The following is a 144,179-nucleotide window of genomic DNA, read 5'->3' as shown; positions in this document are numbered from 1 at the left end:
ACATAAGCAGACACGGTGCTGGAGAAGGAGCCAAGAGTTCTTTATCTGAAATGGCACGCAACAGGAAGAGAGAATGACACTGGGCCTGGCTTGAGTTTCTGAAACCTCAAAGTCCCCTATTCCAACAAACCCACGCCTCCTAATAATGCCTCTCTCTATGGGCCTATTGGGACCGTTTTCATTCAAACTACCATGACATCTCTACCAGGGGCAGAGACCCAATCCCTGCCATCCCCCACCCTAGAGACCCAGGGACCCCAACTGTAGCTACTCGGATATGCTTGGACTTATCTTGGGTCCTCATTCCTGTGATTTAACGTTTCCCCCACCTCACTCAATTCTGAATGTTGCATTTTCCTGACTCCTCTCTTGGTCCTAAAAAAAACTTTCTAAGCATTTCATACAGGGTAGTTTGATCATCTCCACCTTCTACTCCTCTTTCAATCCCACCTGGATCCACCCCCACTTTCTTACCCACAACTTTATGTCCTTCATTTTGTGTGTGTGTGTGTTCATGTAACCCATATAAGTCTAATTTGTGCTGTCGGGTGTGAGGTTATGGACTGGAATATGGTCAACTTCCCAGGGGCCACATTCTTAAAGAAAATTAACTCTTCCTCCCCCGGAAGTCATATACAGTCCAGTGCACCTCAGTTAGGGATGAGGCTTCATGAGTCCCCTTCCCCACCTCCTTGCTAGAATGGGGACTGCCTTGATTTTGTGCAGGCAACCACAGTTGCTACAAATCTATGAGTGCAGTGGTCCTGTCAGGTTGAGGACACTGCTCCACTCTTGTCCTTGACCTCTGGACCTCAGAGTCTTCCTACCTGCTGGAGGAAGACTCCCCCACCCCTGAGGGAGGGGTGGTCAACTGTGGCTGAGCTCTCTCTTTGCCTTTTTCTCTTCGCTCTTTGACCAACTGTGAATTTCTACCACTGCCTAGTGTATCACAAACATATTTGTCCTCGGCTCCAATGAGGTTAGCCCAGTTGGGTTAACCTCGTTTTGGGTTAGTGTTTCTCCGATACCAAATGCTCTGTTTTCCCACTTAGCTGTGATCTCCTCATTCTTCACTTTCTTAAGTCTAGAGTGAAGAGGACAGAAAACCAGGGCAATCCTCATGTTCTCACTGCGTTCCCTTTGATTCAGAATCTACTGGATGATGAAGAAGGGAGAGGCAAAGTCATGGGAGGATAGATGAGAATTGGGGAAGGTGAGAACTGTTAGATTCTCAGACTTTTTCTTCGGGTTTTATATAAACCCTAAACTTCTATTTTCTTCTTTATTTTTGACATGTCCTTTTTAACTTACATGTAGTGAGCTCAGCTAGAATCTGTCTTTAATGGCTTATTATTTAAGCTTCTGCTTTAATGTAGGAGGTGTGTGTGTGTGTGTGTGTGTGTGAGAGAGAGAGAGAGAGAGAGAGACAGACAGACAGACAGAGACAGAGAGAGAGAATATCCACACATGTGTAAAGAGTAATCAGTTCTTAAAATTTAATTACTATGACTACACATGAGTGCTGACTTTCAGAAATATCTTGATTTATGATGTTTATATTTCCATATTAAATACATCTATGAACTAAAGATCCTGGGAAGAAGCTGCCCCTGCATTGAACATTCATTGGCTGATTATAACTTCAGGTATTGAAGAGAGGATGGAATGGGGCAGCTCCAGAGTCAGGAGTTTTTGTTTGTTTGTTTTATGGTTTTGGGGTCCCTTAACGGTCAGTCATTACTCATGTCTGTGTTGGACCTAACATCTTTGTGACTACTGAGAGAAACCTTTTGGAACATATTAACAGATCCTTAATTATTGGCTTCTACTAACCCAAAAGCTAAAAATGTCATCAGATAGCATGAAATTTGGTATAACCCAATTCCGTGTTCCCAGCCCTAATCACTTATTCTTGGTTCCAAAGTTAACTAACTATATCAGGTCCCCTTTGGGGTGGGAGTTTCATTTTTCACATGGTCAGGTGTGCACTTTTAATGTGATGTCTTGGAGACAAACTACTTTATATTGGAGGAGTCAGCAGGATCAGAAGCAGATAGCAGCTTGTGCCCAGCCACCTGGCATTGACTCCTGGAGTAGATGTTGGCCTGGGACCTCCTTCTGTGGATAGTTAGTTAGTTTATTGGTTTATTTTTGAGCTGGTTGCTGGTTCTTTATGATCCTGTTTATGTGCTTTCTTTTTTAAATTTCCTTTCAGAGAATTTGGCTTACTTATTTGGTTTGAAAGTATTTTGGTCCCTAGAAATTCATGGCTTTTTTGTTTTGTTTACCCCCCAAGAGCCGACAGCATTTTGGTTTCTGACCATTCAGCTTGTTGATTTGCTACCATTTCGTCTCTTTCTCTGGCCACTTCTACACTATCTAGTTCCAAAAGCGAGGAAACAAATGTTTGTTACTCCAGTGGGTTTTATATTTGATAAATCTCTTAATTTGTCTTCCAAGTATTTGAAAAAAAATGGGGGTAAAAATTCAATTGAAAATAACTTGGCTTTACCATTTCCTCATTGGGGGGATATTTACTATCTCTAGATTGTTAGTTTTATTTTCTTGATGGTTAATTAGAAATCCTAGGCAATAGAATTAAATATTTATATGTGGAATCTTTCCATTAAATTTAAAACATCTAAAAGTGCAAATGGTTTAATTAGTACTTTAAATCAGATTTAATTAGTACTTTAAGCCAGATTTACTGTAGCTCTTGGAAGTGGAATCAGAAGGATTGTAGATTTGAGGTCAGCCTAGGCTACGTGGTGAGTTTCAAGCCAGCATGGGCCATGTAGGGATATTTTGTCTCAATGGAAACATTGGATGCTGGTAGAAGGGCCTGCTGGTAGACTAGCCACACAGCCCTGAGGACTGGAGCTTGATCCCTAACACATGCACATGAAAAAGCCAGGTGTAGCAGTGTGCACAGGAAAGGCAGAGAAAGGTCCATCCTTGGAGCTTGGTAACTGCAAGGTTCAATGGGAGACCTTGTCTCAAAAATAAAAAGGTGGAGCTTTGGGAATGGAGATGCATGCCATTCATATCTGCACTTAGGAGTGGGAGGCAGGAGGATCAAAGTGAGTCTGAGGCCAACATGGACTACATAGTGCATTCCAAGACAATCAGGACTGACTACGTAGTTTGACCCTGTCTCAAAACAACAGCAACAGGGTTGAGAGTGACAGAGAAGGACACCAGATCATAGCCTCTGGCCTCCACACATGTCCATGCTCATATAGACATGAGCACATATGCACCCATGAGTCAGTATTTTAAAACGTATGCTTCTGTTGAGAGATAGTGACCATGATAAAGGCTTTGGAGAATGCACATGCTTCTATATTTAGTCCGCTGTGGCACTTTCTCGAGCAGACAGAAAATCTTCTTTTTCGGTAATTTTGACATTTTAAATTTGGCTTCAAGCAGGAGAGAGGTTGCTTCTAAGACCACTGGTCGCTCTCAGGCTGTGACTTCATGGCCATCTTAAGGTAAAGAATCATCAGCTGCTAGGTTTCCCAGAGACCCGGGGGTTAACGAGTTCTAGAGAAAGAAGGGCGAGTGTCTTGGCCTCACACGGATTTGAGTCCTCCCTCTGCATCCTCCATTCACATCAGTGTTGTGGGCAGGCACCTTCACCACGCTAAGCTTAATGGCTCCCTTGTTCCAGAGATTTGTTCCTATTAGTTTTACTTATGGGTATGTGTCTGTGTCTGCGGATGTGCCCAATGAGTACAGACACCCACAGAGGCTGGAGGCATCAGATGCCCTGGAGCTGGAGTTACAGACAGTTCTGAGTCACCCGAAGAGGGTGCTGGGAAATTAACTGGGGTCCTTTGGGAGAGCAATAGGAGCTCCTAACCATTGAGTCATCTCTCCAGCCCAATATCTCAAGCTTTGGAATGCAAATCATGTACACATTGTACATAGAGCAGTTTACAGGTTCTAAAGAGACTGACTGTACAAAATTTTAGCCACCCAATCCATGTTAATTTTCCCTTTTCTTCCGCAGTTTAATCCTTCCTCCTAACACCAAATAGAACATCACCCAAACTAGTTAGAGTTTATTTTATTCTATAAAACTGTGAAAGGGAAAAATGAGTAATCAGTCTCTTAACCCACGATAGGACTTGTTTTCGGAGACAGGGTTTCGCTATACAGTTTAGGCGGCCCTCTACACTGAGATTCTCCTGCCTCTGGTTCCCAAGGGTCAGGATTGGAGCCACAGTCACTATATCCAGTTTATCCCCTGACTTAACTTTTTTGGAAGAAAATGATTTAGAACTGACTTAAAAATTATTTTCCCCCATTCATCTTTTTTTCTTCTTTTCTTGAGTTATTCCACTTTTTTGCAGAAAAGTAGAGCAGCCACACTGAATTTATCCAATTCAGATATTCTATGTGAGAAAAGCAAAGCTATCCCGTGGTAATGATATAAAATGACATAAAGATATAAATTATGGAGAAAGAAAGAATGAAGGACAGAGAAAAAATAAAGAAGGTTACCTATAATTATTCAGGGCTTATGTTGAGTGACCCTATGTGATTGGGGAAGTTGGGTTTCCCTCTTTTAATTATTAATCTTTTTTTTTCGAGAGAGGTTTTTTTTCCATGTAGCTCTGGCTCTCCTGGACCTCACTCTGTAGACCAGGCTGGCCTTGAACTCGGAGATCCACCTGCCTCTGCCTTCCAAGTGCTGGGATTAAAGGCGTGTACCACCTTGGCCAAACAAATTCTCAGTGTTGTTAATAAAACATTTAAAAATGGAGTCATCACTTCCTAAATATAACCCCAGTAGCACAGACACTGAAAGAAACAGTTAATAAATGGGACCTCCTGAAGCTAAGAAGCTTCTGTAAAGCAAAGGACACAGGCAACAAAACAAAATGACAGCCTACAGAATGGGAAAAGATCTTCACCAACCCTACATGGGACAGAGTTCTGACCTCCAAAATATACAAAGAACTCAAGAAACTGATCTTCAGAAGAACAAATAATCCAATAAAAAATGGGGTACGGACCTAAACAGAGAACTCTCAACAGAGCAATCTAAAATGCCTGAAAGACACTTAAGGAAATGCTCTCCTTAGTCATCAGAGAAATGCAAATCAAAATAACTCTGAGATTTCATCTTACACCTGTCAAAATGGCCAAGATCAAAAACACTGATGACAACTTATGTTGGAAAGGATGTGGGGTGAGGGTACTCACATTGCTGGTAGGAGTACAAGCTGGTCCAGAGCCTTTGGATATCAGTATGGCGATTTCTCAGAAAATTAGGAAACAACCTTCCTCAAGACCCAGCAATACCGCTTTTGGGTATCTACCCAAAGGATGCTCAATAATACCATAAGGACATGTGCTCAGTTATGTTCGCAGCAGCATTGTTTGTCATAGCCAGAACTTGGAAATGACCTAAATGCCCCTCAACTGAAGAATGGATAAGGAAAATGTGGTATATTTACACAATGGAGCATTACACAGCAGAAAAAAATGACATCTTAAAATTTGCAGACAAATGTATGAATCTAGAAACATCATATTGAGTGAGGTAACCCAGACCCAGAAAGACAAATATATGTACTCACTTATGAATGGCTTTTAGACATAAAGCAAAGAAAACCAACCTACAGTTCACAATCCCAAGAACCTAGACAACAATGATGATCCTAAGAGAGACATACATGGACCTAATCTACATAAGAAATAGAAAAGGACAAGATCTCCTGACTAAATTGGGAGCATGGGGACCACGGGAGAGGGTAGAAGGGGAGAGGGAAGGAAGGGAGAGGAGCGGAGAAAAATGGATAGCTCAATAAAAACAATTAAAAAAAATGAAGTCAGTAGGACAGTTTTATTAGAATTGATGAGAAAACACAGGGCGAGCATGCTGTAAATCTCAGCCAGCAGGAGGTGGGATATGGAGAAAAGGAAGGGAGAAAGCAGCGTCTCTGGAGTTAGGCAGGAACAGTCAATGGAAGTGTGCCAGCAGCAAGCAGCTGTAGGCTGCACGGTAGAAGTGGGGCTGCTCCAGAGGAAGAGAAGGCCCAAGGTGACAGAGAAAACATGCTTAGGCTGCAGCTGAGAGATAGAAAAGATTAGAATAAATAGAAAAAGAGGAAAAGGAGAGGTCACACTTTCTAGGTCAGGACTCAGACTTGCCAGACGTACATGGCTACAACTCCTCAAGCAACTGGACTGTGGGTCTGGGAAGCAAAGGTTCGATATCTCATTAAGAGGATAACTACTCCTTTAGCCTCTTGCATGGCTTCAGGTGAGCCAGCTTTCCTAAGGGGTGGTCTCTTAGCTAGGCCCGGTGGGTTAATTATTTTTTGCTTATTAGTTTTAAAGATCTTTTATTTTAATATACTTTTAAAAATTCATTCTTCACATCACGCACCCCAGTCCCACTCATTTTCTAGTCCTTCTAACATTCACCCTTGTAACATTCCCCCTCAAAGAAAAGAAGTAAGTAAGTAAATAAATAAATAAATGAAAATTGTGCCAGGCAGTGGTCCCAGTACTGGGGAGGCAGAGACAGGCGGATCTCTGTGAGTTCGAAGCCAGCCTGGTCTACAGAGTGAATTCCAGGACCAGCTCCAAAGTTATAGACAAACCCTGTCTCAAAAACACAAAACAAAACAAAAACAAAATTAAAACAGAAACAAAAACTTCACATCTCGCGACCCCCCCCTCCCCCCCTCACCCCCGGGGCGACGACCTGCGCCTCTATCGACCGCAGTCTTCTCTCCAACCGGTCACAGCTCTCACTCTCCTTGTACCATGCTGCCTCTCCGTCTTTCCTGCCTCTCCATCACACACTCGTTTGTTGCAGTGGCACTGGGTACTGTGGTGTGTCACACAACGTACGCTTGGTCTGGTTCAGGGCCCCTGACTCATGCTCCGCTATTAATACTGGATCCTCATTGAGAATTCTCTTGGATATTCTGTTGTTGCCCAGAGTTATGGAGATTCTTTGGCTATTATTCCATTCTACCAACTTCTTTATGTGTGCCAGCAGCTCATACATGAAGTAGATGTTGGGGAGGACCAAGTCAGGGCCTGAATGATAGTTGAGTTTGTAAGCCTGGGTCTCTGCCAAGCCTCCCCTTTTCCTGTGCTGCGGCTATTGACACCAACATGGCTTCAGGCGGCAGTCCAGACCATGGATATCCACATAGCTTTTGGTGGAAACACGGGCCTTGGACATCAACACAGACCCCAGCTGTGATAGGACTGATGGAGGATTCTTATTGGCTAATAAACAAACTGCCTTGGCCAGCCCTTAGGTGGGTGGAGTAGACAGAACAGGAAGAAGGAAGTGAGGTAGATGGCTCAGTCAGATGCCATGCCTCTCCTAAGTTAGTCAGAGACATGCTGAATCTTTCCCGGTAAGACACCGCTCGTGGTGCTACATAGATTATTAGATATGGGTTAGTCAAGGTGTGAGTAAGAGGCTGAAAATAATGGGTCAAGCAGTGTTTAAAAGAATACAATTTGTGTGTTGTTATTTCGAGGCATAAGCTAGCCAGCCAGTGGCTGGGAGCTGGGCGGCGGGAAGCCGGCCCGCAGCTCACCACTACATAGGACCGGACCCAGACATGGCCCTTGACAGCAGCCCAGCCATGACATCACCATGGACTCAGGCACCTGTCATATGATCCCCTCCCCCATGGCAGCAGGACCTTCAGACATCCATCCACATGGTCTCAAGTGGCAGTTCAGACCATGGACATTCTCATGGCCTTTGGTGTTAACTCGGGCTGTTGACATCAGCTCAGACTCTGGCTGCAGCAGGACCCTGGACCCAGACATGGCCCTGGGCAGCATTGCCTGGGATATCTCCACGACCTCAGATGGCTAAGCAGGCTCCTCATACATGCCTGTTCGGGGTTCTACCTCTCTCCATACTGCAGGAGCTACTCTATTCCGCTTTTTTTTCCATCTCTGCACTGAGTATGCCTGTCTCTCCATTACATAGTCTCTCATCAAGGCTGGCACTTGGGTGTATTCCAGCTGCATCTCTGGGCTGCTGGGCCCTTTAAGTGAGAAGAAAATGGTATATAATGTTCGAATCTTTGCAGCAGATCAGAAGGTCACATCTCCACCCAGGAGCAGAGTTATTCCTTAGAGATGTGGGGTAAATCCACTCAAAGACCTCTAAAACTCCTATAACAGAAGGGAAGAAAAACTTCACAGAGGAGCAGGCATGGGATAAAGTCAAGATGGCAACGTGTCACTTGAGAAATCCATGGGATGTTTGTGCAAGTCTTTCAGTTTTTCTGCACAGTTTAACATTTATTACATTAAATATGTTGAGTGAGAAGTTTTTTTTTAATAAGCTTCCATTTTTATTTTTTTAATTTAATGCAATTTAATTTTTTTATAACATAATTCTTTATAGATTGTTTTGGAATTTCACGTCGTTCATTTCACCCGAATCCTGTGCACCTCTCTGTTCCTCCATATCTACCCCTCACCCTGCAGCATCCCCCGCCCCAGAAGAACCTGTTGTAATTATAATTCTGCAGGCCTGTCCTGTCACCTGGGTACCCTGTCCCTTTAAGAGACAAGCCCCGCCCACTCCCCCTACTTCCTGCCTAGGCAAGCTGATCTTTCTCCTCCTCTCTTCCTCTTACTCTCTCTGTCTGTCCTTCTTTTGAATATTTTGAACAGGTAGCTTCTACCTCTCCCCTCCACTTTCTCTTTCCTCTCTTTCTCTGACCCTCTTCCCTCCCCGCCTCTCTCTCCCACTCCATAACCCCTTACCCTTATGCCTTTCCCAGTACCCACTAAATAAACTCTATACCCAAGTTCTTTCTCTGCATGGCCTATCTCTCTGTCTGTCTCCCACCCACTGCGGCCTTGGGTCACCACTGTGGCCCCCTCGTGGGACCGGCCTTAGGTCACCTGTGTCATAAATCATAACAGAATCCCCCTCCCCAAATTAATTAAGAACAAAAACAAAAAAAAATCATATCACTTTGTCCATTCAGCTCCATCCACAAATGCCACAAATGTTCATTGCAATGAGTCATTGGTTGGCTCACGGCCTCTGGCATGCCGTCGTCAATGGCCCCGCACGGAAACTCCTCTCGGATCCAAGGCCTAGGATGTGGGTCTGGTGGAGCTGATCAGTCCGTGGGATCCACCCCCTCAGCCTCTCCTAGGCTGGTGCCATCCTGGCCAGCTTGCCCACACTCCATAGTAAGAGAAGTTCATTCTTCATTTATGCTATAGGTCCAAGAAAGTTTGGCTGGGGAGCCACTTCTTCCATTCCAGGATCCAGGATAGGTATTCGTGGTTGTCACGAAGAGGCCATCTGGATCTCCCCTGGGCTCTGGTCCTAACTCACTGGCCTGAAATTCTGGCCCATATTCCATCATAAATCCTGGCTGGTGCTTAGCAGGGGAGAGCTGGAAGCATTTGTTCAGCGATTTTATCCTGACAAGAATAAATACACAAATCTCTTCAAAGAACTAATTATCATAGAAAAGCAGACTCTCCGGAAATGATTTCAGTAAAAGAATTCAGATCCCTCCTCCATCCCCAGCCACTTCCTTTCTTTCAAAAGTCTCTTTGAAATGGACCAGTTCTAGCCGGCTGAGGACGAATCTTTTCCAAACACTGGCGGGTGCTTTAGCCAGTGAAGCCGCCAGCTGGCCAGCCAGCTCTTCCTAGAATCTCAACACCTTTTTATTGAGTCAGCTAGTTTTCAGCGAGTAGGGAAGGAGATGTGGGAGCTGTCTTGAGAACAGGAAAAGCAAAAGTTAGGTGGAGGGAGGCTGACGAAACATTTAAGAAATGAAACGATAAAACCAAACATCTGAATCAACTAAAATTTGAACATTTCTTGACTCGACTGTTTACAATAGTTAGGAAGGACTTCGTAGCAGAAGTGACATTTAAACTGTCAGATAAAGGTATTTGCGAGGTGGGGCATTCCAAGCAGCTGGCAGGCAGTATGGCGACCAGAAAACCGCTGGGCTTACAGTATCTAAAGGAGGTGGGGTACTGTGCCCATCCCAAATACACTGAAATTCTAGCATAGGACCAAAAATCCTAGTGTAGGACCAAACATTTTCATTCATTAGGAGACGGGATAAAGAACCTTATTTGCTAAATAAAATGTTTAATTCATCATAGCCATCACCAATAAAGACTATTGTACAATTTACTGTAGGAAGTGTAATGGTGTTTGTTTATTCTAACTTTTGCTATCCACAGTGTCAGTTGCCCATGGCCAATGGTGGTCCAAAAAGATCAAACAGACGATTCCAGAAATAAACAACTCATGCATTTTAAACTGCATGCAGTTCTGAGCATGATGTGATTGGGACATTTGGTCATGCTTTTACTATTATGCTATTTTATTATTGATGTTGTTAATCTCTTATTGCGCCTAATTAAACTTTGCCATGTGAATAGGTGTAGCAAGGAAATAGAATATATAGGTTTTGCTGATATCCAAGTTTTTTGGGTATCTTAGAAAACATCCCATGTAGATAAGAGGGGACAGTTGTATTATATTAAATGACCTCCCAGGAAACGAATGCTTCTGTTCGGGGAAAAATTTGTCAGGTTATAGGTGTTGTAACACACACACACACACACACACACAAGTTTCTCTGGGAGTGGCAGGTGACCTACTAGGGTATACCAAACTAAAGCAAACCCAAAAATTTTTTCAAAAACAGTGCAGGGGTGTGGGTATAGAAGAACATATTTTAAACAGAATGTCTTTGTCAGAGGGGAGTGACGGGGAGAAGAAAGGCTTTCTCAGAACCAGTTTGAGAGGTAGGTTTTATTTTACTAAGTCAAATAAAGGGGTTTCTTGTAACAAAACAAAATTGAGTCTTATTTTTTGACCTCTGAGACTGTATTTGTGTGAGAAATAGAAACAGAATGTACTCTGCCTCCCTCCCAAGAACAAGATGATTGAAAGAAATAATAGCAAATAGAAATTTTGAATAACTCTTGACCTCTAGCATGATACGCTAATAGAAACAGTGGACCAGGTTCCTTACATGAATCCAAGTCATGATTATGTACATCAGTTTTCATTTGGTATCTGCAACCACACCTTGATTTAGGATAGAGTTATACCTCTGTTGTAGATGGAGGTTACTAGTATACAATTCGACTTATTATGATATTTGCCTTTTTTGCTGTGAAAAGCCATTCTCCATATACCGAAGCTCTATAAATTGTCCTCTTTCCTCTGCTTGTTCTGTTTTTAATTTCCTAAGAGCCAGAGACTGCACACGGTAGAACTGTGTCTAACCTGGGTCCAGAGATTACATCACTGCACACGGCAGAACTGTGTCTAACCTGGGTCCAGAGATTACATCACTGCACATGGCAGAACTGTGTCTAACCTGGGAGTCACAGTCTGTTTCGGAAAATGCAGTCTGCAGTGAACAGATTTTGTGACATCCGTGGCAGGCTCTTTATTTTCGTCATGTTGTATGTTCTCATCTGAGGTCTGTGTACTTCACATGGCTAGAGGGATGGCTTCTCAAGGAATGAAGAGCCGCACAGCACAAACCCAAGGCGTTTCTGCCCTTCTGCTTGCTGCAAAGTATTTTCATCATCGCCCCAATTAAAAGGATGGCCTCATTCCTCAGGCTTCCAGGGAGCCATCTGATGCTGGAAGCAAAGAGAGAGGCTACAACCTGTATAAAAATAGCTCTCCAAGGTGGTTGAGTGACAGAGTTACAACTCAGCGGCTTGATATAGCTGAGCACTCAGATTTTGGGGCAGGAGCAGAACCAGAGAAAAGGAGCCAGAGAGACTGGGCTGGAGTCCACTCCCAAATAGAACTGAAGGTGCCAGGAGCCATCATTTGACAAGCAGATTAGCTGTTAGATTTCCTGCTGCTTCATTCCCACCACCGGTCCACCTCTTTGAGTGTGCCTTGCCTGTGCACCTGCAGGAATCTCTCTCTCTCTCTCTCTCTCTCTCTCTCTCTCTCTCTCTCTCTCTCACACACACACACACACACACACACACTTTTTAAAAAAGTACTGAATAGATGTGCAAGCCAGAGATTTGAAAGGATTTTGGAAAAGCTAGAACAGAATGAGCTGAGGTGACCATGGGCTCAGAAAGAGCCTTAGTGGGACTCACAACCCGGCTCTTCATCCAGGCTTGGCTTTCAACACCTCTGTGCGAGGCTTCTGCAGTTAGACCAGCCACATTTCCTCCACTCTCGTGTTCACTGGATTCCAACTTGCACCGAAGCCTCTTGCTTCAAACACCACAGGTTATTTGCAAACATCATAACCCATTTACAACCTCCAAACAAATGCTGGAGCTCTGAGGTCGCTTACTGATTTGAAACTTGCACTTCACAGACACAAAACTTACGAATCAAGTATTTATAAAGATAGAATTGTGCAGTTGTGTCCGTCCCCCCCCCCCGCCCCTCAACTTTTGTTGCGCTCAAATTGCCCCACATTCTGGAGGAAAACCAAAGCCCCTACAATAAACCCACTTTTAAAATTAGCTCAATGTGTAGCCAATAATTCAAGTTAGACTTTTAAAATATGGTAATTCGAAACAGGCTCGTGCTTTTTCCTTGGCAAATGTAATAGATGCTATTGTTTTTGAGCAAGCTCGCTGAGAAACACATCGAGTTCTTTAAAAATTTATTAGCTGAAAGCCAAGGAATTGCTGTTCCCTGGCGGCGGCAAGGACTCATCGCAGCCCAGCTACTTACTGTTGGAAGAAAGGCTTCCAAACTTAGCTCTATAATAAACCAACTCTTTAAAATGCTTCCGTTAACATGACATGCTACTGATGGATTGAGATGGGTCTGGTTATACAGTACAGGCTTGCATGAACTTACAGTCCTCTTCCCTTATCCTCCTACAGGCAGGTGTGGACCATTACATTCTCATGTGAAAGGTTTATAGGTAGAAAAAAACAAAAACAGAAAACCGGAATCCTCAGCTGACTTCCCCCAGCATGGTAGGAATTTTGCTGGGCAAGTGAGCAATAACATGGAAGGCAGGCTATTGTATTTTAAGAGGAGATCCCTTCCCATGGAACCGTATGGAGCATAGACTTTGTGCTATGCACCTTGAAGCGACCCGTGAGCAGGCAATGACGTCTCAATGCTGCTGTAATGCTCTTCTACAGCACGAGGCCCTCTTGCTATTGAGTTAAGCAGCTAACTACTGGAGTAGTTGCTACCGAGGAAGGAATAGAAACAATAATGGTCCTATTCTGGTGGTTTAGCAGCCGCTTAGACTCCTGTTGCCATGTTAGACCTTGTTAGAGGCCACCTGTTAGGTATAGAAGTTTGACTCTCAGTCCACTCTCTTTACCCTTACTCAAATCAGAGAGATTTGAGGGCATGTCCTAGAAAAGAGATTGGCCTGCTAGGCAACTGTTGCACAATTCAGAGTTCAAGCTGGGCTGTGATTTTCAATGTCTTTATTAAGAAATAGCAAAAGTTGATTACCATTTCATACACGGTTGTACAGAGCTCAAGTGAAATGGTATGGAGTGTGCCATTTCTGTGTGTGTTTGGTCTGTGGTAGCTTGCCCAAAGGGTGACCCAAACTTCCAATTCCACAATAATGTCTTTTCCTGATTTCAACTAGGCCACAGCATAATGCCTTGCTACTGGAAAGACTACTAATGCATTATAAATGTTTCTTTATAGATTCATCAATTTATTCTGTCATTTTCTGTTTCCGAGGAAGTGGAGGGGTTGACAGGAAGCATGGCATTCCAGTTCCATTTACTGCTGTGTTACATTTTCACAAAGTCTGCTTTGGAGGCTCACAAACACTGCATGCTACATGTTACAATATCACACACATGGGGGACTCGAGCACATTGTTACTTTATTTGACAATGAACACAAAAGGGAGGAATTGGTTGTCTTGGAAACAAAACACCATGGTCCTTTCGTGGAAACTTCATGGATAGGACAAAGCTGCTAGTCCCTCTGAGCTCCAGTCACACCGGCAGGCAGTATGATGGAGCGTGGCTAGATGCAGGAACACCAGCATCAAAGTGTGGAAGAACTTTCAGGGATGTGACATTATCGTTTATGTCACCGCTACTGTATCAGAGAGGAATCACACTTTCAAAGTAACTGGGGTAGGACGTCATTGGGAAACAACCATGGTGTGGTGTGCCTTGGTTAAGGCTTGTGCTGGTTTGTCTAAACGTAGATTTCTGGAGATTGTCTAGCCACATCGGAAGGAGCTGTATTCAGAGGAAGGACTCCTTGTTCACCCACATGAGGCTGCGTGTCTCATTGGGCTTGCATTCATACTCAATGACAGAGAACGGGCTTCCCCACTGGCAGTGGTCTCGCTTGTGGTAATTGTAGAACTTGACTTGCCACACTGTCTCAAAGGTCCCAATGTCTGTGAACTGAAGGGAGAGAGACACCCATCAAAATCCCATCTTGCCACAAGCAATGATACCCGCTACAGTCAACGACACACACAAGCAGTGGATGCTCGCTAAAGTCAGTGACACACACAAGCAGTGGATGCCCACTAAAGTCAGTGACACTCACAAGCAGTGGATACCTGCTAAAGTCAATGACACACACAGCAGTGGATGCCCACTAAAGTCAGTGACACACACAAGCAGTGAATGCCCGGTAAAGTCAACAACGCACACACAGCAGTGGATGGATGCTCACTTAAGTTAGTGACACACACAAGCAGTGGATGCCCACTAAAGTCAGTGACATAGCTCCCAATAATCAGGTCTCAGTAGCCACATCTCTATTAGTCTGCAAAATTCACACATTTTCTTTTAGGAACTACATTCCTAAGATATTGGAGATCTTTTCCCCAAATCTCCTGGGCATTGGACTATTTCATGAATTTATCTTGTTTTCCAAAAAGCCAACCTTAGACTCTCACAATGTCTGTGCTTTTTTAAAAAGTCCCCCTTTTCACAGAAAGGAACTGGAAAGAGAAGAAAGGAAATAGTGTTGACTGGCTATCTTTTGCGTTCTGTTTTGAGACAGTAGTTCAAGAAAATGTCTATATTGTTCATCTAAATGTAAGGTATAAATAATTGTTCTTTTATTATTAGTTTCAATTCAGGGAGGATATTTGACTGAAGGTGACAACCACAAATGCTTTGCGTTGAAGTATTGGTTTCATAAAGATTTACTTTAATTGTCAAATATCGAAGGTGCCCAGCTCTCAAGTTTAGGTACTGTACCGTTCTAACTATGAGTGCCTATTATGTATCATGTACATATGAAAGTTGTGTAAGATGTGATTATTACTCTTATTATGTTTGAATTACATCAAGGTATGTTGGTTTAAACTGAAATGCAAGCATATGGAAGGCTAAGAGAAGACTGCCACGAGTTCAAGGCCAGCTCGAACTACTATGAAAATAAAAGTTGTTCTACTAGAAAGTCGGATGGAAGGCTCAATAAAAAAAAATCACTGCACAGAATTTTGAGTCATTAGAATGAGTGTTTTTGTAGCCACAAAGAGGGCACAGAATGCTCTAGAGGCCACCGGGCAGATGCTCAAGTGGCCCGGGGTTTGCCTGACTACTGCCTTCTGCAGCTATTTAGAGGACCTGGCATTAAACAGCATTATGTCTGTAGTTATTTTCTCCACTGATCCTCTCTTGATGAGAAGGGTCAGGACTGACTTGGCAGGAATCTTAGACTCTCTTGGAGCCAGGAGACATAGAGAGAAGGGCAGTGAGCAAGGCGAGCTTTTACGCTGTGCAGTTGATGATACAAGAGGAGGGTGATCAGATGCTTCCCAAAGAGCTTGCCAAGGTGCTCAGAACTTAGTCTGTGCACCATTGCCTCACCCACTGACTTGGTCCCGCATCAAGATCTGGGCTTTCCTTTGCGAAGTGTGCCTGACGTGAAACCCGGGGACGAAACCATTAGAGTCTACACACTTCCTAGGTATGAAGAGGAAGTATCTCTTTTTGGAGAGTCATGGCTTAAAGATCTATGAGCTTACAGCAGCTTGTTTATAATAACCCCAGGCTGGAATAAATTCAAAACATCTCACTATCACTTGATGGGAGTAAAATTTTGGTATATGTGTAAATGACATGTGACTGTTCTATCAATAGGACATGTAGATTAAGGTAAGAACAGGGATGGATCTTAAGACACTGTAAGCAAAAGAATCTAGATTCCAGAGGATATATACCATATGCTTCCAATTACTTTAAAATTATATGATAAATATAAACCATACTAGCAGAACATGTCTATGGTTATCTAGGGCCTGAGAGGGGGAGATTGCTGAAAATGTATAAGACAGAATTTTTGGAGGACAATGATAAAAGTGTTCTATATCTTGGTTGATGTGGGCCAAACCACACTGAACTATATACTGGGTAATTTATTATTTGAAAATCATGTCACATAGTTGGTTGCTTTTAAAATCAGTATCCATTTTCAGTAAGCTACAGGAAGGTAGGCTACTGAGTCCTTCACGAAGGAGTCCATTGACAGTGAGGTTAAAGGTGTGAATAGATGCGGATCCAGAAATCATACTTCTTATAAGAATATTGTAAATTTCAGAGCAGTGGGGGCTGGAGAGATGGCTCAGAGGTTAAGAGCATTGCCTGCTCTTCCAAAGGTCCTGAGTTCAATTCCCAGCAACCACATGGTGGTTCACAACCATCTGTAATGGGGTCTGGTGCCCTCTTCTGGCCTGCAGGCATACACGCAGACAGAATATTGTATACATAATAAATAAATATAAAAAAGAAAGAGCTGGATACAAAATAAAAACATTAAAAATAAATACTATAACCACCCATAAGAGGAAACTTCAGTATTATTAACTTACCTGAAAAAACTAAATTAGAAAAGTTATTTTTAAAAGTTTTTCTTTAGTTTATGTGTCAGGGTGTTTTGCCTGCATGTATGTTTGTATAGCACGTGTGGTCAGTGCCCACAGTGGCCACAAGGCTGCTTTGAATCCCCTGGAACTGGAGTCAGAGGTGGTTGTGAACTTCCACGTAGGTGTTCGGGCTAGAACCTGGGGTCCTCTGGAGGAGCAGCAAGTGTTCTTAACCACTGAGACATCTTTCTGGCCCCTGGAAGTCTTAATCTAATATTTAGTAGTGTTCACAAACACAAGAGACCCTAACAGAAATATGCTGACAGCAATGGTCACAGCAAATATGTTAGATGTCAGTTTCCAGTCCTCATTTGGTTTGGCTTCTCCTGACTCCAGAGTCATGCTGAAGCACACCGCTGTTAAGTCTGCACATCTTCCTCTCGTCCAGGCCTTAGATTTTTATACTTCCCATCAGTTTTCTGGAGTTCCATATCCTGATCCTTTTACTATCTAGTTCAGACTTTTTTTTCCTCATCTATACAGAAGCAACCATACAGGCTTGCTCCTCCCTCCTGGCCCATCCCAGCAACCCACCATGGGCTGGGCTCTCCCCCACTGATCACTAAATGAGAAAATGCCTTCCATCTGGATCTTATTGAGGCGTTTGCTCAACTATGGCTCTTTCCTCCGATGACTCTAGCTTAGGTCAAGTTGTCACACAAAACCATCTAGTGCATTACTCTAACAACCTAAACTGATAAATAAATTTAAAGAAAGGATATTTATACAGAAAATCTCATGGCCTTAATAAGCAAATTTGTGTATTGTTTCTATTTTTTAAAATATTAAAGTCAGAAATATATGAGAAGGATGTTAAGACCAAGAAAGTTTTTTTTAATAAAATTGAATAAAGAGTGAAAAGTTTACATAGATGTTTGTTAGATAATCATTTTAGGCCATAATGGACCTAATATATATTGCATTGTGATATCACAGTCTTCTCAACAAGTGTGAGCACATACTGTCTTGGTTACTTTTCTATGACATACTTCCTTCAACAAGGCCACACCTCCTAATTCTTCCCAAAAATGTTCTATCAACTGGGGACAGATGTTTTTTGACATAGGCATTTAGTACTATAATGTTTATTTTAGGATTGCCTTCCTTGTATCCCATAGATTTTGGCTTCCTGTGTTTTCATTTTTGTTTATTCCTAGGGATTTTATATGCTCTTCCTTGTCTCAATTATCATCAAATAGTGTGTAGTTGCATTTCTATGAGTTTATGCACTTTCTGTAATTTTTTACTACTTTTGATATATAGCTTTATTCCGTTGTGGTCAAATAGGACAGAGAATGTCATTTCAATTCTCCTAACTTGTGGACAGTCAACTTAGAAGAAAACTCCATAGGAGGCTTTTGAAAAGTATGTGCATTCTTTTTTGTTTAGGTGGAATGTTCTGTAAATGTCTGCTAGGCACATTTGATTTATGATGTCATTTAACTCCAACGTAACCCCCACCCCCACATCCAGATGATATGTTTACTGGTGAGAGTGACGTATTGAAGTCACTCACTGTCACTGTGTTGAGGTCAGTCTGTGATTTTACATCCAGTTGTATTTATTAAATTGGGTGCACCTGTGTTTAGCATGTATATGTTCAGAACTGTAATACTTTTTTTAGCATATTGTTCTTTTAATGAGCATAAAGTGCGCTTTGTTATCTTTTTTGACTTGCTGTGGTGTGCAGTCTATTTTGACAGATATTAAAATAGGTATGACTATTCGTGTCTCTGGTTCTATTTGTCTGGAATACCTTCTGTATTTTACCTTAAGGTGCTATTTATCGTTGTCAGTGAGGTGTATTGTTTTTGGAGGCAGCAAAATGATGACTCATGTTCTCTGATTCAATTTGCTGATGTGCATCTTTTTATTGGGAAGTTGAAACTGATAATATTTAGTCATTGCTAAAAGATATGTAGTAATTCCTGTCCTTGTATTGTAGTGTTTTTCCAAGATTTCTTTAGTTAACTGTCCTGGTATTGTTTATTTATTCTCTGTGTCCTCTTTAGTGTGTTTTCCCTTCTTCTCAGTGTTTCTCTCAGCGTCCTTTGTAGAGCTATTTTAGCGATCACAAATTCCTCTAATCAGTTTTTATTATAAAATGTATTTTTGAGGTAATTTTCCATTGTGCGGCTGGTACTGAGAGCTGTAGGCTCTATCTCTCTTTTTCTTTCTAGCGCCGTGGTTCTCAACCTGTGGGTTGTAGCCCTGCTGTTGGTCTAATGACCCTTTCACAGGGATTACCTAAGACCATTGGAAAACACAGATTTTACATTACGGTTCATAATAGTGGTAAAATTATCGTTATGAAGTGGCAACCAAAATACTTTTACAGTCAGGGTGGTCATCACAACATGAGGAAGGCTGAGAACCATTGCTTAAAGACTTGGCGAGTAGGTGGTCCTAAGGATGGAAGGCTGTGGTCCCTCGATCGGCACAGGAAGCTGTGTGGGTTGGGCTCCTGGAGAAAATTCCTGGGTAGTATAGATGGGGCTGGTGCGGGAGTCTCAGCACATAGAGTGAGGTTTCCATTTGGCTTAGGAAGACCTAAACAGGAGAAGCTGGAGGTCTCTCATTTGGTGTAGGAGGATTTCAGGTATTGTAGCTGGACATACGCAGGGGATTGTGGGCTCCTTTACTTAAAGCAGGAGATTATTTCACAAAATAAATATCAATGGACTTAAAAGATCTGCTTGGCCCTTGTACAATGGTGGATGACTTTAATATACCAGCCTCATCTCTAGATGGGTCCTCTAAACTAGAAATCAACAAAGAAACTTCAGAGTTAAAGTATACTACTGAGCAAAGTGACTTAGCATTTATAGTCCATTTATCAGAAACATAGTTTTCTCACAGCCCATGAAACCTTCCTTAGAACAGATAACATTCTAAGTCAGAAATCAAGATTTACCAAACAAAAAAGAATCAAATAATCCCTTGCATCTTACTAGGTTGTAGTACAATTTATGTACTTACTAGAAAGTACATAAATTAATTGAGATTGAGCAATACTTGAAGTACTAGTGAGTTGTTGAATAAATCAGGGATGAAATTTAAAAATTCCTTAAATCAGGTGACTGTAAATGCTCAGGGGCTAAAGGCGCTTGACCTCAACCTTGACACCCTGAGTTCAGTTCATGGGACTCACATGGTGGAATGAGAGAAGCAACTCCCACAGATCTGTCCTCTGATCTCCACATGTATGCTATGGCATGCTCCGGCATACAAATACATGAATAAATAAAATTTCAGAAACATTACTTATGGGTGGAGAGATGGCCCCATGAGGGAAATGCCCACTGAACAAACACGAGGGCATGAGCTTGCAAGCACTCTCTGCAAAAGCTAGACATGATCACAGACATCTGGAACCCCAGTGCTTGGGGGTTGGGGTAGAGAGGCAGGTAGATCCTTGGAGCTTGCAGGCCAGCCAGCCCAGTCAGGAAAATTGTACTGAATTCAGTGGGAGACTCTGCTTAAAATTAAGATGGAGAATGATAGCAGAAGACATTTGACCTTAACTTCTGACCTCCACACGCATACACATAGGTGCCTTCACACACATACGCAAACATGTGTGCACATACATTACACGTACATACAGATAGGCAGACAGACAGACAGACAGACAGACAGACACATCTAGAAATAAACCTAACCAAGGATATTAAAGACTTCTAAAATAAAAACTTTAAGACACTAAAATAAGAACTTGTAGATACTAGAAGATAGAAAATCCTTTTATACCAATGGATAGGTTGAATTCGTATTATGAAAATGGCAACATTGCCAAAAGTAATGTACAGATGTAACATAACCCCTATAAAAATTCTCATGACATTCTTTCTGCTGAAGAAAACAAATCCAAAATCCACAAGGAAAGTCATAAGCTCAGGAATAGCCAAAGCAATCCTGAGCAGAAAGAACAATGTTGGATACATAACACTACCTGACCATGTATAACACTATAGAGCAGTGTTTTTCAACCTCTGTGTTGTGACCCTTTTGGGGTTGCATATCAAATATCTTATATATAGGATATGTACATCACAATTCATAACAGTAGCAAAATTACAGTTATAAAGTAGCAATGAAATGATTTTATGGTTGGGGGTCACTACAACATGAGGAACTGTACTAAAGGACCGTAGCATTAGGAAGGCTGAGAATCACTGCCATAGAGTCATGTAGATAGTGTATGGTACTGGCAGAAACATAGACACACAGAAGAATGGAACAAATTAGAAGATCCAAAAATATACCCTCATGTTACAGTCTCCTAAATTGTGATAAAGGTGCTTGGGATGATTAACTTTTTTAACTTAAGGGATTAAAATAACCATGGAAACAAATGTCTGGGCTGTGAGATTGGAAGTCTCACCCTAAATGTGGGTGGCACCATTACATGAACTGAATTGGGGGGGGCGGGGTCCTAGACCAAGTAGAAATGAGAAAACTAGCTGAGCACCAGCGTTTATCTTTTTCTGTTTCTTAACTTGGATGCTTTACGACCAGCTGGTTCATGCTCCTGTCGTGCCTTCCCTGCCAGGAGGAGCTGTGTCCTCTATCTCTAAGCCAAAACAAACCCTTGCTTCCTTGATTTGCTTTAATCAGGTATTTTGTCATAGTAACAAAAAAAGTTAACTAATCCAGGTCCAAAACCATTCTTTGGGGGAAAGCACAGCCTCTTCAAAATGATGTTGGGAAGACTGAATTTATACAGATAGACAGCCTCTTTAGCAAATTGCGCTGGTTGGTTTTTGTCAACCTGACACAAACTCAGATGTGTATGGGAAGAGAGAACCTGTGGGAGGGTGTCCTTGGGCTTACAGACAAGCACCAGGGGAACCGGGAGTGTTAAACACACGGGGTTGTCTCTTCAAAGGGAGCGATGTCTAACCTGCTTCCTGCCCACAGGCTGGGGATGGATGTGATTCATTGCCTGGTGACCTCTGTGCTATCTGTAGGGCCAGACCACATCTGGCTTCCCCAGACCCTTATCAGGAGCTTATTTACCTTGAGCCTGTTTTCTCAGTTCATCTATAGAACCCATCTTTATGGACGATGTCACTTGTACTTTGTAGGAGTTTTGATGTAGTCATGTCTTAAGATTTGCTGTGCGCACGGGGGTTAGTTATCACCAGGAAGCTTTTTCCCCCCTCAAATTGTGCTGTGCTTAAATATGTGTGAAATAAACTACATGGTGTCAGACTCTTGGTGTTTGAACCAACAGCAGCTACTGAATCATGCTCCGTTCTTGCTTTTCATGGATTAACATTCTGCTGGCTGAGGTTTTTGCAGGTGGTCACCTTACCTCAAGAGGCAGAACAATTATTTCTGGTCTGAAAGCATTTGGATTAAGTTCATCAAGTTAAGTCCATGAACATAACTTTCAATTCTCAAAGCTTACTAAAGTAGGCACTAGGAAAAGTGCCTACTTTTGGATAAGGGACACAATTTATACATAGGAGCATAAAGGAGAAGCCACAGCAGTCAATGTTACCCACAGTGTCTGATTTCTGGCCAAAATTACCAAGCATGTAATGACACAGAGACGCGCACACCTAGGGGAAAAATCAGCCTACAGAAGCTTATAAATGGAGGTGGATGTTGGACTTATAAAAGATTTCAGGCCACTGATTACAGTCAGGTGGTGCTTTGCTGTAAGCCTATCTACTTGGGAAGTTGAGGTAGGAAGATCACAGGTTCAAGGACTCTTTGTGGGTCCAGAGTATGTTTCAGGGCAGTCTAGGCAACTTAATAAGACCCTGTTGCAAAATAAAAATTAGAGGAGGGCTGGGCATACAGTGGTACAGAATTTGTCTAGTATTTGAAGGGCTCCGAGTTTAATCTCCAGTATCACAAAGGACAACAAATCAATAAAACAAGCAAACACTTCCTCAGAAATTATAAATGTTCAAAAATAACAAAAATATAATTTGAGCAAGTAGGCAATTAAAACTCTAGACTTGAAAACATGATAGCAAAGGTTTAGAACAGAATATACATCTGAAAATTTCAGGAAAATCGGTGCACGTAAAGACACTGCATTCAAAATTCTCTGAGAAGCCACAGAAACACAGGAGACTAAGTACATAGAGCTGGGAGAAGGAGAATTGACCTCCTCCAGGGGAGGCTCTACAAACTGGTTGTTTAATGCAGAGTTTTCAGCTCTGATATCATATACACATTACCAGCAAACATAAACTCAAGAAGTTGTATATATATATATATATATATATATATATATTTATATATATATATATATATTTGTAAATATATATACTTACATACACAATACATAAAAAGAATAACAGAAGAAAAGGAGGCTACCAAGTTGAGAGTGGGGGCAAATGAGGAATTTGAGAGAAGGTAATTTGGGGGGACACAGGATGAAAAATAGGGGAGAAAGGGATGCAATTCTATTTCAATTAAAACATTTTTTTAATTAAAGGAAGTTAAAGTCTCAAAGACTTAGGAGATGACACCAAGCGTCCTTACATATGTGTATTTGGAATCCTATAAGAAAAGGAAGAACAAAGGATTGCTATGAAAAATTTTTGCCAATAAAGTTGTCAGTGAAGCTGACAGCTTATTTGAAATGAATTACCTCAAATGCAAAGTACAAAAGGCAAAGTAGCCCGAAGAAGTAAAAGTAGATAGCCCAACACCAAGGAATTTTAATTTGTAATTAAAAGCCTTCAATAAAAATAAAATATATGGCTGTAGGAGAAAGAGTATTTAGCAAAATAAAGGTTCATAATACTCCTAATTTTGCTAGAAAGCTTATAGATTCAATAAATTCAATGATTCACAATAAAAACCAATACAAAGAAAAATACACTTAGGTGTACTACAGCCAAACTACCTAAAACCATACGTACAATACATACCTTAGCTAATATTTCAAAGCAAACAGAGGAATAAAATCCAGGTCTAGAATTACATAAAAGCAAACGTGGGATTGTGGAAAGGCTGTTAAAGGCAATAAATGCCTAGCTACACTGACCAGAAAAAAAAAACCAGACATTTTGAATATCAAGAATGAAAGAGTGGATCTTGTTGGAAATTCTGTGGATGATTAAGAATTAGCATGAGGGGCTGGGAAGATGGCTGAGCAGTTATGAGAAATACTGCTTTCCCAGAGGACCTGAGGTTGGTTCTCAGCACCCACGTCAGCTAGCGTCCTTTGGCTCCCTCAGGCACATGAGCACATACACACATAAAGATGCACACAGACATGCACGCGTGTGCGCACACACACATACACAGACACACAGACACACATACACACAAATACAGACACACACAGTTAAATTGAAATAAAATATTAAAAGAAGAATTACCATGAACAGTTTTACTGAAGCAAATAAAACAACAATAAAATTAATTACTTTAAAGGCAAAGTCTGTAAATGTGACTAGCCTGATAAAAGTGAATTTTAATGGAAGGCTTTTGGTGAATTCTATTCAATATATTAGGAGATCTCTAAGGTGTGAACACCCTCCAAGCCATGTCATGCAGCTAGTTCTAGCCTGACAGTGAGATCAGACAAATACATAACAAGAGAAGTCCAGACCAATCACTTGCAGAAGCATAGATAGAAAAATCATCAATACAGCCGGGCGGTGGTGGCGCACACCTTTAATCCCAGCACTCGGGAGGCAGAGGCAGGCGGATCTCTGAGTTCGAGGCCAGCCTGGTCTACAAGAGCTAGTTCCAGGACAGGCTCTAGAAACTACAGGGAAACCCTGTCTCGAAAAACCAAAAAAAAAAAAAAAAAAAAAGAAAAGAAAAATCATCAATACAGTATTAATAAGAAAAGTCCAGCTACTCCAGAAAACATACCATAATTACGATTTGTCTTGGAATTCAGGATTACTTCTGCATTAAAAAAACTTAATATATTATAAACAAATCAAAGAAGAAGATACCTAATTATAAACTCTGGAAATACATAAAAATCTTGAAAACATTTTTAGCATCAGAATGAAAATGCTCAGGAAAGCAGAAGGAACCTCTTTAATACCAAGGTTTATATTAAAAACTACATATCTGGGCTGGAGAGATGGCTCAGCGGTTAAGAGCATTGCCTGCTCTTCCAGAGGTCCTGAGTTCAATTCCCAGCAACCACATGGTGGCTCACAACCATCTGTAATGAGATCTGATGCCCTCTTCTGGCCCGCAAGCAGACACACAGACAGAATATTGTATACATAATAAATAAATAAATATAAAGAACTATATAGCTAAAATCATACTGTTAAAAACTGAACTCTTCTGAAGATGGAGAGAAAAGGATAACTCTTACCATTTCCATTTAGCATCAAAGGAAGTTCCTAGCTATTATAACCAAGCCATAAATAAAAGGACTAGAGATGGGAAGGAAAGAAGAAAAATATTTTTTAATGAAAGCATATGTAGAAATTAATACGGATTCTACAAGAAAAGCTACAGGACAAATCAACAAAATTTTCCAGACTTTAGGACTGAAGATTAATGTAGAAACTAAGTTTACATCCATACCAGCAATGAAAAGAATTCCATTATGGTAGCATAGAAAATTTGAAACAATAGTAAATTTTTAAAAAATTCATGAAACCGCACAGGGAATATTGTAACCTATTATATAGAAGATGAGAGAAAATTGAGAATTTTAAATAGACATATTAATGGATTAAAAGACTCAATACAAAGATATTAAATTTTTTAAAATTGATTTGTAAATCTTCATTGCTTTTTCCTCCTCACACAGCCTTTGAATGTTGTCTAGTAGTGTTCCTTCTCCTTGGGCTTTTCAATTGCTGCGATTATATGTATAGACTACCGTTTTCTTCCTCTTCTCCTCCTCCTCCCCCTCCACATGATGTCTCATGTCTCACAGCCCCACTATGAACTCTTGGGCACAAGCCATCCTCTTGCCCAGTCTCCTGAGTGAGTAGCTGTGACTAGCAGGAGTATGCTATCACACTTGGCTGCGCTGTAGATTGGATGCAAATGCAACAGCCCAATTATTGAATAAATATACAAGCTAAATTTAAAATCTCTATAAAAACATAATGGCCTGAAAGGAAAACCCAAAGTTTTAAATATAAACTTGTAGTCCTAAAGTAAGAAATCAATATAGATTGCAAATCAAAATTTTGTTGGATATTCTACATCTCGTTCATTTCTAAATTTAAAGATGGGCATCCATTAAGGATTTAAAGCAACTAGGATTCATACAACATTTCTGGTAGAAAGAAAAAGTTGCAACAGTCTGGATATTTAAAATAAGAATTATTTTATTTTTAGATGTGTGTGTGTGTGGTTGTGATATGAGTGTTGGTACCTTCAGGGGCACGGAAACATCAGACCTAGAGCTGGAGTTACAGGCAGGTGTGTGTCGCCTGATATTGCTGTTGGGAACTGAACTCAGGTCCTCTGGAAGAGCAGCAGGTGCCAGGCCATCTCTCCAACATGGACATCTCTTATATAGTTAAATGTACACTGATCCTGGGACTTAGAAATTCTCTTCTTGGTTATCAATTCAAAGGAAATGAAAATGTTTTCTAGTTGAGAACTATACTTTTATGCTCATTGTAGACTTATATATAATGCCAAAAGCTGAAAATAATCAAGCTATGCTGGTGTGGGACAATGGTCTGTATTCTGTCAATTATATTTTAAATAAACACTGATTGGTCAGTAGCCAGGCAGGAAGTATAGGTGGGACAACCAGACAGGAAGTAGAGGAGGGTCAGTGAGAACAGGAGAATTCTGGGAAGAAGGAAGTCTTAGTTTGCAGTCTGATCCAGACCAGAGCAAGCATGATGTGACTGCCTCTCTGAGCCAAGCCACGTGGCTAACATAGACAAGAATAATAGGCTAATATAAGTTATAATAGTTAATAAGAAGCCTGAGCTAATGGGTCAATCAGTTTATAACTAATATAGAACTCTGTGTGATTTCTTTGGGACTTAAGGATTGTGGGAACCGGGCAGGAGAGAAACCTCGACAACACTATGCACCTGCATATAAGGAGAAAAAGGAAGTTTTAAATAAAGTGTACTATCCACTGATAACATGAGCCAGCACACAACAGCAGAGCTGACACATGTAGCATGACTGAGTTTCAAGAATATTGTACTCAATGGAGGACTCCTTCCTTCCTCTCAGGACTTATTGATTTTTATTTATGTGTATGTCTATATGCCTGCCTGAGTTTATGTGCAGGTGCCTCTAGAGGCTGTCAGAGGGCATCAGATCCCTGGAATTTGAGCTACAAGTGGTTGAGCTAGTTGAAGTGGGTGCTAGGAACCAAACCTCTTCAGGAGTAGCAATTGCCTTTGCTGTCAATCTACCCCTTCAGCCTCTCGTCCTTTATTTCTTTCCTAATCTTGAACTAACATAACACTCCTGGCATAGCCTCTCATGGTCCTATGCGGAGTCATTTTCGCTTTATAATAGCAGCTATTTTTGCCTTTGAGCTAGGGTTTGACTATGTAGCACAGGTTGGCTTTGAACTCACAATGCTGCCTTGACTTTATCAGTGTATGTAGGCATGCACCATGATGCTTGGCTTATACTAGCTACTGTTTACATCATTATTGACAATCATATATAAAGTACGTTCCTGCCTCTTAAGGTTAGAAGCTCAGCGAAGTCAGGATTATTTATTTATTTTTCTCAGGGTTCTGTCCGTAGGGCCCCCAATATAGGAAATTCTCAGGTACATGCTGATAAACAAAATTAATAAAAATTAATGATATGAAAATTCTAAATGTAGTCTTATCCCACTGAATCTATCAATATGTTAAATAAAATATTTACATTCATCTTATTTTAGGAATTAATTTCTACCTTATCTTCCAAAAGAATGATATGAACTGAAATAATATTTAAGTCCAGCTTATCCAAAATTTAACAAATGAAACCATGAGGATTTAAATAAAAATATACAAATGTAGTTGTGTTTATATGTATGCATAATCAATCTCAGAATTAGAAAAGATTTTCTATTCTGGGTTGGTGCTAACTGCAAAAGTCATAAAAGAAAATACTAATATTTTAGGCTACATTAAAAAATTAAATTTACATTATGACTAAAGTTAACAGATGAAAAGTGATAAGCACATTTAAAATACACTAAGATATCATTTTAAGATTTTTTGAAGTCAGTAATATGCACAGGTTGAGATAGGAATAAAAGTTATGAAATATAATTTATGCAGAGAGTACAAATGGCAAGAATCTCAAGCCAACAGTAATTAGAAACAAAAGCGTTAAAATATTCTATCAGGGTTAAAACATTTAAAAGTGTTTGTTAATCACATTTATTTATTATTATTAACTATTCTGTCATTTCTTGTGTGGGTGTATGTGCCAAGTGCAGCTTAAATTGAAGTTCTTTCTTTCCACCAGGAGGACTCGGGATTGAACTTGGTCTGTGAGGCTAGTGGCAGGCTACTCAGCCATCGATCCAGACTCTGCTTGCATTCCTAGAGGTCAATGTTTATAAAAACCCCCTAGCATGCACATTTCTTCTGCAAATCTACCCCAAGCAAACAATAACGTTGGAGAAGTGAGTAAAACTTAAAGGGGTTTTCGTTATAGTAGAGAGAAACGGAAACCACCGGCAGGTATTGAAGATTTTGACACACTCACACGACGGACTTCAAATTCATGCTTCATACGTACATCTTCTGATGCGTATGTACTTAAGAAAAAACCCTATGCATGTAGGTAAAGACATAGCAGAAGCAGCTTTCTAAGAACAGGGACTAAAATATTGCCTCTAAGAGAAATGAGTATTTTCCACAGTTTTATATTTTCCTCTGTTGAATCTCTGGTGGAAAATAGAATTCCTTACAAGAGGGGTTCAAATACAACTCTCAAAAGAATGGGCTCCTAGATTCTTTCCTTAGGCAAGCATTGCAGTTGTTTTAAGGATATTGGACACTGTGAGACCTTGAGGTTTTATCAGATGGGGTGGATAAGATCTTAGATCAATGTCTCTTGACGGGGATTCCACAGACCATCCTCATCAGGGTTGGTTCTCTGTAGGTGTGTCCGTTTGTTTGATCCTAACTTACCCACCGTTAAATTAAAAACAAAAACAGAAACACTGGTTCTGGAACTAGGACTGAAGTTTTGAGTAAACTTCAGAGGAAGCCTTTTCTCGTATGGGTATTTGAGAAATGCCGTAATCTGCTCTATAGGAGCGGAGGGCACACAATTTGCAAAGCTGCTCTTTCCGAGGGAAAAGAGTGACCGGTTTTTACAGTAGTCTGCTACTGTGTTTTGGCAAGCTCACTGCGTCATCTACTGTGTGTGCACACACAATTAACTAGCTTTACTTGTCAACTCTATCCTTTCATCTATTTGATGTCAATATTCCTTGGTGATAAATATTTTCTTGTAATATACATATGCTTTTTATGTTAATAGACTCCATGTCCATGGATTAATCAACCTGGACCAGAAAGCACTCAGAAGAAAACTGTTTGTGTATTGAACATGCATCATCATTCCCTAAAGAATGTCACACAAGAAATATTTACATAACAGTCACACTCTAAAGATGATTTAGAGCGTATGCAATGGCATGTATAGGTTATTTGCAAATACTGAGCCACTCTGTGTAAGGGATGATCATCTGTGGATCTGGCATCTTCGAATGGTCTTGGAATGAATCTCCCATGGGTACAGAGGGATGACATAAAAGAACTAGGATCTTATTGGTTAGGATAGCAGTCACTTTTTTAGGATTCTTCAGCTAGAGTGGTTTTAAGGAGAAATGTGTCATTTATTTAGAGATTTCTTTTTTTCCACACCCAAGGGACTGTGAGGTATGTAGAACCACAATCTTTCCAGAGTGAATTATTTAAACAAATCCTTGTGTAGAGCACAACACAGAAAACGGCAACATAGTCATTATCCCTCCCAGAACCAATTACCTGGCATCTTTAATGTCTGAAACTTCAGTCTGTCATGCAAAACAGCATCGGTTACATTACTCTCTCATAGATCCATGAGGGAAACTGAAGCCAATTTCCATAGTAACTGGCTCCAAAGCATCTTTTCTTATTCTTAAAGAGGTAGTGTTTTTTCCCCCTGCAGTTTCTATTTGTTCTGAAACTACACCCCCATACCACCACCTTGGACTTACCGGCATGGTGATCTGGATCGGTTGCCGCTCTCCACTTTTGGTAGGAGCTACGCCTTCTGTATCGTATATGCCCGTGTAGACAACTCTGTCGCCCTCAGGTTCTTTACACTTCAGCTCCAGTGGGACAAGTACGCCACCAATGGAAATGTTCCTGCAACGGACTTGAGTTGAGCATAGACGGTGGGAATTAGCTCAGGTATCCTGTTCTAGTCTGAACCAAAATCGTAGAGAGGAAACCTGTAGAGTTTGGCTAAGGAAGACATGGTAGCAACCTCTATGGTAGCAGGAGGTTAGAGCTGCCCAATTAAGCATTATTATGATTCGGGATCAACCTACCCCAGGACCCAGCAATTCCACTATTGGGAATCTACCCAAGAGATGCCCAATCATACAACAAAAGCATATGCTCATCTATGTTCATAGCAGCATTATTTGTAATAGCCAGATCCTGGAAACAACCTAGATGCCCTTCAGTGGAAGAATGGATGAAGAAACTGTGGAATATATACATGCTAGAATACTACTCAGTGGTAAAAAACAATGACATCTTGAATTTTGCAGGCAAATGGATGGAAATAGAAAACACTATTCTGAGTGAGGTAACCCAGACCCAAAAAGATGAACATGGGATGTACTCACTCATAATCGGTTTCTAGCCATAATTAAAGGACATCGAGCCTATAAATTTGGGATCCTTGAGAAGATAATAAGAAGGTGAACTCCCCCCCAAAAAAAGATATAGTAATCCTCCTGGATATTGGAAGTAGACACGATCGCCAGGCAAAATTGGGAACTTGAGGGTTGGGCGAGACTGGGCCAAGGGAAGATGGGGAGAGAAAAATGTGAAGGGGAGAACGGGGGGAGCTCGGAGGAATGGGGTGCTTGGGATATAGGAAGGGTGGATATGGGAGCAGGGAAGCATATATCTTAATTTAAGGAGCTACCTGAGGGTTGTCAAGAGACTTGACCCTAGAGGGGTTCCCAGGTTTCCAGGGAGATGCCCCCAGTTAGTTCCTTGGGCAGCTGAGGAGAGGGAGCCTGAAAAGGCCAGTTCCTATAGCCATACTGATGAATTTCTTGCATATCACCATAGAACCTCCACCTGACGATAGATGAAGAAAATGACAGAGCCCCACATTGGAGCACCGGACTGAGCTCCCAAGGTCCTGATGAGGAGCAGAAGGAGGGAGAACATGAGAAAGAAAGTCAGGACCGTGAGGGAACCTCCAGCTGGCGACAGATGGGGAAGGTGACTGAGCTCCACATTGGAGCACTGGACTGAGCTACCAAGGTCCTGATGAGGAGCAGAAGGAGCGAGAACATGAGGGAGAAAGTCAGGAACGTGAGGGGTGCGTTCACTCATGGAGACGGTGGGACAGAACTAAAGGGAGATCACCAACTCCAGTTGGAATGGGACTGATGGATCATGCGACCAAACCCGTCTCTCTGAATGTGGCCAACAGCGGGGGCTGACTGAGAAGCAAAGGACATTGGCGCTGGGCTCTGATTCTTCTGCATGGACAGGCTCTGTGGGAGCCTTCTCAGCTTGGTCGATCACCTTCCTGGACCTGGGGGGAGTTGGGAGGACCTTGGACTTAGCATAGAGTGGGGAACCCTGATGGCTCCTTGGCCTTGAGAGGGAGGAAGGGGAGGTATGGGTGGAGGGAAGGGGAGGGAAGGGGGAGAAGGAGGGGAGGGAAGGGGGAGGAGGAGCGGAGGGAGGGGGGAGGAGGAGGGAAGGAGATGGAAATTTTTAAATATAAAAAAAAATAAACCATGAGAAAAAAAAGAAAAAAAAAGCATTATTATGATCACAGATCAACTACTTCCACTCTCTGGACTGATGTAAGGGAAAATAACACTTATACATGAGGGCAAATGTCAGGGCACGTGAGAAAGGAGAAGCCTGGCTACAAGTGCAGAGACAACCGGGCAATGTGGGGACAACGGGTGTGGGTACCTGTGAGGTGAAGATTTGGGGGATGCTGATGGACTAAATGCATCAGGAATACCAGAAACCATCCAAGTGTGGCTACAGATCTTCGAGTCATGAAGCCTAAATAAAATAAGTTTATTGAGTTCAAACTAACTAAAAGTATGTGATAGATTCACTGGTCCCTCCTCTCTCAGCATATGTGAGTTTTGTTTCGTTCTTGCTCACAAACTAGACCTCACGCAGTATTTAGGTGAAAGGTACAGGACCCTGTGATGGCTAGGCTCAGCTGTCGCCGTGACAACACAATCTAGAACCACCTGGGAAGAGTCTCAATGAGGGAGTGTCTTGATGGCTTGGCCTCGGGTTATGTCTGTGCGGGTAATTTTCTTAGTTTAATCCTGGTAGGAAGCGCCACCCTAAAAGTGGAGGGGACCATCTCATGGGCTGGGCTCTGGACTAAGGAAAAAGAGGAAGCCGCTGGGCACGGGCATGCATGCGTCAGTTCACAGCTCCCTGTTCTTGACTCTGGATGTCATTATGACTAGCTTCTTCAAGTTCCAGCTGCCTCACTTTGCCACATGATGGACTGCAACCTCGAATGTTTAGCCACACAAAACCTTTCTTCCTGAAGTTCATTTTGCCAGGGAATTTTAGCCCAGCAACAGGGAAGGAATATAAGACCCACGTGTGAATTATTCCCCATACGTCACTCCCCTGTTTTACACCCCTCTTGTGAAGGCGTTTTTAGCGACCACAGGTAACATCACTGGGCTGACCCCAAAATTCAGCCAGGAAGCAAAGAAAAGGTAGAGCGCGTGGAAAACCACAAAGGTAGGCCCCAGCATAGGCGATGCGCTCGAATTTGTGCCACTAACTCTAGAGGCGAGTAATGGGGAGCGTCCCTCAGGGAACCCAATGACCATCTGTCCACTGTCGTTTTCATTCCTCAGCCCTCCCCCACCGCTTCAGCCTCCTCAGCAAAAGCAGAGGAAGAGCCTAGGATCCAGGAGAGGAAGGATGGGACTGCAGTTGCTGAACCCCTCCATATCTACCATCTGCCCCACCCTGTCTACCTGTGGTTCCCCGTTGTAGCTGGACGGAAGAGAAATTTACAAGAAAACGAAACAAAGCAAACCCCCAAACATAACAAAAGCCCCAAATCCTGGCTTCTTGTCTCAGATTTAAAGGCACTCGCAGAGAAGGGTGGAAGGAAGCTGGGGTGCAGGACTACAAGCTAAGGGCGGGAGAGTAGCTTGGGGATAGGGCGTTCACTCTTGCCTTCACCCCAGATCCCGCTGAGCAAGGAAGACACTAAGGGGGACCAAGGGGAGGCTAGGGATGTTCTGGGGCCTCTGTGCTCCTCCCATACCCGGGGTATTAACGCCCTGTCGCCCGGCGCGCCCCACACTCACTCGACCTGCAGTGTTGTGGGCTTAATCTTCACCTCCACCTTGTAGGAGGAGCCGGTGAGCAGCTTGATTGTGCGGTTCTGGCCGAAGCGCTGGCCGTCTACCTTGAAGAAAACAGGGCCGTCATTGGGCTGGATGCGCAGCGCGATGGAAAGGCGCACGAGCCCGGGTAGGTCCCCCATAGCTGGCAGAGGGGCTAGCAGTCGTGGCCGTGGTGATGGATAGTGCGGGCTGGAGGGAGCTGTTGCCCTGCGATGGGCGGAGGGGACACGCAGGGAGGAAGAAGGAGCTGAAGGATGCAGGCCACAACTAGGAGCGGTCGCCTCCGTCCACCCCAAATTTTGAGCAGCTGTTGGTGAGGCTGTGGCCCTCCACCGCACTCAGCCCCAGAGCCAGCCCCAGAGACAGCAGGGAGGCAGCTGGCTGCCCCATCCCCCGCTCCACGCGCTGGGCCCTGCACGCACGCGAGGGCTCGCGGGGACTGGACTGGCAGGCTGCCCCGCAAATCAGCACAGCTGGGGGCTAGAGAGTTAATCCTGTTTACGCACCACAATCCCCTTCAGCAGGGCGGACGTTTAGGCTCCTCCTAGAACAGCACCGGATGCTAGGAGGATGGGGCGGGCAGGCACTGGGAGAAGATTAACTGTTACACCAAGGAGTGGAGACCCCAGAGTCTAGGCACCAAGGGGGTGGATTCCCTTTCTAGAGAGTCTGAGCTGCGGTTTGGTGAGAAGACGCTGAGAGGGGAAATGGAGGCAAGTGTCGGGAAACGGAGTCGAAAACTGCTAGCTAGTGATTTAAATTTCAGGAAATGAGTGTATCCTGTCGAGAGCTTAGGGCAAATGACCCGGGAAGGCAGAGTTCCTTAGCATGTGGCATGGAAGCTACACTAGATTCGGTGCGGGCCGAAAGACAGATGCGGGTTAAGGAGAAAAGGGTGGGGGAGAGGCTGAACGAGTCCTATATGTTTATTTTCATTATACGTATCATGTCTCAAAAAAGACACCGTAATCAGTTAACATATAATATTTATATCTGTAGGGGCGAGCTACTCAGTTCTATAAAAGGTAAGCTAGTAGGGCATTTAAGGTATAGGTCGTGACCCTGTCCAAGAGGAAGGACGAGCCACAAGACTACCGCAGAGCACTCCATACAACACTGAAGAGTTTGCACTTGCAAGTTAGATGTTATTCTGAACTGCTTTCTCATAGACGTTGGTTGGACCGCTGAAGATTCCGAGCAGCCAAAGGAGACCAGGTGTATGGAATCTGAAAAGGAGTTCCTTCTTCAGCACCACACAGGTGGATAGTACCATAGCCGCCTACCTGGGAAATGCAGGATCCAATCAGTGCATCCAATTGGGAAAGATGGGCATGTTTGTAACTTTGTACTCACCTAGGTTTGACTTTTTACTTATAAATAACAAGCTATCTATGTGTATATAAGTGATAGATTCACGATTTTGACGTATTGGTGTTTATTGTAGCTGTGATTGCAAAAATAAAAACAAAACCTAAACGGACGGTCAGTCTATAAAGGATGGTTGAAAAAAGACCCAACGGCATTAACGAATGGTTGAATAAGTTTTCCCATATCTATGTATATAGACTACATATTTCTATAAACTATTTAAAAGATGTGTCATAGGTTATGTTGGTTAACACTTACTTGCTAAAACTTAATTACAAGAATGGATGTGTGATAGGCCGTGGGAGCATGAGGGTGGGATTTGAAACACAAGGATGAATTTTTTCTCTGTTTTACTTATTACTGAATACTCAACATGCACAAAACAATACCTGGCACATTTTACATGTCCCACAAATGTTGTGTGACTTGAATTATTGTTGTGCTGTAACCACGATCATATGTAACTTCTTCCACATTTAAAAGTAAATAGATTCATAATGACTCACCTAGGATGAGGGCAAAGACATACAAATCCAACTGTAAACATTATACATATAATTTTATTATTTATCCTGAAGCTCGGGAACCACTTTATTCGTTCAAAAGAAACACCGCAGTGCAGGCTTGCTATCATGCTGACAGTTGTCTAGATGAGGAAGGTGGGAAAGAGAAGGGAAAGCTATGCTCTTCCAGTTAAGCTGCTGTGGAGGTCGGCTACATGGTGGACAAGCAGCTACATGGATGGGAAATCTCACCAATGAAAGACTCAAAAGGTTTCTTTACCAGCTTCCCCAACCTTTCTTTGCATGGGTGGGTGCTCTATTCTGGCAGTCTCCGCCCACTGGAATTCTGGGAGGTGTAGTCTAGATAGAGTCCATTCTTTACTGCCCCATTTTCCCTCTGAAGCAGTAACTCTAAACTCAGGCAATATACTGGAACTGGGGACTCAACACAACCCTTCTTCAGCCAGAAAAGTAGAGATTCTATCCCAAAACTGTTCGCCAGAGGGGATCTAAGTTTGGATGGCAATCCTTGTCCTCACTGCTGAATTTAGCCTATAGCTGAGGGCTGCTCATTTAGGAAGAGATAAGAAACCCAAGATCTGATGTTCCTGGCCAGAGAAACAAGGACACTTCTGGAACTACTGATTTTGGAATGTCTTTTTCCATGTAAGGTTAAATATTTTGTACCTTCCATTCTCATACCCAACCCCCCCCACCAAGAGGTAACCCTAACTGCTATCTAGGAAATTGAGGCATCAATGTTTCTTTGGCTTCTTTAGAGCTGAGTGGGGTCATTGGGTGTGGCAGTTGAGACAGTCCTTCCATGGGACTTTCTAGGGGACAAGGAAAGTATTTAGATAGTTCCATTTGTGTAACAGTCAAGTGTTGTGAGGAAGACAAGTCCTTGACTAGTGTCTGGAAAGAGCCATGAGAGGGAGAATAAAGCCAAGCGTTATTATCATTGCAAGCCAGAGGCTGAGAACCAGGAGAAGCCAGAGTGAAGGACAATTGAAGATATTTCCTGCCCTCTGAGGTTTGGATGAGTTGTCTCAAGAGCTCTTTCATGTCAGACTACTCCACCATGAACACTGTGACACTTTTGACTCATCTTGGCGTGGTCACAATACTGAGTATTCTTCTTTTTAAGTGTTAAAATTAGTATGGGGTAAAAGATGTTCTTCTTTACATTTTGAATTCTTCCATGAGCATGAATTTATAAAGAATCATCTAATGCTTACCATGCATTGTAGCCGAAGGGGCAGAATGATCTGGGCTGGGCAAGAAAGAGGAAGGAAATGATTTGAGGAGGCTAAAATCTTGTGTATGGTGTTAACAGTTTATATGCGATGTCTGCATTATTTCTGGGAAAGTGTTGAATACTAGCCAATAAAAATGTGCACATGAACTTCTAATAATCTTGACTCTTAGTTCTATGTCAACCGTTAGTTAAAAGTCGCATTTAATGATGCTAATTTTATGAATGTTAAGTTTCTCTAAAATATGAAAGTACTATTTTATGTATTTAAGTAGGATACAAGTTCCATAAAAATGATTGGCTATTGGGTGAAAAATTCTCTTGATCAACTAAGGACAAATTGTAATTAAAAAATATTGGGATACATTTTTGTGCTTATACATACACAGTACTCAAAAAACCATTGAGTGCTTCAGCGCTGTTAGTCTGATACCATGACTTTCTCATTGCCAAAACCTGATGCAGCATGGGGTGTTTTCCATGTTTTTCAGCTGTCCAAACCACTTTATTTCTTTTTGTGTCCAAATACAGTATTTAATAAATGTATTACAGTCAGGCAGTAGTGGCACATGCTGTTAATCCCCATACTCAGGAGGCAGAGGCAGGTAGATCTCAGTGAGTCTGAGGCCAGCCCGGTCTACAAAGTGAGTTCCAGGACAGCCAGGGCTGTTATGCACAGAAACCCTGCCTTGAAACAACAACAACAACAACAACAACAACAAGAAATATATTACAGTATGACATAAAATTTAGAATAGAGATTAGAAGATTTTTCCAAGTCTTAAACTGATATTTGAAAAGTAGTTCAGACACGAATAGAACCAATACCACAGTAAGAATAATGTGAAGGCAAAGAATGAGCCAATTGTCCAAGCACCTGAGTCTAAGAAGGCAAAATAAAAGCTGAGTGTACAGGTGCTGCAATTCACTATGTTAAGTACTTTCATATTCATTTTTCTCCTCACAAGGATGCTTACTTAAGAATTCAGTGTTAAGTAAAAATACATTCTTTGTATGAACCCATTCTATTGTCTACCACTCACTATTTAAAATACTTTTTGCCTTTCTCTTTATTTATCCTATGCATCTTTCCACCATGTATCTTCAGCCCATTCATTTTTCCACTCCTTTGCATCTCCCCTCCACCCTTTGCATGCCTCCCCCAAATAAAGCAAAATTTAAGAGAAAAAAGGGGGGATTTAAAAATCTCATTATGGAAGCTGCAGTGTGGCACAGTGAGTCACACAGTGAACCCTTTTGTCCAATATCTTTACTTAAAAGTGTGAGTTGCAAAAAGCCATTGGTTGGGTTCAAGGCCTCTGGTTTCTACTACACTGTTGATGCTGGGCCCTCATTGGGACTCTTTGATATCCTGTTGTTGCCGTGTGTTGTAGAGATCCTGCAGCTTTGGATATGTGGGTCAGGTCCCTTTACAGATTCCAGCAGGTCATAGCTGGGGTGGATGTCGGGGCAGTCCAAGTCTTAACCCTAGTTCTGGGCCTGGCAGCTGTAGGATTGGTCTGCCAGCCAGTTCTCCCTGTCCTCACCACCAGGGTGCGCTCTCTAGCATTCCCCGGGCTAATTTATCTCTTGCAGCAATGAGCGAGAGGTGAAATCGGTTTCACTGCTTTCATGTTCTCAGGGTCAGCTCTCTCACGCTTATATCATCAGGGCCAGCTCTAACGTGTTGCCCAGGTACCGGGGCCACTCTCCTGAGTGCTGCAGCTGGTGAGGGGTAAGGACAGCACTCCTGCTCTTATGACCACAGGGCCAGCTCCTCTGCCTGTCTCAGGCATTGGCTGGCAGGAGGTGGGAGGGCATCTCTCCTCTGCCCACGCTACCGCATGTCTGATGAGCAATGGGGACACTTGTCCTCCGCTCACCTCTGACCACTGGGCAGCTCTGCTGTGCTTTCTAGGTGAGGGCCAGGATCCGTTTCCCGAGTGCTGCAGCTGGTGAGGAGGAGAGTCAGCTCTCTCATCTGTTGTAGGTGGAAAGAGGCAAAGGGTAAGGAAGGGCATCTCTCATCCTCCCACACCACCACATTACAGACCAGTAGTAGGGACGGTTCTCCCACGCTTTCAACTTCGGGGCTGGTTCAAGCACACCCCTGCCAACAAGGTTGGCACTGTTGTGTTCCCCAGGCGAGGTGCAAGGCCTGCTCTCCCAAGTGTTGCAGCTGGTGGGGGGCAGGGACAGCTCTCTTGCTCTTGTGACCTCAGTGCCAGTTCTCACACCTGCCTCAGGCACTGATAGGTATGGCTGGCGGGTGGTGGGTACAACTCTTCCCTGCCCATGCCATCAAAAGACAGATGGGTGATGGAGACAACTCTCCCTTGCTTACTACTTGGGGATTGGCTCACCCACACCTGAACCCATGGAGCTGGCTCCCTTGTGCTGTCCAGGCAAGCTGCAGGGCTTTCTCTGTCGACTGTTGTAGCAGATGAGGGTCAGAGATACATCTCCTGTTCTTATGACCACAGGGTCAGCTCTCCCAGCTGCTTCCGGTGTTGATGGGTGGCTGGGGAGAGGAGGGCATCTCTCCCCTGCCCATGCCACCACAAGACAGATGAGCGATGGGGACAGGTCTCTCATGCTCACAACGTCGGGGCTGGGTCATCCACACTTGTGCTAACAGTCCTGGAACTATTGTGCTGCTCTGGCGAGAGATGCTGTTTCCCACAATGGTCTGGGTCCTTCCACACCGATCATAAATCAACTGAGAGTTCCTCTTCCCAGAAGACCTAGTCTATGTGAAGTTGAAAAAAATAATTAACTAGCACAAGGAGGTACTTGAATAAAGTACCCTGAATGATTCAATAGATATCTTTTTTTTTTTTTTTTTTTTTTTTTTTTTTTTTTTTTTTTTTTTTTTTTTTGGTTTTTCGAGACAGGGTTTCCCTGTAGTTTCTAGAGCCTGTCCTAGCTCTTGTAGACCAGGCTGGCCTCGAACTCAGAGATCCGCCTTCAATAGATATCTTGAAATATGATTTTGTAGATGAATATTCTTCAAAAGCATTTAAATGTTATTTATTTCTTTATGTGTATGGGTGTTTTGCCCATATGCATACATGTGTGTACAGTGTCTGCAGATTCAGAAGAGGGTGTCAGATCCTCTGGAAGTGGAGTTACAGATGATTGTGGGCTGCCATATGGGTGATGGGAACGGAACATGGGTCCTCTGGAGGAGCATCCAGTGTTATTAACCACTAAACCATCTCTACAGCCTTTCAACATTCATTGTTAATATTACAGTATATAAAACTAATAGACTAACATTAAGTCTTAATATAGTAAAGATTTTATGAGAGCTCAGAATGAGATCAAGGTAAGTTTCATTCTTTAAGCACCAAGCAAATGTAAATCAATTCCCCCCATCCTTCCACTCACCTCAAAGTATTATTGCTTAAAAGGGGAATTCATTCAACAAAATCCAAGACCCCTTTATGATAAAGGTCTTGGAGAGATCAGGGATACAGGGCACATACCTAAACATAACAAAAGTAATTTACAACAAGTTGACATCCAACATAAAATTAAACAGAGAGAAACTCAATGTGATTTCACTAAAATCAGGAACAAGACAAGGCTGTCCACTCTTTCCATATCTATTCAATATTATACTCAAAGTTCTATGTAGATCAATAAGATAACAAAAAGAGATCAAGGGGATACAAATTGGGAAGGAAGAAGTCAAACTTTCACTATTTGCAGATGATATGATAGTATACACAAGTGACCCCCAAAATTTTACCAGGGGACTTCTACAGCTGATAAACACCTCTTCAGTAATGTGGCAGGATACAAGATTAACTAAAAACTATAGTAGCCCTCCTACATACAAATGATAAAAGGGCTGAGAAAGAAATCGGAGAAATATTTACAATGACCACAAATATAATGTATCCTAGGGTAACTCTAAGCAAACAAGTGAAAGACTTGTATGACAAGAACTTTAAGTTTCTAAAGAAAGAAATTGAATAAGATATTCGAAAACAAAAAGCTCTCCCATGCTCTTGGATAGGTAGAATCAACATAATAAAAATGATAATCCTATTAAAAGCAATCTACAGATTCAGTGCAATCCCCATCAAAATACCAACACAATATTCACAGACCTTGAAAGAATAATACTCAACTTCATATGGAAGAGCAGAAAAACCAGAATTGCTAAAACAATCCTCTAAAATCCTGTACAGGCATCAACTCCCTGACTTTAAATTCTATTACAAAGCTATAGTAATAAAAAAAAACCCATCTTGGTATTGGTATAAAAACAGACATCTGGACCAATGAATATATGACCTACAAACACCTGGTTTTTGAAAAAGAATCCAAGGTGGTACAATGGAAAAGGAAAGTATCTTTAAACAAATGGTGCTGGCACAACTGGATGGCAACATGTAGAAGATTGCAAATAGATCCATATCTATCTTCATGCACAAAACCCAAGTCCAAATGGATAAAAAACCTCAACATGAATGCAGTTACACTGAGCATGATAGAAGAGAAAGTGGGAAGTAGCCTTGAATGCATTGGCACAGGAGACCACTTCCTAAATATAACACCAGTAACATAGACACTGAGAGCAACAATCAATAAATGGGGCCTCCGGAAACTGGGAAGCTTCTTTAAGGCAAAGGACACAGCAAATAAGACAGAACAACAGCCTACAGAATGGGAAAAGATCTTCATCAGTCTCATCTGACAAAGGGCTGATCTCAAAAATACAGAAAAAAAAAACCTCCAGAAACTAGACATCAAAAGAATCCAATCAAAAAATGGAGTACAGAGCTAAACAGAGACTTTTCAACAGAAGAATCTCAAATGGCCAAAAGACATTTAATAAATTGCCCACATCCTTAATCATCATGGAAATGCAGATCAAAATGACCCTGGGATACCATCTCACACCTGCTAGAATTGCTGTGACTGAAAGCGCTGAGGACAGCTTATGCTGGAGAGGATGTGGAGTCAGGGGATCACTTCTCCACTGCTGGTGGGAGGGCAAACTTATACTGCCGGTTGGAAATCAGTATGGTGATTTCTCAGAAAATTGGGAATCAATCTACCTCAAGACCCAGAGATACCACTTCTGGGCATATACCGAAACAATACTCAATCATGCCACAAGGACACTTGCTCAACAGTGTTCATAGCAGCATTTATACAATGGAGTAGTACTCAGCTGTAAAAATAATAAATTAGGCCGGGCGGTGGTGGCGCACGCCTTTAATCCCAGCACTCGGGAGGCAGAGGCAGGCGGATCTCTGTGAGTTCGAGACCAGCCTGGTCTACAAGAGCTAGTTCCAGGACAGGCTCCAAAGCCACAGAGAAACCCTGTCTCGAAAAACCAAAATAATAATAATAATAATAATAATAATAATAATAATAATAATAATAATAATAAATTGATGAAATTTGCAAGTAGAACTAGGAAAAAAAACCACTCTGAGTGAAGTAACCCAGACTCAGAAAGACAAGCCACTAGGCTTTATTGGTGTTGTGTTGCTCTTTGTAGTTTTGAGTTTGTTCTTAACCTTGTCTACCCATCTTTTCCTCCGATTGGGGTAATTGGGACTGTCTGTGTCTCTGGTAATCAGTCTTCCATGTGCCAGTGGATCCAAGGCTTAGATGGTTGCTCCTCATGGTGCAGTCAGGGTCATGGTTTCAGTCACCCTTTTGGTCACTCTGTGTTCCCGGAGGTAGCTCAGCACTTTTGGGAGTCGGGGGTGGCTCTGCAATACCAGGGGTTGTTTGGGCCTGCTCCCTTAGCAGTTGCTTCCTTGTACTTGCTCCTTTGGAGTTCACTGCCTCAGGCTTGATCCTGGGGAGGTTGCTAACTCAAACATGTTTCCGTAGATGTCTCTGGTCTGGGCCCACTTCTTCAGAGGTTCCTGGCTTGGGCCTGCTCCGGAAGAACTCTGGCTTTGGCATACTCCCTCAGAGGTCCCATGCTTGCTAAAAAACAACTTTTAAAGACCTTCATGCTTTTCTCTTTGTCTTTGGTTGTTTTTCTGAGGCTATGATAAACATCAGGAGCAAACTCAGCTTGGAGAAGAAAAGGTTGAAGCGCCAAAGCAAGAATTGAAGACAGAATCCCAGAGGAAGGAACTGAAACAGAGACTGCAGAGGAATGGTGATTATTGGCTTGCTCAGCTTGCCTTCTATGCAGTTCAGGACCATGTGTCCAGGAGTGGTACCACCCACAACAGCCTGGGACCTCCCACATCAATCACTGATCAAGAAAATGTCACACACACACACACACACACACACACACACACACACACACACGTGATAGAGGCAACTCCTCAATTGAGGTCCCCTCTTGACTCTAGCTTGTGTCAAGAAGACAAAAACTACCAAGCACATCAACCTAAGACACTACGCCTTGAGGACTCCTGCTATGGAAATCATCAACCTAAAACACTACGCCTTGAGGACTCCTGCTATGGAAACCATCAACCTAAGACACTACACCTTGAGGACTCCTGCTATGGAAACCATCAACCTAAGACACTACGCCTTGAGGACCCCTGCTATGGAAATCATCAACCTAAGACACTACGCCTTGAGGACCCCTGCTATGGAAACCATGCTCGATTCTATAGTTTTAAAAGACCTTTAATGTTGTCCAAAACACTCAAGCCCACAAAAAGCACATTTTTTATCTTATTGTGTCTGCCACAGGACACTGGGGATTTTCCAAAGTAATAAAATAAAGAAACAAGTCCAATGAGTCCTGGGTACCTTTGAAATGCAAGAGTTGAGAAGGGATCTCTAGAAACTATAGTATCAGTTTGGAAATTCTTAAGCTTGGAAATAAAATGCTAAAGTATGGACAGGTGGTTTTCAGAAGTAGTTGCTTTGGATTTTGGACATTTTGACCATAATGTGTGTCAGTGAAGTTCTGCTCTGGCCGTGGCCATATGGAATTGTAAAGTATCTAAACATCCATGTCTTTCCTTTGATTGTCTCTTATTCATGGAATGGAGTCCTAAGGTCTTTCTGAGGTGTACAGGGATAGATGTGTCTAACACAGAAATCTCAACTCTCTTAGAGTTTTTTCAGTGATAAAGTTTTCCACCTAAGGAGATGACTGTGGGTTTTTAAATGATTTCCGGCCATCAGAAGGATTCATCTAAGATTAAAGCTTACAGTTTCAGTCCTTTATCCATATACATTGTATCAGCAACCATTAACCATTGGTTATGTCTTCATGATGAAGCCCTAATAAAAACCTTCAAAATGTAAAGTTTGTAATTCTTTTTTTTTTTTGGTTTTTCGAGACAGGGTTTCTCTGTAGCTTTAGAGGCTGTCCTGGAACTAGCTCTTGTAGACCAGGCTGGTCTCTAACTCACAGAGACCCACCTACCTCTGCCTCCTGAGTGCTGGGATTAAAGGCGTGCGTCACCACTGCCCGGCAAGTTTGTAATTCTTTTTTGGATTGTTCAACAAGGGAATGACTTGGAGGTTGTGGTGCCTGGAGAGGGTCTGGAAGCTTTGTTTCTTGTTCTCCTGTTCGTCTCTTCCATTTGACACCTTACTATATGCCTTGTTATGTATTAGGCAATAGGTCAATAAATATAAAAAATTTTAGGTACTGTTTTTGTTTGAGTTTTTGAGACAGGGTCTTGCTACACAGCCCTGACTGTCCTGGAACTCAGCATGCAGACCAGGCTTGCCTCAAACTCACAGAGATCCCCTGCCTCTGTCTGCCAAGTGCTGGGATTAAAGGTGTGTGCCACCACATCTGGCCCTTTCTCTGTACTCTCTAAGCGGCCTTAGAAAATTAATAGATTTCAAAGTGAGGTGTGGGAGCCTTCAAATTGTAGCCAAGTTGGACTGAAGTTATGGGAAACCAGACCTTCAAATGGGAGTCATTTTTGTGGGCCTGAGGTGGTAACTTGTGGGGTCTGACTCAAATGCCAGCTAGAGACTGTCAGAACTGAACTGATTAGTTGGCATTCACTGAGTCATCACTTGCTCTAGGAGACAACTCCCCCATCCTTTTCATGGGCAGAGCTGGAGTATAGCCATACTACTGTATAATGGAACATTTTTTTTTCTGATCACATTTATTATATTGAAGGAAAACATTTTGTTTAAGCCCAGTAACACAATTTAAAAAATTCTAAATAATCAGGAGCCCCCACAAAACAGAAAGAAGAAACACATTCTTCAAAGCTACTACATGATGACCAGAACACATTTCTCTCCCACAGAGGTTTTTTTAATTTAAATATCAGATCATTTCTGTGGTCCTCATAAAACCCTTAGCAGGGAGCTGCTGAGACAGAGGAAGAGCCAGAGGTTTAAAGACTAACGGTTGTCCGTAATTGCAGTTAGCAGAGTTAGGATTGAGATTAGAAGTGGGATGCTGAGCTGACTCAGCCATGATTATCTCTTGCAGTCATCCCTAAAGAAGCACTGGACTCTTGTGGCATATTTTTGTTTAGACCCCAATAACGACCTTTTGAAAATTGGATGACCAACTATTCAAGGAGAGCAAGTAAAAGCCTTTCCCAATTCTGTTACCTCTCTAGAAAAATATTTAAGCAAAATAAATAAACTTTTACTGCTTTTAAGCCTCTTAAGCTTATAGAATGCATATATACATTTTCTGCATGTGACCATGCATGCACAATTGAAAAAGTCTTTTAAAAATAGGAAGAATGTGAAACAAAAAAACTGGATGTGAATTTCTTTTCTATCTGCTATATTTCATGCAATTTTCTTTCCTCACAGAGATCTGTTGGTGTGTTTCATTGTTACTGGAACACGGTGGGTACTTTCAATGATCATGTCTTAAATAACATGATAAGAACAGCAGTCAGGCTGAAGTTGGCTATGGGTCAGACTGATGAGGACTGAACTTCAAGATGAGGTGGGGGAATAAAACATAAGGAACATGGGATTTGCCAAAGCTGTGGAAGAAGCTGAGCCCAGGCAAGCATGGTGTGTCTGAAAGAGCATCCAAGTGATTTGGATCCCTTTCTCCAGTCCACACCCACAATATAAATGATATATTTATTATAGGCATTGGTCTGCTTCTTTAAGGAGTTATGTAAAGAAGCCTAAGCTGAGTGGTATAATTTTTATTTATCCCAGAATATTGATTGTATGGCCCATAAATAAATAAGAAGTTATTTATCTCTTCATAGGTTTCTGTAAATGAAAGATTTTTCCCTTATTGTTTATTAATATTATAATCTTTTGGTAGAAAGTTGATAGAGGAAAGAAATTAAGTGTGAATTCACTCTTGAGCTGTAAATGCCTACAGTTCACACTGTGATCACCTTGGCCTTTGTTAGAATTTGTACTGTGTTCATTTTATGACATAAAGGGTCACACACACACACACACACACACACACACACACACACACACAAAGAATATAGCCTACTTTTTGAGTGAGCACCTTAATTTCGCACCATCAGAGAGATCTTGAGCCTTGGCACCAGGTGGATCCAAGCTTCAATCCCGTTTTGACAGTGAATAGACTTTAGAGAGGTTCTTGTCAATGCATGCCTCATTTTACACTCCTGCAAAATCTAGACGATGGTGGTTTCCTTGGATGCTCAGTCTTGAGGTCTATAAACAGAGCTCTCTGGACGGGCACTATAGGGGCCACTAGGAAAAAACTATCTGCACTCCACTGGCATCTATGGAAGGGAAGCTGGGCTGGATCCTGAAGGACACAGAGGAAGCTTACTCTGATTTTTGCTTTTCACCTGTTTTTTTCTTTCCTTTTTTCTTTTTTTGTGCAGTGTTAAAACATGAGCACCTCACCAACTGCCTTTGCTGTTACTATGGTGATCCAGGTTCATTTTAGGAGTGACAGGACAGATTGGTCTTAAGAATTGTGAAATCTCACACTCTAAAAATAAGGACTAGGAAGCCACAGCAGTACTGACAATGGGAGGATGGGTAGAAGTTTCGCCATCTTGCAGCGACACGGAATCAGAAAAGCCATGTTTAGTCAGGCATGCAGCCAGATTGTGGGTCTCCAGGTTTATCAGGGAATAGTTGTGTGAGTGATAAGTCATAAGCATGCCATCAACTGTGGCATTTCTTTCTCTTTGGATTCTTTTTATGCTTCGTGTCTTCCCTCCTGTTCTGCTCCTTTCTACCATCAAACATCTGTGCCTAGGCTATTAATTCTTACTATATAGACACAGCCATAATTTAATGGGTGTTAAACATGAGGATTCCTAGAGCATGATTTAAGAAAATTTCAAATAAGAAAAAGTAGGATGTATGTATTCATTATCCAACTACAATGGGTCTCAATTTCTGGCTAACATGTATTCCCATTCAATTTTACTTTACCTTGTTTATATTTCTTTCTTCTTATAATTGTTCTCTGAGAACTCCATACATTTGTAGGCTACGTTTTCATCACGCATATCTGTTGCTTTCCCTTCTACTTCCTACTCCCACTGTCCCAGTTCCCCTCCTATTTCTGTATCTTTTTCTGTGACCTGCTGGGTTTAATTAGGGGCATGACATGAGTATGAGTTGGGGATTATTTACCAGAGTGTATGCAAGTTACCAGAGGATGTGCCACCGAAAAACATTACTCCTTCTCCCCCAGCAATAATTAACTTACCATGGCTCCTCAGGGAGGGGTAGGGTCTTAAGAGCATCCTATACATGATGGGTCCAGTCCTGCGCAGATTTTGTGTTGGTAACTATAGCTGTTGTGACTTCATGATGCGACAGCCACATCGTGTCCAGGAGATAGCATTTCACTCCCCCTTGTCTTCCAGCTCTTACATTCTTCTGTGGTGCTCTCTGAGCTCTCTGAGTTGTGTTATATAGGAATGAGCACTCTGCAGTCACTCATTCTTGACACTTTGGTGGTTGTGGCTCTGCATCAACAGTTGCTAATGCAAGTAGCTGCTACTCACAGCAAGGGAGAGAAGAGCATGATTTGTAGGTATAGGCATAGGTATTCAGATGACAAACAACAGGAGTCTATCTCCTCACACCTCAGGAATTATGACCTTCCCAAGCAGGCACGGGAGCATTATGGTTTCAGGCATGAATTCCTTCTTAGATATGACCCTAAATTCTGATCAGAAAGCAGTTGGTTAATCCAATAAAGGTCTTGTCAATATTGTACCAGTGGGCCCATGTGCATGGCGGGTCAGTATTCTCATGCACAGGGTTTTTCCTTGCTGGGCAAGAGACCTTTGACGACTTGGCTCTGTCAGCAGCCTGCTCAGCGCCTCATACTATGAAAGTTCACCTCAAAGAGGAAGCTTCAAGTTCAGTTTCAGCTAGATTTTTTCTATGCCCTGCAAACAAATATGTGGTGTCTTCAGCAATGGGATCTTAGCGTTCAGTTCAGCAGTGGCCTTTTGGGATGCTTCTGGGATTTCCCTGACCAACAATGCACAGGGAAGTACCCTGCACCTGATACTGCAGTTTCCATGTGCATACTAACAGCTTCTGGGAACCACATTATCTATCCAGGCATGATGCCTCACTCATATCCTTTAAAGGCTATATATTTAATCAACTTATAAAAAGGCTTTCTTATACTTCCTAAGTGTTAACCCTCCCACCATTCCTCTTCTTCTCCTGTCCTGCTCCCTGATGAGCTCTTTCTAACTGACTCATCTCTGATCTTTTCATCACCTGTGTTCTGTGATAGCCCATTTTAATGTGTTCTTCTCGCTCCTTCATGACCTCTTACTAGCTTCGTGGCCTCTACAGACACTTCAAGTTAAGCTTATACGTTTAAAACTTTGAATCTGGGGTCCTCATATGAGAGTGCATACAGCATTTGCACCGCTGAGGCCAGGTTTTCTCAGTATGGAATTTTCAGTTCTATCCATTTTTATTGTAAGTTTTGTGATTTCATATTTCTTTACAGCTGAATGGAGTAAATGTGTAAATGTTTGTGGCACATTTTCATCATCTGTCCTTCAGCTGGTGACATCTAAATAGACTCAGTTTTCTAGATATTGTGAAGGGGGCATCGGTGAACATGGGTTTGTGAGTACCTCTGCATTGGGATATAGACTCGAGCAAGCCTGCTTTTCGTCCCGCCCGGCTCCCACACGGCTAGCTTTACACCCGAAATAACAACACACAAATTGTATTCATTTAAAGACTGCTTGGCCCATTAGCTCTAGCCTCTTACTGGCTAATTCTCACATCTTGATTAATCCATTTCTAATAATGTGTGTAGCACCACGAGGTGGTGGCTTACCGGGAAAGATTCAGCATGTCTGACCTGGTGGCTGGCTTCTTGGCGATCGACCCAGAGAGGAGAGGCATGGCGTCTGACTAACTTCCCTTCTTCCCAGCATTCTGTTCTGTCTACTCCACCCATCTAAGGGCTGGCCTATCAAATGGCCAAGGCAGTTTCTTTATTAACTAGTAAAATCAATACAAAACAGAAGACCCTCCCACATCAGGAGTGTAATATCTAGGTCATATTGTATTTCTGTTTTTGTTTTTTGAGAAATCTTTACACAGAGCTCCATGACAACTAAACAGGTTTACGTTTCCACCAATACTAAATAAGGATTCCTTTTCCCATCTTCCTGCCAGCATTTGCTGTCATTTCTTCTTGATGACAGCCATTCTGGGGCGAGTCTGAAGCCCAATGTACTTTTAGCTTGTATTTTCTGGTGGCTAAAGATGTTGAACACTTTAAAAACATTTCTTAATCATTCCTGTTTCTTCTTTTGAAGACTGTTCAGTTCTATAGGTGACTTTTTGATTGGGTTCTTTGCTTTCTTAGTGTTTAATTTTATGAACTGTTTGTATTTTTTAAAGATATTAAACCTCTGGATAGTGAAAAAATATTTTCTCCCATTATGTAGATTGCTCTTCACTTGAGTAACTAACTGTCTTCATGGAGTACTGAAGCTGTATAATGCCAGGAGGTCTCATTTTCAACTGTTGGCCTTACTGAGTGATGTAGTCCTGTTTAGACTGCCCTTACCTATGCCTGTCTTTAAGTGTACTTGCTACTTGTTCCTTTTCAGTTTTAGAAACTGTGGCCTCATGTTGAGGAGTCTGACTCATTTGGAATTGAGTTCTATGCAGTGTGAGAGAGAAGGATCTACTTTCATTCTTCTACAGATAGATGCCCAGTTTCCCCAGAACCACTTGTAGAAGACACACTTTTTCTCTTGGGTACATTTTTGATGTATTTGCTCCAAATCAGGTAGGCATACTTACATCTGGAGCTTCTGTTGTATTCAGTTTATCTGTTTTTCTACCAGTATCTACATGCTGAACATTTTATTAAGGTTCAGTAGTATCTCAGATGAGGTCTAGTGCTATTTCTTTTCTCTTTTTCCTTTTTAAACTCAGGACTGCTTTGGCTACTCATAGTATTTTGCACTGTGTATGAAAACGGAGATTGCTTTTTCTATTTCTGTAAGGATTGGCAGTGGGATTTTGACTGTGAATGCATGGGACCTGCAGTCGGGTGTTAGCAGGATGGCCAACATTATCCACAACATTATTTCTTCAAACCCACTAGCACTAAAGGCATTTCAAACTCCCATTGTCTTCTAGTTCTTTATATATTTTAAAAAGTTTCTTGGTGGAGGTCTTTTATTTCCTTAGTTAAGTTTGTTTCAGGAATTTTATTTGTTTTTTCCTTTATACATGGTTGTAAGTAGGATTGTCTCCCCAATTTTCTTCTCAGTATGTGTTACTGGTGCATACGATGATTTCTGATTCTTATATTACTTTGTATCCTGCCACGTTGTTGAAAGTGTTTATCAACTCTAGAAGTTTTTCTGCTGGAGTCTTTAGGGTCTTCCCATTGTAATTAATCTAATCCAGAAATCCCTCACAGGTGTTCCCAGAGGCTTGTCTCTTAATTACTTCCAGATCCAGTTAAACTGTCAATCAGCCTCCACACACATTCACAACTCTCTGTTCCATTTTCCTACCCTAACAATATCCAGTTCTCCTGACTCGTCCGTCAGTATATATTTACCTTCTGTGGTTCTATGAATTGTAGCTTGGTTATCATTGACTTAATAGCTAATATTCACATATAAGCAAACACATACAATACTTGTCTTTATGAATATGAGATATGTCACACAGGATAACTTTCTTTTCTATCCATTTACCTGCAAATTTCATGATGTCATTTTTCTCAAATATTGGGGATCAAGTGGGGAGAGGAGTGGGAGTGAGGAACCAAATATGAGGAGAGAGAGCTAAGGTTGGGGGGCATTTGAGGGGTATGGAAGTGTAGAAGCCTAATGCAGTGGAGGTTTCCTGGAATATATAGATATGTAATGCCAATATAAATGAAATCTATGAATAATGGTGGAGACAGAGTCCCATCTGGCCATCTCTAGTCACCAAATGAAGCTTTCAGTACAGGGATTGGGTTGCATATAATTGAGTTGTTGGCCACTGGCGTTCCATGGAATCCTCAAGCAACCCAGCCTGTTGCAGAAACTGTAGGTGGCTGAAGACAAAACCTATACAACTTGTTGAACACGAAGAAGTTGAGCTGGTTCCTGCATGGAGCCTTTGCTCTACCATCACATTTTGGTAGTCTGTGTGCTACCAAAAGAGAAATGTAAACACCCAAGCCACTCACAAACCCCTTACAATAGTGTCCCACCTGCATGATATTCTTGGGCACAAAGCTTGTGAGAATAACCAACCAATATCTGATTTGACTAAAAGCCCACTCCATGAGATGGAACCTATACTCAATAGTATTTGGGTGACAAGGAACCAGGCACTGGACATCCCAGGAACCTAGGGTAAAACCAATACTACTAGTTCAAACAAGCACAGACATGCAGTAAAATGATTCCTGGGGACATTCTGCTATGCTCACAGATTAATGTCCTGCCCAGTCACCAGATAAACTTTCTCCTGTAGCATATGGGAACAAATAGAGACTCACAGTCAGACATCATGCAGAGAATGAGAGACTTTGGAGCCCTCAACCCAAAATGGGAAGTCTTTCTCAGTTCCCTTCCCCCAGGGCACAGGGAAAGCCACAGACGAGGAGGTAGAGAGAATGTAAGCGTCAGGGGGAATGGAAGACACCAAGAAAACAAGGTCCTCGAAATCAACATGATTAAAGCTCATGTGAGCTCACAGAGATTGAGGCAGCACACACAGAGCCTACTGGGGTCTAAATTAGGTCCTCTGTGTAGATATTGTGACTTCTAGTTTAGTGTTTTTTGTGGGATTCAGGAGAGTGCAAATGAGTGGATCTCTGAATCTTGTGCCTTCTCTTGGGCTCATTTCCTTCTCTTTGTCTTGTTCAACTCTGATGTGTCAGTTTTTGTTTTATTACACACACATGTATGTTTATATATGTATGTATATAATTTTGGTTTTTGGTTTTTGAGGCAGGGTTTCTGAGTGTAACCCTAGATGGAACTCACTCTGTAGACCAGGCTGGCCTTGAACTCACAGGGATTTACCTGCTTTTACCTCCTGAGTGATAGGATTAAAGACATGTATCACCACTGTTTGGTTTACATTATGTTTTATTTTGTTATATTTTATTTATATTTTATATATTTATTCTTATCCATTTGTAATGGTTATTCTTGGGTGTCAACTTAATTACATGTGAAACTAAAACATTAAAATGGAGTGCACACCCATGAGAAATTTTTTTTTGCTTAATTTAAAGTAGAAAGATCTACTTCTAATATGGATCTTTGAATGAGGAAGACCTATATGCCTTTAATCCAGATCTCTAACTGGGAAAAAAAAACGGGCCTTTAATCTGGATTTTGGGGCAGGAAGACACACCTTTAATTTGGGACACACCTTCTGCTGGAAGTCTGTATAAGGATATGGAAGAAGGAAGCTTTTGCTCTCTGCCTGCTTACCCTTGCTGTCTCATCAAGTTCATTCCTCCACCAGCATTAGATTGTAAATCATTCTAATAAATCATACATATATACATATATACATATTCATACTACAAATTCAGTTACTCTAGAGAACTCTGACTAATACACCCCAAAGGCCTGCTTGTTTTCTAATCAGAGAATTACATTAATATCAGCCCAATACTGAGTTTCAATTGCAACTTCTAGCAAAAAAAGACAGACAATTAACTCCTATATGATATTTAACATTTGTACAAGAAAGTGTTTTTAAAGATTAACCACTGAAATGCCACCATTTGTTGACATATATACACTCTTAATTCATGTTCCAGAACACATGCACTCCAAGACTTTGCCAAGACTCTAACCTTAAAGTTTTTGCTCCAGTTTTGTCTCAGTCTTTGGGATGAATATGCATGCACATGGAGGATTGTTTAAAAGATTATCTCCTGAGATTGTGTGTGGTGTGTGTGTTCTCAGATTTCCTAGTTTTATGAAGACAGATGGTTAGAGTACTATATATGTCTCCTATTGTCTTGATAGTCACTGGGATGAGGGTCTTTTTCATGTTGTGGTAAAGGCTTAGTTCCTTTCCCCAGATTTGCTATGATATTGAAAACTGTGCTATTAAATCTAAGACTGCATCATAGAAATATTTCGTTGAGTGCCTTCCATATAAAAATGCATACTAGTCAATACTTTACAACAATTAAAGTACAAAAGAGCTTTATTTACTCCATAGAAAGGTGGTTTTGGGAGAGTTAATATAAATTTCATAAATGATATCTCTTGGGTTTTAATGCAGGTTAGCCTAGAGGTGACATTATGTCAGGTATTGTGGAGAGTTTGCAATCACTGGAATGAGTCCCAGCTTTTATCCTTATAAATTGTGTTGCTTTTGACACATCATTTAATGTCTCTGAACTTGCTGTCTCAACTATAAGACAGGGGGAGTAATAATAATAATAATAGTTACCTCATTAAATTGAGAAAACCAGATGAGATTAAAATAAGAGAGCACCATTTCACTGGGCTTCCAAAACCTTAAGTATGGGAAAGAAACTTACAGGTCATTCTGTGGAGTCTTTGCAAACTTATTTGATAGCTATTTAAGTAAATCCAAGCATTAACTTTCCCTCCTATGTGTGATAGAAGTATCCTTTTTTTGTTCTTTGGTTTTTAAATTTTATTGAGCTCTACATTTTTCTCTGCTCCCCTCCCCTTCAACCTTTTCTCAAGGTTCTCATACTCCCAATTTACTCAGGAGATCAATAAAAGTATCTTTTAAAGAAGCAGGAAGTGGCTGGGCAGTGTTGGAGCACGCCTTTAATCCCAGCACTCTGGAGGCAGAGGCAGGTTGATCTTTGTGAGTTCGAGACCAGCTTGATCTACAGAATGAGTTCCAGGACAGCCAAGATTGTTTCACAGAGAAACCCTGTGGTGAAAAACCAATACCCACCTCCCCAAAAGAGAAAGAAACGGAGTGACTTGATTCAGAATAAATTATGTACACAGGATTTACGTTTTAGCCTTGTAATATTTTCATAATTAAATTGTATTCTGGTGTTTCATTTTTTTTGAACTCATTTAGGAAGAAACTTCTATCAATTTCTGTGAGAGCCCCACTGCTAGATGTCAGGAGGCCCCCCAGGGCTCCATGGCCCCAGCCAGCTCTCCATGGCCCCAGCCAGCTTTCCGTGGCCCCAGCCAGCTCTCCATGGCCCCAGCCAGCCAGCTCTCCATGGCCCCAGCCAGCTTTCCGTGGCCCCAGCCAGCTCTCCATGGCCCCAGCCAGCCAGCTCTCCATGGCCCCTTGCAGCCAGGCAACAATAAACCAGGACGGAGACTGTTGCTGTAAGGAGGAGGAGGCGCTGATCCAGGAACACCAGCTCCAAACTGATGGTGTCAGTAGTGGCTTTTAAAATAGCTTACTTTGAGATCTTTTGACCTCAGCTTCACTTAATCCCACTAGGTCATGTGGATGTGAGCAGAAAATGTAAGAAGGGGTGAGTGACATCTGGATCTCTAACTGGGTGGGTCCTAGGCAGTCCATTTCACAAAATAACTTGCCTGAAAACAAGGAAGAATCAAGACACCCTTAGTATCTTGTGACCATAATGCAGATCTGGACCAACGTGTCCTTGGCTGTGTGCGTCTGGAGACCGTCTCGTCACCACAGCCCATGCACACGGTGTTTCTCATGTTCTTTTGCTGGTGGTGGCTTTGGCCCCCTTTATTGTCTGCTGGGTGTTTGGGATATTCTGCACAGTGCTATTACACAGTGACTGCTTCCTTTCTTCTTACACTTTAAATCTTTGAAATCTTGTAAGTGCAGGTAAGGCATTTTCTCATTTTCACTGCACCACTGTCTCTCATATGCTCCCCACTCTCGTAGAACCCCTTCTTTCCACAAGTCCCTTTCCTACTTTTTTGGGACCCTTTGAGTTTAATTAGGATTGCTTGCATGAGCATGGGTGAAGGGTTATATCTGCATCACTGGTATGAAGCCAAATTGATCATGGTTTTGATGTGTTCTGGGATTTGAGTTGTAAGTAAGTATTTTATTGAGTATTTTTGCATCTATGTCCATAAAGAAAATTGGTCTGCATTCTTTATTTGTCTAATATTTGTATAGTTTGGGTGTTATGGTTACTGTGTAATCATAGAATGAAACTGGCAATGTTCCTTCTTTTTCTACTTTGTGAAATAATTAGGAGTGTGTTGGGATTGGCTCTCTGAAAGTCTGACAGTACTCTCTGCTAAAACTCTCTGTCCCTGGGTCTTTTCTTTCTTTTTGTTGAGGGAGGGGCTTTTAATGACTGCTTCATTAATGAACTGGCCCAGAGAAAAGTTACTAGTGGCTATGGCATGAAAAAGAATGATTTATTGCCTTTAGCTCCTCAGGAAGGGGTGGGGCCTCATGAGAGTGTCATTCATTTTTGGTAGAATGTTGATGGGCCTCGTCTTGTGCATGTCTTGTGCAGGTAACAATCGCTGTGAATTCAGGAGTGCAATGGCCACTTCATGTTCAGAAGACAGCATTTGACACCACTCCTTTTCATTTCCTGCCCCTATACACAGTGTTCTTTAAACTTTGGAGAAGGTTGCATACATGTCTTATTTAGGGCTGAGAACTCAACACTCACTTATTCTCTGGACTTTCAGTTATGAGTCTCTGTGCTAACCGTCACCCACTGCAGAAAAGATTCTATGAATAAGAGAGATGCTCTACATCATGGTTAGAAACATACACGTTTAGAAAGCAGTTTGAGGCCATGTCCATTTAGCAAAACAACAGAAATTTGCCTTTAAGGGTCTAGGACATCCTCACATATGGACTTTTGACGAGGCTTACAGAAAAAGTCATACGTTCCATTTTGAGAAGCAGACATCCAACCTAAGAAGAAAGCAGTTAGCTCGTAACATCCATGTCCCTATTGCACCAGAGGGCACCTCTTGCCTGGAAGATTGGTACTATAGCTCCCAGTGTTCCAAGCTATTTACAACCGTCGATGACTTGTCTCTTCCATTAGGCTGAATAGCATCTTCTTGTCCTATGAAAGCTAGCCAGCCAGGAGGAAACTTCCCCCTCAGTTTCAACATAATTTCATACAATTTGTAATCAAAGTGTCCAGTATCTTTAGCAATGGGGTCTAGTCATATAGCTCTTATATGGAACAAAAACAGTAACAATAGTGACAATAGTCTGTGTTGTTTTCTGTGCCCCCCCCTTCCTCCCCGACATAGAGTGCACAACATAGGGAGATATCCCTGGCATTGGTACTTTTCGTATAATAGCCTATGGCTTCTGGAACCTGCATTTATATATTCACATAGGGTATCATCTAAAGAAGTTCAAGATTCTTAAAATTGTGTTTTAAAATTACCTTATAAGATAGATTTCATAATCTTTAGTTTCCATTAATTCTCCCTATCACCTATTCTCTTCCTGTCTCCCACCTACATTCTTACTTCAGGACAAGAATTCAAACAGGACAGGATCCTGGAGGCAGGAGCTGATGCAGAGGCCATGGATCTGCTTACTGGCTTGCTTCACATGGCTTACTCAACCCACGTTTTTATAGAACTCTGGATACCAGCCCAGAGATCACCCACCAAGGGCTGGGAGCTTCCCCACTGATCACTATTTGAGAAAATGCCTTATAGTTGGATCTCATGGAGGCATTTCCTCAACTGAGTCTCCTTCTCTGGTGACTCTAGCTTGTGACAAGTTGTCACACAAAACAAGCCAGTATAACTGACCTCTCATCATCTTGACACACAAGCACATCACTATTAAGCCACAACCCTTCCTTTCTTATTTATCCCCAAGATCTCACATTGAAAACGTAAGTAACTTTAAAAGTCCCACAATCTTTACAAATTCAACAAATAACACCTCAGTCCCTTTAAAATAATTGGCCAATCTGTTTTGAAATTCAAAATGTTTTAAAATTCGAAGTCTCTCAGCTGGGCTCCAGTAAAATATTTTCTCAGTTCAAGATGGAAGGCAGAGACAGGCAGATCTCTGTGAGTTTGAGGCCAGCCTGGTCAACAGAGCAAGTTTCAGGTCAGGCTCTAAAGCTACAGAAAAACTCTGTCTCGAAAAACCAACCAACCAACCAACTAACCAACCAACCAACCAACCAACCAACCAACCAACCAACCAACCAGATAAAGAAATAAAATAAAAAGAAGCCATCTTTTACAACCTTGGCTTTGTGCAAAGTATGGTATGAAGGACATAGAGCCGACACCCCTTGTTCAGATGCGTGTCCCTCTCTTACCTAAACATGACCGGGGAGGAGCAGCCTATAGCCCCTGGCCTAGCAGGCATTGGTTTCCATCCTCCCACGCGCCCTGGCACCAACATAACTATCCAGGAGCAACCCCAGCTGCGGACTTCTGTTGAGTTTGGAAGCCTTTGGAGGCCAACTTCGTGCTTCCAATGAAATGAAAAATAAATCCGAGCAAGTCCATACTGTCTCATTTCCGGATGCGTCACATTCAAATGAATTCAGCAGCCTTTTTTTTTGTTTTTTTTTTCTGTTCTGTTCTTTTTTGTTTGTCTGTTTGTTTGTTTTTCAAGACAGTGTTTCTTTGTAACTTTGGAGCCTGTGTTGCAATTCGTTCTTGTAGACCAGTCTGGCCTTGTGCCTCTGCCTCCTGAGTGCTGGGATTAAAGGTGTTCACTACCCCAACCTGGCTCCAGGCTTGTATTTTTATTTCTCCCCCAGTCAAAAAACATGAGTCAGTAAAACAAACAGGAAAAAGTTCAAAGTCTTCACAGCCAAAACCACGGATGCCAAATTTCAGGCTTCAAACAAGCTAATTGATAATTAAAGATGCCCTGATTGCCAAATGAAGAGGAACACGCTGGGGAGCGCAGTGGAGGCCTTTGAAGAGGGTGAGGAGCTGCATGTAGTCAGAAGGTGGAGCTGGCCTTCAGCCATAATCACCAACTTCTTAGCTCCTGTCAACCAGCATCAACCATCCCAGCAAAGCAAAATGTTGCTCCCGTAGTTCTGGTATCTTGTTCATCACAGTTGATTCTTCAGCCCCACCTAACCACAGAATTTTAATTCAAAATAACAAATGGCCCTGACAGAGTCTTTAAATTTCCCTTGGAAACATCACAAGCCAGACCTCCATCCTCTGCATTGCTCTTAATATTCTTATCTGCTGTTCCCACAGAACATCCCAGAGAGCTCTTACACTCAATGGCTTTTCTAATCCAGAGTTCCAAAGCCTTTCCACAATCCTTCCAAAAACACGGTCAGGTCTGTCACAGCAATACCCTACTACATCGGTAGGAGTTTTCTTCCTCTCAGATGAGTCCAGCTTATGTCAAGTTGACATACAAAACCAGCCAGTACAGACACCATCAGATTGGCCTTTGAACACTTCTGCAGGGCGTTTTCTTGGCTGCTAATTGCTGTATTAATGTATTAACCAATTGTGGGTGGTGCCATCTCTGGGAAGGTGAGTCTGGGATGTTTAAGAATGGTAGGTGAGTAAATCAGTCTATTTTGTGCTTTGAATTGAGAATTCAAGGGTTACTTCTTCCTTCCTCTTCAGAGTTCAAGCTGAATGTCTGCTTTTGTTCTTGTTACTTCTAAAATATTAGTTGGTGTTGTGGAAGGAAGCAACAAAATTTAAATATTCATATTTATTGTTTGGGAAAATCTGCTAGAGTTAATCCTTTGCATTTACATGAAACTCTGTCACAGACATGGACTCCTTTAAATTCATATTGTTGATGTTATCAGTAATCTCATTCGAATTATTCTTATCCAGGATGCCATTGTCATCAATTTCCTGTGGGATGCCTTGTTCTCTGTCATTATAATCCACCGAACTATCAGACAAGAGCAAAAGAGCCATTCACCATCTAGTTTAGAAGCTGGATGCTCTTTTTCTATGACAGTCAGAAGGTTAGACCCCAGTTTCAATTTTTTTCTGATTTAAAAATTTGAACTTGGCAAAGGCTCAGTTATTAAAGGCTCATCTATGCCTCAGCACCTCTTATGTGTGGAAGAAGTATGTCCATAGTTCCAATTGCAAAAATCAGGTTCGCTTAATTACAAGTTGTGAGAAGAATGACATACAAACGCTTGTATCAAAACCTCCTGTTACACATGATCAAATAGAGTTGAATAAGGATCATAAATGCTTTTTTATGCAAACGAACCTTTAATTATAGAGTAGTTTAGATTCATAGGCAATTAGGCGGTACAGAGTTCTCGTATACCTGATAACCAGTTTCCCTACTGTTAGCGTTTACATTAATATGCCACATTCATCATTACCAGACAGACACTAATGATAGGTTTTCCTTACTGAGTACACATATCCTTTCTCTCTTACACTACATTTAGTTATCACGTCTTTTTCAGCTCCTCTTGCTCTGGTGGTTTTTCAGAAGTGCTTTGTTCTTTTGTATGACCTCGACACTTCTGAGGAATTTAGACAGATGTTTTGTAGAATGTAACTCAATTGGGGATTTATTTAATAACCAATTGATGATTAGTTATCAAAATATTTGTCATCACCAACTTGAATCACCACTATTAAAATCTTCTCCGCTGGGCTCTGGCTGAGCTAGTGTTTATCAGATTTCTCCCTAATAAAGTTGTTTTTTTCATCCTCCTCTCTATTTGGTGAAAGCAAGTTAGTATGTACAGTGCTAAGATAAAGAAATGGGGAATTTACTTGGGTTGTCCAGCTGCATAACTTATTTGAAATTCTTGGAATGAATGTATCTTTTCTTTATGTTCTCCATATCATTTATCAACTTTATATTTTGATCTATAATGTAATATAGTCACCCTTGGGAACCCACAGGGGATTAGTTTCAGGTTGTTTAAGTTCCTTATACAAAGTTACATAGTATTTGAATATGACCTATATATACGTTCTTATATATTGAAAATTATCTCTAGATTGCTTATAAAACTTAATGCATTAGGAATAGTGGGTGCTACATTTGATCTTAGCCAAAGACCATAAAATAATAAATGTTGTACAAATAGTTGTAATGCTATAGTACTTATGCAAATGGCAAGCTTTCTGTCATACTTCATATAGGTATGATTTTTTGAATATTTTCCTTCAATGCTTGTTTGCACCTGCAGATGGAGAGTTAATGTTTTGTTCCTCAAATGGCTTCAGCTTTGGCCACTGGGTGATCTTTCAGATTTTTTTTGTCTTTGACAGGACACATAATTGTGGATTTATATATTAAATTTTTAAATTAAATACTTCCTTAAAATATTTTAAATTTAATTTTACTTTCTGTATATCAGAGTTTTACCTACAAGCATGTATGCACACCGTGATGCTACCTGTATCCCTTGGAGCTGGAGTTAAAGACAGTTGTCAGACATCATCTCGGTTCTGGGAATTGAACCAAGGTCTTCTGGAAGAACATCCAGTGTTGTTAGTCACTTAGCCATCTCTCCAGCCCCAAATTAAACACTTTTTAAAATCACTTTATTTTTGATATTACAAGATGACCCTGGCTCAGCTTGTGTATTTCATACTAGAATCCTAAAAGCATCCACTTCCCTGAAAAGAGCTCTAGCTCTTTATACTGGAGATTATATTAGACATCAAGATTTGGGAGCCAAAGGTGCTTGTCACTACTACCAGAGCGTGAGCAACAGTTTCTCACAGATGATAAAGCAAGGGAAACTTTCTATGTGGAACCTTCTCTTGAGAAAAATGGACATATATATCACATGCCTCTACATACACATTATACATGTATTAAATAATTCCACATGAATTTTCCTGTCTGTTGAACTGGAAGCCTATTTCCTTGGTACCAATTAGCTACCCTTTAGTGTGTTTGAATGAGTTAGGAAATGGATTTTTTTTTTTGGCTAGATGATTATTCCCACGAATATCTTAGGTAAAGATCTTTGCAAACAGAGGAACTCTCTTTTTTGGTATTTGCATAATGACAATGATAATCAATTGGAGAAAGAGACTGAGAGAGACAGAGACATGGAGAAAGAGAGAGAATCCTTTCAGAGAAGGTGGCAGGTTTGTTTACTATTCAGAACAATAAAGATTATCCCTCTCTGAGGTAAAATTTGAGCATGTTTACTTGTGACTTATTATAAAAGATTTAGGCTTCTGAGCTCAAGTTTCTTAGGTGCAATGCACAGAATCCATTGGAGGTAATCTCTCTGGTCTTTACAGCATGCAGGGACAGATAGCGCCCATACAAACATTTGTCTTACAATGACACTGGATTTGGATCCTACTACGCATACTGGCTTTGGGGGGGCCTGGTCAGTTTGGATGCTCAGCTTCCTGGACCTGGATGGAGGGGCGAGGAACTTGGACTTCCCACAGGGCAGGGAACCCTTACTGCTCTCTGGACAGGAGAGGGAGAGGGAGTGGAGGGGGGAGGGGGTAAATGGGAGGCGGGGAGGAGGCGAAAATTTTTAATAAAAATTAAAAAAGGAAAAAAACCAAACATTTGTCTTACTCTGATTTACTAGGACATGCGTAACAAAGTTCTGGGTCTCATCAAAAGGTCCAGAAGTCATGTCTGTCGATCACGAGACTGGCAGTATAAGCTTTAGCTTGCATCAGGGTAAAATCCCAGACACATCAGGGTTAGGAAACTTGTCTCTCAGTTTCGGATCAATACTAGCAATTTTGTGATATTTCTCAGGTAAATTTAAAGTCCTTTTGAGTAACTAGAGCTAATGGGAAATTCAAAGAGGAAGACGATTTCAGCTCTCATGTAGACTAAATAAAAAAATAGTGATTCAGCATCACAACTTGCTTAAAGGAGAGGTCAAAGATTAAAATCATGCAGAGTAAAGGAGTGTTGAAATCCATTCATAAATGGACAAAACCCTGGCTTTACCATGGAAAGTGCAGGAGGAAAGCAGGGTTTGAAATGAGGTCTGTTCATGTTGGGATTTGTATTTCCATCAGTTATCCACAACTTCCAGTTATAAAAAAGCCCCTAGACAAGGAAAAGCACACACAGTTATAGAAACACAAATCCAGAAGATTTACTGTAATTGGTAGTGTTATACTGTACACCCATAGTAATCTTTTCCCCCCTTATTCCAAAGCCTTAAGTTTTCCTTACACCAGTAGTAAGTCCTACACACCCCCAAGGCTATTGGTGAAGTGTGGGAGGGCGGGAGAGTCTGCAGGAAGGGATCTGAAGAAAAGCCTGGACACCTATGTGAGAGATGCCTCAAGAGGCCCCTAGTGATCTTGTCTAGGGGTGAGGTCTACTACCAAACATTTGCTCAAACTCAGACTCCCTTGAGAAAGAACAATCTTGAATGATGACATTGACTGAGAATTTCCTTTACTGACCAGCAGGCGTCGCTAAGACGTCGTGAGGAGGGTGGGCGGGGCGACATCTAATCCACCCTGAACTGAGATGGGTAAAGGGGTGAACTTGTGAATGGTCTCTTCCATTGTCTCTCTCTAGAGCAAAATGTCTGTCTGAATATGGACTCAACAAATCATCGTCTTCATCTGTTTCTGACGTGTGCAGGTGCCGTCAAATGCTGATTCTTTCGCCCACATTTGTTTTCTAAGAATTTCTAACTAAAGTCAGTGTAATGGGGAACTGTTAGTGACTTTATGTGACGAATACTTGTATAAAACATTGAAAATAAAGATGTATCGACTGTTTGTAGGAAGCAGTGCTGGGAAGGGCAGGGAATGTCCTGGAAGGCTCCCAGCTTATGAGCTGGCTTCCTCTCAGCTCTTCAGGCTCCCAGATGCCTTTCACTTTTCTTCCATGCTTAGTAGCATCAGGGCTCACTTTGGGGAAAGAGTTCATTCTCTACACTGTTCAGGATCTATCGAGTGTGGTCAGTCCACATGCTGCCCCTTCAGTGATCAGAGAAGGGAGTCTGAGGTCAAGTACGGCTCATCAGAATCTAGGTACTTGGAGACTGTGTGGAGTGTGGTAATCATGGGTATTTTGTCTTCTCGATATCTTAAAACAACACTCTGGTAGTGCTTGCTTGCTAGGACCCCACAGCTACCATGTTTCCTTCTTTCCTCAGAGGCCGGTTAGTCTTCATTGTTCCTTCTAGTTTGTAAGTCATCCTGTTTTCTTCAGCAAATACCCATTTACTTCTGTCATCCAAAGAAACAGCTCCCAACACAGAAGATTAAAGACATAGTCTATTCTGGAGCAAATATGAGTGACCATGACCCAGGCACATAAATGTAGACCTCCCTGAGTATAATTTTCCAGCGGAAAAGCAGTTCTGTGGAGTTTTACAGCAATAGCACAAGGAGTGTTACAAATCAAGCCTGGTACTGGCATAAAAACAGACGAATGGAACTGAGTCGAAGACCCAGATATTAATCCACACACCTATGGTCACCTAATTTTTGACAAAGAAGCAAAAAAATATAAATTAGAAAAAAGAAAGCATATTCAACAAATGGTGCTGTCATAACTGGATATCAACATGTAGAAGAATGAAAATAGACCCGTATCTATCACCATGCACAAAACTAAGTCCAAATGGATCAAAAACCTCAACAGAAAGCCAGCCACACTGAACCTTATAGAAGAGAACATGAGAAGTACACTTGAACTCATTGGCACAGGAGACCACTTCCTAAATATAACCCCAACAGCACAGACACTGAGAGAAACAATTGATAAATGGAACCTCCTGAAACTGAAAAGTTTCTGTAAAGCAAAGGACACGGTCAACAAGACAAAACAACAGCCTACAGAATGGGAAAAGATCTTCACTAACCCTACATCAGACAAAGGTCTGATATCCAAAATATACAAAAAACTCAAGACATTTTTAACTTTGGGGTTGGTTGAAAATAGTGGTCTGGTGAGTTAGTCAGTTCCAGAAGGTTTGTGTCTGTTAGTCACAGGATATTAGCACCCACACAGAGGTGGGCAGCAGCTTGGCTATACAGGAAGTAAAAGCTAGCCCAAGCTGAGGTGTCATTATCTAGGGAGCGAAAGCTAGCCCAAGACAAAGTGTCGCTATATTAGGAGTGAAAGCCAGCCCAAGATGAGGTGTCTTTAGGTTCTCTATTCACGTAATGTCCCAATCCATCCACACCACTACAGCTCCAGCCAGTTCATCTGTCTTTGCAGATGAACAACTCTTCACACCTAGAATAGTCAAGGTTGGTGCGTGTTGATTGCAGCCGAGCGATCAGGACTAATCAAGTGGAATAAAGATTTTAATCCCGTAGAAACCATCCCAAAGGATTACACAAAATCTCTGTTAAATTTACTATAGAGAAGGACTGGTCTCGGGATGATGGTAACTTGTCTGAAGGTAACGAATTACATGATGAACAGACCTCCACTGTACTCCACACAATGTCCTAATCACTAACATCTATTATCTTATTTAATAGTCACAACAGCCTCATCGGACAGGTATGATTATCCCTGTATAATAGATGTTAAATCTGAGGGCGAGTGACTGATAAATCTGTCATATAAAAATTTATTCTGTAGAATATTAGTTTTTTAAAACTACATTATATTTTCGGAGCAGCTATAATCAAGTGTCTTCAAGTGGGTAGCTTAAAACATGGAGATATCTTATCTCATGCTTCTACATGCCTGTAATGCCATGTTTTCTGAAAGACAGCCTTGCTTATGTCTTCTAGCTGGTTCCTTGGCATCCCTTGGATTCTAAACTCATTCCTCCAGGTTTTCTTCTGCGATCACAATGGGGTTTCCTTTCTGTGTGTCTCTTTTCCTTAAACGAACAGTTAGATTGCATTTGGTGCCCCTCTTTACAAGGAGGGCATCATATTCCCCAACCATTTTGTATCTGTGGTGACCCTGTTTCCAAATACATTGTATTATGAGGTACTAGGTTGCTAGAATTCTTTCTTTAATTTGTTCTACAGCGAAGTGTTATTAAGGCTTGCTCAAAAAGAATTCTTCAGGCCGGGCGGTGGTGGCGCACGCCTTTAATCCTAGCACTCGGGAGGCAGAGGCAGGCGGATCTCTGTGAGTTCGAGACCAGCCTGGTCTACAAGAGCTAGTTCCAGGACAGGCTCCAAACCACAGAGAAACCCTGTCTCGAAAAATCAAAAAAAAAAAAAAAAGAATTCTTCAGTCAAATAAGTTTGAGACACACTGTTAAAGGAGCTTTTCCAGTAAAACCTGGGGTGGAGTAATGCCAGCCTGCTCTCAGTCCACTGAAAGAAGCCTGAGGCAGGTGCCCTCCCCTCTGGCTTTGCTTTTATCTGCTGTGTCACTTGAGACAACCACTCCTCTTCTTGAGTCTGAGTTTCCTTATTTCTAAGGAAAAACACTATGCTTTCCCCATTTATTTCTCGAGGGAGTAAATTAAATGAGGCCGGCTGAACAACATCCGCTACAGTGTCTGGCTTAGAAACAGGTAAACACTTAAGAGGAGGTACTTTTGTTATGCTAGTCAGATGCTTCTGAATTTCCTGGCAGTTTTTTAATTTAAATTTTTATTTTTAGAATATTTTCTATATGAATAATATTTATATAATTTCTACTTCTCCCCTTCCAATTTCTCTCATATTTTTTAACCCTCTCAACTTAACAATGTCTTCCTCTATATTATTATTGTTACTCCCCAGAAAACACACCAATACAAAAAAACCCATAAAATTCTATGGGGTTGCTTTAGTATGTTTGATGTTGCTTTTGTATATACCTATCTAGGTCTGAACACTTGGGATTGGATAACCTCTCAGAGGGCTTATCCCCGGAGAAAACGGATTCTCCCTCTCTCAGCAGCCATTGATTGGCTGTAACTCTTCATCTGGGGCGCAATCTCGTGAGATTTCCCCCATCCATGTTGGTATATCAACTGGTGTCATTCATTATACATGTCATACTTAATCAACCATAATGTTGAGATTTCATGACTGCAGATTCCCTGTCCTGTATAGAAGATACTATCTAGCAGTAGGCATCCTGGTCTTTTGGTTGTTATAATCTTTCTAGTCCTCTTCCACAATGTTCCCTGAGCTTTTAGTGTAGGGGTTGAGTTGTTGATGTATCAGTTGGGGCCAGGAACCCCATGGTCGGTCGTTCTCTGCATTTGACCAGTTGTGAATTTCTGGAATGATCTCACTCTGCTGCAAAAGAGAAGCATAGTTGATGAGGGTCAAGAACTACACTTACCTGTAGGTGTAAATATCAAGTGTACATTTAGAAACTACACTATTTTGACTTAGAAAAAAAAGGCAGCAATAGGTTCTCCTGGATCTAAGATCTCTCCAGCCAGGGGTAGTTGGCTAGGTTTACAGTACCAAGCCTGAGTTCCTCCTCTTAAACTGAACCTTAAATACAATTAGACAGTTGTTGGTTATCCCCAAAATCTAAGTGCCCCTGCTGTACCATGGGGAATATCTTGCTGGGCAAGTCATTGCTGTGGTTCATAGACTTTATAACTGGATGGGATTGTTGACTGGCTTTTCTCCTGGGCAGCTCGCATAGCAGCTTCTGATGCTATGAGAACTAGTCCTCACGGTGGAGCCTCCCAGGTCAGCTCCATCTCAAGTCTTCCATGTCTTGTGTCTGAAGTGTGTGCCATCTTCAGCAGTAGGAGTCTACCTTCAAGATCTTGGAGCCAACCAAGGGCAATGAAAATTAGCCTCTATATATTTTCTTTCCCCACTTGAGATCGGGGTCTCACTATGTAGCTCTGGCTGTCCTAGAACTCACCCTGTAGACCAGGCTGGCCTCAGACTCACAGAGATCATCTGCCTCTGCCTTCCGAGTGCTGGGATTAAAGGTGTGGGCCACTATGCTACTATTCATTTTTTTTTGAGAGTTTCCTTGACCATTCTGACCAGCAGTTTGAAAGGAAGTTTCCTATGCCTGCCTGACACTGGGGTTTCTGTTGCATAGTCTATGACTCTTGTGGCACAACTTCATTTCAAACACACACACACACACACACACACACACACACACTCCACATATGTACTTTTAAATAAACATATGAAACAGTGCTTTCCATAAGACTTTCCTGAAGATCCTCAGTGTGTTATTTGTTCTTCCTTCCTTCCCCTCCCTCTGCATTACCCCCTCCTCTTCTCTCCTCAGTTAAAGCCCCTCCCCCACTCCTCTTTTCCTGTACACAACACCTGTATCCTATTAAACCCATCTATAGTGTGCTTTGTCCCCCTTCCTCCCATGATCCCATTCTACTTTCCTGGCTTCTATGGTTACTTCAGATCACATTTTCACATCTAAAGATCTAGAGCTAGGATTCAAAACCAAGAGAGGACAGGTAGCACCTGTCTTTCTGGGACTGGGTTACTTTAGGATAACCTTTTCATTTCCATCCATTTACCTGCAAATTTCATGCTTTCATTTTTCTTTACACCTGGGCCTCTTAAGAGTGTAAGGACAGGGTAGGGGTTGAGCACTCACCTGGCTGGGCTGGTGCACATGGAAATGTGGGGATGGAGACAGCTCCCTGGGATTTTTATTAAGGACTTTTAAAACCTCCGGAATGATTCCTAAGCAGGGCAGTGTCAACCATTAAAGTTTTCTTGTTCATCTCTTATCATTTTCTTTTTATTTTTAGGAGAAGAATTTTACATATGATAATACAAATTTACATCCGGTAAATATTTGAATCAGTTGTACTACTTAATTTCCAGCATTAGGAAAACATGGGCTGTTCAGCGGTAGAGTTCCTTTTTCTGACTTGTCGCCCCACTGAGGGGAAAAGGATGTCATCACGTAGTCATCAGCAGAAGAGAAATTTCGAAAGAGACCTCCCTGAAAAAGGACAGCCCACAAGCACTTCAGCTCTCAGAGGAGAAGGAGCTCCTCGGTGAACGCGTCTGAAGAGTGGTCCGGCGCGTCTGTCTGTGAGGCATGGAACCCAAGCGGATCAGGGAGGGCTACCTGGTGAAGAAGGTAAGTAGCGAAGTACATGGGTGGATGGACCTAGAGAGTGGCTTGCCGAGGATTGGCGTTCGCTTGCTTCATACTGTGCCCGTCCCTTGCGGGGGATGTTCCATGTTGGATCAATTGAGCTGGAATGAGAGAGAAATGCATCATACAGCCGGCATGTTGGAGTGGGGCAGCCTTCACACGTCCCCTGACATTTTTTTGTCTTAAAAGTAAATTAACTTAGCTCAGGCTTCAGAACATTTGCCCCTCCAAGCCTGAGAATTCCAGACGGCAGGTGTGGAAGGTAAAAATCCAGAGGGCAAACTTTTTCATGATTTGAAACACTTTGCCTTTTGGTTAAAAAAAAAAAAAAGCCTCAAATTCTTCTGTAAGAGAAGTTACCCAGAGGACCGACTGCTTAGTTCTCATTTACACTGCAGGGTGGTGGAAGGGTTAGGGGTGGGCTGGATGGGGGTAGGTGCGATGAACTGACAGAAGAACATAGCTAAGTTCTTGGGCTTTTTCAGACTTACTGCAGGAAAGACCTTGTGTTTCGTTTCAAGGGTGTGAGCGTGGTTGGAGGTGGTGATGGTGGGTGTGGGCTGCAATTTCTTACAACCTGAGTGAATTTGTAGAATGGATCACCAACGTGATAGATGTATATCGCCTTAAAGAACACAAATGGAGGCGTGCGAATACTAAAGATTGGTTCGTGTCATGGGAAATTGAATCTTGTTAATGTTTCTTGTCTTTCTTCTGCTGCTGTGTGTGCTTTGAGTTGTGAACGTTTCTTGCACGGTGCATTCACACGCAGGGGCTGCAGGCATCCTGTGGGCAGTAAGCTAGGCATAGACACACTCACATGACACCAAGTGGGTTCAGCCGCTAGGAAATGTTGCTTATGACTAAATTCATGAGTAATTTTCTAGCCAAAGAAGCAGGCAATGTGACTCTTATTTTCCTTTAAAGTCAATTAAATTTATTAATTGGCTGGTTAATCAGTTTTTGAGATTAGGTCTTACTCTACACTCTTAATGTGTTTTTAAGGCTGACTTTGGACTGGTGGCAAGAATTCTGACTTGGTCTTCCAGATGTTGGAATTTCAGGAATGAACAACCGCACACACAACCGCACCCAGCTGCGGTTATTCACTAATTAAATTGAATTATTAATTAATTAAATTTATTTAATTACATTAAATAAATGTAACTTTACCTTAGAGTTGCATTTATTTCTCTTTCGTCTAAGGGCACTGAAGGGTACACGTTGTGATCTGGTTGCATTTTTACTTTGGGTTAGAAAGGAACTGTGAGGAGACTAATATGCCCAGGCATGGGGGTGTGACAGAGTCAAGAGAAACCCCCTCTCTTACTTTGGGCAGTGAGTTCTCTATTTAGCACCCTAGGGTTTTCCTGAAGCAAAGATAATCTCCATTAGTGTTCATAGTGTATCTGTGGTGGCAAGAGTTATGAGTTGGGGCTGGAGAATACATGGGCCTTCAGTGTATTCTCTTAGGCTAGCTGAACTTTGAAACGTCCTTTCTAAAATGAATATGTAAATAAAACCGGGTGTAGGTTATTGGTAACTGGCACCCATGCCGTCCCTCTCTGAGAACCGAAAGGAACTGTGGTTGATTGACCTCCTCCCTGATCACAGTGAGTAGTATCTCACTTGGTGTGTGTGTTTCTCGGAGTCTGTGTGTCTGCGCGGGTTCACATATTCCGTGGTGTATGCACAAAGGTCAGAGGACGACTTGCAGGAGTCAGTTCTGACCCCCCACACCCCATGAGGCTTCTGGGAGTAATACTCAGGCCGCTCTACTTGCTGGTAGGCACCTTCACCCGCTGAGTCACTTCACTGGCCAGGCCTTGTTTTAATATGAAGTAACAAAACTGACATTATAAAGTGCGCATGCTTAGACTTTAGAGTCACTATACCACAAAAATATCGATGATTCAATCCACAATAAGTGAGGCCATTTCCCTAGAAAGTGGGGGTGGTAGATTTAGGACTGTGACACACCTGGATTCAATAGTTTCTAATCAGTCACAGTAATTCTTCCAGATTTTTACCACTAAGTGTGAATCTAGGAAAGAATAGAAGAGAGCATAGAGAAACCTCACACTGATATTTCCCAAGTATGTCTCCCATAATTCTTGTGGAAATAGACACAAATATTACACTTAAGCTTGCATATATTCGGTCCAATATGCATCTTTCCATGCTGCTTTGCATTTCCTCAGGGACACTTAGACACTTCTTTGTAATATACAAAGATTTTTCTAAAAATTTGGCACTTTACTTTTGTTTGAAATTTCTTTCAGTGCTGGACTTCAAATCCAGGGCTTCATGTCTGGTTAGACAAAAGTCCTTTACCACTGAGCTATACCCCCGATCCTCTAATTTGACATTTTATAGAACTATTTCAGAAATAGTTTGTCAGTTGTAGATGTCAACCTAAAACTAGATTTCCTAATTAGGCTTCAAAATTCTTAACTTCTTTATAGTTTATGTTTCTTTCAGTTATAGAATATGTGGGTTAAAATCTATCAATCATCTATGTATGTATATGTATGTATGTATTGACCTATGTACTATACCATCATCTATCTATCTATCTATCTATCTATCTATCTATCTATCTATCATCTATCTATGTATTGACCTATGTACTGTACCATCTTCTTTCTATCTATCTATCTATCTATCTATCTATCTATCTATCTATCTATCTATCTATCACCTGTCTGTCTGTCTGTCTGTCTGCCTGCCTGCCAGCCTGCCTATCTATCTATCTATCTATCTATCTATCTATCTATCTATCTATCCATCTATCTATCATCTATCTATCTATCATCTATCTATCTCTCTACATATCTAGGAGCCCAGCCCACAGTAGGTACCACATAATTGAAGATGGACATCAGCAACTACAATTCTCTACAACTTGTGAGATGTGAGATGGCCCTAAAACAATCCCGAGGAAAGAACCGTGAGAATCGCCTTCTGTGGGGACTTTAGGAGTCATGTGTGTGGCTGCTCAGATGAAAGCATGCCAAATAATAATAATGGAAGTGATTGCCTCCTCTTTGCTTCTCTCTTCTATTCAGTTAAAGATTCCAGGGTAGGAATTAAACATGGCTTTCTCCTATGCCTTATGAAATTTTCGAGTTAGGATAGTTTGGATCGAAAACAATACAGTATTGGAAAATGCCGGTGTAGGAATTTTGTCAAGTCTTGGGGTTGATGGTATAAACTGTAACATGTCCCTTCTTTGCTTCCCCTCTTTCTTTCTTTTCTTTCCCCCCTTTTTCTAATCCTGTGCGTGCGCGCCAGCATGCGCCACGATGTGTGTATTGAGCTTGGTGGACAGCTTGCCGGGGTCGGTTTTCTCCTCCACCATGAGGTTCCTGAGATTAGACCCGAGTCACCAGGCTTGGCATCAAGTGCATTTCCTCCTGAGCCATCTCATGAGTGCATGTTTCTCTTTTTGCTCTGTTAGAGATAACTGGCCACATTTCACAATGCGTGTTTCCTCTTTTGCTTCCTGGCTGAGATCCTCAAATAGAGAGTATGGTTAAGAAGGGGAGAAGAGAATGTGACTGTCATTTTTCAACCCTTCCATTCTGAATTGCACTCCTTGCCTCTGAGTTTGTCATTTGTGGTTATTTTAAGTAGCATCTGTGGCCCTGTAGATACAGTTAGACCAAGCTGATCTTTCTTCAGTCCTAAAGCTCACAGAAAGCAGGTGACTTGCTCATTGTCAAACAACTGGAAGAGGATAATGTGGGGCTTGAACCCAGGCTTGCCCAATAGCAAAGCCCCCATCTCATGTCCCCATAGCGCTTTGAAAGGCACAGGTGTATTGCAAATAACACTGGGTTTAGCAATTCAGCTCTCTTTCTTTCTGATTAGGGGATTCATTTTTGAGAAATAAATAGTTTGATTATTCTTGATTACCTATGAATTGCATGTTCTTATAACCAAAGCTTTAAAACAAGAGAAAATTCCTTCATGTTAGGTCTCTCATTGCTAAAAGCTAGTTTCCACGAGAACAACCCATCAATCACTAGGTACTGAAGAACAGACTCAAGCAGTGGCTTAAGATCTGAATGTCTTGAGGGGTTGATAGCCCAAGAAATCAGGACAGGGTGCTGGGGGTGGGTTTCCAGAGACTTATAGTAGAAGGTGTATATTGTTGAGCCTGGTGTAAGGTATACATTGTTGAGCTCAGGGCAAGGTCTATATTGTTGAGACCAGTGTTAAGCTAGTGTTGGGAAGAAGGAGTTTGGTGTGGGTAACAGGGAGGTAAGAGAGGCTGACTGGGGCAGGGGTGTTAATCAAAGTACATTATATGTATGACATTATTAAAGAATAAGTAGCTAAGTAATTGAACCAGAAGAGGGCAAGTCTGGGCTAATGAGAGAACAGAACAGACTGGAATTTCATCCCAGAATTTGTTCCTGCAGCCACACTGTTTTCTGAGCAGCATGAAATGATCCCTAAAAGTTTGCCTTCCCTTCTGGCGGTAGTTAACTTGTGGGCTTATCACATTAGGGGCATCTCTAAGCATTTAGTGCATTCATTTACAGACCATTCCGAGGATAACCCTAGGGAAGGGTTATAGTTATCCATTCTTTGCAGATGAGGATGCTGAGGGACAGAGAGGCAGAAGATCTTGCTTAGGGTCCCCAAGATAAAACTTGGCACAGCTGATGAGGAACCATGCAGTAGAGCACCGGCATAACCCAGTGCTGTGTGTAACCACTGCAACCAGTTTCCATGTGATCCTCATGGGTTCAAACTGCAATGACCTTATTTTGCAAAGAATCTCTTTCTCTGATAGATGGAAGCCAAGACGCTCTCAGGCCAGAATCATTCACATAGTATTGTTTACAAAATTGGGCTCTGACCTGTCTGTATACATTGTGGCCATGTCTGAGGTCTGACCACAAGCTAACAGTGTGCTAACCTCTTTTGAGTGTATTATATCCTCTCATGTTCTAGCATCAGAACTAGGCTCTGATGCTCAGAAAAAATGAACAGTTTGCTGAAGGTCTCAGAAACTAGAGAGGACAAAGGTGAAATATGAGCACAGATCTAAAATTCAGGAAATCAGGGTATTAAGATCACTGCCTTTCTGTCCAGCTTATTTAATGTGTTTAAATTACAGTACAGGGAAAGTACAGTCTGATAGATTTATTCATATAAGAATATACCACTGGATAGGCTTGTTCACTTGCTTCCACAAAGTTTATATACATGTAGAACAAGTCTCCTAGAAGTTGTGCAAGTCACAATGTGGATGATATGATTTATAAAGCGACAGAAATGAAAGGCCGATTTAATATAACCTCACATAAAACAAAATGCCCCATAGGTATGAGGGAGTCGTATAATGATGCACAGTTCTTATGTAGTTTTGAATGATGCACAGTTCTTACGTAGTTTTGATCATCACAGAATTCTTTGAATTTGAGTCTCTGCATTGACATGTAAATTGAGAAGTTTGAAGGAAAGGGGAAGTTAGAAGAGGTTTTCATTTCAGGAAGTATCCGGGAGGGCTCTAAACACAACAGTTGCGTCCCTCAGCACCGAGCGTCCAGCCCTGGCTTCTGTCAGTGCAGCTGGACATGCTGAACGTGAGGTCACACTCCCTTCTGTTACATTCTGAAGTGTTTGAGAATGGAGACTCCATCGTGTTCAATTCTATACTCTCAGTATGCAGGTCATGTCAAAAACATAAGAAATGTCTCATCATTCCAGGACTGAATTTTTCTCATGGAAGAAATGCAATCAAAGTAGATTTACAAGAGACTTAAAATGGACTTAAAAATATAGGGTTAAAAGAGACTAGAGAATCTGGGTTCAGTCCGGCAATAACATTTAAAGTACTCAGAAAAGGGGAAGAAGGCTTAGCTAAGGCGGCCCTTATATGATCACGTAACACAAGTTAGTAGCAGTTACTATTACTTTTGCATTAAGAGGATCCGGGGTTGTCATAGTAACCTGGTATTAGAAGTCTTAAGGTTTAGCAGTGCTACCGGAAAAAAAAAATATGTAGACATCAGGGTAGAAAGGTATGTGAAACATGTAATTGAGTTTCTGATTTGTGCCTTGTATTTTATCAATATATCAATTAATATTCAATACTTTTCTTGTCAGAGAGCTGAGAAATTTAATGTTTTTCCTTTGATTAATGCAAATAAAAATGTTTTCTGAAACTTCTACCTATTGTAACTTCCAAGTAATCTAGAAACCGAGTATGGTATCTCTTCCTAGTACTCAAGAGGCTGAGACAGGAGTATTGCCACAGGTTCCAGGTTAGCCTGAGCAATGTAGGTGGAGGTGGAGAAAGGACAATGACAGGTTCAAGGTCACCCTCAGCTACACAGTGAGTTTGAGGCTAGCCTGAGCTATCTCAAGGAACAAAACTGAAACTAAAATCCAAAGCAACCACTACCAACAACAACAATAAATAATCCCCAAATTAAACTAAATACATTTGAGCAAAATACTTCTCTGTTTTGCCTTGGTCTAAAACTATTCAATTTCTCCACCAACTCTCCTGCAGAGATAGTGCCACCAGGGAATCCTTTTGTGAACCAGTCCCAGTTGATTTGTAGCTGTCCTGGTCCTTGAATGAGGCATTGGTCCCCAAGACACCCAAAAGGCATAGAATTTGCACAATTAGTCTATACTTAGGGAAAGCAGAGCCAAGTGATGCATTCGATGTGGCACACTGGGAAGAGAAACAGGCCAGTGTGTTTTCACGCAGTGACATGAGGTTTCAGTAGAAATAGGAAAGTATACACAATAAAGCTGACCCTGCCCTTCACTGTCCATCATTGTCGGGGCTCCAGGAGTCCTGGACGATGAGCTGGTAAGTTGTCAGAACTGAGCAAAATCTCTTCTAGGGTGGCAAGTTTGTCCTTGAGCTGGCACAAGAGCACCAGCCTTCCGTCTGCCCCCAATATATGATGTTTGAGGAAATCCTGATTGCCGGAGGTCCACTGATAGCCAGAGGGAGGGGGGGATCTGTGTAGAAAGTGTTCTGTATTCTTTCCTGCCACCTTAGTTACAAGTCCTCTCTGTTTTTAGATCTCAGTTTTGACTGATGTAGGGAACGGTATGCTTGAGTTGGTGTGAACGTTCCTGAAATATGCCTGGAGCAGAAACAAATGTGATACATGGAACATAAGTAGGACCAAAGTCCGAAAAGATAGTTCCAGGTGACCACACGTAATCACCATTTCTCCAGCCTCTCAGCTTTCCTTACTTTTAAAAGACTAGCACAATTTTAGTGACAGGACATCGCTAGGAAGTTTAGTCTGCCCTCAAAATTGCTAGCTTCCTGCTTCAGATGCGATGACCATCAGGTTCCACCATGCCCAACATGACTTTATTTTCATTCTGAGCACTCTGTCCTCCCCGCCCCCGAAAGACATTTCTGGACTGGCTGATGAATGTAACTGTAGGAACTAATTCCTGACCAAGCCTAAAATTAGCCCTTTAAATTTTCATGTTGTTTGCCTAGCAAAATGTGATTTAAAACTATTCTCTGCACATTTAGAAAAGGATATTTTAAGAACTTAATCATCTTTCAAATGTATAATAGGACCTAGGACTTAATGACAGAGCTTGTTTTCTTTTTTAAAGGTGGTTTTTAATATTTTGTCCTATTATTTTTTTCTACTTAATTATATTTCCTAAAATACTTAATGCAATCCATTTTAATGTAGTTTTCAAATCCAATTGTTCTTTTCTATGGTTAATCGCTGCAAATTGGACATGAAATTTAAAGTTATGTCCCCAGTATTCGAGACAAATTTTGTGATGGCCCATCATTTTATGTGTTTTTGAAGCAACCACATATTCATTCACTTCACAGTGTTCAGAAAGACTTCCATTTTTCCTATGAAGTTGAGTATTGTTCTTTCGAGGTCTGTGAAGAATTGTGTTGGTATTTTGATGGGCATTGCATTGAATCTGTAGATTGCTTTTGGTAGGACTGCCATTTTTACTATCTTTTTTTTTTTTTTTTTTTTTTTGGTTTTTCGAGACAGGGTTTCCCTGTAGTTTCTAGAGCCTGTCCTGGAACTAGCTCTTGTAGACCAGGCTGGCCTCGAACTCAGAGATCCGCCTGCCTCTGCCTCCCGAGTGCTGGGATTAAAGGCGTGCGCCACCACCGCCCGGCCATTTTTACTATCTTAATCCTACCTATCCAAGGCCTACCTATCCAAGAACATGGGAGATTTTTCCATTTTCTGATATTGCTTTCAATTTCTTTCTTCAAAGACTTAAAGTTCTTTTTTTTTTTTTTTTTGGTTTTTCGAGACAGGGTTTCTCTGTAGCTTTGGAGCCTGTCCTGGAACTAGCTCTTGTAGACCAGGCTGGTCTCGAACTCATAGAGATATGCCTGCATCTGTCTCCCAAGTGTTGGGAATAAAGGCATGAGCCACTGCCTCCTGGCTAAATAGATTTTTTTAAGTCTAGCAGAGTAATGGCATTTGAGTGGCATCCCTACCCATGAGTCATTCCACTTTGCCCTTACTCATTTCCTCTGCCATCACCTCCCCCATGCCCTCTCACACCCTCCTGCTGGTTCCCTCCCTTGCCAGCTGCTCACTCTTCTGCTTACCTTATACTCTCTTTATTTCCCAACGATCACGCAATCTCTTCCTCCCTCTCACGGTCTAGTCTCTAATTTCATCACACACATGCACACACACACACACACACACACACGCACACACACACACACACATATATGAACACACAGACAATACACGTACAGACGTATACACACATGGACATATACACACAGAGAGAAATATACACTAATACACAAAAACACATATAGACACACAGGCACACGCACATATGAACACACAGACAATACACATACAGACATATACACACATGGGCACATACACACAGAGAGAAATATGCACACATACACAAAAACACACATACAGACACACAGGCACACACAGACAGATAGACATATACACAGACACGTACATACACACATACACACATACATCTACACAGACAAAGACACAGAGAGAAATTCACACACATATAGGCATATACACACACACACAGACACAGACCCACAGGCACACACAAACAGATAGACATGCACAGACACACAGATACACACTACATTTGCAGAGACAGGGACAGAGAAACACACACACATATACATAGACACATATGTACATACACACAGACATATATAACTTGAAATCTAGGTGCCACGTGATATTTTTGGTGTCTAGCCTACTTCACTTGACACAATACTTTCCAGCTATATCCACTTTCTTGCAGATGTCACAATTTCATTTTTGGTTGCAATATGCTTTTGTTCCCCTGATGAATTTTGACGCTGATCACTTTTTTTGTAGGATTTTGGGTGTCTTCTTGAATGATATACCCATTTAATGCGGTTATCCTTTTAAAACATTGGACTTCTTTTACTTAATAGTTTTGAAGATATATGGATTGTAAATTAAAATAATTGAAGTTGTAAACCAGGAAAGAATTTAATTAAAATTGTTTCATGTATTGTCAAATAGTTTTTATTTTTGGAAAAGGCTAATCATTGTTAGCCTGGCCTGTGTTACTTCTGGGGCGGAAAATGATTGTGCGTTTCAGCAGAAAAAAATTATTTTAGGACTAGAAAGGAAGCGTCCAAACAGGCAAAATGACAGTCCTATACGCATTTATCTTCTTTGCATAAGTAGTTTCCCTGTTGACAACTGGACCCTTTTATGGGGGCCGTTGTGTTTCAAGATGCACAGCAGGATCTTCTGGGAAATGGTTGATAATTCTATCTGTGTAGTTACAACAGAGTGCTCCTGTGAGTCAAAGGGTAGAGGCCGAGAAGTTACCCCTTCACAGAGGCCAGAAAGGGCTTCCTTGATCTAGCACAATGGTGAATTTAAAAACATAATTATACTAACCCTTTGGCCATTTCATACAGTATGTATTCATTATATTTCCCCCTACTCCTCCCCTTTATGCCTACCAAATCTATATCTACATTCTTCCCTGTTCTTTAGAGCCTTCTGTCCTTTTCTTTCTTTCTTTTTTGTTACCCGTTAACTCTAATTTGTGCTACCCAGTTCTTCCCAGGTGTGGAGCCATCCACCAGAGTGTGGTTCTCTCACCAGGGCCCACACCTTTAATGAAAGCTGATTATCCCTTCCAGAGAAGTCACAGAGTGTCTCTAGCTCCTCAGTCAGAGGCAGAGGCTTGTGAACTCTTCCCTCTGTGTTAGAATGGCGACTGGCTTGATGGCTTGAGGTTTTTCTGCCTGCAACCACCACTGTTGAGTTCCTGAATTTAGGGTCCCTGTAATGTTCAGAGGGCAGTGTTTGCCTCTGGTCCTCTCTGATCTCAGGTTCTTGTCATCTCTCCACCCTCTTTTCTACTGTGGTCCCCAAGCCTTGTGGGAAGGGTGTGACACAGATGTTCCATTTGTGGCTGAGCACCCACTGACAAGTGTTCTCTGCACTTTAACCAGCTCTGTCTTTCTTATTAACCACTGTCCACTGCACAAAAAGCTCTCTGCTAAGGTCTGGGAGACTCACTGATCTACAGGAAGAGAGATACACATTTAGAGGCAGTTTGATATTTGGCAGAACAACATAGTAGGTTTAATCGTGGAGCCTACAAGTTCCCCCACCATGGGTTCTTGGTCATATTTCCAGTACCAGTTGTGCCTTCACTTTTACAGAGTGTGCCTTAAGCCCAACCAGTATTGGCTTTTTTCTTCCTTCTACCACATGCTTGAATTGTGGTCTGTAGGCTGGGCAGCAAGAGCCTTTATTTGGCTGAACCACTTCACAAACCTTACTGTTAAGGATTTATCTGCCTGTCTTGTGGAGAGGGGAAGAAAAGCAGTCATAAATATCTTTGCTGAAAAGGTTTTTATTTTTATTTTTGAGCTAATTACTCCCCACAAGTTGTCCTCTGACCCCCACACATATAATGTGATACTTCAAATGCACACACACACACACACACACACACACACACACACGTGCACACACACAAATTTAAAAATAAAATAGAAAAGTTTGTTGACAGTTCCTACAAATAGCTACAGGGTTAGAGTGTGGTTTTTAGGTTAAGAACAGAAAAAGGTAAAAGTTCTAGGTGACAATGCAGACCATGAGAAGGACCAACCATGTTTCTCAGTAAAGAGTATTAGGTGCCAGTATTTGGCAACTTAGAAAACAGTCTTCCTTGTCATTATTTTAATGAATGTGAGCTATGTGCTCAGTAACATGAACCAAAGAAAGGACCTGCTAATGCCAATGTCTGACACGGAAAGATAACCACACTGTGGCGTTTTAATAAAGGCGCTGGTTAGATTTTAACTTGACACAAACCTAGACATATCTGGGGAGATGAGATCTCAGCTGAGGAGCTGCCTACATCAGACTGGCCTCTGGGTCATTCATATGGAAGGGCTCAGTCTAGAACAGGAGAACATAGGAAAGGTAGCAGAACATGCCCGGGACAGCCAGCCAATAGGCGGCATTCCTCTGTGGTCTCTGCTTCAATTCCTGTCTCCAGGCTCCAGCCTTGAGCCCCTGTCCGGACTTTTCTCCGTGATGGATTGTAAACTGTAAGTAGAAAGAAACCCTTTCATCAGCAGATTGCTTTGGGGCAGTGTTTTTTTATCACAGTAGCAGAAAGTGAACCCAGACTGGATTTAAACGGAAGCGTACAACGAAGTTTCAGGATGCAAAGGACAATCAGTGAGAAAAGTGGGAGGTGACCTTCAAATCAAGGCCACAAAGCATGGTTTGGAAAGTCTTTCTCATGAGGCCCATGAGCTAAGCCTTGAGGATGGAGATGGGAGGGAGAACTTGAAAAGGGCATGTAGAGAACATGCCCAGCTCAAGCAAGCAGCAACAGGTAGGAAATACAGTGGTGTCCCAAGGAGTCATTGCCTTGAGAAGATTGATGTTGAGTCAACAGAGGTCATCACAAAACACGTTTAAAGTGAACTTCAAGAAGGTAGGGATCTGTTCTGTTAAGTGGAAAAATACAGGGACAAATCATCGCGGCTACCCAGCTTCTCAGCTCTTTCTCGTCATTACAGGGAAGCGTCTTTAGCTCCTGGAAGCCCATGTGGGTTGTGCTCTTAGAAGATGGAATTGAGTTTTATAAGAAGAAAAGCGACAACAGCCCCAAGGGGATGATCCCTCTGAAAGGAAGCACTCTCACTAGCCCCTGCCAGGACTTCGGCAAAAGGATGGTGAGTGCAAATCCCTAGCCACGGTGACACTTGAGTCACCTGCTGACCTTGGATGGCCTTTTCAAATTTTGCCTCCTGGCCCCTCTCCTCCCTTCACCATCCTTAAGGCTCCGCGTATGGGCCTACCTGAGCCACCCGCTGACTTGGAAGCCTATGTGCGTTTCAGCAGTGCCTTCTGAACAAGTGTCTCCTCTTGTGGACATCCACATCTTAGCCCGGCACTGGACTCTCGCTTAGTCAGACAACTTGTTTGTATCAACTGCTATGTTTCACGAGAAGCCTCGAAAGGGGTCATTTCTAATGGGGATATATTTTGATTTTCAGTTTGTCTTTAAGATCACTACAACCAAGCAGCAGGACCACTTCTTCCAGGCAGCCTACCTGGAGGAGAGAGATGCTTGGGTTCGGGATATAAAGAAAGCCATTAAGTGCATCGAAGGAGGCCAGAAGTTTGCAAGAAAATCCACAAGGAGGTCCATTCGTCTGCCAGAAACCATTGACTTGGGGTAATTTTCTCTGAGTTTGCCATTCTCCACCCTTTGAGTTTCCTTTCCTCTTTGATCTGGAAAAAAAAAATCCTGCTTCAAAGCTTCCTTGGGCCATCTTTGATGACAGCCTCTCCAAGGCCTAGGAGCTGAGGAGAAAGGTGTGTGGTGTAGGGGGAGGGGAGAAGAGAGAGAAGAGAGATAGAGGTAAGAAAGAGAGAGGACAAAAATGTGTGAGAAAAAACTGAGGGGAGAATAGAGAGAGAAGAAAGAGGAGAGGGAAGGGTTAAGAGGAAGAGGAGAGAGAGGATGAAGAAAAGAGAGAGAGGACAACAGAGTGGTTGCTTTATCTATGAAGTTGCCTTCTGAGGTTAGTATGGAAAGAACATTTCAGGATGTATAGGTAGAAAGGGAAGAACAAGGGCCATATGTCCAAGCAGACAGACTTTCAAGTTTAGATTCATGCTTTCCCACCCAGTCAGGAAGGGCCAGCCAGGGTGAACACTCATCCTGGATGGAAGCCATTGGTCTACAGACTTGATGAGTGGCCACTGAGATGGCTACTGATTACTGGGAAGTGCAGGTGTCATTTGCAGTATAAAGGTGACCAGGGAACAACAGGTTGCTCCAGGCCCTGATTGGGGCTGGCAACGGGGAGTCTTTCTAGAGTTCTTTACATCTGCTCTAATCATAAGTGTTTCTTTCTCCAGGGCTATCATTCTTGGTTGATTTGTTTTCTGTTTTAAGCAAGAGACTCATTAGAAGGAATATCATGCTGGCTGCTTAATATGTCTGACAAGAATTCAGTTCACAAAGAGTGAGGTTGAAAGCAGTCTCTGGGACGGGATGAGAAACTTGCTTTCTGTACAACTAATGTAAGAGTTGGCAGGCCACGGGGATAGAATCATGTTAAGCTTCTTGAGAACTAGAACGTCTCTCACTAGATCAGACCCCAAGAGGAGAAATCCGGTCTAGTCATAGCTGCTGGCTTCAGACTTCATGTGACCACATTCCTGAACAGCGTTGTCAGAACTGAGTGGGGATGATGTTCAAACTACAAAGACACACAGAGACTTAGAATTACTCTGATGAGACTATTTTTAGTTTATTATTCCAGGGACAAAAAGTAACAGCTCACTATTTTACAATTTCAGAACAAAAAGGAAGCTTAGAAAACAAATCTCTTTCTTGAAGGCCATGGTCTATAAAAAGTGGCCTCCTGAAAACCTTGTAAAAACTGGGAGACTGTGTCATCTTTGCACTGCTTTAACAAATATCTACAAGAATTGATTTAGAAAAGGGAGATTCATTGTGGCTCAAAGTGCTTGGTTTGACAGATTTCTTCTAGTCCCACGTGGTGGTTGGGGGCAACCCGCCAAAGCATTTATGTATGACATAGCGTGTCAGTTACGATGTGATTGGGATGTGAAAGAAGGAACTCGTATTCTCAAAACTACTTCAAGGGCACGCCTACAATAACTTGAAAAACTCTACCACTCACTGACCCGTGTGTGTGTGTGTGTGTGTGTGTGTGTGTGTGTGTGCATGTGTATGTGAATTCATGTGCATATGTGTGCAGGTGCTGGAGGCTGATTTCAGATATCTTTTTCAATTGCCCTCCACCTTACTCTCTGAGAGAAGGTTCCTCACTGAACTTGGAGCTCACTGACCTGGTTAGATTAGCTGACCAGTCTTCTGTAAAGATCCTCCTGTCTCCACCCCGACAGTGCTGGGATTGGAAGCTACTGTGTCCTGCTTTTCCTGTTGGTGCTGGGGATCTGAACTCCGATCTTCAGGTTTCTCTGGCAAGCACTTTACTAAAAGTGCCACCTGCTCCCTGGCCACATTTCTTGAAGCTTCAACCGCCTCTGAATAGTACCAAGCTGGGTCATAAGACTTTAAGGCAGTGGTATCTGCAGGACATGCCAGATTGCAGGGGCTTTAAAGATCTTTGTTCCTGTAAAATCGACACCTGGGAACTCTTAACCTTTGGCACATAGCGGAGTAACTCTCCATTTTAAGAACAGGATTACATCAACAAAGAGAGTATTGAACTGAAGAGATATTAGGTGCATCTGCTAAATGCTTTATGCTGGAGGTCTCCCTGAGGCGGTTCTCCCTTCCAAATGCTCCTTGCTCACCTCTGCTTTTGTCTCTGTGCAGGGCGTTGTATCTGTCTATGAAAGACACCGACAAAGGCATAAAGGAACAGAATCTGGAGAAGGACAAGAAGGTTTTTAATCACTGCTTCACAGGTAAAATGACGTGCGCTCCCAAAGTGGGCAACGGAGGAAGGAGTGGAGTGTTCTCCCGTAGCTATCTGTGTGCGTTGGGGTGTGGTGCATTGTAGATGCGCAGGATTGCAGAATGAAGACCGATGAACAAGAGATCCGAATTCTGCCAGATGTGGAGACAGAAACCAGGGTAGAAGAAGCCTTTGTTTTTGTTCAAGTTAAGATGTCAGAAGCCACAGCTTTATCAATCAAGCATCCCTTTTCTTTAATATTTGGCATTAAGTTGAAAAAGTATAAGGGCTAGGAACAGCTTACTATGCTGCAGTCCACACTATGGTAGTGAGAATTAAAATATGTAAGTATAAAACCAAAGTAATACTGTTGGGAGTGTCAGACACGGTGCAGAGCAAGGTCGTAGGTGTCACCAGGTTAGGCAGTGTGCTATAGTGGGGAAAGTGCACTCGCAAGAAACACACTCGCCTGGTTCCAGCTCTGGATCAGCAGTTTACTAGGCACAAAGCCAACAACTGTCTCTGCGCTTTACCGTCTACCTGGTGGGAAATCTCAGTGCACCTCTCTCGTTGTTGTATAGTGGACTAGTCCCTGACACACACCAGGCGCTCTGAGCGGTGAGCTTTCAAATAGTTAGCATGATGAAAACGACGATATCTGTGCAGCAGCGCCATAAGTTTGGGGAAAGAGAAAGAACTGAGAGAGTTGCTGAGGTTGTTAGGAGGGGGTGCCTTGGTTCGACCTCAGAGTAGAGGGGTTTTGTGGGGGAGGCTTCCAATGATGAGTTAGGCGTGGGAATGTGCAGAATATGCATCTGGGAAACTGAGGCAAGGGCCTGGAAGAGCGGATGGCTCATGATAGGCAGCAAAATGCGATGCTAGTTTGCGAGTAAGTGTGCCAGACACTCCGAATGTTTGCAAGAGATACCATAGGGATACAACTTGGAGGAATTATAGAAGTGCAAGCATCTGAGAAGGTGTTCCGTCTACAGACAATCCATCAAAATGGCTTAGGTCAGAGTTAGGAAGAGGAGGAGGAAAGGAAGTGATTCTCACCGAGGGGGTAGTATCTCACAGGAGCGTGCTTCCGAGAATGCGGGCAGTAGCCTTTAGCATCAAGTCAGGACCAAGCTTCTCCATCAAGATACAAGGGAAACAATAAACGCAAGGCAGGACTCTAAGGATATGGGGCTGGGGTTCCTATGAGACAGCCTCAGGCCAAATGAATAAGAAAGGGTTCCTAGGGCACCTCAGCCACCAGATCTATCCCAGACTCACCTTCTCCTGAATGCATCGCTGAGTTCCAGTGCATTCACTAACACTCAAGTCCTTCCTGTGCACCATCATAATGGGTTCTAGAACCCTCCACGAGTGCAGTCCTCACAAGAGTCAGGTGGTGTCAGCTGAGAGGCGGAAACTAGGAAGCTGTCATGCCCACATACAATGGAGTACCTTGACTATCACACGAGTATCACCCGACTTCAGCACAGACTCAAGTGTGAGAACATACGAAATGAAGGTCCAGCAACTGGACATGCATCTGAAGCCGCAGGTTACTGAAACCCCAGTGGGGTTCGTTCCCGCTGTCTCTTGTAGAGCTGTGAGGGCTGAAAGTGGAAATGCTTGTCTTCACAGAGAGGAAAAAGTGGGGGGAAAAACTTCATGTGTGAAACTCATGGAGGGCTCGGTCTCTGAAAGGGACACATGGCTCTTTCAGGTGTCCCGCACCCAATACACCAGAGTCCCAGGACTAGAAGGCTACTAAGTTGGTGGTCACAGCTGGACTTGAAAAGAACAACCTTTATAAATACAGAGCTTCACTTGTAGCTTGCTAGTAACCCAACTGATAGGTTCTCTTCATTCCATTCCCTGTTATTTTCTCTTGAGGTAAAAGTTGAATAAAATGGCTGCTCAAGGTCTATGCCAGATTCTTTAACATGTATGGCAATAAACACAAGTAGTGTGATCAAATTTTAATTTAGGACACATATTTTATTATGTTATTTGATAATTAAAAATTTGAAGTGTCTCTTTGTTGACAGATTCCCCTTCCTTCCTTCCTTCCTTCCTTCCTTCCTTCCTTCCTTCCTTCCTTCCTTCCTTCCTTCCTCCCTCCCTCCCTTCCTCCCTCCCTCCCTCCCTCCCTCCCTCCCTCCCTCCCTCCCTCCGTCTCGTCCTCCCTTCCTTCCTGATTTCTCTGTGTAGCACCCCTGCTATCCTAGAACTCACTTTGAGACCAGGCTGGCCTCAAACTCACAGAGTTCTGTGTATCTCTGCCTCCCGAGTGCTGGGATTAAAGGCTTGCACCACCACGCCCGGGGTTGACGGATTTCTTAAAGTGCCACCAGTCTTTCCTCACTGCCCCCTATCTTCCTTCTACTCCTGCTTCCTCTTGTCCTCTTCTCACAAGCTCCATCTCTGCTCTCAGGGGCTGCAGTGTGCTTGCAAGTTTGTCCACATTGCTGCATCCTTGCCTATGCCGGACCCTTGGGTCTATCTCCTACGCTTGCAAACCTCATATTTCAGTTCTCGGCCCAGTTACTTTCTCTATAAATCCTTTTCTGTTTGGATCCAGTCATTCATTGTACCGCAGTACTGACTTACAGCAGAATTCTCTAACGTTCATGCTTGCATCTTCACTAGGGAACCTACCCACTGCCTATCTACTGTTTTGTACAAGCCCAATAAATGTGTAACTTAGTAAAAAATGATTTTTTAAAAATGTGTTTCTTTTAAAAGTAGGATGTGTGTGTTTGTGCGTATATGTGTGTGTGTGTACATGTGTGTGTATGTACTTTAACTTTTATACAATTCCTTTTGTTTCCAAGTATTTGTCTCATTAATTTTCTCTTTCCTTCTCGGAGTAGCAGGGAAGTTGAGACGAGAGGGACACCTGTGAGCACTGGAGCCAGTGTGTGCTTGGCAGTCAGTGGCTTGTGGCTTGAGAAAGAGTTAACTTCCCCTCTGATGTCCTCATCCAGGTAGCGAGGTCATTGACTGGCTAGTTTCTAACAAGTTGGTCCGGAATCGCCAGGAAGGCCTCATGATCTCCTCATCACTTCTCAGTGAAGGGTACCTGCAGCCTGCCGGGGATTTGTCTAAAAATGCAGCGGACGGAATAGCAGAAAACCCCTTCCTGGACAACCCGGATGCTTTCTACTACTTTGTAAGCATGAAAAACTGCCTGCTATATCAGGTTTTTCTGATATAGGATCAGGGTAGATTTTCTATGAATATCAGCTTAGCACCACGTATGCAAACAGAATATTTGGTCCTAAGCAGAACTGATGGGTGAGAAGGCTACAGAAGAAGCCAACCAGAGTCAAAAAGTTAATAACAAGCTGCTGGGATGGCTCACTGGATGCAGGTGCTTGCCCCGAGTTCAATCCCCAGAACCTACATGGTAGAAGGGAGAACCAGCTCTAACTCCTGCAAGTTGTCCTTTGACCTCCATACCCACTCGAAAGCAGGCACATGCTCACACATAGTCAAACTCACACCAACACACACACACACACACACACACACACACACACAAATAAATAAATATTTTAAAGACAAATACTACAAGCTACGGAAGCACAGGTCTGTAAAGCTTCTATTACACTGGCACTTTCTAGACCTAGCAGCTGCTCCCTCAATGCTGCCTTCTCCAAGTGACCGGTTGGAAGGAAGCGTTTGTTTGCTTGAGTAGTTTTTCTCTGAACTCACTTTTGAAATCTTGTGCCCTTTATTCTGATTTAAGCAATCATTGCTTTAGGAAGGTGTGTGGGCCTCTGCATAGCATATGTTGTCCTTGACAAAGGGAGCACAACAGTGGAAAGGTAGCAGTGCTGGTCTTGGTACAATGTCCTTCTCACGGGGCCGCCCATGAAATCACAGATGTGATGAGCTGTCTGTCTGTGTATACACTCAAATAGGCACCGTGCTTCTGCATGCACTTCCCCCATGACCGTGCATGCCTCCTATGTCATGCCTACCGAGATTGCTAAACCTCATCTTATGTAACAAGAGTCTAACTTGCCGTCACATGGTCATGTCAGCAACTGTGGATTTCTAGGGGGATTTTTGACAGTTTTGTTTCTATTTTGGATCAGAATGTAGAAGTTCGGAAAGCTATGTGAAGAGCCACCCCGCTTACACAAGTGAAGTGGACATCCCAGTGTTTCATTTCACTTTTGTGGGAGGTCCACAATCAGTACTTTCCATGCTTCAGACCCTCGGTCTATCTTTCTATTGCCATTTATTAAGGCTACAAAGATTAAGGGTGCTAAATTAGCTCCCCACAGCCGCTACTCCTCTGTGCGGTTTGACACTCTCTTTTAGCTCAGAAAATCTCCAAGTAGCCTAACTGCAGGGGCCAAGGTGATGCACACACCCTTGGTTCTCCCAGGGCCAGAGATGGGGCTGAGTGACGAGTCACAGTGGAGAGCGTTACAGCAGGTGTTGACAGTGTGATTTCAAACACGTGGCTTGAAGTCCCATGAGAAGTGAGAACTATGTCTGGCAGAAGAAGACTGAGATAGACTTAGGACATAGCCTGGAGAATGCTAGAAAATCAAAGGCTATTGACCAGATCATCCTGGGTTAGAGACACAAAAGGACCAGGATCCAGGGGCAAGAAAATGGGGGATACTTAGATAGCAAACCCAGAGTAACCTTGAAGTAACCTTCGTGTCATGGCACACACAACAGCATGGAGGGAAAGAGTCTGGCAGGAGGGGGTGCAGACATCGGTATGGCATTATTGTTGAGACCGGTAAGAACCTGCTGTGTGGTTTCCCAACAGCCGGACAGTGGATTTTTCTGTGAAGAGAATTCCAGCGATGAGGATGTGATTCTGAGAGAAGAATTCAGAGGCGTTATCATCAAGCAGGGATGTTTACTGAAGCAGGTGAGTGACTACCACTGTTTTCCTCCCTTCGTGTCAAGCCTTCTAATTTTTTTTTTCCTAAATTGCCAATGTGAGCTGACGATGGTGGTGTATATCTATAATCCCAGCGCTCATAAAGTTTAATTAACCATAAGGACTGCAGTGAGCTCAAGGCCTGGCTAGACTAAATGGTGAGACTTTATCTCAAAAAGACAAAAGAAACAAATGAAAAAGAAAAAGAAGTTGGCACTATTAGATAGAATTTAGTTTACCTGACTAATAACCAACCAGAAAATGAAACTCGGAGGATAAAAGACCAAATGCGAAGTAGTTGATGAACATAATGCTGGGTAGGACTGGGGCAGTCAGGGTAGAAAGTTCCCCGAGAAATGGTGAATGCTTCTTTTGCCAATGTCATGGTGATGAAAAGTATTTTAAGAAAATATTGCTCTTTCTTTAATACCAAGACATAAGTTGGCCCAGAAATGCCATCCAAAAGATAAAGACATTTCATGATGTAGTACTTCAAAGTGATCAGAAAATAGGAACGGGCCACACTATATGATACTCTTTAAGAACAAGGAAGTACCATTCCAGACTGCGGTAAAGCCTGGTGAGACGGAAAGCTATGGCACGAGGCCAGCTCTGTAGGCATAGTGGGCTAAGGGCAGGTGCTGTTGGAGGGCACGGGCACAGTACAGGTGTGTGTATGTGTGTGTGGGGGATTATGTGCAATTTCAGGTATTCACAATCAGCCTTTGAGGCCAGGGCTACGGTAAACTGAAGTTCTCCACAGTTCTAGGTGCCCAGGGCTGTGGTGGTAAGAGATAAGAGAACACAGGGTCTCTTAGCAAGAAATCATACTGGAGGGGTGGCTTATCTTCCCAACCCCCAAAATTGGGGCAAAAGAATCCTCCTCACCACCCTCAATTCCCAATATGGGACAACTTTAGGTATATACCATAGTAGCTTGTGACTGCTTCATTTAATTTATACTCACAGAGACTTCCGACTTCTCTTTCATCTAGAAAACTCATTGTCTAAGACCACTTGCTACACTGGTTGTTTCTTTTAAGAATGTGACGTTCTGTAATGCAGACTCTTATACAGAACAAAGAAAAAGAAGGGAGAGGGGGAGAAGAAGGAAGGGAGGGAAAGAGGAAGGGGGGAGGGAGGGAGGGAGGGAGGTGGCAGCAGAGTCTGACTCTACTCCAGGGAGCAGAGATGGCATTGGAAAGGGTGAGAAATTTCACAGTGTCATAGCCACTTTGGCCACCGATGCCATTTAACTGGTTGTGTTTGTCTTATTCAAAGACTTTAAAAAGTGCACACAGATGGAAAGGCCACAGCTTTATTTCAAGAGATAGTGCAGGGAACAGCACAGGGAATGCTACCAGGAAGCAGCAAGCTAGGCAGACTAGAGACCAGGGTCACTGGTTACTGTTCACAGCTTCTTTTCATGGAGTTAAAATGAGGATGTGTTAGTTTCTAGAGCGTGTAGTTGGGTGATTCTCTTTTGATTAATAGTCTTGGGTCTTGGGATACATAAGTTTTTCTTCATTGCATGTGGCTTTTTTTCCATGATATATCTAAACTTAATCAAATTAATTCAAAATTATAGACATAAGAAGACAGTATTTTTCCTAAAAAGTTCACTTTATTGCACATGAAGCCCAAATTTGTTCAAGTTGCTTTTGTCCCCTGCCTGTAGTTCCCACGTGCATTTCAGGACATGTTTGAACGGATAGGTTTGGTGTTTGTGTAGCTCCTGGCAGGAGAGAATTCCAGGATTGTAAGGAAGGAGGTGTGTGTGTAGCCCAAGCCAAGAAGAGTCATAGGTTGCTGAATTTTTCTTATGCCTGCCCCCATCCTTTAGCTCCCGAGGGATCCTGTTCATATCAGAATCACTTGGTGGCAAACTAAAAACTTCACAGTCTTCAAAATATTAACTCTCCTTCTGTTACTGCTGGGAGTTTACCAGGGTTAGTCTGTAGAGAAAGTGTAACATGAGAAAGGATACCTGTGTTGCATACTGCACAGGTGTGGAGTAGCTGTGTCTATGTGGAGAACTGTGTTCCCCTGCCTGTTTCACACTTCTGTCTCAGAAGAAATACTATATTCTGTCTAATCCCTTCTGTATAAGTTTTCTTTTATAACAATGAGCTAAATACCTTTCTGTTTAATCTTTGGTCACATAAAGAGTTTGCGAGGGAAAAGACAATGTATTACATATGCTTTCCTTGTTTGTGCCATAGAACTCAGCACTCTTTTTTTTGTTCTGTTATAAATAATAAGTACTTGTCAATCAACAAAATCAAATGCAATTGATGACTGATAATTTAGATAATAGTTGTTAGAAAACCCAGGCATGCTTATGCTCTTGAAATCCTTCAGTAAATAATTCCTAAGGAAGGATGATCAGACACCTATAGTAGACTTTTCAATGAACCCCTTTGTGGTGTTGGAGAGGGCTTTCAGGGAATATGACCGCTGCTTAAGGTTGACTGATCCATCAGCTCAGGATAACGTGGTAGCCACTCAATAGCCACACAAGACAGCATGGCGTTCGCGTCTTCCAACAAAGAAGAAACTGTGTGAGGCAACCTGAGTGCTCATATCTCATGGGCAATGTTATTAAGGCAAAGAAAATACCCATATTTGTAGATGTGGATGGATCTCAGAAGTCTTTCTGAAGTGGAGAGATGGCTTACTGCTTAAGAATACTCTCTGCTCTTGTAGAGAACTGAGTTCAGCTCCTAGCACTCATATGGAGGCTAACAGATATCCCTAACTCCAGTTCCAGGATACCCAGTGCCTTATGACACCAAGAACACACATGGTGTATATATATATATATATATATATATATATATATATATATATATATGTGTGTGTGTGTGTGTGTGTGTGTGTGTGTGTGTGTGTGTGTGTAGGAATTAGAACCTGTGTTCCATCACCATAACCCAAAGCAGACATATTTATTGTGCTTTGTTTGATAACTCATGCCTACTGTCACATATCTCTCATTTAATTCTTTTGAAATCCATTACTTATATCTAACATTTTACTTGGATGTTGTCATAGTCTATTTCCATATGGATCATCAACTCCTCAAATAAAAGGACCATGTCTTGAGCCAAGTTATGTGCCCAGCACTGCCTAACATGTCACATATGTAGTACCATTTCACATAATTCTAAAGTTGGAAGACAGTGCAGAAATAATTTAACGTACCCAGGTGATTCAATAACATCTGTCTCATTAATTGGCCTTGGCTCCATCTCCCAGAGAAAGACATGGGCCAGGACATCAGCAGACTTCTTACCTGGGGTTCTAGCAACTCATCCTTCCTTTCTCTGTTCCTTGATACAGGGGCACAGGAGGAAAAACTGGAAGGTGAGAAAGTTCATCCTGAGAGAAGACCCGGCCTACCTGCATTACTACGACCCTGCTGGGGTGAGGCTCCCTGGTTGCTAAGTCCATTCACGGAGAAGCTTTGCAGTGTGTGTGAGCTGGGGCCACGCCCCCTCTGTTTTGATGGCTTCCATCTTTGCTTCCTCCTCTCTGTCACTTTGTTCTATCCCCTCCCATGCCAGTGCCTGAGTTCTCATGCCCCTTTGACCAGCCAAGATTCAGCAGCAGAAGAAAATATCAGTGCATTTTATGTATTTGGTGAACTCAGTATAACTTTTGTCCCATTTGATATATATATATATATATATCACCACTTCAGCTTCACTCAGCATTCTAATAATGGGTTTCCTTGTGAGATTTTCACACCTGTATCTGCCGTCACTTGGCTGCCATTCCTCTACCCCCACTGCCCTCCCTTCTCCTGTCTTCTTTGAGCCTATTTGATCATTCCTTCCCTTGAATAGCCTTTCAGCTTTCATGTTACATACTCCTCTCCCTCCTTCCTTTTGTACCTCTTCCTCCTTTGTAGTCCGTATTCTGCTTTCTAATTTCTTCATAGGAGAGACCATGAGGGCTGTTTATCTTCCTGAGTCTGGCTAGTCTTGCTTTAACAAAATGGTCTATAGTTCCATCCATTTTTCTACACATATCAATATTTTTTTTGTTTATGTCTGTATATGTAACACACTTTAACTACCTTGCGATCTAACCCAAGTTCTCGGTTGAATTACAATGTGTTTCCTACTTTTAGTCTTTTGAGACCCTTCCACATTGATTTAAGTAGTGGCTACCAAACTTTACATTCCCACTAACTGTGTGGAAGTGTTCATTTTCCTCCATATTTTTGCAAGTCTTTACTATTTTTTAAATGATAACCATTCTGACTGGGGTGAAACAGAATCTCAATATGACTTCGATTTGCATTTCAATGATGGCCAAGGACACTGAACACTTTTCCAAATACTTTTTGGCTGCTTGCATTTCTTCTCTTGAGAACTATCAATTCATTTCACTAGCCCAATTTTGAACTTGGTGATTTGTTTGCTTTGGTATTTTATTTAGGAGTTCCTCATCTATTACAGACATTAATATCATGTTTGGTGTAGAGCTGGTGCAGTTTCTTCCGCTCTGCAGATGGACTCTTCACTCTGTCGATTTTGCTCCTCTGATGTGGGGGAGGTTTTCAATCTGCTGATTCCATTTGCCAGTTCTTGTTATTCTCTGTGCTGTTGCAATCCTTTTCAGGAATCGTATTCCTCAGCGACATCTTGAAACAGTTTCAGGATTTGAATTGTGCTCTTGTATCCCTTCTGAGCTGACTTTCTGTAGAGTGAGAGCTGTGTATTTAGTTTCAGTTTTCTTAGGAGTATCCAGCTTCCCCAACACTGTTGATGATGCCGCCATTTTTCTAATGTGTATTTTTGACACTTTTTGTTTCAGACCCCTTGGCTACATTTTTGAGGTGCATTTCTTGGTTCTCTGTTCTATCCCCAGAGCCATTATTTGAGTTAATCCCACCTTGGTTATTATGACTTTAGTGCAACCAAAGAAATTGATGCCTGCGCCATTGATGTTTCTCTCTCTAATGTTTAGGAGTTTTGGTCTTTTTGTATTTCCATGTGAATTTTAGGGCTCCCCCTAATTTTGTGAAGAAATTTGTTGGGACCTTTGCCTTCTGGTGTGTTTGGTCTCTCTGCTACACCTGCTGCCTGGTAAGACTGGATCAACTGTGTGTTGGTACACAGAAAAGAGGAAGTGTTAATTGAACAGGAGGAGGGTGGCACAGAGACAGATTTCCAGCACCAAGTACCCCGGAGGACAGCAGAAAGCTTTCGATCAAGACAGTGTCGAGTCCTCCCCCTACCACCAAAGGCAAAGACTGGGAAAAGTCCTCACCGTATTGGCTGTCTGGTCTAACCTGCAGAGGATGGACATTCCGCTCAAAGTTTGGATATCACAAGCGCCATGTTTCTATGGCTCTCGGTCCCAAGCAGGAATTCTAGATTCCAGGCTGCCATACCAAAGGAGAAGATGACAGCGGGGACAGTGACACTGGTGCTGGGCTTCACATGAAGGCCTCCGAAGGTGCTGGAAAACTAATTACAGAATGTCCTCTTACACCACAGAGAAGCTTTCCCCAACTTACAAATGCTGATTTTCCAGTGGACCCCAAAGGCATCCATTTTTTTCCTCTATTTTTGGTCATTGTAGGGAAAGCCACAGAGCTCTGATTTGTACTTTGAAAAATCCTGGAAAATACAAATGTGTGTCAGGATTTGTTCAAATTTTCCACCCAGTATTCTGTCCTTGGTGCTAACAAGCCTTTAAAGGGCAGTTGGGAACAGACTGGAGTAAATGGGAGGTGTAAGGAGGCAGCCCGCCTTGCAAAGTCTATTCAGGTTCACAGATAGACATATTGAGAAGCACTCGATAGGCTTTGAGAAGATGTACCTTCTGCGGACGGAACGCTCTGCATATATTGCTAAGACCATTTGAGCTAAGTTAAGTCTGAGTTTCTTTCATTGGTCTTTAGTTTGTACAGCTTCTCTACAGAAGAGAGAGGAGCACAGAAGTCACTCACCGTGCTTAGCCTCTTATTGTTTAACCATTAATATCTGTTTTACAAAATTGGGAGCCCTGTTATTTGAAACAGATATTTATAATTACTGTTCTTGGTGAATTTTCTTTTTATTGGTATGTTATTTCTTCTAATGAAAATTGGTTCGAATTCTTTGTCAGATTCCATATTAACTGCAGCAGGTAACTCTGGGCTGCCCTTAACCTTCCTAGTTGAGTTGGGCCTTTGAGTTTGAGACCATTGTTGACTTTGCTAGAGATGTGCATTTCTTAGAGACGATAGAGAGACGACTCTTGCTTGCTAAGAGAGCCTGCCCATCGGCCTCTAAAGGCAGTTGAAGCCATTTACCATTAAATTCATTCTTGAGAGCTGTTTACTCATTCCTGCAGGTTTGTTGGTCATTTTTATGGGTTGCACAAGTATTTATCATTTTCTTTCACCCATAGTCGTATCGGGGCCTTCCTGGCAGACTGCACTGACACGACGGATCCTGTCTGGATTTTCTTTCTTTTTCATTGCGTGGAGTTTATTCTTTCTTGTGCCCTCAAGTGAGAATGTCTTTCTTTCTCTTTGGTTTATACTATTCCTTTAAGAAAAACCAAAAAAAAAAAAAAGAAATTCTTCTAGGGTTGGGATGGTTCAGTGAGTAAAGCCACTTGCTACTGAGCCTGACAACCTGAGTTTAGTCCCTGGGACATGACTGATTTCTGCAAGTTGTTCCTTGACCTTACATGCATGCACCATAGTACACAGGTGAGCACATGTACACACACACATACACATACAGAATAAATATAATATGATAAAAAGAATCTTTTTTTCAGTGATGAATTGAGCACCATGGACTGGCTTATGATTTTCTTAAATGTCCTTATTTTCCATTAGATTTAAAGGATAGTATTGCTGTATATAGCGATCCATGTTTGCAGTTAGCACATTTCAGCCTTTGAAACATATCGTTCCATGCTCTCATGGCTCTAAGAATAGTGATAGAGAGCTGATGTTGTTCTATGTGCTTGCCTTCTTAAGAGAGATTGCTTTATTCTTAAACCTTTTTAATTTACAAGGTATTAGATATCATTGTAATATTTTCAAACAAATATTGAATCAAAGTGTGTCTTAGCAGATTCTCCTTGCCCCTCAGCCGTCTACCCCCTCTGATCCCCACTGTAAGCTTCCTCCCATCTCTTCTTTCATGTTTCATGTGCCCTTTTGAAATCCCACATCCTCATTACCTATTTTAACCTCTCGCAAATCATTTTCTAAATTTTTAGGTTTTATCCTTATGTATAGCCTCCCACAGGTATACTGGTGAGATTAATGTATAAAAAGGGCTATACTATCAAAAGTATACTGTGGACTCCATGAAGCTCCCATCAAAACACTGATGCCATTCTTCATAGAACTAACAAAAGTCATCCAAGAATTCATATGACATCACAAAAGACCCCACATAGCCAAATTAGTCCTAGGGAGAAAGAACATACTTGGAGGTATCATGACACTCCATCTCAAATTATACAACATGGCTGTAATGAGAAAGACAGCCGGATACTGGCATAAAAACAGTAAAAACAGACAGTTAGGCCAATGGAATGGAAGAGAGGACTCAGAAATAAGCCAACAAAGCTACAGTCACCTGAATTTTGACAAAGGAACAAGAAACACATAGTAGAATAAAAAAGACAGCTTATTCAACAAATGGTGCTGACAAACTGGCTATTGGTGTGCGGAATGGAATTCAAGCATTTTTTGCCCTGTGTGAGAAAATTAACTGTATTTAAAACCTGAGACGCTGAAGCCAACCATGGAAAACAGAAGGGATGTACATCAAGACACAGGTTTAGGCATGACTTCTGAGCAGATCTCCTGCTGCACAGGGACTAGATCCAAGAATCAACAGATGGGACTAAATTAAAATACAAAACCTCTACACAGCAAAAGCAACCATAAGCAAAGCAAACAGACGGCCAGCAGAATGGAAGAAAGTATTTACTAGCTATACTTCAGATGGGGGATAATATCCAGAATCTTCAAAAAACTGAAAAAAATTAAACATGGAAAAAGAACCCTGCCAATCAACAAACAAGTTAAAGAAATGAACAGATAGTTTTCAAAAGAATAATTACAAATGGCCAATAAGTATTTTTTTTTTTTTGGTTTTTCGAGACAGGGTTTCTCTGCAGCTTTAGAGCCTGTCCTGGAGCTAGCTCTTGTAGACCAGGCTGGTCCGAACTCACAGAGATCCGCCTGCCTCTGCCTCCTGAGTGCTGGGATTAAAGGCGTGCGCCACCACCGCCTGGCCCAATAAGTATTTTTACAAAGTGTCCGACAACCCTTGTCATCACAAAGCTACTTTGAGACATCACCTCACTCCACTCCGAGTGGCTATTGAGGAAAGAGAAACTTTTAAAACTCAAGGATGATGGGAGTGCAAACTAGTCCAGCCATCACGGAAACCAGCATGGAGTTTTCTCAAATAATTCAAAGGAGAACTGTGATCTAACACAGCTGCATTGCTTCCCAGCATTCCCACGAGACTCCACATCCCACCGCAGATATACTTACACATACTTTCCAGCTTTTCATATTGTTTTTTTGGCTCTGCTTTATCACCATCGTGACTATAATATGTTGTGGGAAGGTTCTTCTCTGGGCATGTCAATTTTCGATCATAAACGCCCATTGTGTTTGTCTGCTATTTCCTTTCTCTAGGTTTGCGCTACTTTCTGCTATGATTTCGTCAAATAGATTATCTACCTTCGGTTTCCATCACACCTCTCTCTATGCCGTGGATTCTTAGGTTCGGTCTTAGGACTGTATTCTAGAGTTCTTGGGCACTGTGTTCTGTTTGTGTGTCTATTTGTTTGTTTATACTAACTGATGTTGGATGTCACAGTCCCAAATCTCCTCCAGCCTTGATATTATTATTTTGCTTGGTCAAACCCATTGGTGGTACTTTGTGCTCTTTTTTTATTTAGTTGACTCTGTTTTTGGTTGCTGTTTCTCAACATCCCATCGTGTTGAATTTTCTTCCTTGTCACTTTTCAATCTACATTGCCGCTTTTCTGCTCTTCTGGCTGTTTCCTCTATGTTGCTGACCTTCCTCCACAGGTCTTAGATTGGATTCATCTGCTTGTTTGTGAACCATCTGAGGTCATTAAACGTTTGGCTAGTAAGTCTTCATCCAACCTTGTACCTACTTCAGCATCTTGGAATTCAGTCCATGAGGGGTTGTGATAGTCTTTTGGAGGAGTCATACTGCTTTGGTTTTTGTGTTTCTGTGCTATGATCTCTGCCGTTCTTGGCTTATGTGCTGGTTCTGTTAGAGGATGTTCTTATTGAGCAGTCCGTTGAGGGCATTACTGCTTGCATTGGAGAAGACAAAGTGCTTTTGGACAAGACTTCTCCGTGTGTGTGTGTGTGTGTGTGTGTGTGTGTTTGTGTGTGTGTGCTCTATAGACATGAATGTGTACAGGTGTGTGTGACTGTAGAGACCAGAGTGCCAATGTCAGATGCTCCTCTATCACTCTTTCCTTTATTTCTTTGCAGTGAATTCTCTCTCTGAAACTAGAGTTTAGTTTGTTGTCATTTTCTGCTTAGGCTGGAAGCTAATAGACCCTAGAGATCCTCCTGTCCCCACAGGTTTGGGTTATAGGGGTATAAGGGACATATCCAGGTGTTACATTCGTGCTGAAATCAAATTTGGTCCTCATACAAGCGCAGAAAGCTCTCTTAGCTACCGAGCCATCTCTCTAGCCCCCGAGTGAAGCTTGGTGCTCACGTCATTCACTTGTGTCTCCTGTATGTTTCTCTGCACCTTTTACCTGCTCTGTCACTACCATTGTGAATTTTCAAAGTTCTGCCTCTCCTTTGCTGTCAGAGTAATGTTCATTTCTTCTTATTCTAATTTTCACCTTTACTAGGTTGCCAGAAAGCAGCTTTTAGTCCACCCTATTCCCCCAAGGCTAGTCTCCAGTTTGAAATTATTGTAGCAACTCATTTTCTTCAAGACCATGCACATGGTTAAACACACATGAGTAGATAATTCATCATCCAGGACACCTGGACAGTCCCTCTAGGTCCAGTAATTCTGGTTGTTGACTGACGAAGAGGCTTTTTCCTCAACAAAAAGATCGGACTCGAAAGAAAAAAGAAGCTCGTGTCAACTGTTGGGATTGGGGCTTTGCTCTGCATACACATGGTGTCCCGTGACCAACTCCTGTGAGCACTGGCATGCTATGCCAAGGGCGAGAACAGGCAGTTCTTCAGTGAGATGTAGCGACCTGAGCATCTCCAACTCTTCACTTCTTTCCTCCAGATCTCAGCTCTAGACTGGCTTACATCTTCTCATGCAGCTTGTAGGGGTGGTAGGCATTTTGAAAAGGATTTTCTGTCACCCCACCCCACCCCGTGCTCTCACCTGACATGTGCCTGACTAAGCCTGTGTGCTGTCTGCAGCAACAGGGCAAGGCAGGTCCACACTGTGTACATTGGAGACTCAGCAGCCCCTCTCTCTTCCAGGGTGAAGATCCCCTGGGAGCGGTTCACTTGAGGGGTTGTGTGGTGACATCAGTGGAGAGCAGTCCTGATGGTAAGAAGGCATTCTGTGGGAGGGAAACATGTCTACTGTACTCCCCCCCCCCCATCCCCGTGTGTATTGAGCTAATTAGTCAGTCATGAGGCACAAACCCACATCAATTTACTGTCTGAAAACTTTGGAGGGAGTAAATGTCTATTTCACCCCCCCCCACGAAGAGCTGGCCTGCCTTTTAGAACTTGGGCAATGGGGGTGGCTTTGTGGATGTCTTGAGTGTGTCACTGAACAATGCTAGAAAAATTCATCACCTCCAACCTGGCTGCCACGAAGAGCTTGACGACAACTCCTGATGCTTCAGGTTTCCTTAAAGGAGATCATGCATTTGTCCATCTAAGGAAGTGTTCTGCAACAAACAGAGTAAACGGAGTACCTACACCGTGAGGCAAAGCGCTTAGAGGGAAATCTACTCCAGTACAGCTGGCTGGGTCTGTGCACCTCCGTCTACTATGCAGCCCCCTGTGAGCACGCCACCCTGCTGCCTCTCGGTCCCTGCTCTGAAAATAAGGGGCTGCACCAGATGACTTCTGTTCCCTCGCACTCACATGCCTAGGATTGACTCATGGATTAACGGCTTAGCTGTCACTGCCTTGCCAGATGCTGAGGATGGATGGGGTCACTGGAGATGTGGTTTTCACAACCCAAGCCCTGTTTTCTTTCTTTCTTCCCCTGTCACCTGTCAGACTACTTTTTTTCTGTATTGTTATAAAAATCGTATTTTGAACACAAAATTATAGAGAAAATTGCCAGATTTCAACAGGCATCACTCTATAATAACTTGTTTGATGTGTGCTTGTCTGTCTTGAGACTCATCTCTTGAGAGTTTATCTTGAATCAAGAGAAGACAGGCCATTTGAAAGGGAGCAAATCACGTGATCACTCTGGCTTCATCTTGACATTTTGGGTTTATTTGCCTTTTCTTCTTTCATTAAGAGCTCAGACTTATCTCTTAGTTTAGACTGTATGTACAAGACTAATGTTTGATATGGCTTGGGTTCATTATATATGTGTGGTTGTAGATATAACTATATGTGCATTTTAATATAGTGTATATTGAGATTGGCTCTTGGCTTGGAGCCAAACAAAGGCCCTCCTTCAACATCATTAGAAGTTACTATAGATGCTATTGGTGTAAAAGGCAAGACATTTTGCTTACTTACACATTATGAAAGAAAATGTTTCTCCTTGAGTATAGCACGAGGCAGTGAATACGAGTGCAGATTTTCCTTAGGACACGGAGAACCAGACATTCCACAACTCTGGGAAGGTGTGGACTGGTGGACTGCTGAGTTTCTGGTACCCACATGTTATTTTACTTTCTCTCCCCCCAGGCAAGAAGAGTGACGAGGAGAACCTTTTTGAGATCATCACAGCGGATGAAGTTCATTATTACTTGCAGGCAGCTACTCCCAAGGAGCGTACTGAGTGGATCAAGGCTATCCAAACGGTCTCACGGACTGGGAAGTAAGACCAGTGTTCAAGTACTCATCCCCTCCCGAGGGAAGCCCACGTGTGGATATAAACTCAGTCCATGACCTGCCCATGCCTGTGACAATTCATTCAGAAAGAGCTGGAGAGGGAAGTGTTTGCCTGCGTGTCACTAGCCGCATGCCACCTAATGTCACCCGCGACACTCCACTCACTCCAGTCTCTCTGCCCCTGCCTGTCCCACAAGGCATATAAAGAGTTGTGTGAGTAGACTATACAGGCTTTCCAGGCCTTGGGGCCTCTTGTGGAAAATGAAGGCATGGATTAGGTTATCTCTGAGGTGCTTTCTAGTTTTTTTTTTTAAAAAAGCCAAATAGCAAATAAATGCATAATGCAGTATGATTATAATACCCATGGAAGTGAGACTATCTTCACCTGTCCTGTGTCCTTTTTGGACTAAGTTGTGGCTCTTAGCTCTCTCATGCCAGATCTTAGTCATCACCTGTCTTTGACACTGTTGTCAAAGTGTACTGAGAACACTAAGAATGAGCCTTTGTTCCCTGGTCATTTAGCCATTGTTCTTGACTGAGATTAGGTGACATAATGAGGGAGTGAGTTTGCTCTCTTGTCTGCTCACCCAGACATGCCACAAGAGCAGCTTTCTGTCTTCTGTGGCGGTCTGAGAAATGACCCCAAGGATGCCGGGGGGCAGCTGAGGGTCTTCCAAGTGCTGCAACTGCCTAGGTCAAGGCTTGAAGGTCCCCGTGTTCTTTTCTCGACTGTTATGCATCACTTAGTGTAGGCAGAGACCACTTGTTCGTTTTCCGGCTGCCCAGACCTGAATAATTATAGAGAAACTATATTAATTACAATACTGCTTGGCCAATCACTCAGTGTATTGCTAGCTAGCTCTTATATCTTAAATTAACCCATTTCTATTATTTTATGTTTTACCATGAGGTTTGTGGTTTACTGGTAAGGTTCCTGGCTACATGGCATCTCTTTGACTTTGCGTACTCTCTCTATATATATTTCTATTCAGATTTCCTGCCTGGCTTTGCTCTGCTAAGCCACTGGTCGAAATAGCTTCTTTGTTAACCAATGATAATAAAATAAATTCATAGCATACAGAGGGGAATCCCACATCAACTTAGAAGTAGAAGGCGACCCCTAAGCCCTGGAGTTTCTCTTGAGGTTTACAGAACAGTGGTTCATGCAGGGTCCTTGAATGTGTGAGAGGCCTGGGCAGCTGTCTGGCGGGTGTGTCTCTCCCATCTGCAGAATGGGCAGGACGGATGCAAGGCAAGCTGAATAGATTTTAGACCTACACAATGTCAGCACGGAAGGCCTGGAATCTGCAGAGTTTGTGGTGGAGGCCGTCAAAGCCATGGAGCTCCTTCAAATCTCCCAGTTTCAGTACTACGTAGTTCTGTAGTCTTAAGTGAAAGCAGCTTCCGTTTGGGCTCTGAGAGCTTCCTGGCCCTATTAAAATGGAAACTCGTTTGTAATTTTTCATTCTGACTAATCACTAATTATTATTCCTGCTCCAAAGTCTAAAACAAAGTATCCATGCAAAGGAGTACTTTTCTTTTAAAATATTATTATTATTATCATCATCATCATCATTATCACATTATTAATGTACATGGGTATTTTGCCTACATGTATGGATGTGTACCATGTGCCAAGCCTGGCTTCTGTTGAGGCCATAAGAGCATGTTAGATCCCCTTGTTGGAGTTGTGGATGGCTGAGCCTCCATGTGGGTGCTGGGAATTAATCCCAGGTCCTCTGGAAGAAGAACCAGTGTTCTCCAACACTGAGTCATCTTGCCAGTCCTGGGAATATTTTTCTAATTCCAGGTTTAGTTCTATGGGCTCAGTGCAGAAAAGAGAGAACGTTCTTGCTGATCCTTTCTGCATGCTGTCAATTCCCCTGCACTGGCCATGCGGCTCTGCCTATTCCCTACATGCTGTCAATTCCCCTGCACTGGCCATGAGGTTCTCCCTATTCCCTGCATGCTGTCAATTCCCCTGCACTTGCCATGAGGTTCTCCCTATTCCCTGCATGCTGTCAATTCCCCTGCATTGGTCATGCGGCTCTGCCTATTCCCTGCATGCTGTCAATTCCCCTGCATTGGTCATGCGGCTCTGCCTAGTTCCAGGCTATCTTACCATTGGCCAAGAGGCAGAGGACTATCCTTTTCTTTGAGTCCTCAGCACATCATCTTTGTAAAATACACAGAGCAGTTTATTTACAGCTTGTCTTCAAATAATTGTCAATGTAGAGTCAGCCTTCTGTTCTGAAATATTGATTTATTTCAAATATTATTTGAAATATTGAAATATATGAGTTAGCTCAGTGTCATTGGGGATGATTGCCTCTCTTGAACCGCTCTCCCTTTCTGTAATTCACTTTCATCTTCCGAGTAGTGGTTTATTTTGTTTCTCAAATCATTTGCATATACTTGTCATTTAAAACAAGACAGAAGTCAGGAACTGGAGACATGGCTCAGCAGTTAAGAGCAGTTGCTATTCTAGCGAAGGACTGGGGTTCAGTTCCCAGGCCCACACACTGGCTCCCAACTGTCTGTAATTACAGTTCCAGGGAATCCAGCACCTTTTTCTGGTCTCCAAAGGAACTGCAGACATGCGGGATATATACATGCATAGAGGCAAGCTCTCATACATATAAAGCAAAAATAAATATATCTTTTTTAAAAGTCAGTTGTCTGTAGGGTATAATAAAAGCATAGCCACACTGATGAAGTTTAAGGCAGAATGCACATCTTGTTTTTTAACACATACCATCTCTTTTAGAATCCTCAGACAAATGAAGGGACCCATTGGGTCCACACAAAGGTGTTCTTCCTTAGGGCTGCTAAGCATGCTGCAAGTCCAACTTGCTGTTTTCCCTTGGACTTAGTTGCACAGTAAAGGCTTCCTAATGTAAGCAATCACCTTTTCTTGAGGAGAAGTTGTCTCTTGGCGAGACAGTTAATCAGGTAATAGGTAAATATGATGTTCATATTTTAACAACTTTTGCCTTGCAAATAAAGCTCAGACCCTGGTGGATACTACAATAAGATGATAGGCATGATTTGAACTCTGTCATCAGGGTCACTGCCCTCACCCGATGCGTGTAGAGGGTGTGGGAGCAGATGACTCTTCTTGCAGGACAACGGGTGCTGGCAAGAAAGACTGACCAGTTTTTCACTCAGTTTTCTGACTTAAACTTGGAGGAAAAGAAGTTGTTTGATTACCAACCATAGAGGTATTAAGAAATAATATATTAGCCAGGTATGGTGACATATTATGTGTAGACCCAGAGCTTGTGAGGTCACGGCAGGAGGATTGGGAGTTTAGGGTTAGTTTAGGCAACATGGTGAGACCATGTCCAAAAATCACCGAAAGAAGGAAAGAGAAGAAAAGGAGAAATAGATAATGAGAGGCGGGACATGTCATATAACTGACAGGGAGTAAGACGAATAAAACATCAGCTTAAAAAACAAAAACACGCCGGGCGGTGGTGGCGCACGCCTTTAATCCCAGCACTCGGGAGGCAGAGGCAGGCGGATCTCTGTGAGTTCGAGACCAGCCTGGTCTACAAGAGCTAGTTCCAGGACAGGCTCCAAAGCCACAGAGAAACCCTGTCTCGAAAAACCAAAAAAAAACAAAAAAAAACAAAAAAAAAAAACAAAAACAAAAACACGCTTTGGAAGACCAAATATTTAAATCTTACAGCATAGAACGCACTTCTGATTCAAGGATCAATGTTTAGTTTCACACACACACACACACACACACACACACACACACACTCAGTGGCTGAAACTTTTGGGCGGGCCCTGCCTCTGCACTCTTTGAAGAATGATGAAAATGTATCTGTCCCTGACCCTTCGGGCAAAAAAAGAAAATGGAAAAGTAATTGTTTCAGATCTTATTTTGTGTTCCCTAAACACAGGGTTTAAAAACCAGGCCGGATGTGTTAGGGGAAGCAGAGGAAAGGGCAGTGGAAAAAGAAAGTAACGAGGAAGTTCAAAATGGTTAAAAGTTGCTTAAAAATAAGCCGTGTGAAATTACACCCTCACTGTGTTTGGCTCAGTTTCAAACAAGGGAAACAAAATTTAGAAGTCACTGGGGGAGACAGAGCAGGTGGGAGGAGCCGCCCTGAGGGGATGTACACAGGCGTGTTTGTGGGGAGGCTTAGTCTGTGGGCCAGGCACCTGGGGTCAGGACTGGGAAGCAAGCCTTTGACTTACTGAATTCACAGCCTCTCCGAATCAGCTTCTGTGCTAGTCAGCCTTTCGACACTGTAACAAATGCCTCAGATAAATCAACTTAGAGACAGAAAGGTTTCTTTTGGCACACAGTTTTCACCCATAGTTGGCTGGCCTCCAGTTTGGGGCTCTTGGTGACTATCTCACGCTATCCTGGAGCAGGTTCTGGTTGTGGGTGCCACCGGGAACTGAGGAGAAAAGCAGAGGAGGATTTCTCTCCAAGAGCGTGTTTCCAAGGACGGGAAGACCTATTAGAGCTCTTACAGAGTCTCCTGCCTCCTAACACGGAACCCAAGACTTAGCCACATGGGCCTTTGGGGAACGTCCAATTCAAATTGTGGCAGCCTTTTGGTTGCTAAAATGAATTGGTGTTGCTATTAGGACCAAATGAAGCAGCATGTGAAAACAAGCAGGCCTGTGTGGACACATTACAAACCCTTCCTTTCACCCTTCTTCCAAAGAAGGCTTCCATGGCAATCTAAGATAGTGGGCAATGGTTTTCAGCTTTTATAATCTATGTCAGAGTTGCCTAGAATTCTTTCGTTGAGCATTTCTGTACAAAGCTTGCTCAAGATCCTGGGCCTTTAGTCAGAGGCGATTCAAAGCCCAGTTTGTCTGACTTCTGAAACCATGTACTTAAGCTCCCTGTCCTGTAGTGGATATACTTGGCTCTTGCCAGCTTTGGGTACCTCTCTTGTGTTTCCACAGGAACCCTATACACTGTGCCATGGCTCCTGTCTTACCAGTTACAGCAGCATTTCCTGTTAGCACATAACCAGCCCTGACTCTGGGTTCTGGGCTTCCGTTGCCTAAAGGGAAACCTCTATGGTCAGATATAGCTAAAGAAGAGGTTCCATAGCATGGGCGCTGGATTTGAGGTTTCTGGGGAGTCTACTTTCTGACATGTTCTTGCAAAACATTCTTTTTTTCTGGACAAATTAGAATGTATTTATACACACATACATTTGTACTTATGTGTTACTTAAAAATGTTTTAAACGTCAAAGTGTTCACACATATAGAGGGAAAAAACTGGTACGTGAATAAAATCCGAGTTTTATTCGTAATAAGGAAAAATTAACATAAGGATAGGGGAACTTGCCCAAAGCTCTGTGACTGGCGAACAAATACATGAAAAAAAAATGCCTGGTATCATTACCCATTGGGAAAATGCTAACTGAGGTCACAGTAAGACAGGACTAGAGACTTGGTGGGTTGCATTTACTAACAAAGACTAGCGTTTTTGACAAGTTTTGACAAGTATATGGAAAACCGGAACCTTTACATAGCACGGAGAAAGTTCAATAGTACAGTCACTGTGAAGAACAGCTTGAGGGGAAAATTAAACCATTAAACGTACACTAGCTTCTCCACTCCTTGATCTACATCCAAGAGAAATAAAAGCTTACGTCCATACAAAACTTTTATGAGTGTTCATTATTTGTAGTTGTCAAAACAAAAAAAAATGCCCCATATATCCCCAAATACAAGTTAATAGAAAAGCAAAGTGTATATAGCCATACAATAAGACACTACACAGCAATAAAAAAGAAGTGAACTTTTGGTATGCATAGCAAGGGTAAATGACAAAACGAATAGGCTTGTAGAAGAAAGGTATATATTGTATAGCTGCAAAGTCATGAAATTCTAGAAGGTGCACACTAATCTGTAGTGATAGAAGAGAGGTCAGTGGGTATTTGAGCACGAGGAAGAGGATAGAAAGAAGTGGGCAGAAGGAAGCACAGAGGAAGGAGCACATGTTTGAGAGGAATGAATACCCGTGTCTAGATGGCCGTTAGTGTTGCAGGGACACAGGAATGTCGGCCCTTGCTAAATTGTGCCTTGTGTCATTTGCCATGTGTCAGGAGACTTTGTATTTGGGTTCAGTGTGAGTAGTCACCCCTGAATCTTCTTGCCAACTTGGCATTCTTGAGAGAGTGGCTTGGGGGAAGCCAGCAGGATATAAAGAACCCTTGCTCACCTTTGGTGAGGTAGCAAAGATCTGAGGGTCAGATGAGCACAGACCAGGACGTTTGGAAGTGTGATGTTCAGGCGGAGAGTTCTTGCCTTTTGAATATTTATCAGATCCCCTCTCCCATTGCATTTGACTTAACAGCCTTCCAAAAGGTGTCAGCCTAAGGTCCTGACTGCATAAGTGCCGTATGAGGACATTTGAGGCTGTCCTTACCAACTAAGAACTTTGTCTTACTATAGAAAGGGCACAGATGAGGGTGGAAGGAAGTGGATTTCTGGGCCCATGTGTATGAGTCGGTCATAAAGCACTTGTGTGTTAAGTATAAGACCCTGGGCTCAATCCCTAGCATCACCAAAAATTGCTTTTTAAGACAACCCGTACCCGAAACTCCTCAGGTTTCAATGCCTTGTAAACGGCTTCTTTACTTTGAAATTAGAATGCAGAAAAGAGGTCTCCTATTTGGGAATTCTGATCAGTTCGCTTTGGCTCAATATCTTTTAACTGGAGAAGCTCCCTCTGAGTGGCAACTCAGGAAATAGATGGCCAGATGTGTGCAGACTCATGAAGCTGACCAAGCTCAAGAAAGACTGGAAAGATGTCAGTGAGGTGGGTGGGATGTGAGCCCAAGGACTCAGGAATCCCCCTCTGCTTTCGCTTGGGTGTGGGTGAACACAGTTCTCCGGGCAACTCACTTCTAATCGCACATCAACTGGGAAGCAGAAGCTTTTAAAATGATTCTGAATTTTTCTCTTTTCACCGTAGCAGGGAGTGATTAGAGACACCAAACAGGCCAAGCCCTCCCCACCCCTGCATATGAACCTGTAACAGTGAGATAAAGACATCTACTTTGCATCATGGGCACAAAGCTGAGGATTAAGAACAGTAAACAAATTGATGCTGCTTCTCATAGTCCTTGTACTCTTAGTCTGGGAATTTCCTAAAGCGGGGATCATGGTGTGTGGCGTGCCGTCAACCCACACTGGAGACATAGTGAGCAGGAAAGAGATGATGAGGTAGTCTGCAGTCACGGTTACCTCACTGGCACCCTAACTATGCTACTTCATTCACTCTGTAAGAAGTCAGGGAACTCATGATCTTGCTCTTTGACATCTCATCGAACCCTAGTTTTCGCTTTTAGATTCTGCATCTTCAAGTCCAATAACTTAGACAACATTATTAGAAACAGAATGCCATCTTACCATCCTGTAAGGGCCCAGTTGAGTGTCAGAAATGACATGTTATGTCATGGCACATCATGCCATGCTATGACATGACTAAGTGGCATGCCACTGTGGATCTTTCTTTTATTGTCAGTGTATTAACATACAAGAGATTTTTTTAAAAAAAATTTTTTTTTGCCTGTTTTATTTGTGGGTTACACCCGAGGCAGTGTATGAGCAGAAGACTCAGGGCCTGGTTGGTTCATTTGCTTCTTGTCTTGGTGACTGACCTAGATGGTTGGCAGTGTGCCTTCTTTATCTGGCTGACCTTTCAAAGTCTCTTTGGCCACTGCAGGGTGAATAGACTGCAGAGGGTAAAAGGTGAAGCTAGAAATACGATGAGAAACTGATGAGTAATTCATTCAAGGAACAACTGCGACTTAGGCCAGACAAGGTAGTCCTGCAATTGTAAGAAGGGGTGCCATTTGGAATACATACTGGTGGCGGTCTCATTAACAGGACACACTGAATCGTGGGAGGAAAGAGGGAGAAGAAAGACAAATGGAGGGTGATTCTTGCATGTTACCCGAAGTATTGGATGAAAAGTGGAACCATTTGCTGAGGAAGGAAGATGGAGACGTGTGGATTGCTTAGTGCATCCTAGTAAGACTGCTGCCAACATATAGTCCAAATAATCTCCTTACAGACACAGGGCTACCTTGTCTGGTCTAAGTCCCTGTTGTTTCTAAATGAATTGTTCATCAGCTTCTCATCACACTTCAATATAGATCAGTAGCATATAGGATTGGTACCAATGAAAGATGTCTCTTCTAGGGAGAACTGAGTATTTGTTGATTGACTGCATGGCTATGCCAAGCTTGAAGGCAGCAAGAGACATCCCTTACCTTGAATTGCTATCTGGAGAATGGAAACTGAGATCTTAGCAAAGGGGAATAGGATGTAGGTACTTAAATATAGGTTCTGGGGTAAAATCTAAAAGTTTAAGGGGGTCTCATATGTTTTACTTGCGTAGCGCTTCCCGTTGTTATGCGTGTCTCTTTGCTACTTGTGCTTATGGCGCCAATGTGATTTTTCTTGCTATTATACAGTTGTGAATAGAAGCCCAAAAGTCAAGGCTGTAAATGCATGTTTCCTCCAATTGCACTTGAATAGAAGCTAAAGAACTTTGAGGTCCTCTGCATTCTGGTTGTGGCACAGGCGTAGATTTAAATGAGCACTGAACAGGATGATCCTAAGTGCTCAGTATCAATGTGTCAGGTGGCAGGCACGTGTAGGGTCAAAATACTACATACCTATGTGTTTGGTAAAGATGCCCCTTTTCAAAGTTTATCTGTAGGTGGCACTTAAAATATAACAACGGTGTGTTTATGTGTGAGAGAATGATGAGGACCCAGGCTACCTTCTTTTCTGCTTCTTTTATTATTATTACTATTTACTTTTTTTTGAGACAGGGTTTCTCTGTGGAGCTTTGGAGCCTGACCTGGAACTCGCTCTGTACACCATGCTGGCTTCAGTCTCACAGCGATCCGCCTGCCTCTGCCTCCCACGTGCTGGGATTAAAGGCCTGAGCCACAGTGCTCAGCTTCCAATCTGCCTGCCTTCTTAAGAACCATTTGTCAGCCGGGCAGTAGTGGCAGTGGTGGCGCACACCTTTAATCCCATCATTTGGGAGGCAGAGGCCAGTGGATCTCAGTAAATTGGAGGTCAGTCTGGACTACAAGAGCTAGTTCCAGGACAACTCCAAAGCTGTAGATAAACCCTGTCTCAAAAAAACTAAAAAAAGAACCATTTGTGGGTTGGATGGTTTGTTTGCAAGGGTAAAGATGGGATAGTTTGTACGGGCACAGAATTGCTGGCAAGTCTTCTTGGGGAAAATACCCACAATTATTATCACTTGAGGAACGTCGTGTTTTCCTGAGATTTGTGGACAGCCATTTACAGGTTATGTAGCCTGGACCAGGAACCATATAAGATATGTTGTTGTAAGTGTTGTTTTATTTCATACTCACACTAACCCTTTTTATTATGGTTGGGCAGATGAGGACACCACAGATCATCAAGGTGAATCTGACTGGCCAAGATCCTGCAACCGGGACGACAGAGATGGAATTCAAGGCCGGATTCCGAATTCTCAGTTGGCACTGTGTTTTGCCTTCACTCTCCTCACGTGCTTCCTGAGTGTATAAATTTAACCTCCCGTTTATTTAATATTCTCCTTAGCAAGCCTTGGAGAGCTGTTCTTCCCACCCCCAGTGCTGAAATAAAATGATATTGTGCCTATACAATGTTCCACGAGAAGTCTGGAGATATCACAGATTTTCCAAAAATTCTCAAGCTTGGGGAGAGCTAGCTCTTTCATTCTGAGCTGTTCATCGTCATTCAAGCTGAGTTCCCCCCTTTTCTTATCACTGCCCCCTGAATAAAATAATTACCACAACATTCCATGGAAAGTCTCAGCCTACGTGTGCTCTTCCTCCCTTCCGCTCAATGTCACGTCTCTAGATGGACAAGAATGCCAGCTGGACTCTTAGAGGGGGTGATTCCGAGGTAGGATAAGGTATGAAGGAAGCTTATTGAGAAAGGGAAAGGCCATGACTAAAATAGACAAAAGTGCAAGGAAGTAGAGACTGGGGGAGGAGACTTGGATTAAAATCTAACAAGAGTTGTCCTAGAAAGAATAACAAAGGGCACCGTCCCCTGGCAGTGCTTTGAGCAGTGTATGGGGTCCTCTGTCTTGGGTGGAGCAGCGAGCCAAGGTGATAACATAGTTATGAACTCATGAATAGTAGTGAACGGTCTCTAATTGTTCAGACTGAAGGATCAGAGCCAAGGGGTTCTAGGGAAGAAGCATATGGATGGCCATCAGGGAATGGGTGTAGAGTGTGAAGATAAGTGTGTGTCATATCCTAATTTCCCCAGAAGCTTCCACCCCCGAATCATTTGGCCTGCTGTGTGAGTCGGCCTTTGTCTGAAATTCCCACAGCAATAGCACAAAGGGAACACAAATGAGGTGGTCACAGCGGTGGATATATAGCCCACATACAGGGACAACAGCCCTGGCTTCTGCTTTCTAATGCTGATGGAGCTACCGCCACCTCTGTGGGTCCAGCATGTGAGCCGTGAAGCCCAGTGCTGAGCACTGTGTGGCATTCTTTAAGGGGATCAACAAATCATTTGGTAAGCTGGGCGCATTTCATTCTGAATGTTCTGTCCTCACAAGAACAGACTCTGATTCTAGCTACAGATTTCTCTTTCTTTTTCAGAGTGCTCGAATTATAGTCAAAGTGTCCGCATACTATAACATTTAGTTAGAGAGTTATTCTAGGTGAGAAAGGAAGATAAGGAACTAGACCTATAAAACAGGTTTAGCTTTCTGTTAGCACCTCCTTCGATTACATGATCTCCTTGAGCTCACTAGTTACCCAATCTTAATACGTGTTAAGATCATCCTTCTTATAGATTTCTATTTCTGTATTTAGATCAGAACTCTACCATTTATTGTCTGGAATAATTTCAAGAGCCTCCAAATAGGCTTCCCTACCCCACAACTATCTATCTACTTTATATATTTGAGCCTGAAACCCCAAGTGAAATGTAGGTCCCTTAAATAGTTAACACTGCTTATTTTCCAAACCTCAGCTCATCTCCAACTGTGCTATTGCTTGTGCCATGGGATACAACATTGCTGAAATGTAACGGTTAATAATGCCAACTTGACTAAATTGAGGGATGTCAAACGCCGAGAGGATCAGTTTAACACATCTGTAAATATGTTCATAGAGGGAATTTTGAGAGCTAATTAGTTCATGATAGTTCTGATTAAATGAATGGATAGCTTAACCCATGCTAGATTTAAGATTGCTGGGAGACTGTGGCTGGAAGCTTTTCTCTGTCTTGCCTGGTCCCGCTGGACTGGCTTCTCTCCTGTCCGCTGGGTCCCAGCATCCACTTAGGAAATAATCACTCAGAGGCTAATATATTAAATATAATTGTTTGGCCAGTGGCCCAGGCAATTACTGGATAGCTCTCTCTTATAAATTAACCCATTTCTACTGATCTGTGTGTTGCCACATGACCATGATGTTGTGTCTATTCTGACATCTTTCAGGGCAACACTATGGCTCGGACTTGGGTTTCATAGGCTGATGCAGGGTGTGGGGGTGGGTGATGGACTGTCTTGGCAGTGGCGGCTCTCACCCGTGCATCGAGGCCTGAATGGCTGCTGCGGGTCGTCAGCCATCAGCTGCCGGCTGTTGTAGGATACCCAGAGCTAGGGTGACGGGGAGACTCGACTTGATCTCCACCTCTAATCTATCAGAGGAGCTGTGTATGCCATGGCCACCCTGGCTCTGCCCCTTCTCTTCTATTGCTCTTTTAAGAAATTGCCACAGTGTGTGGCTTACGATGATGCAAGTCTACTTTCTTACAGCGTTGGAGATTGTAAGTCTGAATTGGGTCTCAGGATGTGAGCAAGACTACGTTCCTCAGCAGAGTCTGTTCTCTTTTTAAAGTTTACAGAGACGGCCCTCATTCCTTGAGAAAGTCCCTAAGATGGCCAGTCTTGGTTGTCAACTTGACTGGACCTGGAATCAACTAAAAGGCAACCTTCTGGGCACTGCAGTGAAGGGCTTTTTTTTTTTTTGGTAAAATTATTTAAAATGTAAAGACCCACCCTAAATGTGAGCGCCATCTAGTGACAGCCCGGATAAAACAACATGGAAGAAGGAAATTTTGCCTGCTTGTCCTCACTCTCGTTAACTAGTCTAGCTATCTTAACCTCTCCTTGACTAGTCTAGCTATCTTAACCTCTCCTTGACTAGTCTAGCTATCTTAACCTCTCCTTGACTAGTCTAGCTATCTTAACCTCTCCTTGACTAGTCTAGCTATCTTAACCTCTCCTTGACTAGTCTAGCTATCTTAACCTCTCCTTGACTAGTCTAGCTATCTTAACCTCTCCTTGACTAGTCTAGCTATCTTAACCGGCTTCTAATATGGGTTCCCATACTGACTGATGACCAGCAAGTAGCTCTTCTGGAATCCTCCAGGGGACTGCCGAGACACCTATCCTTATGAACTGAGCAACTACTGGATTGTTGGCTGCTCCAGTGTGAGACGGCCATTGTTGAGCTACCTAGATCCGATCCATTCAATTCCTTCTTAATATAAAATCATTTAATCAGCCCCCCTTCTGGTTTCTTAGCCAGCGATAGCCAATTGGTACTATTTCCCTGGCATAACTCACCTGCCTTCCTTTCTCCAATTTCTCCAATTTAAAGACTTCTAGGGAATTCCAGGATACTTTGTATCTTGTGTGTGTGTGTGTGTGTGTGTGTGTGTGTGTGTGACCACAATACCTGGCAGAGAACAATCACTATAAGGAAGGGGAGATTTACTTTGATTCTTGGTTTCAGAGAGTTCCAGTGTATCATAACTGGAAAGGCAGCTGCAGATATGGCTGTTGGGGGAGGGGTGTATGCCATAGACCCATACCACAAGAACATATTCTCAACTATGTTCAGAGCAGCATTACTCACAATAGCCAGAACCCGGAAACGACCTAGATGCCACTCAACCAAGGAGTAGATAAGGAAAATGTGGTGTCTTCACACAGTGGAGGGCAACTCAGCTGTAAAAAAAAAACAACTTCTTAGAATTTGCAAGCAAATGGATGGAACTAGAAAAAATCATCCTGAGTGAGGTAACTCAGACCCAGAAAGACAAACATGGTATACACTCACTCATAAGTGGTTATTAGGAGTAAAGTATAGTATAATCAAACTGCAATCTATAGCCCCAGAGAGTCTAGATAACAAGAATGGCCCAAAAAGGGATACATCGATTTCCCTGGGAAGGGGAAGTAGAAAAGATCTCCCGGGTAAACCAGGAGCGGGGATGGGAGGATAGAGGGATGGGAACTACAGGGAGCAGGTTGGGTGGGCTGGGTTCAGGAGGCAGGTTGGAGGGGTAACAAAAGAGACACCTTAATGGGGGCATTTCAGGGCTAGGGAGAAACCTGGCTTCAGGAACACCCCGAGGAACCCACAAGGATGATCCCCAACTAAGACTCCTAGCAAGAGTTGAGAGAGTGCCTGAACTGGCCATCTACTGTGAACAGATTGGTGACTTCCCTAATCGCCATCAGAGATGCTCTATCCAGTAACTGATGGAAGCAGAAGCAGAGATCTGCAGAAAAGCACTGAGCTCCTAGAGGCTTGCAGAAGAAAGGGAGGAGGGATTGTACCATCCAGGGGGTCATGACAAGAGAACCCACAGAGACAGATCACCTGAGCTCTATGGGAGCTCAAGGATGCTGGACCAACAGTTAGGAAGCCTGTATGGGACTGACCAAGGCCCTCTGCAGGTGTGTGACAATCCTGTAGCTTGGTCTCTTACTAAGGCTTCTAACAGTGAGAACAGGATGACCCCCGGCACTTAGCTTAGCTGCCTTTTGGTAACCTGTTGTCCATGCTGGATTACCTCGACAAAAGGGAGAAACACCGTCCTGCCCCAACTTGATATGCCATGCTTTGCACAAGCCCATGGGAAGACTGCACTTTTCTGAATGGAGATGGTGGAGGAGCAGATAGGCAGGGGGTAGGTGGGAAAGGGGAGGGGGCAGGAAGAGAGGAGGGAGGAGAAACTAGTTAGTGTGTAAAATAAATGAAAAAAATGTTATTTAAATAAAAAAATTGTGCACTGGCGAAACTAAAAAATATTCCATGCTCTGTGTCCCTCTAAGAAATCATTCAAATCAGATTTATTCTTCAGTCATTGGCATTTCGATGTCTTAGTACCCTAGAAGTCACCCTGGGTGTCAATTAGACAGGAAACGAAGACAAAGAAAGTCAAGGGTTTTGTTTTTTTTTTTTTTAACCTATTTTGGACTTGTTTTATGCAGGGAAATGCGCTGGCAAAGACATTGGTCCAACTTAGGTCCCTAGGACTTTGACAGAGCACCGCACGATCTCTCAGCCAAATGCCTGCCTCGGGGAAGAGGTGGGGAAACTCTACCGTGGAAAGCTACTGGCGTATGCGGGATGACAGCGATTCAAGAGCACAATCTAATAAAGAGGTGGATGCCTGCTAAGGTATCAGACAGCACTGAGGCAGCAAGTTAGTCCAGAAGATAAAGTCTGGGCCTCAGTCGTGGACAAGGGCCTGGGATCTACTAGCGCTGGGGTCAGCGAGTGAGGGGAGAGCTTGAAGCAACATGAGGAGAAAGGTAGTTTACCATTCCAATGGCCAAGACCAACCAGTTTATAGAGAGTCCCGGGCCTCAGCATCAGTGGAGGGGACAGCTCCTAACTTCTGGGTCTCTGAAGAGCAGAGTGAGCGTGATTGTTCTGCCTGGAGACCACCCATCTGCCCTCAGGAGGTCTTGAAGCTTCCAGAGGACCAGTTACCACTATGGGTTTTCTGATACCATCTAGAGGCCCTATGTAGACGTGTGTGTGTGTGTGTGTGTGTGTGTGTGTGTGTGTGTGTGTGTAGGGCTGGTAGAAGAGAATAAAATAATAGCTCCTTCGTGGAATAGAAATGTGAAACCCGCTTTATTTTGCTGTTGTCCTTGGAGCAATGGCTCCTTCTGGAAGGCCATGAGCAGGGCAAAGGTAGGTGTTATTTCTCAACTTATTAATTTTTTTTATAATATTCTAATTTTATTTTAAAACCTTCGTCCTGTAGTTGTAGCTTTTCATTCTGGTGTTTCTGTTTCCTCTCCTCCATACCCTCCAATTCTCTAGCTTTCTGGCCAAAGTCTCTATTTTTACAGGCCTCATTTATCTTTCTCCTATCCACCTGCACACATTTTTATCCTTATTTTCAAATCCCCAATCACTCCACTAGCTAGACCCTGTGACTCTGGCTCTATGGACCCATTTCTTTTCTCCCCATTACTTTTCATCACTACAACTGTCTTTTGCTTCGTACTTGTTTTTAATACAGGTGCTGCACGTGGGTAACTGCGGTGGCTCCGAGCGACATCTTCTAGCCAGGACTTACCCTGTCATCTTTGGAGCAGTGGGATCTACTTGCCTTCATAAAATCAGACATCCAACTAACAGAAGTTGGAGCCTTTGTGTGGAGCCCCTGGAGGTCCAACTGTGAACTTTAGTTGTCCACCCAATCCTTTCTCTTTACTAGGTCTTCAACTGTAACCACCGTGTCTTCAGTGCCGTGAGGTTATAAAAGGTTCCCTTTGCTTTACAGAGGTTCTTTGCTTACTTTCTCAGCCTCCTAGAAAAATATTGCTAAATATTTTTCATCCAAATCAAATTGTAAAGACAGCATCAGATAAGGAATGGCTCATAAGATAATCGTCATCTTTAAAAAAGGGAATAATCTTGAAAAATAAAGATAAAAGAGTACTGGGAGCGTGGGGACGGAACAAAGGAAGGATGAGATTGAGATGTGTGTGTGTGTGTGTGTGTGTGTGAGAGAGAGAGAGAGAGAGAGAGAGAGAGAGAGAGAGAGAGAGAGAGAGAGAGACAAAGAGAGAGAGAGACAGAGACAGAGACAGACAGAGAGAGAGGGAGAGAGAGAGGAGGGATGGAGGGAGGTGAGAGAGATTGAGGTGTGTGTGAGTGAAGGAGAGAGAGAGAGAGACAGAGAGACAGAGAGAGAGAGACAGAGACAGAGACAGAGACAGACAGACAGAGAGGGAGAGAGAGGAGGGATGGAGGGAGGTGAGAGAGATTGAGGTGTGTGTGAGTGGAGAAAGAGAGAGAGAGAGAGACAGAGAGAGAGAGACAGAGAGAGAGACAGAGACAGACAGACAGACAGAGAGGGAGAGAGAGGAGGGATGGAGGGAGGTGAGAGAGATTGAGGTGTGTGTGAGTGGAGAGAGAGAGAGAGAGAGAGAGAGAGAGAGAGAGAGAGAGAGAAGGGATGGAGGGACTGTGAGAGAGGTTGAGAGATGAGAGAGATACCCACACGCATAGTCTTATTTGAACACAAAATTAAAAAAAAACATAAAAGATATTTTGGGGGCCACTGGGAACTTTTAAATATACTGTAAGCTAGATAGTAAGAATGAGTACTTTTAGATACAGTGATAGTGCATATACAAATGAGAGTGTTCCTCAGGAGATCCACACTGAACTATTTAGGGGAGAAGTACCAGTTTTGAAAAATGTTTCAGCCAGAATTATAAAAAAATATAGATGTATATATAGACATCATCTTATAGATATGAGATCTTTATCACATATTACATACATACAGACGTCATCATATACATATATTTGCTTTTCCGTGGGCTGGAAAGTTTTCAGAGTATAAGTGGACTACAACATTCTTGCTCTTTCATCTTGAAGTATTAAAACCCACTTGAGCAGTACCACACATGTCATCTAAGCTCAGCTGGCCACTCACCATGCATTACACACTCTTCTAGTGGCAATGGCCATGCTGCAAGACTGTTTTATTTCAGTTCTTAGTTCATAAAGTGAGGGGGTAGAGGCACCCACCCACCCTAAGCTCAGCATCGGTACGGGGCAGGCATCCAAGGAATGTTGGCTACTGTACATAACCAACTTTGCTCACGATGGGCCTAATTTCACATGTTTGGTATCTTAAAGATTTTGACTTAATGTTAAATAAGACTATGTGGATCCACTTTATGCACCCTTCTCCATTTGTTTCTTGATGTTATGATTCAACTTAGCGTTGCCAACAATGTTAGAACATTTTAAGTCAGACAACGGGTAACACAAAATCACAGAGAAAGGGGAATTAAAATGGTTGGAGGTACGCTATATTTTTCAAATTAGGTTTATACACATACATGTCTTAAGGTCTATAGTTCCTATGCATTTTTTCTGATAATTTTCTAAGACTGGGTTACCAGAAATAACAAGAGGAAGGTTTCTAAGTTTATTTTTAAATAGTAAATCAAATTGATTATGATTTTTAAAAAAAATTGGGAAAAACTTTAAACTTCTTTTTACTAATCTTGCCCCATCACTCAGCACGGACAACCACCGTGACGTTCCATCTACTAACGAGGGCACGCCTTCCTTCCATTGGCTCCGCCCACTCATCTTCCCAAATGCTTTGCTTTGATAAATGAGTATTCCCTTTAAGCCCTTACCACATAACTCATCATTCAAGTTCCAAAGTGTTCCTTGTTATAAAAAGAATGGTTTGAACAAAAGAGAAAACAACCTGAGGTTTACCTTGCAAAGGAAATACTACAAATTCGCTGGGGTGGCTAATAACAGAAGATAATGAGGATGTGATGTTTTAAAAACTGAATTTATTTTCAAGTGTTTATTAAAAATATAGCAAAACACTTTCAGTTCCACACACACCTTTGATGACTGAACAATCATGTACAATTTAAGATTAATATAAGTAGCTTATACATTGCACAATTATATTTTGTATTTTAATACAGTCTTATCCACTAATCGTAATTTGCTGCTAAAATAAAACATTTTATATTATCACAATAATACATTTTTGTACATTCTGAATATGATTACTACTAATAAATAATATAAATTACTAAGATTAATTTTTTTTGTTTTGTTTTTCAAGACAGGGTTTCTCTGTAGCTTTGGAGCCTGTCCTGGAACTCACTCTTATAGACCAGGCTGGCCTCAAACTCAGAGAGATCCACCTGTCTCTGCCTCTCGAGTGCTGGGACGTGTATCACCACTGTCCAGCTGTTACTAAAAAAATTTTAATAAATTAAAATATGGTTCCTGTCACTAAGAAATTCACAATCCACAGGGGCAGGTAGACAAGACAACTCAACATAGTGTGATAGCTTTTGAGGAGAATGTCATAAAGAAGATATATATGAACTTTAGAAGAATAATTTAATCCAGAACAATACAGGTATAAGTGGGCTAGAGGTGAAAGATTCTGCCAAGTCAAGAGCTGATGGTGGAGGAAGGGGCAACCCTGTAAGTGTGTCTGTCACATGACCTGTACAATGGGGCAGACCTAAGGGAGCAAGCATGGCCGGGCAGCTGCAGATGCTATTCGGTCTGACTGAACTGAAAGACACAGAATGGAGAACTATAAGAGCAAAGGCTACAGGGCTAAGCCAGGGCGTGTCGTTAAGGGCCTCTCTTTTTAGAGCCATTCTCTACGTGAACGTAGCAAATGACCCAAGTTAGAGGTGACGCACTAGTTTGAGGGCTCTTAGGAAGACTGATCTATCAGCAGTGGGAGGAAGGAGTACAGGAGGGTGTCTTAGCCATGTCAACTTCAAATAAGGGTAAGAAGTAAGGGGGAGAGAGAACACGAAGAAGGGCTGGGCTGCTCCCATATTCAGACAACTAAAGCAGTAAGAGCTGATCCTTGGCTGGATGGTCACAGGTGAGGAAAGCAGAAGGTGAAATACCTCGAGCCCTGGCCACTCTCCAGGGCAGGGGCCAAAGGAATAACCGATCTGCTGCTTTAATGAGCTCTGGCTTCAGTATTAGTGACTCAGCTGCGATGCCAACAGGTGGGTACAGGCGTGTCCGGAAGAACATGGGCAAGTGTGACGTGGAGTCAGGAATCCAGACACCAGAAGCACCAACAATGGCAGTGGGGATGGGGAGTAGCTGTTCAGAGTGAAGAAGAGGACAACAGTCTGACCTCCGTGAACAGCAGCATCTTTTAGGACGGTGGGTCTCCGAAGGAAACTCAGAGACTGGCTGCAGTATGCGAAGAGAAACGAGATGCTCGTCTCCAACCCAAGAACGGCAAGAACTGAGTGCCAGACTAGTCACGGACAAAAATGCATCAAAGACATTAGGAAGTAATTTCCTTGTATCTTAGCAGCAATTTCAATTTGTGTGTGTGTGTGGGGGGGAAGAACAAGTTAGAGAAGGTGGAGAAAGAAATGAATGCTGGGGACATCTGAGGCAAGGGGTTGCCTTTGGGACACAAAATCAGTAGGACTAAGGAAGGAGTCAAAGGAAGGGCTGAGACCTCTAAAACAAAGACGCTAACAAAAAAAACACAAGGATCATATCCTTGAAAAAGAGGCAAAGGGAGCCCCGCAGGTAGGGTTCCGAGTGCAAAACTAAGACACTAACGTAAACCACAAGTGTCACACACTTGTCCAACAGTAAGAAAGCCCTATGGTAGGGCAGAGTTTCTAGTGCTGTTTAGACAAGGGGATGACCAAATCAGCTGTTATCACAGCCCTCTCTTCTGCTTCCTTTGCTTTTCTGCTGGCTGGGTGCTCTCTGACTGAGGACCCGCTTCTCTGTGTGGTAGCAAACAGCCATCCCTTCTGTCTTCCAGCTTAAGAAAGAGGTGGTTTCAGGCACGTTCCACTCTGAGCCTCAACACGGAGGGTGACAGACAGGGTGCCGTGAGTGAGGAGGACGATTCCCCCTGGTTGGGCCATTCTTTCCTAGCAGAGAGAGGCGAAAGGCAGAAGGCTCGTTAGAGGACAAGGCCCACAACACCAGCATATACACGCAGCTGGCATGCCGTAAGTGCTTTACTGATTCCCTTCCAGGGTCTCAAGATTTCAAAGTGCTTTTCCATTATCTCTTCCTAAGGGAAATCAGCAGGCTATCTTCCTCCCCAGTCACACATTTGTTAAGGGGCATGAGCAGCAGACTCTGCTGCTTGGCCTACGAAGTATGGCATGTGGCTCTCAGAGAGAAGGGGGAGAAGACAGTAGGAAGAGACAGGCCGGCTGTCTTCACACATTCAAATAGTGCATCGAGAGCAGGACTAAATCAGTCTAGTCCTAGCAGGTAGAAACAGAACAGCAACAGAAAGGTAAAGCATAATAACTATAGAAAACTCCATGCAAGTGACGAAATCTGATGACACATTTTACTATGGCTTACAGATTCAAGTGTTACAACCTGTTAGAGGAAATGCTGCTACAGAATCTCCTTTCATGCAAAAAGAGAAACAAAGTTGAAAAAAAGGCCCCTTCCTGCAAAGATACACTTTAACAAGATCAAACAGGGCTTGGAAAAGACATGTTCTTAAGTAAGGACAAGCATCTAGGAGTCCACTAGGTGGCGCCACCAGGATGTCGGATGTAGTTGACTAAGGTAGACCACCTTTGGTGGTTCTAATAGTCCGTAAGTGTTCTGCAGCTTCTCAAACACAGTCTCAGTTTCTGAGACCAGTTTTGGGTTTGTAGAAAAATAATGTAAAGCTTAATTTGAGCTTCATCTCAAGACCAGATCAAGCTTAAATAAACCTTAGGTTCAACATATTTTAAGACAGCTTTCATTATTTGACAATTCAGTCTGTTCCACTGACTTGAAAACTGTTACCATAACAGTTATTATTACTAATCTACAAATATTGCAACTGCTCTCATTTGGTATAAGTCAGACAAGTCTATATCTATACTGACTTATAATGAATTGAATTCTTGAAGAATTAAATAGAAAAAAACAGTAAATTCTATCACTTAAAGCAATACAACAGTCTAACACAAATACATGAAACAGCACATTTCAAAATCATTCTATCATGCTATTTTTTTTTTTATAAAAATAACATTTCAAGATTTCTCACTGCATAAAACCTGGAAAAAACTTTAGCTAAAGTGCAAAATACAAACAAAGCTTCATGGTCAATTCACTTTTCTTTTAAATGCTAGACTTTTTTTAAAAAACTGAGGAAAACATTATCAGATTTTAAAAGGTCTCTTGCAGTCTGAGTCATTTTAGTTATTTTAGTTATGTGCGATCAAAGCCACGAGGTCTACTGAGATTCTTCAACTTATCTTTTCAGTTCTGCATCTAGAATTTCTTCCCATGTTTCCGCATCCATCGGGTACATGAATCTTTTCGGCAGGTTCAGAGGAGAACGTATGTTGCTGTATCTTCCACTGAGCCACGCGTGTTTCACTTTACTCTTCTGGTAATTTCTTAGGAGTGTCACCTGAGAGGGGAGATACCATCGCTCAAAACTCTGGCAGAGTGGCTAGCTCGTGAATGTGTCTGAAAGCAGAGGAACTCATTCGCAGACCTGAGATTAGGGATGAGGAAATACACGTATAACCACACTAACAAATTCATGTGTGCTTGTATGGATTAGTGCATATGCAGAGGGCAGGCCATTGTATGTACTGTGTTCATAAGGTGGAATAAAAGAAATGGACTTCTTGACTTCCCTCTAACAAGGCAAGTTCTTGACTTCAAGATCTGAGAGAGATACAAGGCTGTGGAAGACAGTGTGGGGATTATGTCACGTAGAGAGAGAGAGAGAGAGAGAGAGAGAAATGATTCAACTCTACTCCTCCATAGTAGTATTACTCCTGGCAGAATTCTAGAGTTCTCCCAATTGTGCTACAACCACCCTCTCAAAACCACAACACACGGCGAACTGAAACTTACCCTCCAGGTGTAACCACGTTTGATGTCACCGTCGATTTCTCTCGGGCACACAGCTCTTGCGGTCAAGCAGTGGGGCTTCCACAAGGCATCGTTGTTCCTTATCGTGCGATTCCAACTCCAGCATGTCTCGGAAGCTCTGCACAAACTCTGAACGTCTAACTGGCTGAAGATTTTGCAAGTGACTTCCAGAGGCAGCAGATCAACAAAGCTACTTTGACTCGCTGTTCTTCCCTGTTCAGTGTCTGAGGCATCCATTCTGGACTCAGAACTTTCAAATTACTGTTCTTGGGGGATGTTTCCTTCATAGTCTGATATTTTAGTCAACTGTCTTCATAGGTAACCTACAGGGCAAAGTTTAAATGCGCTCAGCCGTTTCAGATCAAACCACACATACTGAGTCAGGAAGTTTTGAGATTTAAAGAACTTCCTATTTCTTGACTTCAGTTACTGCCTGTGTTTCTCCCGTATTCCATGAAGTTGGAAAGGTGGCGTGAAGAAAAGCAGTGGCTGCACACTTGAATTGTAGGTGGGAGACAATAAACACGCTCCGTTCTGTTTGAACGTTTTTAGGAAATATGGTTACTTCGACATATTCTGTTTCTTACTACTCCCAGAAAGCCTTATCTTTAAAAACAGGAAATGATTCTCCGCATTATGTATTTACTGAGTTTCATAATTATGGCTACTTTAGGGACGCCTTCAAATATTTTTTGAAAGTATGTGTGTGTGTGAACTGATGTTTTACCATTGACCTCTTCACCTGACTCAATCACAAACCGGATGGACTTTCAATCATTTATATAGCAACCATTTTATTACTTGGATGTGGTGGACAGGTGCTTGCTCTTGACATAAACTTACCTAAAACGGACAAGAATGAAATCCTGGTTACAGTTGCACAAGTTTGTATATTCAATTAAACTTTAAGGGTAGTGTTTTAGAGGTGAATCTACCGTATGTGAACGATTTTGAGCTAAGGATGACTGTCCCTGAATCTATCAGCAAGTGATGCCTACAATACAAATAGTTCATAATTCAGCTAGGAACAGCTGATTTTAAGGCCTGATTTCAGCTAATTAATGCTCTCCAAGATCACAGTGCAAGCTTTTGGAAGCACGGCTGGGTACATCACCTTGAGCAGGGCTGTATTAAACAGGGGACTTCCACTAGATGGTTTTACAAGACAGAAAGCAGCTTGGAGGACAAAACAAGACAAAACAAAAACAAACAAAAAAAAAAAACCCACAAGATCGAATGTTTGCCATGAATCTTCTCCCATTTCACCACTGACATAAACTAAAGCCAAAGCAGCAATTTTGAAAAGAAACTCCTTATAAGTTACAGTACATTCAAGTTTTTTCTGCTTCTCCTAGCTTTTCATTAGAAATGAAATGCTGCCTTCTGTCAAAAGAATTTGTAAGAGGGAGAAGTTTTACAGGTGAATATTCTGTGGTTCCTTGGTCATAGTCCCAAAAATCTCAGTAGGAATCTTCTAAACTACTTCTATTGGATATTTGGATAACTATTCCTCTTCTTTTTGAACCATCCTCGGCGAACTGAAATTCAGTCAGCCCTTCCATCCACCTTTCCGAGATTTATTTTTATGTGTATGGGTGTTTTGCCTGCATGTGAGTCTGAGCACAACATGCTTGCAGTGCCCGCGGAAGTCAAACGTGGGCGTCGGAACCCCGAACTGGAGTAACAGACAGTGGCGAGCCCCCTCTGTGGGTGCTGGGAAGTAAACCTGGGCGATCGGAAAGAGCAAGCAGAGCTCGCAAGCTCAGGGCCATCTCCAGCCCCTCCACCCATCAGTCCTGTCAAATGTCACTAGCTAGACTAGCTCTCGGGGAGCCCAACCCCATCGGGCCGAGCGCAGCCGCATCCCTGTGTGCTGCGAGGACAGGTGCTGACTGAAGAATCGAGCCGACCGCCATCGAGCACGCCGGCTTCCGTCAGGAAAGGACAGGGAAGCCTCGCCTACCTAAAAAACCGCGGATCCGGCTCCTCCCGCGATTTCAGCCCTTGGAATTTGAATCCTTTCCGGAAGGACCTTCTCGTCCAGCCCTCTCGCCCTCCGCTCCTCCCACTAGGGGGTGCGCGGTGCCTTCTGGGCTTGGTAGTTTTTCATGGGTTTCATCCCCTCCGAAAGAGAAGAAAAGAAAGGCTGCTGTTGACTACAAGGTCCAGAGTCCCCTCTGAGTGACAGCTACTGCGTGGGCGGAACTCTAGAAGGGCGGGACTCCCAGTGCCAGTGTGTTTTGGTAGCTCGACTTGGCTGCTGGGTGGCCGAGGGTCTGCTGGCCTAGGTTCCCGCTCGCCTAGGTTCCCGCTCGCCTAGTCTCCCGCTCTCCAGGAGGTGCTCCCTTATCCACCTCGGCGCCCCCTCCCGGACGTGCTGATATGGTTAAGGTCATTGGAAAATTAGAAGTTCACGTAGTGTTTTTTTTTTTTCTTGGATAGGTGGCTATTTAAATGTTTAGATGATAAGATCGTGTTACTCCGTTACTTAGTTTCTTTATAGTAAACATTTGAGGGGAAGCTTGACTCTCAATGCTGTGCGTCTCGCAAAAACTATAGTAAACTATCAAGGACCACTGAGACTGCTATTTGCTATGGAATCGTAAACCTTTCTGCTTCCGTGGTTATTAAGTTACCTGAACATTTTGTTTCTGTCTCCAGAGCCTTTGTTTGCTAGCATCCAGCGTTTACCCCTTTGCCAGTCCTTCATCTAGTTCTGCATTTCTCTTCTTATTTCAACCTTACTACTTTTAGTTTGACCAGTCTCTTAAGTCTCTGATTATAAAGATGCTGAAGCCAAGAGCTTGTTCACCCTACTTTTGTCAGAGAGCATCACAGGGGACACCCCAGGGCATGCAGTGGTCTCATAGGGAAACTTTAATATATCTTGTTATGGATTCCGTAAACCTTGATTCAACTGAGGAGACATATTGAAGAGTTGATTATCTAGTGTAAGTTACTGTCCACATTCCCAGTTAATGTCTGAGATAAGCCGGAGATTCATTGAGAGGAACTTAGCTTGGGGTGAGAGCCGAGGGAAGCGAGCTATTCTCAGAAAGAGAGCATAAATCGGATCCAAACCACATCCCAGAGGAATTGTGTGTGCTGGGGAGTTTTTTTTTTTGTTGTTTGTTTGTTTGTTTTGTTTTTGTTTTGTTTTGTTTTGTTTTGTCAGTTTGACACCTTGGAAGAAGGAATCTCAAATCTCAGATGAAGAATTGGCCTGTGGGCAATCTGTGGCAGAATTTTCTTGATCATAGGATCCATGTGGATAGGCCGAGTCCCTTGTGGGCTCCATGTGCTCCTGGGTTGTGGAAGAAAGCAAACTGAGCAAGGCATGAAAAGCAAGCTAGTAAGCAGGGTTCATCCAGGAGTTCTGCTTCAAGACCTTGCTCTTTCATTGCTGGCTGGAATTCCTTGTCATTTTAGAGTTCATGCTCCCTTAGAAAATTTCTGAATCTGTCGTTGCTACATCTTTATCTAGGCTAAACATTGTCATTGAAACAATGTCGCCCTTAACCAGAAGAGGGCACCATCGATCTATTGGAGGTTTTTGTTTTTGTTTTGTTTTTTTTCCTTCCTAAGAGCTGATCGTCGTAGCAGTGTTAAATTTAGTAACCGTTTTCTGGACAGGACAGGGCTGCAGCAGCTATAAACTTACAACAGCTGTGGTTGCCTGCGCAAGACCTACGCTAGCTAGATCAAGTCAGCCAGCATTCTAGCGTCCAGGAAGCGGGTGTGGAGGTTAGTTCAAGAGTCCCCACTCCGAACTGAGGAGTTAAAGATAGCTGATGGCTGGCTTCTAGGGAATTCTTCTTAGGGCTGTGTCATTTGGTAGGTCCAGCAAGTGCCCGTGGGTAGCTCACACCCAGAAGGAAATGGCAGCACCAATTGGAGTGGAAGGCTTGATAAGAGTAAAGAGGAAAAGATGAGTAGGGGAATGGGTGGGATGGGGTGGGATGGGGGGAGGGATGGGGGTGGGATGGGGGGAGGGATGGGGGTGGGATGGGGGTGGGTTGGGGGTGGGATGGGGGTGGGATGGGGGGAGGGTGGTAGCTGAGAGGTGTCAGGAGGAGGAGTGGTAAGGTCATCAAAACTAAGACTTTTTAAAAATTTACGAAAACTTAATATGGGGATCATTGCATTCATAGATTGGAAGACTAAAAACTGGATATTTGAAAAATGCCAATTTTTATCAGTGTATTGTTGCATTACAGTGTGCTCTAACATGAAGATGTCTGCGACATGCCTAACCTTCATTAAGCGCTACATTCAAAGAAACATCAGCATTGGTTGGGCACCTTAGAAAGCACTGTATGTTTCTATTCATAAATTATGACAAGCACACTGCCATTTTGCTGAGAAAAAGATGTCAAAAAAACATGGGTTGTGCGTCTTTTAAATATTTATTCATTTTTATATATTTTCCCAGAGATTTTTATTTTCTTTTACTTATTTTTTTTTAACGGGATTTCTCTTTGTAACATTCTTGGCTGTCCTGGAACTCACTTTGCAGAAGAGGCTGGCCTCAAACTGAGAGATCTGCCTGCCTCTGCCTCCCAAGTGCTGAGATTAAAGGCGTGTGTCACTATCGCCTGACCCTTATTTAATTTTAATTTTTATTAAAATATAATCACATCATTTCCCCTTTTCTCTTCCTAAATCCAGTCCCTCCCATGCACTCATTCCCCTACTTGCTCTTGAAACCATGACCTTTTTGTATTACTGTTATACACACACACACACACACACACACACACACACACACACACCTAAATGTATAAACAGATTCTGCTCAGTGTTACTTGTTCAGGGCTGATTACTTGGTACTGGATAACTAATTGGGGGCTCTTTGGAGAACACTCATCTTTCTCTGTATTCCTTGGTTGCCTCTAGTTTTTTGCCTAGGGGTAAGAAAGCTCGTAAGATTTTCCACTATCGTATTAGCTGTCTATTGGTGCATCTGTTTTGTGGTCTTATTAAACTGTCACATTGTTGAGGTCTTACGGATGAAGTGTCCCTGTCATTTTTAGGAGACACTGTCTTATAGCAGATTTCCTGGTCCTCCAAGCTGACATTTTCTGGTGACAAGTGGAATTTTAAAAGTTACCTTGTAGTGTACCTGCCCCAAGGTAGACTCGCCTTAAACTTAAGTTTCTTCCTTTCTCCCCCAAGTCCCTTCTCGTCATCCTTTTCCTTCTCAGTCTTTCCCTGTCCCTTTCCCTTCTGCTCACTTCCTTCTTCTTGTTGCTCCACAGAAAGAGAAAGCTTACCTCCAAAGGGACAGGTGTGGGTGTCAGCAAGCATAGAGAGACAAGGAAATCTGGAGGACATGAGAAGGGCTGCTCACCCCAGGGTCTTACTGAGCCTCTCACCATCAGAGCAGCAAGAATTCAGCACAGCATCCACTACAAAGGCTGCCCAGAGAGCACGGACTTTATCCCTTTTGTGTATCCATATGTTTTATCTTAAGCTCACAACATGCCGGGCTCGAGGTCTGAATGTATATGACCTTGGGTCTGGTGACTTCTTTTCTCCAGACATCTTCTTTTTTTTGGTTTATTTTTTTATATTTAAAAATTTCCATCTCCTCCCCTCTTCCTCCCCCTTCCCTCCCCTCCCCTCCACCCATACCCCCCCATCCCTCTTCAGGCCAAGGAGCCATCGGGGTTCCCTACTCTATGTTAAGACCAAGGTCCTCCCAACTCCCCCCAGGTCCAGGAAGGTGATCAACCAAGCTGACAAGGCTCCCACAGAGCCTGTCCATGCAGAAGAGTCAAAGCTCAGCGCCTTTGTCCTTGGCTTCTCAGTCAGCCTCCACTGTCGGCCACATTCAAAGAGTCCGGTTTGGTCTCATGTTCCATCAGTCCCAATCCAACTGGAGTTGGTGATCTCCCATTAGTTCTGTCCCACCATCTCCATGGGTGAATGCACCCCTCACGGTCCTGACTTTCTTTCTCATGTTCTCTCTCCTTCTGCTCCTCATCAGGACCTTGGGAGCTCAGTCCGGTGCTCCAATGTGGGGCTCAGTCATTTTCTTCATCTCTCGCCAGGTGGAGGTTCTATGGTGATATGCAAGAAATTCATCAGTATGGCTATAGGAACTGGCCTTTTCAGGCTCCCTCTCCTCAGCTGCCCAAGGAACTAGCTGGGAGCGTCTCCCTGGAAACCTGGGAACCCCTCTAGGGTCAAGTCTCTTGACAACCCTCAGATGGCTCCCTAAATTAAGATATATGCTTCCCTGCTCCCATATCCACCCTTCCTGTATCCCAAGCATCCCATTCCTCCGAGCTCCCCCCATTCTCCCCTTCACGCTTTTCTCTCCCCATCTACCCTTGGCCCCGTCTCGCCCCACCCTCAAGTTCCCAATTTTTGCCTTCTCCAGACATCTTCTGATGATCTCAACCAAAACTTTTAACATCGTCTGTGGTAGTAAAGATGTTTTACCTTCCTGTATCCTTGTGAGCTAGACTTCTCACTGTAGCCATGCCAGGTAGCCCCAGGGAAGCACCAGGTAATCTCATGGAGTTTCTTACCACATCTTGAAGACAGTACCTTCACCCTCCCCCAACATCCTATATGTGACTTCTGTAACAGACATTGAGCCGAGACTTCCCTCCGAAACCCATACCTGCATTGGGTATGTCTTACTCTGCCACTCTCAGAAAGGATCATATCATTCTCAGTGTGTTTTTCTCTCTTCTGAGCACCCCTCTTTATAGGAACGCTCACACTTAAGCTGATACTAAGATATCTTTATTCATTCGAACTCTGTATTTTAAACTGGCTGATCTTGAATTCTTTTCTGCATTGAAACCATGAATCTCAGTTTGACCTGAGTCCAGGTTCCCACCAATCCAGAGAAATGCTCAGGGGACAATGGGAAGCTGGGCCTTCTGCCTCTGTCACACAATTCTCTATTAGAACCAGCAAACAGAGAATGAAATAGACCTGCTAGCTTAATATGGATCCCAAATGGCATTTCAGTAGTGCCAGACCATGGGTCTTAACTGAAGATCTGAAGATCTGGGGGTGTATTCTTCTCGGGATAAAATAGTGGGGTTAGGAAGAAATTGTGTGTGTGTGTGTGTGTGTGTGTGTGTGTGTGTGTGTGTGAGAGAGAGAGAGAGAGAGAGAGAGAGAGAGAGAGAGAGAGAGAGAGAGAGAGAGAGAGAGAGAGAGACAGACAGACAGTGATTTGTATTTCCCAAAGAGGAACAGGATCTGAGATGTGAGCCTGGGTATTTTCTGCATGGAAGCTATAAAGTCTTGAGGATACATAAACCTCCGAGGTGTGAAGGGAGAAGTTGACAAGGCACTGAACGGGAGACAAGGTCCCAGGAAGAGAGGATCTACTGGAGAAGACAGCACAGGGGCTGCAGGGGCACAGGGGCATAAGATGTAAGGCCACACATCCAGGTGCAGTGGAGAAGTGGCAGGTGACAAGGATGAAAAAGAGGAAGCAGAGCACAGATAATCTCTCAGAGGCTGGCAGCGCCCTCCTGAACCTCACACTGAGCTGAATGGTTCTATAACTGGAAAGTTCTGAGGTTTACAGCTGAAAGCTCCCAACTCTAAGACTTGTTGCTACGGCCAACAGAGAACATTTTTTCCCCAGAAATCACCTCAGAATGGCTGGTGCTGTGACACCTGAGGAAAAACACTGCACCGAGCAGCTGAAGTGGAGGGATCACGGCTGAGAAATGAGACAGATGCCAGCACGGCCATGCTCACATTTACCCTTCAGGGCAGGTGACTTATCCGGACCGAGAGGAGGGCTTTTAGCTTCTGAGTTGCTACTAGTCTGAGATCACAGAGCTAGTGAGTGCCAGAAGGGGCTTCGGGGCAAGCCTGGGTGATTCTAAAATCCAAGCATCTTCCATTATGTGCAGTAGCATCCAGCATCACCTGGCTTCTGGCCAGCACAACTTCCCAGTGAGACAGTTTCCTCTGCTTGGGTCTAGTACCTTTTCTAATGACATTATTCAGTGGATACTTTTCAAGTCTTTCTATTCTATGACAGCCCTCTGACGTCTGATCCTCACTATGAGTTCCTTCTGGAAATTCTTTCAGACACAAAACCCCACTTACTTTTCTGCCCATTTCTTCAGGACGTTTCCTTGGTCCGTTTCACAGTCCATGTGTTGATTACTCTGACTTCCCAAGCCAATATTCTATACTTTCTCCTTTAATCGTATGCCACAAAATATAGACCAAAATGATTTAAGAAGTGGTACCAGTGTGACTGTCACAGGCCAAGGACACAGTCAACAGTGTGATCAGGTGGTGAGAGCCATGACACAGAGATGTAAGGGAAAGACATGGGAGGGACAGGAGAATTTGGAAGAAATGAGCCGAGCTTCGTCTGATGTAGGTTTAAAGGGTTGGAAAGCATCTGGAGTGTATACAGTTAAAGAGGAAGGTTAGCCTTCAGAAAATCTGGAGAATGTTTGGGGATAGAGAAACTCGAAAGCATCCTGGCCTAATTACACCAATTAGACAGTCTTAGGGGAGAGCCTCTTAGAAAGAATTGTAGGCTTTATTTGCAACTAAAAATGTAAATAAGCGAGCCAAGTTAAATCTACCATTCTGGTGGCCACCGTGAGGGCAGCATTAGAGTTAGCAGTGAGGCAAAGGCATCAGAAGGTTAGTGACGGGGTGTGTGTGTAGGGGGAGTGAGAACAAGAAACACCAACTGGGTTCCAAAGGAGACAACGAACAACGGAGGCCCAGAATTCTCCCCACCGTTTCATTTGCAACGTTACTTCTGAGAACTCTTCATTGTCCCTAGTAGGTAGTCTGCCTGGTGTTTGTGATCCAAGTAAAGGTAATGACAGGATCAGACTAAGCGTTTGCTATCACTATTTTGAATGTTTTAAAATTGTGTTGAATAGATCCCAGAAAATAAAACATGAAAGCTCAAAACTGTTCCATTTCTAAGACCCTGTAGCTAAAGAACGTTTGAAAGCGGAGCAGGGAGACGACAGCTCAGCAGGTAAAGGAACTAACCACCAAGCACGAGTGAGTGACTGACCTGCAATCCCTGGAACCCACAGGATGGAAGGAAAGACTGGCTTCTACATCATCTACATGTGTGCTGTGATACTTGCACATGTACACATACACACATACACACATACACACACATGCACAGAGGGGGTGTCATAAAATTCTTAATTTTTTTTAAAGAAAAGAAAAGCACTAAGGAAACGTAAGGAAGCATCAGGTTATGCTGTCCTTGAATTTCTCAGGTACTTTGAGAAATGACCCAGAGGGACAGAATCTGAGCAGTGCTAAAGACAAGCTCTGATGTGCGTTCCTAGCGGCAGGAGATACATCTTTCCAACTTTGCTCTCTCCTAGAGCATTATGTAAGGCTGAGTGTCACTAGCTGAGTCAGATGCTGTGTGCTGGCTGTGTTCTCATGCAGAGAGAACGTCGGCTCCTGACAGGTGCGTCAATATTTTATTTAAACTTCCACATAATTTTCTAAGTTCAAATTCTTGCATGAATTATCCTTACAATAAGAAAACAATGAAGGAACTTCACTCATGGCTCAGCAGTTGAGAGTGCTTTCTGTTCTTTCAGAGGACTGGAGTTCCGCTCCCAGCACTTATTCCAGACCCATGCCCTCTTCTGACCTCCAAGGACACACACATAGTGCACACACATATGTACATATGTTTACAAACACACAAGTAAAAATAAATCCTGAGAAGGAGCTGAAAATTTATCGTTTGAGACTTACTTTGGATTTTACTTAATCAGAGTCTCCTGGCTTTTCACATATTAACAAAATAAATAAAATAATGGATCAGTTGATTAAAAAATTCTACTCTTCTGATAGAACATTGGGACACTAGTGGGGAAATCCCATCTAACTCCTTAATTTTCTCTCTGAGTTTCTAATTAAGCATGCCCCTCAAGAGATCCTGTAGGGAATATAAACTATGTGGACTTTGGTCCTGCCCTTGACCCATGCTTGTGAGGGGCAGAGAAAACAGACTCAAGGAATCCAGAAGGTGTTTTTGGCAAGGTCATTTCCTCTCAGCACTCTTTATGTGGGGAAGGGGATACGGTGCTTTGGCTTGTGCCGGCCACCAAGCTTGGTATAAGTGGAAGGAGCTGAGCCTGCCGCTCGTTTCTAGTTAAATGCAGACATAAATAAGGCATATTTACTCCAAATCATAAAATCGCATCTTCTTCTTGCCCTGGACCTAGATCTTTGGATATAACTCAGAGCTCAGATGAAGTCCCTTCTCTGCTTTGGTGGTAGAGGTCAGGTGAGGGACGGAATACGCCAGCCTCCTGGCTACAAGATTGAGAGGGAAGCAACGGTGGCTCTCAGATGGCCCGTGGAGGCCTAGCTAGCTTTTTATAACCTGCACAATTCTTCCACCCAGTCAGATGTGGACAGATCCCTTTACCGGACACTCCTCGTCTACCCGGGAACTTGGGTCTTGGTATAAAAAGAGATGGCTCTGACTACCACTCTTCATTGTACAATCCCAATAAAGAAGCTGTCAGTCTTTGACTTTCTCCTCTTTCAGGGTTCTAAAACCCAAAAAAGTAAACATCAACAAACCAAAATGCAGTCGAACTGCCCGGAACTTTAGCTCTTTTAACTTCTCATGGTAAATAATAGTAAAATAGCTTCTCCTTTATTCTCTCAAGTTAAATAAATAATAAATGATAAAAGATTATTTGAAGTGGAAACCATTGTGAAGGGTTTGTTGTCTGCAGAAACCATGGCATGGGGACAGACAGGAACATGAGTAGAAAGGCCACAGTCACCCCTGTTGCACAGACACAGGTTAATGGGAGTATGGCTAAGGGAGAGATGTGTGCAGTTGGGATCTAGGAGATGTTTATCAGGGAGGTAGAGTGTGGGTAGAGCTCACAAAAGTGAATGGGTCTAAAGAAGTAATATGTCCCAGCCGGAGAAGGCAGCTCTCAACTGCTAGCCAAGTGGTGAGTGGGGTCTGAGGTTGATGAGAAATGCTTTAGGAGGGCGATTGTGTTACACAAGACTGCTAACCAGTCCTCCAGAGGGACCCACACTGCACAGATAATATCTGCATACAAAAGTGTTGGGGCAGCTGGCCCAATCCCTGCGTTCAGGGGCGTGGCTGCCCCAGTGGAGTAGCATTCCCCTTAAATAGGATGGGGCGCCGGAAGGGGCCCCGTTTTGATTCTCCCCTGCGTACCTTCTGCTCCACTGGACCCTTGGATCTGTAAGTTCCCTTATTTTCCCTTGTATTAAAATTGATTAATTATAAAGGACTACCGTGGTTATTTCCCTAAACCCTATAACCGCTGGTACCTTGCCGGTACATCTGGCGCTCCAACGTGGTGACTAAATCCACTTAAAAACCTGAGAGGGCTTTAAATAAAGGAGAGAGAGTTTAACACAGCTTTCTGCTGTTTGCCTGGACGTGCCGTAGAGAGATTTTCTGTTTCGGCAATAGCGGCAGAGAAAAAGCTGAGTCATTTTAAAACGTGGCTTCCTGGTGCTGTGCTGCCAGTGCAAACTCTGGCTATAAACCATTTCAGTGGCTTTTATGGACTGGATGTTTGTGTGCCTGCTTGGGATCGGGAAAAAAAGTACTCTGAGACCATGCCAATGGCTCACTGCTCCCTGCCTGCACCTGGGCAGATGGCGGAATCAGGCTTAGGCGAGTGGGAGAACATGGCGGATTTCTGCCGCCATACAGGGAGATGTTTTCAGACTGCACAGTGCTCTGCGTGTCAGATTTGATTGTAACTTGGATGAAAAGAGTTTCTGTGCCGCACACTCAGTCTCAGAATTAAAGTGCTGAGTGTGGCTCCTACCTGGCAGCCCCAGAGCTAGCAGAAAATGGTACGTCCTCCATTTTGAAATTGGAGAGAGGTGGAGCCAACATTCAGAGCAGCATGCTGCTCTGCAGCTCAGAGCTGCAACCGATTCAGAGTCATAAGCGGCTCCACCATGTTGGACTGGGCCTGGCAAGCTCACAGTACCTGTTTTTGACCTAGCAATGTCACAGCTTAGAGTCTTAAGCGCTTAGCAATGTAAAGGCTCAAATCAAACAAGTTTCTCAACAGTAAAAAATTACAGATTCACAATAGGACAGATTCAGACATAAAAGACTTTTAAATGAGTCACAGTGTTGGATGAATGTATGTAGGCTTGAGAGAGAGAGAAGAAGAAAATGTAAAAAATAAAGTTAATGCCTAAAAAAAGGCTAAAGTCTTTAAAGAGACAGAATAAAGTAAAGTGATAGAATGAAAATAAGCCGCATAAAAATGGAAAATTCACAGAGAGTCTGGATTATGTATTTTGTTGTGTTTTCTTTGATTTTTTTGACTGTAAAGGAGCTAAGTACAGAGAGACATTTCATTATATGGGCTGCCAGGCTAGACCAAAATGGACATTTTAATGGTATGACTTCAGGATTTGGATCTAAGAACATGATGCTTTGGAAAAGAGTTTCTTCTTTTGTTTTCACAGAGGACGAGACTCTGTGGATTGCTTCTATCCCAATATGGTATGATAGACCACGCCCTCCTGAAAGGTTGCTGTGAACACCCTCAAAAAATTACTTCGCTCAACTGCCGACTGAGATGAACCTAGCAGACAGGTTATACCATAAAAGACCTAAATAACAACGCCCCCATTCAGCAGGAAGCAGTTTGGAGAGAAAAAACTGCGCCCATTTTCCCAAATATTGTTTATAAATGTTCTTTTACATTTAAAGGGGGAGATGATATAGATATGAATAATTTGCATTGGTATGGATTTTAAGGTCAATTTGTTATATGTATATGTATTTCTGATCTTGATTAAGGTATTGTAATTGTGTAGTTCATTTAAAAATGTAATGTATAATTAGGAAATATAGGTTGTTAATGGATAATCATTGATAATAGTCAAGCTTATAGTCATGTTAATTAGATTTTCTAGATATGTAGAGATATATTTCAGTTAGATAGACATTCTTCATATCTTTCAAAGACTGCAGAATATGGCATTTAATGTTTTAATAACTTAGGGTTTTTCATGACAATGAGACACGTCTGCTCCTGGCAGCACCAATCTACTTCGAGAGGAAGATGGGCATCAAAGAGGCTACTTATGGAGTTTGTTAGCCATTTGGGCAAGAAACTGCTCTTGGCTGGACTGTTCCATAAACTGGACACAAAAAACCCGCAGAGAGAGGACTGCTGAACTTGCCTAAAGGTGAGATGGTCTTTCGGGGTTCCTGATTCATGAAAGAGTCTGCGAGACGTTCTGCAGGACACAGCAGAAAGTGACTGAACTGTCTTTGGAATTTCCTGCTTCATGAAAAAGTCTGCTGGACACTATGGGCCTGAAGGCTGAAGATGGATGCCCCAACGGTACAGAGGAACTTTGGGTGACTGTCTAGGCAGCGAGTTGTCTCTGTCATTTCTAGAGTTTGAAAGTTACAAATGACTTGTTTACTTAGGTAATATTATATCCTTCTGGAGTCTTTGATGGAGTTGAAGAATAAATAGATAGTTATAGATTTCCTTAGTTATGATAAAAGATAAAATAGATTTAAATATTGTAACTGTAATACTTGCTTGATAACTGTTTTGTTATATGTAATTTTGCTATGTTAAAGTTGAAGCCTTTCTTTTTTGTTTAAACAGAAAAAGGGGAAATGATGGAGGAGAGTTATCTGTCTATGTTTCTTTCATTGGTTAATTAATAAAGAAAACTGCCTTGGCCCTTTAAGAGACAGAAAATTAGGTAGGTGGAGTAGACAGAACAGAATTGTGGGAACAAGGAAGTAGAGTTGGGGAGACGCTTCAGGCAGTCTCCATAGGGAGTCTCCATGCTGCTCCTCTCCAAGATGGACGCAGGTTAAGATCTCTCCTGGTAAGCGATCCACCTCATGGTGCTACCCAGATTACTAAATATGGGTTAAAGGAAGATGTGAGAATTAACCAATAAGAGGCTACAGATAATGGGCCAGGCAGTGTTTAAAAGAATACAGTTTCCGTGTAATTATTTCGGGTGTAAAGCTAGCCGGTGGCCGGGTGGCAGGACGCAGCCCCGCCGCTTCCATTCTACACAAAAGACTTCTCCCGGTTCCAGAAAATGAAAATGGCATATACCTAAGCATTTCTGCGATACCAGGAATCAAATTACAATGGTCTCCTGGCAGCAAGCTGTGCTTGGGAACTGTAGGTCAGGACTTGGGGAATGCGAGAAGAAAATCCCACCCTAAGACTCTTCTCAAGCCTTAGTATGTGCCCCAGTGCCGTGGTGGAATCTGATTTGGTTGGGTCTGAAACCAATTTTGCGAACCCTCTTGAAGTCATTTAAAAAAGTCCCTTCACATTAGACACAAAAGTAGCCTTCTTTAGAATGACAAAGACATCACAAACGATAACAGCGTAAACCTGGAAGTGGCTACTGGAGTCCCCCTTTTCCACAGTTTTGTTTTTTAACAGTACAGTTACGGTGTCAACTGTGACCTGAAAATTCGAAGTAGAATGTTCTACAACTAAATATTAGTTAATTTTGTTAGTAAACAAGGAAGTTTTAAATGGCCAGTTTTTAAAGTTGTTTCAAGTGTCATGGCAAACTGCTGCCCAGGGAATGAATTCTCCCTTGGCTCAAGGTACCTATGCAGTATACACTGTCCACCTTCTCAGTAGTCATCGTGTAGATGAGAAGCACTGTCTTGATAGACCAGGCTTTGTGTTCAGGAGGATACCTTTGTCTTGCTTAAAAATGGCTCCGAAAGGAACGAGTAGGGATGCCGAGGGGATCCCAGGGCGTGAAACGTGGAAGCACGGATTCACTGCCGCTGCATGGTAGTGCTGCAGGATGCACTGCTGTGGGTAGGGCTCAGCATTATCTCCTGTGTCAGGCATCTACCAAAGTACATTCTGGAACATACCCTACATGCTTGATCTGGATGCTGCGTAAATATATAAACTTTAGAAAAAAATAGGATTCGCTGTTTACTATTTATTTATTATCAGCTTGCCCTACAGTTTCCTGTAGACAGTCTCTGATTGTCTACAGTTTTCTATTATTTTTACAAGGAGAATAAAATAGTCCATCATTTCTTATGGGTGACCCTTTATCATCTTATTGATAACATAACAGAGGAGTATTCCCATGCTGGGAGAGGATCTCTGGCTTTCTGCAGGGAACTCCTGACTGATAGCACATAGAGTAGAAGAAGATGTAGCTTGCATTTGGAGGAAGCCCTTTCTTCTTTCCCAGAAGCCATTTCTTCTCTGGTCTGTCAAGACGCCCCATCGCACCTCCCCTAGCCTAAGTCAGTGTGTCTGTGCACTTGTGAAAGACAGGAGGAGCAGGACGGGGTAGCCACACAGTCTTGGTCTAACCTGCTAAGTTAAACTGTCTATAAAATAAGGAAGATATTTGATTAATGCATTTGAATTTCATTTGTCTTTTGGCTTTTTTTCCTTAATGATATCTATATAGAAAAGGACAGAAATATTGACACACTAGAAAAAGGAAAGTAATTTTAGTAGTACTTAGAATTAGGACCCATGCTAGCCTCTTGTCATGAACTGCTTTGTTTAATGTTCACTGCAAACCCCGAAGACATCTGTCAGTGGTACTCCTCTACAGGAGACCAGAGTCTAGCCTTCTAGTTTTATGATTTTCTTAATATGATTCTCATAGTAATGAATAAAATTTATACTTACAGCTGCTACAGAGCCTAACGGTAATAATGTGTGATGCCTGTGGAGTCTGTTGGCTTGAGGCCAGTGTATTCATAATGAGAGGAATAGAAATTGGCCACGTTATGAGGTAGAAAACCCTCTGTTCATGGATGCATGCACAGGAGAGCTGCTGGCCCCATGTTCATATGAGCTGTGCAGCATCTTACCTAAAGGCCTTTTCTTTCTTCTGTGTGCTTGAGAACAGGTTTGGGAGCTGCTGAGGGATTGTCTGTGGAACAGGAAGGAGACCTGAGAGGTGCAGACCTGTGTCCCAGAGCAGAGAACTTCTCATAGAGTATTTCTATAATTCTATCAGTTCAGCCAGTAGTGGCAGTATTATCTTCATTTTATTGATGAGAGAATTGAGGTTCATCAGGGTTGAATTAATTGACCACAGTCATGAAAACTACTGGGCATTGAGCCTACAATCAAAATTCCATGTGCCCAAGGCCAGTGTTCCTTTCACTGTGTCACTCCAATGGAAATATTTCTTCAAAGAGACAAGCACTGAGAAGAATGTTAGAAGAACAGAGGCATGTGCAGAACATGGGGAACGATTACAGTCAGGGTGTACTCTGAGAGTTCATTTGTCTTCACTCCACTCCACGTGAACTGCTGCAAGCCCACGGGTGACAGTCTCTGGCATCTCACCGTGGTGCCACAGGCTCACAGCTGGAGAGCCCAGCAGGCTGACATGCTGATTTTAGGATTCTCAGTTCCTACCAGCACAGCAAGCACTGCTTGGCAACTGCTCAGTGAGACGCAAGCATCTGCTGCCCTTGCCTTTCTCTCTTCCTTCTCTATAGTCTGGGCACCTGGCTCTCTGAGGCTTCATCAAGACCCTTTTAAATGCAAAGAAACAGCTAATTCAAGTCAGTCTTTGTCTTAGGGTTTCTGTTGCTGCGACAAAACACCGCGGCCAAAAAGCAAGCTGGGAAGGGAAGGATTTATTGGGCTTATACTTCTATATTGCAGTCCATCACTGAAGGAAGCCAGAACAGGAACTCAACCAGGTCAGAGACCTGGAGCCAGGAGCTGAAGCAGAGCATGGAGATGTGCTGCTTATTAGCTTGCTCTACTATGCTTTTCTCAGCCCGATTTCTTATAGAACACAGGACCACCAGCTCAGGAATGGAGTCACTCACAATTGCCTGGGCTGGGCCTGATGTTTCCTTCCTTTCCTCCTGTGCTCCATGGCTTGACTTAGCTCTATAAGCCAAGGTGGAATGATTGAGATTGGTAGACAGACACACAGACAGAGACAGAGAGACACAGAGAGAGACAGACTCGGAGAAGAGAGAGAAACAGAAAAAAGGAGAGAGAGAGAGAGAGAGAGAGAGAGAGAGAGAGAGAGAGAGAGAGGGGATAGAGGGAGAAGACAGACATGACATTGAATTTTCCCCAATCTGACACATGGCTCTGATGTGGGCTTTCCCTCTGTATGCTATGAATATGTTTTTATTGCCATTGGTTAATAAAGAAGCTGCTGTTTCACCTAATGGCTTAGCAGAATAGGGCAAGGTGGGAATTCCAAGCAGATAGAGGAGGAGAGAGTAGGTGGAGTCAGCAAGAAGCCATGTAGCCCCTCTGAAGACAGACGCTGGATGAAACTTTACCTGGTAAGTGATACATAGATTAATAGAAATAGGTTAATTTAAGATATAAAAGCTATCCAGAAATATACTTAAGCTATTGGCCAAGCAGTGTTTTAAATAATATAGTTTTTGTGGATTATTTCAGGGATGTGTAGCTGGGAACTAAGAATAGCCTTCTGTCTACAAATTGGCACACCAACGTAGTTAACTGTATCCATGTAAAACCTGAGAAAGCTTAAAAATGAATTCTAGATACAAAAGAACAGAATTAAGCATGGCCTTTTGGTAGCAATATTTTCTCGGGTGGGCTCTGTTTGCTAGAAGCAAGCAGAGGCATGATTGCTTTAAGAAAGGTCTTCCTGATTTAGTGTAGCAGAAACCCCCCTCCCCGCCCCACACACAGTTTTTAAATGGTGGCTTCCTGGGCTGTGTTGCCAGCACGAACTCTGGCTCTATAAGGAGATCGAGCATTTAAATGGGCTTTGTGAGCAGCATTTTACAAACTGTTTAATGGTGTAACATAGACCTGCTGTGTACCTGGAACTGGTGGTGTGCATGGCTCACAGAGGTGGTGAACAGACCTCCACCATGTTGGACTGGGCAGAGCTAAAAGACAAGGCAGCCTTGGTCCTAGCCACACCTGCTTAGCATTAAAAGAAAAGGCACTTCTGGTCAGAAAATAATTACAGATACACAATACAGACAGATTCAGATAAAAAAGACCTCTCAATGGGTCACAGTGTTGGACAAATGTATGTGGGTTTGGGAGAGAGAAGAAAAAGACTATAGAGAGTTAGAAAAAGAAGTATGTCATTTTTTTTAAAAAAATAAAACAAAGTCTTTAAAGAAACAATAAACTTGTAGAAAAAGTAATAGAGTAAGGAAAATAAACCACATAAAGTTGGAAAAATACACAGAGAACCTGGATTTTATATATATGTATATATAAAATATGTATATTTTATATACATATATGTAAATATATATACATATACATATATACATATATGTATATAAAATTGTGTTTTTAAAAATTTTTTGACTATGAGGGATCTAAGTACAGCGAGACATTTCATTGTGTGGGCTGCTAAGTTAAACCAACATATATACTTGAAAGGTATCGTGACTTCAAAATTTGGGTGTAAGAAGATGCTGTTTTGGAAAAGAGGTTCTGCTTTTGTTTTCACAGAAGATGAGAACCTGTGGATTTCTCCCAGACTAATGTGGTTTGATTGACAAAAACCCCCTGAAAGGTTGCCGTGAACACCCTCAAAATTACTTTGCTCAACAAAAAGCAGGAAGCAGTTTGGAAAGAACTACATCCAAATTCCAAAAATATAATTTATAAATGTTTGTTTATATTTAAAGGGGGATATGCTATGGATATGAATACTTTGCATTGGTATAGATCTTGGTCTATTGATACAAATTTAAGGTCAATTTTGTCATATATATATATATTTGTGCTTTTGATTACGTTATTGTGTTTGTGAAGCTCATATAAAAATATAATGTATAATTAAGAAATAAAGGTTAATAGATAATCATCTATAATAGTTAAATTTGTAGGCATGTTAGTTAAGTTTTCTAGATATATAGAGATATATTTCAATTAGATAGGTTTTCTTCAGATCTCTCCAAGACTAATAGAATATGGCATTTAAAATGTTTTAAGCATTTAGGACTTTTCATGACAATGAAGCACATCTGCTCCTGGTACTATCATTCTACTTCAGGGGGATGGTGGGCATCAAAGAGGTTCCTTATGGAGTTTGTTAGCCATTTGGGCAAGAAATTGCTCTTGCCTGGACTGCTTGATGAATTGGACATGGAAGACCCACAGAAAAATGACTGCTGAACTTGCTTAAAGAAGGCGAGACAGTCCTTCAGGATTCCTGTTTCATGAAAGATTCTGCCAGACATTCTGTAGGGCACAGAAGAAAGTGACTGGCAAACTGCCAATGTGGGCAGAACTGTCTCTGAAATTTCCTGCTTCATGGAAAAGTCTGCCAGATGCCATGGTCCTGTAGGCTGAAAATGGATGCTCCAACACTGCAGAAGAACTTTGGGTGATTGTCCAGGCAGCAAGATGTCTCTGTCAATTCTAAAGTTTTGGAAGTTGCTTACAATGCATTTCCTGTTTACTTAAGTAATAATATATCCTCTGGAGTCTTTGATGGAGTTGACGAATAGTTATATTTTTCCTTAGTTATGATAAAAGATAAAGTAGATATAAACATTGTAGCTGTAATTCTTGCTTGATACCTGTTTAATTATATGCAATTTTACTATGTTAAAGTTAAAGCTTTTCTTTTTATTTACACGGAAAAGGGGATGTGATGTGGGATTTCCCTCTGTATGCTATGAATATGTTTTATTGCCATTGGTTAATTATGAAGCTGCTGTTTCGGCTATTGACTTAGCAGATTAGGGCAAGCTGGGAATTCCAAGCAGATAGAGGAGGAGAGAGTAGGCTGAGTCAGGGAGAATCCATGGAGATGCCAGAGGAGAAAGAGCCACCAGCAGGAACCTTACTGGTAGGCTACAAGCCTTGTGGTAAAATATGACATGATAGATATGGGTTAATTTAAGACATAAGAACTAGCTAGAAATATGCATAAGCTGAAAGGCCAAGCAGTGATTTAATTAATACAATTTCTGTATGGTTATTTTGGGAGTCTGGGTAGCCGGGAATGAATGAGCATCCTCCCCAGCATGTCTCTCTTTGGATTTGTCACTTCCCCAGGTTTCAGTTGTCCTGTGAAGCTGTATTTTCACTCCCCTGAACTGTAATTCAAACAGCTGAATAGCTAGTTAATTCCTTTCTACTAATGGGAAGAAAGATCTCATAGTACACACATATCATTGGTGCTTATAGTTTAAGATTTTCTAATGTTTTATATTATGCTGGAACTTGGTAAGCACACTCCAAAATACCTGAAACTGATAAAAATAAATAAATAATAGCTGTGTCTATAAAGTCCAGCTGAAATGTAGTAGCTCAGTGGTAGAGCACTTACCAGCATGTAAAATACTCTGGGTTCCATCCCTAGCATAGAATGAAGGAAGGAAGACAAGGAGAAAAATATTCCTCAGCATCACTTTTTCTTTAAATGATGATGCTCATTTATATAGACACGTTGCATATTTTCCAGTAAATCTAGAAGCAACCCAGAGTGTCTGGCATGCATTTCACAGAGCCTTGTAAAACTCTTTCCAGAACTTCACTGGAAACCCTTGTGGTTAAGAATAGCTACTTTAGGTTCAACCCAGCTCTGAATTTTTTTAGATAGAGAATGCAAAATGTAAGCAAAAAGGCTCTTTCCCACCATGTGAATCCCATCCTATAACTGTAGCTCATAACTTACTCTTCTCAGTTTCCTCTCTTCCCAATAATGCTTATTTTTTTAAACTTCACTTTTTAAAAGTTCTTGAAGTGGCAGAGATCAAACCCAAGGCTTCACACTTTAGGCAATCCTCTACCATAAATGGTTTCACCATAAATATCCTTTTGAGACAGGGTCTAAGCTGCTCCAGACAGCCTTGAGTTCACTCTGTCACCAAAACGAGCCTTGAGCTTGTGATCCACTTGCCTTGGACTTCTGAGCAGCGGGAGTTATCCGCTTATGCCACCGGGCCTACCACATTGTTTGCAGTAGGGATAATGGGAGAAAGCTGACTTTCTGGGAAGTGCAGGCCTGAATCCTATGCTTAGGCAAGCACATCCCCACCATGACGAGCAGTACAGCTAAACAGACCTATGACAGCTATGGAAAGCTTGCTTGCTCTCTTTGCCACCACACAAGCCATCTGGTGTCACTGCTTCAGTAGTAGGCACTTTGAGCAAGGTGTCAGTTCCGATCCCAGAGCTGGCCTTTCAGGTGTGTTGTCAAGAAAGTAAACTATTGCCTTCAAAATACAGTTTTATTCTTCAGGAAATGACAACAGGATTATTGATACTTGACCTTGGAATGATGATTAAAAGGTATAATTCTTGTGTTCCACGCATTTTTATTAGTTTTTAAAGATATTTTTAAATACTAAGTGATTGATGTAATTACCCACATATGTGCTATCATACTTTGTTTTAATTCATGCCCTGTCCCCTCTATCCTATTGATGAATATCCTTGACACAGACCCAGATTTCTTCTATACATTTAAATTGTTTTAAATAGGAATTTTCATCCCTTTTAATGGCAAGTATGTATCTTGGCAATCAGATCCTTTAGAAGTAGGTGGTCTCTGGAGGTTTCTAGTCCAAACCCCTCATCATATAGGGGAAATATGAAATATGCCAGGTTCCTATTCAGAGTCTTTCCCTGGATGAAGAAGAAGAAAGTATGTTCTTTGTCTGTTGGTGAGTTGAAATGATACTTAGCTATTGAATATCTACAGATTATTTTTTCCCTTTATTTTAGAATACCAGACTTCTGAAGTTGCCACAAAGTGTCTTTGTTACTGGAATATGCACATTGTCTTAGTATTTTTTATGTTGCTGAGATAAAGATCCTGACAAAAGCAATTGAGGGGATAAAGGGTTTCTTTTAGCTCACGGTTCCAGATTATTATAGTTTATCATAGGGTAAGTCAAGTACCAGGAACTTGAAGCAGCTAGTCACAGCTACACTCAAGACCTGAGAGAATTAATGTATGCTTATATTTTTTCTCCATTCTTAAATAGTTCACAGTCTTCTGCCTAGGGAATGATGCCACCCACAGTGGTTGAGCCTTCTCATCTCAATGAACATAACTGAGATAATACTCACCCTTCTATATTCTTGCAGGTCAATTCCTTATTAAGGCCCTCTTCCCAAGTGATTTTAGATTATATATAGTTGACAACTAAGACTAACCATAGCCCACACAGAGGGGTGGGTGCACACAATGATTTTATTTTGCGAGAAGAAAGGAAAACGGAAGCTCCCATCATCTATCAATATCCTTGGTCTACCTCCCACCCAAACACAGTCTCAGCAAAGCAGATTGACACAATAGTGGGACATCTCTGGCTGCTGAACATGTACATGTAGGACAGGCAATGTGGTCCTTCTCTCATGGTGGAGTCTGCCAGTTATGCTCCTATAGTCTTATTTTTTTAAACTAAAGGATACTAGAATGGTGGACTAGGAAAAGATTTTAGTGCAGACTACCAGATCCTGTCTCATTTTACATATGATAAATCAGGGGGAAGTTCTCTCAAGGACGCGTATGAGTGGCTCACAGATCTGAGACCTGACCACGCAGCTTCTACTGTGATGATCTGTGCTCAAAGGGTTTGGGGACACCATTTTCTTACTGACTTTTGTTTATTGAGACCAAATGTTAAGTAGTTTGAGGCTGAAGTTATGTGCATTCAAAGACAAGGGAAATGCTTTTGATTATAAGATCTGTGTTGTGGATACTGGGAAAATCTTGG

At 42.5% G+C, this 144,179-nt stretch overlaps 3 protein-coding genes across 4 annotated transcripts; 1 reads left to right on the top strand and 2 right to left on the bottom strand.

Annotated features, from left to right (window-relative positions):
* Window positions 1–13,425: 13,425 nt before the first annotated feature.
* On the bottom strand, window positions 13,426–34,002 carry Cnrip1 (cannabinoid receptor interacting protein 1). The gene is made up of 3 exons (XM_038345246.2): window positions 33,376–34,002; window positions 30,028–30,178; window positions 13,426–14,394 (listed from the first exon to the last, which is right to left on the bottom strand). Exons 1-3 carry the CDS (start codon window positions 33,552–33,554, stop codon window positions 14,230–14,232), a joined length of 495 nt encoding a protein of 164 aa, XP_038201174.1. The 5' UTR covers window positions 33,555–34,002; the 3' UTR covers window positions 13,426–14,229.
* A 33,688-nt stretch (window positions 34,003–67,690) lies between these two features.
* On the top strand, window positions 67,691–109,559 carry Plek (pleckstrin). 2 transcript variants are annotated; one of them, XM_038334322.1, is made up of 10 exons: window positions 67,691–67,812; window positions 79,910–80,065; window positions 80,390–80,571; window positions 82,714–82,805; window positions 85,777–85,961; window positions 87,585–87,689; window positions 91,041–91,124; window positions 98,185–98,254; window positions 99,589–99,721; window positions 109,155–109,559. In XM_038334322.1, exons 1-10 carry the CDS (start codon window positions 67,771–67,773, stop codon window positions 109,156–109,158), a joined length of 1,053 nt encoding a protein of 350 aa, XP_038190250.1. In that variant the 5' UTR covers window positions 67,691–67,770; the 3' UTR covers window positions 109,159–109,559. The 2 variants fall into 2 exon arrangements, with proteins under 2 accessions (XP_038190250.1, XP_038190256.1); XM_038334328.1 differs by lacking the exon at window positions 109,155–109,559 and having other exon boundaries at window positions 99,589–99,725.
* A 7,793-nt stretch (window positions 109,560–117,352) lies between these two features.
* Window positions 117,353–121,740, bottom strand: Fbxo48 (F-box protein 48). The gene is given in 3 exon segments (XM_038339232.1): window positions 117,353–120,980; window positions 121,436–121,689; window positions 121,692–121,740. Coding segments are annotated over 3 exon segments (465 nt in total). The 3' UTR covers window positions 117,353–120,818.
* Window positions 121,741–144,179: the final 22,439 nt, after the last annotated feature.

Source organism: Arvicola amphibius, chromosome 1 (assembly GCF_903992535.2).
Source record: "Arvicola amphibius chromosome 1, mArvAmp1.2, whole genome shotgun sequence".
Lineage (NCBI taxonomy): Eukaryota > Metazoa > Chordata > Mammalia > Rodentia > Cricetidae > Arvicola > Arvicola amphibius.
This window is presented reverse-complemented; position numbering and strand designations above follow the sequence as displayed.

Excerpts from the sequence above, each read along its gene's own strand:
- Cnrip1 (XM_038345246.2), bottom strand. The coding sequence starts at position 33,554 with ATGGGGGACCTACCCGGGCTCGTGCGCCTTTCCATCGCGCTGCGCATC. Across the intron at positions 30,179-33,375 it reads CCCACAACACTGCAGGTCGA|GAACATTTCCATTGGTGGCG; the intron begins GTGAGTGTGGGG and ends AGTCCGTTGCAG. Across the intron at positions 14,395-30,027 it reads CGATCCAGATCACCATGCCG|TTCACAGACATTGGGACCTT; the intron begins GTAAGTCCAAGG and ends CTCTCCCTTCAG.
- Plek (XM_038334322.1), top strand. The coding sequence starts at position 67,771 with ATGGAACCCAAGCGGATCAGGGAGGGCTACCTGGTGAAGAAG. Across the intron at positions 85,962-87,584 it reads CGGATGCTTTCTACTACTTT|CCGGACAGTGGATTTTTCTG; the intron begins GTAAGCATGAAA and ends GTTTCCCAACAG. Across the intron at positions 91,125-98,184 it reads ATTACTACGACCCTGCTGGG|GGTGAAGATCCCCTGGGAGC; the intron begins GTGAGGCTCCCT and ends TCTCTCTTCCAG.